General features: G+C 38.1%; 1 protein-coding gene across 1 annotated transcript; it reads right to left on the minus strand.

Annotated features, from left to right (window-relative positions):
- Window positions 1–28,904: 28,904 nt before the first annotated feature.
- WNT9B (Wnt family member 9B) lies at window positions 28,905–107,436 on the minus strand. The gene is made up of 4 exons (XM_044055229.1): window positions 107,252–107,436; window positions 78,834–79,090; window positions 61,834–62,099; window positions 28,905–33,028 (listed from the first exon to the last, which is right to left on the minus strand). Exons 1-4 carry the CDS (start codon window positions 107,344–107,346, stop codon window positions 32,555–32,557), a joined length of 1,092 nt encoding a protein of 363 aa, XP_043911164.1. The 5' UTR covers window positions 107,347–107,436; the 3' UTR covers window positions 28,905–32,554.
- Window positions 107,437–144,179: the final 36,743 nt, after the last annotated feature.

Raw genomic sequence — 144,179 nt, forward strand, 5'->3', positions numbered from 1 at the left:
GTCAGGGGAGATTATTGTGCCATCATTTGATTTTATGGTAAAGGTGAAAGCGGTAGACCTACATGTTTTTGAAAATAACAGCATTTTAGTTTTTTGGGGGATTTAGGATCAGATGATGTTCAGAAAGCCAGTTTTCTATTGTATTAAAGGTGGTCTGGGTAGCTGACCATAACTCTACTGGAGATGTGGCTGAGCAAATCAGAGTAGAGTCATCAGCATATTGGATACAGCTGACTTTTGGGATGACAGTATAAAGGTCGTTAATGAAGATGGAGAACAGCAAGGGCCCTAGTATAGAGCCTTGTGGTACTCCAAGGGTGTTAGGTAGAAGGTTAGAGAGTTTGTTCTGCCAGAGGACAGCCTGCTGTCGACCATTCAGGTAGGATTGAAACCATTGGAGGGCTCCAGTATCTAGACAGATTGTTTGCAGGGTGTGGCTTAAAAGTTGGTTATCAACCGTATTGAATGCCTTGGAAAGATCCAAAAAGAGGGCTGAGGATATATAATTATTGTTGCAATTATGGTTTATGGTATTAGTAAAGGCTAGGAGGGCTGAAGTAGTGCTGAGATGAGGACGGAAGCCATGCTGAGTGTCTGCCATAAGGCGATTTTGGATTAGGTGGTGCATGAGTTGTCTATGAATACATTTTTCCATAATCTTTGCAAGTGGAGAGAGTATAGCTATTGGCCTATAATTGGAGAATTCAGTAGAGCTGCCTCCTTTGTGAAGTGGGATTACATAGGATATTTTCCAGATGGTGGGAATTTTAGCTTCTACTATGGTTCGATTGATTAGTATTGAGACGGGGTAAGCTATAGCATCAACTGATTTTTGTAGGTACTCGGCAGGGAGTTGATCAGCAGAAAGTGTAGTGGGTTTTAATTTTTTGATCAAGGTATGGATAAGTGAAGTGGCGACTGGTTGGAAGCTGAAAACGAGTAGGTTTCTAGGGGTGCTACTTTCAGGACCAGGGGAGCTAGGAGGTAGTTGGCTAGCTAGGGCTTGAATTGTCTCAGTAAAGAATTGGTTAAAACTATCAGAAACATCTTCAGGGGTTTTATCAATAGTAGTAGCAGGGATTGGGGTTGAAGTTTGTCCAGGATGTAGTAGATTATTTAAACCTGCCTAAAACTTCTGCGGGTTATTTTGATTTACTGTCTGTAAATTACAGTAGTATTGTTTTTTGTCTTGTAAAATTGATTTTTTGGTTTCGTTCCTGGATTGCCTGTATTTAATGTGATCTTGAGGGTCTTTAGAAGAATGCCATAAAGCCCATGCTTTGTTTCTAAGGGTAATTTTGAGTTTAGACTCTATAGAAAGCCATGGTGCAGTTTTTGCCTTGGTTCTCTTTGAACGAACAGGTGCATGCAAATCAAGGATCTCAAGGAATTTGTTGTTAAAGTATGCTACTGCTTCCTCTAAGGGGAGGTGTTTTAGAATAGACCAATTACATGAGTTTAGTTCTTGTTAGAATTTGGCAGGGTCAAAGTTTTTATTGTTTCTAACCTTTTTGAGTAAGGGTTGTTGGGAATTAATGGTTTTGTGCTTAATTACATATGTGAGAAGGTGATCGCTTAGGCCATTAAGGAGGGTACCAGAGGTGTACATTTGGGGGTGACTGTTTATGAGTACCCAGTCAAGTATACTTTCTTTTTGGTTGGGTTTACCTATCCAGGTAAGGGTGGATATGATTTGTGTAAATGCATGCAGGTTAATATGGGTGGTTCGGGATTCTGAGGAACAGGTGCCCCAGTCTATGTTAAAGTCTCCAAGTAGTAGGGTTTCTTGAGGGTAGTGACATGATAGCCAGTGCAGGATATCTTCAAATGTAGATATATTGTTACCTGGGGGAATGTACATACAGATGATATTACTACATTTATTTTTATTAAGTTGCAATTTGGTGGCAAGAATCTCTGAGTTATTGATATGGTGTTAAACAAAGGAATGCAGAAGGTCAGATGGTAGTGGATTTTGCAAAAAGGATGGACATGGCTGTGGTGAATACGTATTTTAACAAGAGGGAGGAGCACAGAGTGACATACAAGAGTGGAGGAAGATGCACACAGGTGGATTATATGTTATAGCAAACAAAAACAGTCCTTGAACCAAATAAGGAATCAGATGCAAAAACCAGAGAATACAAGATTAAGAAAAATAACCTGGTTCCACACAGCAGTGAAAATCAATATGTCCTTTATTGTAGTAGGTAAGCGCTTTCTTGGAATAACATCCGCTTCATCAGACCAACAAAGATAGAATAGCAGTTACATTTTTAAACACTAAAACATCCAATCAAAAATCAGATAAAATGTGCATTATAGCTAAAAGCCATGTGATAAAATAAATCTGTAGAATCTATAGATCGTTAAAAAATTGAATAAAACAGACTTAATGAACAATATGTACTTAAAACTGGTAAATACAATAGTAAAAAATAATAAAAGATGGACTATTGAAATATACATGATAAAATATTAAAAGAGAGATCAATGCTTTAATGGCCGTGCTTTAAGGAAGAGTTTCAGGGAAACTCTGTTGTTTAAACCAGGAGGTTTATCAGCTTGAAAGCGCAAAATCCATTTCTGTTCACTAGATTCTGTTCTATTATTTATGTCACCTCTTCTCTTGGTGCTATGCAGAATCCCTAGTACCATAAATCTAAATTCATGTTCTTTACCCTCTTTAGCTACATGTAGTGATAGTGCGCTGGTTTCTTTAACATTCCTGATATCCCTAAGGTGTTCAAGTATTCTATCCTTAAACACCCTGTTCGTTTTCCCTATGTAAAATGAGAAGCAGGTAGTACAATAGCAAAAATAGACAACATTTTTGTTCGACAATCTGCATAAAAAGCAGCATCTATCTTAAAACCCAAAGTGGGATGTGTGAAATGATTACCAATATGTATATGTGTACAGGCCATACAATTCCTACACATATATGTACCAAGTCTATCAGATATTACAGTTGATTTAGTATTAAATGATCGATAACAGAGCTGACTCTTAAGTGATCTATTATTTCTAAAAGCAAAATCTGGCTGTGTGCCAGTGACCCCATTCAACTCATGTACAGTAGACAGAATATCCCAATTCTTTTTAATAATATCACATGCTACATGCACATTACTGGCAAAGGTCAATGGCATCCTTAGTTTATTCCTAGAGGTATCAGTGGAAGCATCACTTGAGAAAGTATTGTCAATATTATCCCTGTTGTTAATACTAGTGGGGAGGGGGGAAAAGTATGGCTGGCACTTACCTGATCTATGCAGCCATCCTTCTGCTATTTGAGAATCAATAAGTTTACTACTATAGCCTCTTTTAAAAATTCTTGTTTAAGTGTTTGTAATGCAACAATGACACTATCATCATCATTAAAAAGTCTCATAGTTCGAAATATCTGTACTTTCAACACACTGAATTTCGTATTGTGCATTGTGTTTTTGTAGACTTAGAGAAAGTATATGACAGGGTGCATAGAGAGGAGTTGTGGTATTGTATGAGGAAGTCAGGAGTGTCAGAGAAGTATGTAAGAGTGGTACAGGATATGTACGAGGATAGTATGACAGAGGTGAGGTCTGCAGTGGGAGTGACGGATGCGTTTAAGGTGGAGGTGGGATTACATCAAGGATCAGCTCTGAGCCCTTTCTTATTTGCAATGGTGATGGACAGGTTGACAGATGAGATCAGACAGGAGTACCCATGGACTATGATGTTTGCAGATGACATTGTGATCTGTAGTGAGAGTAGGGAACAAGTGGAGGAGACCCTGGAGAGATGGAGATATGCTCTAGAGAGAAGAGGAATGAAGGTCAGCAGGACTAAGACAGAATATATGTGTGTGAATGAGAGGTAGGATAGAAGAATGGTGAGGATGCAAGGAGTAGAGCTGGTGAAGGTGGATGAGTTTAAATACTTGGGGTCAATAGTTCAGAGTAATGGTGAGTGTGGAAGAGAGGTGAAGAAGAGAGTACAGGCAGGATGGAGTGGGTGGAGAAGAGTGTCAGGAGTGATTTGTGACAGACGAGTACCTGTAAGAGTGAAAGGGAAGGTCTACAAGATGGTAGTGAGACCAGCTATGTTATATGGGTTGGAGACAGTGGCACTGACAAAAAAGCAAGAGCTTGAGCTGGATGTGGCAGAGTTAAAGATGTTAAGATTTGCACTGGGTGTGACGAGCGTGGACAGGATTAGGAATAAGTATATTAGAGGGTCAGCCCAGGTTGGAAGGTTTGGAGACAAAGCCAGCGAGGCAAGATTACGTTGGTTTGGACATGTGCTGAGGAGGGATGCAGAGTATATTGGGAAAAAGATGCTAAGGATGAAGCTACCAGGTAACAGGAAAAGAGGAAGGCCTAAGATAAGGTTTATGGATGTGGTGAGAGAGGACATGTAGGTGGTTGGTGTGACAGAGCAAGATGCAGAGGACAGGAAGAAATGGAAACAGGTGATCCGCTGTGGTGACCCCTAACGGGAACAGCCGAAAGAAGATGATGATGAGTCTTCTTGGGTAGGAGTCTATCAGCATGGCACATCTTGACTTGGCAATATTTGCCCACTCTTCCTTGCAAAAGTGCTCCAAATCTGTGAGATTGGGAGGGCATTTCTTGTGCACAGCCCTCTTCAGGTCACCCCACAGATTTTCTATTGGATTTGGGTCTGGGCTTTGGCTGGGCCATTCCAAAACTTTAATTTTATTCTGGTGAAGCCATTCTTTTGTTGATTTGGATGTATGCTTGGCATTATTGTCATGTTTAAAGGTGAAATTCCTCTTCATATTCATATACGCTCTACACTATATACACTATATAAGCCTAGCCCAAGAAGATTCCCTGGCATCATGCCACCCAAAGTTAGGTCCCAGTGCCCCTGTCAAGCAAGGCCACTGAAGTGATCCCCGGGATGAACTTCTTATTGCCCATCCACTTGTCAAAATTTCTCTTAAAGAGGGCCAGTGAAGTGCTCTGATAGATGTGAATGGGAAGTTTGTTCCAGAGTATAGGAAGTCTCTGGGTAGGAAGCTGTCCCTCCAGCAACTTTTGTTTATTGTGGTAATGAGGTTTAGCTCCCTGGAGCATGTGGCATGGAGGGATTGGGATTTCTTTAGGTGTAGCATATCTATCAGCTCTGGGTCATACATGGCTTTGTAGGTCAAGCAGAGATCGCCTCTAAGTAGATGATAATCGACAGAGTATAACTGGAGTTTTTTGAGTCTGTCCATATAGGGCATGTGCCTAAGGCCTAAGATCCTCTTAGTGAGGTATTTGTATGGCCTTTCCAGTTGTTGTAGGTGCCTAATGAGGTACATACCAAATGAGGCATTGTATTCTATAATAGGTCTAATGAGGGATGAGTAGAGAGGGATTATGACCTCTTTTTTCCTGGATGAGAAACCTTTTCTAATGAGATGTGCCACATAGAAGGACTTTCTGACTTCACTGGCAATGTGGTTATCAAAGGAGAGATTGCTGTCAACCTGTGTCCCCAGGTCTCTTATCACACCTTCGGTGTTTAGTGGACTACCGCCTATGTGGTAGTTCATGGGAACCAAATTTTTCCCAAAGGGAAAGACAATGCACTTTCTGGCATTGGGCTTAAGGCCATGGGTCTGGCACCAGTCATTGGTGTCAGTAAGGCCTTTTTGTAGAATGTCTGCATCAGTTGGAGAATCAATAATGGCTCCCAGTTTGCAATCATCTGCAAATTTGGCCAGCCAGTGTCCCTTTGTGTTGGCTTGAACTTCAGAGAAGTAGATGCCAAACAGGAGAGGACCTATGACCCTATGTCCCTGTGGGACACCACTTGTAACTGGTCAGTTGTCAGATTTGGAGTCCGCTACTTTCACAGTGTGGGTTCTATCAGTGAGCCAGTTGGCAACCAATCTTATGACAAAGGGGCCTATGCCTAGTTTAATGAGCCTATCTATGATTCCTGAGTGAGGGATGGTGTCAAAGGCTTTGGCAAGATCTATTTAGGCTGTGTGAACTGCCTTGCCCTCATCCACAGCTCTGGTGACAGACTTGAAAAAGTCTATCAGGTTGAGCAGGCATGATCTACCTTTCACAAACCCAAACTGCATGGGGTCCAGACTTTGGAGATTCGCTATGTCCTTATTTATAAGGTCCATGATGAATAATAGGCACTTGGCATTCCTCAGGTATTGTTATAGGCCCTTTAGGGGGTGAAAGGGGGGTAAAGTTTGCACTGAACCTGTCGGCCAATATGTTGGCAATATCAGTTGGTTCTGTATATGTATTGCCATTGTGCTGTAACTCAGTGCAGATCTGAGTATTGCCATGTAGATTCTTGACATAACTATAGAATGCCTTGTGGTTGTCTTTAGAATCTGCAGCAATGTTGTTTTCATAGCTAGCTTTAGAGGATTTGATGATGGATCTCAGTTTTTTGCTGAGGCTGAGAAGGGAGTTTTTTTAGTCATGGGACTTCGCCCTTTTCTGCAACAGTTTTTTCCTTCTGTTGTAGAGTTTGTTTATGATGGGGGACCACCAGATTGGCTTCCTTTTTTTGGAGGAGAGGGTCTTGGTTCTGTTTGGTATGGCCCATTCCATGCACTTGTGTTTGTGCTCATTAAGTGCATCAGTGTATGATGCAGTCATGCACCTATTTTCCATTTGCATGGGTGAAGTGAAGTTGCCACCTCTGTTTTTAAAAGTCCAAAATTGGCTTTGGAGAAGTTTTTACAGTGGTTTCCTTTAGAGGGGGTGAAAGTGGGATGTGGATATCCATGGTGATTAGCTTGTGGTCAGATCTGACCAGGGAGGAGTTGATTACTGGTGTAGAGCAATGGTTGCCCATGTTAGTAATGACCAGGTCAAGGATGTTTTTACCCCTGGTGGGGGTAAGAATGAGTTGGTCCAGGGCATTAGAATTAATGATTGCCAGAAAATGTTGAGCAAGTGTGTTAGTATATGAGTAATTTTCCCAGTTAATGGAGGGGTAGTTAAAGTCTCCCAGTATAAGGGTATTGGGTTGTATCCTAATATTTTCCAGTGTTTTTAGGAATGTGGAGTGGGAAGCTTGGGACATGGTGGGGGATCTATAGCAGGCTACAACCTGGATTGTAGGTTTACCCAGTGTTAGTTGTATCTGAAGTATCTCTGATGTGTTATGTTGGGCTACTAGTCTGGAGTTGTGCATATCCTTTATAAATATGGAGACACCACCACCTTTAGTGCTTCGGTCCAGGTTTAGGGGCCGAAAGGTGTGGTATGAATTATAGCCTGATAGTGCTGGGCTGCTCTCCGGAGCCTTGAACCAGGTCTCAGTCACAGTACAGATGTCGATGTTCTCCATTTTAAGGAGTGCTTCAAGTGAGTGCAATTTGAGATTTAGACTTCTAGCGTTGAGTAACATTGCCCTCAAATTTTGTTTGCTTGTAGCTGTTATTGTGATAATTTTGTCTTCAGGACATTGCCTAGAAAAGGCACTATAGGGGTGGCAAGACCCTTGGCCAGTATCCGGAATCCCTGGAGTGACAGTTGCAAGCCATCTCTGGTGAAGTATCGAGGTCTGTCAATCATGTCATCCAAGGCAGATACTGGCTCCCCTTAGAATGACACCAGAAACTTAGCCAATTGTTGAAGTCAATCATTTTCTGCTTGTACTGTGGTATCATTCTGGGTGATGGTAGGATGCTACTCAGAGCTAGGGTCATACCTGCCTAGGCTACAAGATCCGAGAGCTCCTCTATGTCTCATTTCATGTAGTCCAGGGAGGTATGTCTAAGGTCATTCACACAAACATGTACAATGACAGAGTCATATTTGTACCTGTTGTGAAGGGGTACCTGTCAAATCTTCGAACTCTCAAAATTTCGAACGTTACATGGTCGAGAACAAATGTTCGAAATTTTGAGTACTCCAAGATATACTTTCAACAGCACTGTATGGTGCAGATAGGGATAATTTCCCTTTTCTGCACTGAAGTGCGGTCTCGGAGATGGTACATTTAAGTAGGGGGGTGTGGGGGGGTCAAGGGGGGCTTTCCCCCACCTACTCTGTTAAAGTGTTTTGTTTCTGTGTTTTCTTTTTTTTTTTTTTTTTTTTTTTATCTTCGAGCATCCAAATGTCGATTTGGTCTCGACCATGTAATGTTTGACATTTTGGATGTTCGAACATTTAACAGACCCTTGTGAAGTGACTTAAGTGCGTGCGTTATGTGGTGGATCCTGGTGCCCGACAGGCAGCTGACCATAACTTTCTCCTTATTCAACCTAGTGAGTGGGACATCAGTGTGACTTACTATTGAGTCACCTATGACTAATGTATTGGCTAAGTTGTTTTGCCTGATGGGCTTTGGTTGAGTGGCACACTGTTTATGTGAGCTATGTGTCTTCATAGTTTGTGCTGGGATGTGGTGGTTGTTTGTGTTTCTGCCTCAGAGGTCTCTGTTGTTTGGGCAGATTTTTATTGAGAGTCTCTGCAGAAGTAGGTGTGTGTTTTGTGTTACTATGTGAGGGCTGTGGTGGTGTATGTTCTGGAGGGCTATGTGTTGAATGTGGTGTGGTGCAGGTGTTAAACTTGTCCTCTTGACTGGCTAATCCACTCTTGGCTGGAGAGTACTTGGCTTCCAATTTGGCTATATATGTGCATCTCTCATGAGTCATAGTGTTGGGAGGTAAGAGGAGAGGGTTGTCTGTGTACATCAGGCAGTTGCTGCATTGCCTCAGGGTGCCCAAGTTCACCAGGTTGACAGGAAAAAGCACAGGGAACTGACCTTTAGACATGCCTGGATATGAGCTCAATATATTAAGTACTGAAGTCTTTTACAGGAAAAATGTCACTCAAAGTGTCTGAGTCTGTACAGAGCACTGCCAAACACTTCTAAAATGTAGAACCTGAAAATTTAAAGATGAAGTATTTAGGCAGATATTCTGAAGTAAGAAAGAAATCAAGCAGTACTTACTGAAAATAAAGAATTAGCTTTTCAAGAATGATAAAAAGAGGGGAGTCGCATGAATGGCTACAGCCTGGCTACTATTAATGCTGGTCTCACCACAGCTTCACTCTGTTGGGATACAATACTCCTTTGCTTCTTCTCTCACCAGAAGCAAAATGTTAGCACCAATCCCAAGAAGAGAAGCAGGCCACAGCCTGTTTTGGTGATCCATAGTCTTGTTCCAGATGATGCAAGGGTCTGCAGGCTTGTAGCCTTTTTCTGGTAGATGCCTTGAATAGCAACCAGACCAATCAAGCACGTTAAGCACAGACACTCACTTTCCAACCAGAAAGAGTCAGGAATCAATACACTCTGCTACTGCTCTCACCAGGATCAGAATATAAGCACAGATTCTAAGCTGTCACCTATAAAGCAGTTATTAAGCTTTCTGGTGATCAGCAGTCTCCAGGAAATAATGTAACTGCACTCCTCTCACCAGGAGAAAACAGCAGCACTAATCCCAGGATGACTACTGAGAGGCAGAATGTGGGCTCTCCAATAACTGGTGGTTTTGCAATAGATGCTTAAAGGTAAGATGAAAAAAAATAGTTTATCCTAAACATTGCAGTGTGCACTAGAGGAGTTAGATGTGAAAGTAGCTAACTTAAGTTTTAACTGTCTAAAAAGTTAAGTTTTAGTGGAGAGTCACTATTTCTAAAACAGCAAGATAGATTGAAAGGGGGTGGTCACTTTTTTTTCTGGTACTATGGAATACAGTAGGACGGCCAACACATTTAAATAGTTGAAGGGGAGTGGTTTCACAAAATGATAATTTTGTGCTTACTCACACCAACCAGTAAAAGCAGGGAGGAAATGAGATATATGGTCAAATTAACATAAGGGGCAGGCAACTAGAAAGACAGTGGTGTTTAAGAACAAAACAGTAACCGGGCTGCAGGGTGGGAAAAATTTCTGTCTGACTCACAAGAGACAGAGCTGTGGTGTCCTTTCAAGTTTTAATATGCAGTTAAAAGCAGAATACAAGTAAAACACAGTGTAAATAAAACAAATCACAGTATACAAAACAGAAAAAAGGCAATAAAGTAATACAGAATACAACAAATAAAAAGCAAACTAACCTTTCCCTCACAGCAAACTATAGCAGAGTCTGGATGAGCCTTTCCAGTAAAGCAAGAAACTATTAAACAAGATAGTATTAATAGAGCCTTGTATATACATATGAAGACATGTAAAGATAGCAGGTAGCTTTACTTTAGTTTACTTGATCATTTGCCTGTAGATTATAGAGGAACTGATTTTAAAAATAAGATGAAAATGAAGGAAATAGCTTTAGGCTGATAAATTTCCAGCTGTTAATGAGAATATTAACATTAAATGTTGTTTTAAAAGATAGGAAACACTATATAAATGCATGCTAATGTGAATTTGTTTTCAGTAGAAATACGTAACACTTTTTTAAAATAATACTAACATTAAATATTTTTTATATTATATGAATGCATAGTAATGTGAATTTGATCTGGTTTGAAATATTTACTGTTTCTTTAAAAGTTTGAAATTAGTTGAGTCACGTGACTTGATTTTCGTATATAATAAAGTGAACTTTTTTAATTCAAATATTCTGAAGAAGTCTGCTTGTACAGTATGTCTGTATAAATCTGATTCGGCTTCATTATTTGCCTGATTGTCAGTGTTTGGTTGTTTAATACTACTGAGAAATTGGCCACTAAGATGTTGAAAGTGTTACATTACGTTATGAGAGCCCTATTGGTAGCTATTGTTTTGGAGGACAGTTTGGTCATTAGCAGAGTGCCATTACTTTTGCATTTTTTTTTTTAGGATTTGAAGCTCGACATATAAAGAGATAAAATTATTAAAATTTCAACTTGCATATTTATTTGGCTTAAAATAATAAGGAAAAGAATATTTTAATTAAGATTACAAGACTTTCTGAAAAATAGCTGATAGTGATAGTGAAAATTCACATCTAGACCCGCGGTGGTGGTGCTGCGGTAGCGTTGACGCCTCACAGTAAGACGCTGTCCGGTTCAATTCTCAGCTAGAGCGTTTTCTGCGTGGAGACATGCATGAATTGGCGTACCTGCGTTGACGGTTGTGCGTCAGGGCTAGTAACTCAGCACGTAAAAATCAACTACCAATCATTAGCGGACCGGAGTTCTGCTGTGGCGACCCCTAACTGGGAAAAGCCGAAAGACACAACAACAACAAGTGAAAATTCACATCTGACTATAGGTAAATTATCATTTATGAGAACCTATAGTAAAGAAATAAAATTATCCTTGGCTTTGGATGCTAACTTTTATTCATGTACCAATTTGATCTTCCGTATGATAGCATTCAGATTTTTGTTTATCTATTTCGATTGAGTCTTTACTATAGGTAGATTTTGATGTATTATAGGCCTTAAAGAGCCCCTTTTTTATTATAGAGTTTATTAATGCTAGTGTTTCACTTAGGTAGTTTATTCTATATTCCCCAATATTTTTGCTTCAGATTAGGACTGCTTGGTTTATACTATTTGTTAGAAGGGAGCAAAAACCATTGGCATAAGTACCAGCTGAGGGTTCATGGGCCTGAAAATCTTGTCGTTGAATTTTTAAGATCTTATCATATTGTATTAATAAGTTTGTCTTTTTAAATTCCTTGAATTCAGAGGTGTTCATTGTGGTATGATTACATGTTGTAAAGGAGAAGGTCGATAGTCTGTGATCAGATTTGAGCAGAGATTAGAACTCTATAGGGGTAGAGCAAGCATGTGCAATGTTAGCAAGGATAATGCCAAACTTTTCACCCTTAATGGGTTAGTTAACTATTTTTATGAAGAAGTTGGCATTTACTGAGGACCAAATTCATAAAGATTACTGCAGGGAGCATGGCTGATGTATACCTAGCAGTACCCATTTCAGATTCAGAGACAGCCCTGCCACAGTACTGCAATGCAAAGACATTCAGCACCACAGTAAGCTGCCACTCTTGCTTATTCAAATGCTAATGAGGCATTCTGGAGGACAAGCCTATGCTAATTAACCACATGCTCTCCACTAGAAATGCCTGTGCTAAGGCATTTATGCAGTCAAGTGATTCAGAAATTACTCAGCTGTGTAAGTTGCATTGGCTGCCCATGTTAATCAACATGGCCACAAGCTTGTATTCATCCATTGTGTTAGAGATACGTGAGTGGGAGTTTAGTGGACTGGTAGCTTTGGGGTATGTGTGTATGTGTATGCTTGAGGCTGCATGTGTGTGTCTGCCTGGAGGTCTTAGTAGGCTGGTTAGTTAGGGGGTAGGTACCATAAGTCTGAGTGTGTGTGTGTGTGTGTGTGTGTGTGTGTGTGTGTGTGTGTGTGTGTGTGTGTGTGTGTGTGTGTGTGTGTGTGTGTGTTTTTATACATGAATATGTGGGAGTGGATGATCTATCATACCTCCACACTGTCTTAGACTAATGGTTAATTTACATTGTGCCTTAAAGGCACTTTAAAAGATTCATACTCTGTACACTCAATAGTTAGTCCTCTGCACCAACACTATACACCAAGAATAATACAAAAATATTATATAAGTCCTTGAAAAAAACAAAATTGTAACATTAAAAAGGGGCAAATTTTGGACCTTTTGATTAAAAAAGACAGTTTTAACCCACGCCTCTAACAGATCAGTAAGTGCTGGAGAATTTTTTTGTTGTTGTTTTTTTTTTCACTTAATAAGAAGTGTGGAACTCTGATATCTGGCATTATTCGATGACTGGAACAGTCCATGAGTTACAAGGGACAGGTGGTCTACAACAGGCAATAACAGGAGCTTCCTTTAAAATCTGGGACAGACAGTTGAGTCTGATGGATGTGTGTCCATGTTGGCGGAGGATTCAGGACAAAGACAAGAGGAACACTACATGATATAAGGGATTTTTTAAAAATATCTCTTGGAGTGTAAAAGTTAATGAATCTCTAATGTTTAGCATTATAAACTGACTATAAGGATCTGTGATTTACAAAGGCAGGGACAAAAAAATAAAAAAAGACATTGGGGAAATTTTGTCATCTCAGGGACATGTAAGAAGTGCATATGTGTGTGACTTTTTTTAATGTTTGCATGTGTGGGGGGATAAATGGGGGGTGCTTGTGCCAATACAATGCAGGGGTCATCAGTTTTAACTACTGCAAGAAAGTGTTGCACTACCAGTTCTTAAGGGTAGATTCAGAGACATGCAACTTAGCTATTACTGAGGCCTTTCCTTATTGTGGTTAATGTGTCTCTGAACTGCATTTTTCTGCATTGTGTAAACAGTCCCTTTTGACCACAGCTATTACTGCCAGAGGTGGTGTCCTTTCTGAATCCCTGGGTAAGTCTAGGAATCTTTGGAGGTACTAAACGTTTTTGGTGTAGGTGCTCCAGTTAATCAATGAATAGTTGAAACTGACCAGTAAGAACATATGATTATTTACAGTAGTTTAGTTACCACATTTAGAAATCTTTCTTAATCCTCTGGGACAGGGAAATAAATGTGCAACAGGCCATAAATTAATGATTGGTTTTATTTAGAATAATTTGAAGTGCAATACACTTTACCTGTGGGTCATGAGGAAACTGTCAAGAGATAATTCCATATCTGAGAAACAGAGAAATTCTCCAGCAGTTTCCAGCAGGTCTGAATGCATGATAGACATTGAAATCCACCGACAAGGAATGCTGTCATTACACTGAAACTGAATCTCAGATACAGCATAGATGTGAATGTATTCAAGTTGCAGAGAAGCTTTGATATCTGAAAATGTATTACTGACTTCTGAGATTCAGCAAAGCTTCCCTGATGGGGTCAGGATTCTAACTTACTGCAAGCCTTTTTGTTGTGTTGGTATGTACAAAAGGCAGACTTTGCCTAAAAAAAGGCACTATCATTGTACGGGTAGCGAGTGCTCTGGCCATATGTGGAATTTGTAGAATGAAAGGTCCAGAAAGTCCTTAGTGAACAACAAGTTGAACAGCTGATCATCTTGTCCCAAGCTAACATGTACAGTTTACATTGTCCATGTTTTAAAGTTTGTTAATAGTTCAGATTCTAATCATAGAAGGGAAAAAGAGTGTCCAGCAATCCAAGAGGACTTTCAGTCAAAACAAGGACAATTCAAAATAGGACAAAAGTGTACCATATGAGAAGTATTACAGTATGAAGGACAGGAATACAAACTAGGAAAATAAGAGAGGGCTCAAGCACCATTCAAGGAGTTGGATGAATTAAGCATTCACACCTATGATGATGCCCAAGGTACTATACAGATCTCAACTTATCAAAATGTCAATATTTTCAATTACAGTCATCTTAGTATAAGGAATTGTTGCCATAAACTATTTTTAAAGAGTTTTACATTTGTTCCTAGTGGAAAAACAGATTTGACCAGACCCTTTCTGACTTATAACTTTTTACTACAAACTTAAACCTAGGTATGTTATACCATGGTGACACGGAATTTAAACACACTAACAATGGATTTAAGACATTTTTTTGGTCTCCTAGTGCAGCCTTTGGTTAGCTTATTTGAGAACCTATAGGACCAAGACATTAGACAAGACCTGGGGGATGAATCCCACAAAAGATTTCAAAGAAGATTTTATAATTTATCCCGTGAAGAAAAACTTTTGTTGACTGAGTTGCTTGGTGATAAAACTGTCAAATTTATGAAACTTAACAAAGGGAAGGTCTCATTATAATGGATACAGTAGATTAAACTTGAAGAATGTAAAGCTTTTTAGGGAATATTGAGGCCTACCAGACTGTATCCAGAAATTAGATATTTGTGGCACACAGGAAGATAGATTTGTTTCTGGAAGAACTGTTCTTAGATGCCAGTATAACTTCCACCTTGTTTGAATATTTAAAGGTGGAATTTCCAATTATGCTATTGATATTTGGAATCCCCAAAATCCAATCCAATGTCATTGACCCCCCCTCCCATTATGACCTATCATCTTGGCTACAAGGTCTAAGACCAAACCCCTAGCCAGATATATAGATAACTAGGTCAAAGGTATAAATATTAGGACCTGACACATTTTGATAGTCTCTTGGAACTTTTTGGACTATTTAAGTTAAGTTGATGTGGCGTGCTCTGTCATTTTTGTAACTCACAACAAAACAATTTATATACAGTTATAACCCATAAAAAGTGGTTGGAATGGTTTGAGGAAATAACAAGAGACTATGAGGTTTTGTCCACCACTGAACATAGAATTGTCATGGACTTTATATGTATAGTTTTGTATGAAAATTATATATTTTTTGACAGGGAACATTATAAACAGCTACAGTGGTGGCCATGGATGTTACCTGTGCCCTGTTATATGCGAATTGTGTGACATGGTAGAGGTGGGAGAAGCAAAGTGTATTCAATTGTCACTTGTTCCAATTTTTCTAGAAATATTGTAAGGTTTTTGGAAGATATTTTTTATTGTTTGGTCAAGATCCCTGGAACGATTAGGTGAATTTGTGAAATATTTGGAAAATACAATTCATTTTTTGAGGTTTACTTATACTGTTCACCCTAAGTGTATATGTTAACTTGATGCATGTTTAACAAGAGACAATGGGGGTAAACTAGTTACAAGCATATTCAGGAAAGCTACACACAGTAATTCCTTTTTATGTTACCAGTTGCCACCCCCTCCATCATAAGAGAGGGATTAGAAAGAGCCAGTTTATATGTTTGTCTGGGATAATTTCAGAGAAAAGAGGAGTATGTAAAATAAGTACAGATTTTGAAAGGAATGTTTCTAGAGAGAGGATATCCCAGTGAAATAATGGAACACATTGTCCAAGAAATAAAGAAGGCAACACACTCTAAATATAAACCAGTCTTTAATTATGGCCTTAAATAACTGAAAATGAAGGTAGTATCTTTAGTGCCAAAGAATCCCATCACCCATTAGCTGTATAATATTAAACAGACTGGAAAGGAATAGGTGACTTACTTAGTGGAGAGAAACCAAACATTGCATTTAAAAGAAGACCACACTTGTAAAATACCCTAGAAAGAACATGAATTGTAACTTCTAGTTAACAATGTCCTATAAAACTTCAAAATATGAACAATGTAAAGAATGTTCTTTTATAAATGTGACTGATAAGGAGGCATTATTAATAACACCTACCAATGGAGACAACTAGGTAGATTTAAGTGTAATACACATGGTGTAGTCTGCCTAGCTCACTGTGAGTCCTGCAACACATTTTATGTAGGAAAGCAGAACTGGCTTTAAGATATACCAGCATGTTTACTTTATTCAAAAGGAAAACAACAGGAATGCCCTTGCCAGACGCAGAGAAAGTTCCAGGGTTTAAGACTTTTCTATTTTTTAATATTGGAGAAAAATGATATTCCCCTAAGGGGTGGTAATTGGAAAATGAATTTGGAAACTATTACAATTTGTATTTTATTCTGAATCCTTTCAAGTCAGTTTGTAACAAATTTTGGGAAGTGTTTACCACTGTGATTAGTGTACTGAACCAATTTAGTCAGTAGGCAGAAAAGATATATTGGGTAGCTAAGCCATGCTATGGAGGATATGTACTAGCTAAAGCAAGGAAGTGTTTTCATTAACACTGGTGCAACAAATGCTTGAAGCTGCAGTGAATAAATTACATAATACAATCTATTCTGAGAGATTTAGACTGCCGCAGTTTGGTACAGTAGATACAGTATGCAAATTCAAAGTAATCATATGAGGGCTGAAGAGGTAGTATAAATTCAATGTAAGATGTAAGAGTAGTACAGAACTGTAGTTTAGTATGGAAGTAAGGCATCAATGCACGAATTCTCTTTAGTAATAACAGAATGATGGATAAACAGGTAGCAAAACTTATACACAGTAAAGTCTAGAATAACAGGCTTAGATGCCACCAATAGTATGACTAGAGGTTTGTTCAGATGCCACAGATATCACAATTTAGGGCTCGATTGCCACAAATAGAAATAAGAGAGGTTGGCTTGGATGCCACAAAATATATGCTTCAAAGAGTCAATAGATTCAGGTTCCACAAAATGATTGCTTCTGGAATGCCAAAACAGCAATAGCAGCTTGCAACTCAATAAGCGGCACTACAAATAACTTTTAGCATCCTTATAAAGTAGGCAATGGACCAAGATGAATGTAGGGAATATCAGGTAACAGTTATAAACACTAAAATGAGCCTGTTTTCCTTGTACAGTGCAGCACTCCCCTGCTACTGTGCCTAGTACTGCAAGGTCAAATCCAGTTAGAAGTTGTCATTTAACTAGCAGTATATAATAATGGAGATTTATTTATTTATTTATTTACATTTGTTGACCGGGAGTGTCCGACTGGACATAGGTCCATTTTCAGCGGAGGCCCGGGGAGAAAAGCTCCACAGTTAAAATAAACAGACAGTAGTTACATTGGATTACATAGCGATTAATAATTTAACATAGCAATTACTTACAACATATTTACAGATGAAGAACATAGTAAATCAGTAGACAACTAGAATCTTTATCTGTGAAGTACATAACAGACATTAACAAATGTTACAATAAGAAGTTCCTGCTGTATAATAAGTACTAGGCTTATGAGCATCTGAGCTTGCTATAATCAAGGTAGTGGAGTGGAAAGAAAGGTAGTGGTTGGATGGGGTGGGTGATATTAGAGTGGGAGTTGCAAGGGCATAGCCAGCATGTTTTTAGGTGTGCTTTTAGTAAAGTTTTGAAGTGGGGGCATGATGGTATGGAGGTAATTGTGGGTGGGAGGGAGTTCCATAATTTGGCTATGGTGCAATAGAATAGTTCTTCACCAGCAGAGTTATTGGCTTTAGTGATCTGCAAGTGATTGAGATGCAGCATGGAGCAGCCTGTGGCAAGCAGAATGCTCAAAATGCCAGCAATGTGTCCACTGTCAGAAGAGAAATGGCCAAAGGAATTCAGAAATGAACACAGCTCTAGCACAATAAACTATATTACCATATTATCAGAAAATGCTCTTTAAGAGCACAGAAATGGGATTGCATTAAATTAAAAAAAAATGTCCACGATGTCCTTGAATCTTGTAGCAAGATCAAATATGGTTAGAACTGACTGCAGAATTAATTTCCCTATGTTATAGTTTACTAAATATGATATGCAGGTAGCCTGAGAGGGTGAAGAAAGGCATAACTTTTTTATTGAGAATCTGATGAATTTGGTGATAGGTTATGTAGTGACTAATTAGCTATGCACAAGATTTGGACAAACAAAATCAGTAACTTTTAAATAACACATTGCAGTGTATTTAGGTAGATTAGTTAAAGATATTGAAGAAAACAGGCTGTCATTTAGATTATATAGCTGATAGATTAGTTTTATAAATAAAATGAACCTTGACAAATTAATCCATTACAGCCTACTGACACCTCTAGATATTTCTTTAGTTACATCCTCATGATGCTTTTAGGTATCTAATATTTCCTGGTCATATTTACATTAATAATTCCAAAATCATGTTTGGATTGGGAGGGTGGCCTAATGGTTAAGGTGTTTGTCTTGCAAACAGAAGGTGCAGGGTTTGAGTCTCACAAGGGATAATTGCCTAGGCTTCCAATGACTCACAAAAGCAGTTAGCCTAGTATGACCCTATATCTATACCAACTATTGAAAGATTGAATCTTAAGGTTTACATGATGGCATGCAACTGCACTGTTACTTGGTCTCTTTCTAGTGTAGATTGCTGTTTATGTACTATTTATTTATAGTGTTATCACTTTCATATTTCTCTAAATGTCTGAAAAACTAAGTGGCACAGACAGGACTGCTTAGCCTCATGTGAAAGCTTGCAGTTGGACGAGCAAAATGCTGATCAAAGTATGTGTATGTGTAGCTCGATTGGTTGATAAGATATTGAAAGCTATTTACAAAATATTACAACATTAATATTTGTTGTGTTTATGATGACTTATAAAATAATCTAATGAATACTACAACTCTCAATATTGTTTTTGCTGAATAATGTACTTCTGTAGTAACCCTTATGGTGCCAGAGATATCATCATTTGTTTGAAATGTGAGAACATAACAGAAAATTTGAGGAGTAGCACAGATTTCCCTATATAATGTACCTATATTACAGTCAGAAACTGCACATATTACACAGACACATTAAGATTTTTGTTTGAAACTTTGTATCAGAAACAGATTAAAGATACTGGCATTGTCTGGGTAGAAATGGCCCCAGAAACAAATCAAATAAATATGTGATGCAGTTGTTAACTGAAGAATTGGAAGTTAAAACATCTGTAAAGTTTGATGAATATCAGATCTACACTGGTCAATGGTCAAGTAAAGTCTTCAGAAGTGACAACCAAAAAAGAGATGTGTGGACCAGGGTGCAACTTGATTTAGTTTTTGTCATAGAATATTATAGGACTAGAGAGGAAGCTTAATGAGTCACATTTTTACAATATATACAGTAGTCTGAAATATTTAATTTTGAAGAATCCCAGCTCACAAATGAAGATATAATAGCAAAGCAGGACTAAAGAAAGTTATGATTGGTAGCAAAAAGAATAAAGGAATTAAGTTCAGCCGATAGATAATTAATAACTTAGTTTAGAATGAATAAAAGTTTTCACTCTAAACCTATTAAGAAAAATAATTTATATATCTTAATTTAAATTATGATGACTGAAAAAGCTTAGTGTCTCTATACCACCAATGAAAAACTGGGATGAATAGACAAAAATTGGGACACCATGGATATGGTAGCAAGAGAAGGAATGTGACACCTGTAGGAAACAAAGATCTTCTAATACTAGACAATGTTAATGCTAAGGCAAAGAAATATTAAAAGTATGCTAATTAAATTAAAATGCAGGAAAGTAGAAAAGAAGAAAATTAGCAGGTTAAAAGTAAATGTATCTGGACAAAAAACTACTAAAATACCTGAAAAATATTATTTAGGTATCTATAATGGAGTGAATGAAGAAAGTAGATCAATGTTTACATTCTGTTTAAATAAATGCAGATCTATATTTGAAGTAGGTGGTCAGGTTAGAATAGAATAGCTGACAAAAAAGAAGGGTAATTGAAAATAAAAGAATGTGGAAAACAAAAAGTAGCAATCTAATACAATTAAAGGAATAATTTTCACGATGTTAGGTGAGCAAGTGAAATCATAAAATAAATCATGAGAGACTTCAATGCACAAATTTACAGACAAATGAAGAAAATTTAAGCTCAAAAAATTATGAAGAAATTAAAAAAAGTCTGACATACATATCTGAAATGAATAGGGAGAGACAGAAGAATATGAAAATCATCTGGTTTGATAAGGAATGTCAAAACATAAAAAGAAGATGAAGACAAAACTGGGAGAATAAATACAAACTAAAACATGATTATGAGATAGTTAAGGAAGAAATAATTAATTAGAAAGGAAAATACAGTTTCCAGAACACAGATAGAAGGATATGTTTAGAGCAATTCAAACAATTGATGAAGTGTTTGGAAGTTAATAGCAGGGGAAACTAAGGAGTGAAATACATGGGTTAAGTATATAAGCCACAACATCTGAATTAGTTTCTTTAAAAATAAGTTTGTCAAAAATAAAAGTGAACAGTTAAATAATATAGAATGTGATGGTGTGGAAGAAAACCTGAGTAAGAAATTTACATATTAAATAATAATCAAAATTCAGGTTAATATCCAGCGGTCGGTCACAGTAGTACTGCGGTTGGAGTTGTCGCCTCACAGCAAGAGGTTCTCTGGTTAGATTTTCAGCTGGAGCTCCTTCTGTGCAGAATCTGCATGCCCTCCCTGTGGTCAAGTGATTTTTAAAGACATGGACATAGGCGTGTATGTGTGTGACTTCTGTAATGATTGGGTGCCAGGCTGACAACTCAGCACCATAAAAACACCACTGCCAATCAATCTGTGGATTCACTGTGGCAACCCCTAACCAGGAAAAGCTGAAAGACATTACTTTATGCAAGTTAACATCCAGCATGGGTTATAATGAAGGTTTAAAAGGATAATCATTATGCTTTTATAATTACGTTCAATTTGGCACCATGAAACATTGCTGAAATCCAGCTGCAATAACACTTATGCTTAATAATGAACCTATGGGACCCTGAAACCCCTAAAAGCCACATTGCTAACATGTTGCCATATAACTGACGTATGCTCAATTCCTGCATCTATTTTTGCTCTCACGGATGTGATTGCATACTTGCTAGTGACCAGACTGCAATGTCTTTTTGTTATACTTATCCCAGTCTATGCTCATCCAACACACTCTTATGTTAATGAAAGACTGGAGTCTATCTTCTACTGTTACCCCTCACAATACAGAATAGTACATTCTGTTATCAGGCCTAATGTTACTGATGTAACTTCCATTCCGTTGCTTAGGTTAGCCATTCACTTTTGACATCTTTAATTTGCTTTTGAAGTGAAATCCATCTAAGACTATTGATCTTTGATGATGCATATGATGACTTCTCATCAGTATGTACATATGGAGCAAATCTTCTCTTTAGCCCTTTTATCATATATAATTTCCTTTACAGACAGGTAGTGCTTGAGGTATGATGTTTTATCTTTGTTTCATGTTTTAACTCAGTTAAAAAACAGATGATGTATAAGATAATCCATTTGCTTACCTGTACCAACCTCGGAAGTTCCACGAGAGAGCATGAAGTGCTTGTCTATTTCAAAGACATTCTTACTGATACCTTAACACTGTTGGTTCTCCAGTGAGTGCCTCATCACTGGACAATCATAACAGTTATGTTTTAAGAAGCCAATCTGCCCAAATGCTGTTTTCACTGGCTGAACCTGCATTTCTTGAAGTTCAGTGATATGTGACATGGAGATAACAAAAGGAGTTTTAGGAATAGTTGTCTCGTTCCTTATTGCTATACAGTGTACCCTGATGAGGCATGGTATCAGAGTTAATATCTGAAGTTATGGATGTTGTGGGGGTCCAACCACTAATATCCAGGATCAGAGGTGCTGACCCAGTTCATATACTTTGTTTCTGTATTTCTTGTATGTAAGTATGTACTATAGCATGTTGGCATGTTTTTTCAGCTTGTGTGTTTTTGTGATTTTTTGCATGTGTGCAAGTGTTTTCATTCAGCAAAATGCATTGTGATGCTGCTTTCAGTGTGTTATCTTTGAAGATGTGCCACAGGATTCAGCGACGTCAGTCTTCAAGCTCACTTTGAACACTGCTTCCACAGCCTTCCCATTCTGATTCAGTTACACTGACTGACAAACTGAGTCTTTGCCATGGGAGGGCATTATGTACTACAGTAAGTACAATGATTTTGTGAAATGATTTAACCAAGGCAACCCCCAAATGTACCAGTCAGAAATTACAGATATTAAGACTACATAATAGTGGGGGGTGGTATGCAAAGCACTTTGGTCATATACTGATGCCACTGGTACAGTGGCAGACATAATCTGAGATCGTAATCTAAACCAAGAACTATACTCATCAGCATTCCTTAGTAATGAGCAGAACGCTTGGAAATGTCATGTTCTGGGGCACACAAAACTGTTCTGCTGCATTTTTTGTGTATCGGTCATAATTTATGCATTCTAGCAGTACTCAGGGATATTCTATAATCTACACCAAAAGAAGTATATTCTGTAATCTAGCATCACACTGTAAGAAGATCAATATGCACATTTTCAACATGGTCAGAATGCAAGAGCAAAACAAACACTATTGCAACCACAGACTACCCCCAAAATGTCACTTTTATTGACATGATAATGGTAGGCAACACAAGATGAGAAAATGAGAGACATTAGTGCAAGGCAGCTTACAAATCTGAAAATAGTGGCTTTAAAGTTGGACATAAAAATATAAATAATAGAAATAATATAGTTTGTAGAATATTATATACAACCTATTGATATACAACATAAGAATGTTACAGTCAGTTCTCTTTGGTTAAACATAGGCTATAAATAGCATAAATACATTGTTCTATAAGCTGTACATTTGAGGTAGAAAAATACTCTATATTTCCCTTAAAACTAACAAGATACAAAAAGTTTATATTTTTTACCCAATAACCATATTAATATTGAGGTATTTACAATAGTACAACAACATTTTAAATATAAAAAGAATAAAAAGGTTAAATAAAAATGCTGCTCCTTAATGGAACATTCTTCTTCTTTTATTACCACTCTACCATTAATTAAACGGCTATTGTAAGGCACTCCTTTATTGCTTAGGGTTGGCTGCAGGCTGTAGCCTTTGTTATGGAATGTAAACAACATATCTTTCTGGGACTCCTCTTGGAATCTAGTTATTGGCACAAGGATCCTGCAAGATCTCCAAGTCTGTGAGTATTTCCTAAATGATGAAGGGAAATCTATGATGTCACTAGCTGTTATCATTTAGGAGCAGTATTACAGTGGGAGATTGTGCAGGGAACTTACTTAGCAGCTCACTATACATTCATTCTAGAGAGAGACATAAGCTAATAAAAGATGCAGTGTGGAAAATATAGTATTTTGCTATGCTAAAGATGGAAGAAAATATGGAATGTCATATCTGTATGACTGAATTATTACATACTACCACTCCTGCACTCATGCTGATGACCCAGTTGACTATGAGGACTTTGGTCACCTTTTCATGGAAGAGATACCCAGATCTACTTCTCTGATTGTTAAGATTAATTATATGAACAATGTGTACCTGATTATGGCATTCCTGGATAGACTGCATATCTACGTAACCTGCTACCATGTCAGTTTACTTCCCAAGCTCTGGAGAGGAATTTGATATCAAGATCTTAGAGTTTCTGTTCAAGTACTACATCCACAGGACAAAGGACCCCACAACCTCGAAAGAAGTGATGAAGTATAATAAAAATGTATCGTATTTTATTAAACTGGTTACGTATGACAGATTGCTACATTAAACAGCAGAATTATTTGATATAAACCTATTTTCATTTGTTACAGAGTCATGTTTATTTCTAATTTAATTTATAATGTTTTTCAGATGTTGCTGATTTGCTTCATGACTAGTTTAGTACTTATGTGAGTCATTAAAGATGAATGCTATCCATATCTCTGGTATTCCTGGTTTCCAGTACATGCAGCTTTCATCATATGATCCATATTTTAGGAATTCTTTATGAATATGTGGCATGGGAAATAGCACTGCAATTTGTCAAAATACTTAATTTCTTTAACAGTGACATGTTATAGACATGGTATTTGTGTGGGAGCTTTTCAGAAATTTATCATACAATTAAGTAATAAAGAAAAATGGAAAAACATCTACATCTGGTATTTCTAAATTTATGCTACTGAAAAGTGATCAACAGCATCTATATTACTACTTTAAACTTTCACACAGCTCACATTTTATTTCTTTAATATTCTTAAGTTACTTAATAAGAATTACAAAAAATTCAGAGTTCATGATGAAGAGGAAGGAAACAGAAAGCCACAATTTTAATAATTGGTACATTTCTAACTGCAACCTATTTAAAAATGTATTATATTTTCAAACCTTGAAATTTATTCCTAAATAAATAAGCATTTATACGATTATTTATTTTTATGGTTCCTTTAAAGTCCAGTTGTGTTTGTAGCTTAATTATGTCATAACCCTCTTCTCTGATGTCACATTTCATTGCCAGGGAAACAGCATTAGACCGACACTAAATATTTCATGGAACAAAATTAGTAACTCTGAAATCCTACTAATCAGTTTACTCTGAACAACAGCAGTTTAAGGATCTGTTATAAAACTTAAGGGGGCATGGGATAAATACCTACATAAGGGAATTTAGGTGCTATATCAATGGAGTAAAAACTCCTTTGTGTATCCTCAAATAAACAAGATGAGTTCAGATATTTGAAAACAAGAGTGTGCTATCAGCGGTGACTGGGACCTTTGGTAGGGAGAAAGCAATAGGATATGCAAACAATTCTGAACCAATATTCCTTTTAAAAAATATTCACTGAATGATAATGGACAAGTAAGCAAGAAAAAAGACAGACTGAGTCCAAAAATAAAACACATTTAAATTGCCTCTTTAAAACTTTGCATTAATCTTTGACTTGTCAGACGTTTCATTGTAAGATTACGCCAGATATGGTCACCTGAATGGAATATATGTATGTATAAAAACACACACACATAAATATTTGTGACAGTCTCAATACTCCCTCCATGTGGTGGCTGCATGTCCCACACCATATGCAAATTTTATATACCTATCTCTCTCTCTCTCTATATATATATATATATATATATATATATATATATATATATATATATATATATATATATATATATATATATATATATATATTTATAGAGAGAGAGAGAGAGAGAGAGAGATACCAGCTCTAAGATTGCACTAGAGTGTGGAAATTGCAAATTTCCCTAACCGTGATGTCCTGCAATCTCACTCAAAAAAGCCACAGCAGATGATTTTTGATTAGCAGTACTGGCCTTTCACTACTTAATATAAACAAACATAGTTAATCCATCTATATATGTGTGCGTGTATGTATGCATGTATGTGTGTGTATATATATATATATATATATATATATATATATATATATATATATATATATATACATGTGTGTGTGTGTGTGTGTGTATAGATAGATAGATATAAATAGATATATAGATATATGATTCTGTTGGTCTACTGAAAATATTCAAAAGACCCAAGTGTTGACATTCATAATGTCAACCACAAAACATTGACAAATCAAATATAAACATGTTACTATACTGCTGAGCAATAGCCTCAGTGCATGCAAAATTGAAATAAAAAATAGACAAAAACATCATTTTTTGCAAGGGGGGAAGCCACCCTTGCACTCCCAATGTGGGGGGGGGGGGTTGCACACCATACACTACCTACTAACTTCCCCTACCCTGAGAATTGGGTGATCTTGTGTACCTGACAACCATTTGCTTAGCTGAACGAGAAATGACATTCACGTATATATATAAATATACATACACTAATGCCACAAGCACAAAATGCTATTTGGAAGGATCATAGACTCTAGGCTATTCTTGGTGTTTTGGTCAGTCTTTTATTCATTTAAATCACATTTTGAGAGCTTTTGATCATTGTAAAGTTTTCAGTCGAACTTCATCAGAAAATAACTTAAAATGAACATAGGCTTATTATTTAACTGGTGTGGTGAGCAGAGGACATCACCCCAAGGTTTCCCCTTTCCATCTCTCTAGAAACCATCAGCATCAAAGATATCCTCATTAAAAACTAGGCCTCATTGCAGAGCACCCAGAGCTAGCCCTAATCCTTGGAAACCAGACAAAACTTGTGTACAAAAGGAGCATGTCCCTCAAAGCCACTTTTGAATCAGAAAACAGGCTGCAGGCACACACCCTTGATGCACCCCAGGCATGCACCAATGCAGGAAATGTCACTGGTGTGATTTTATCATTCAAAACCCCATGGTACGTCTCACCACCTCACAGGTAGTTATTCACATAAAAGACCATTTAAACTGTGAGACCTCCAATGTGGTTTACATTGCAGTATGCTCTCAGTGTGAAGCATATTACATTGGAAAAACCACAAGACTACTTAGGATCCGGATAAAAGAACATCTGGGAGCCATCAGGAAGTGAGACCCTTACAATGCACTAGCCAGGCATAGTAGGACCTGTTTCCAGTTCTCCAGATTCCAATTTGCAGCAAACTGAAAAAGTCACAGATCCCCTAGGGATTACCGACCTCCTTTGGAACACAGACAACTTACTGTTAGTTAAAGAGATAAAATGGCAGATACAATTGCAAGCATACACACCCCCTGGTATAAATGAAAACCTGAGCATTTCCAGAGTCCTTAAATGAATTAGGTAACTCCCTAACCCATCCTTGCTCGCCACACCAGTTAAACAATAAGCCTAGGTTCATGGATTAGGGAACTCCTTAATCCATCCCCTGCTCACCACACCAGTTAAACAATAAGCCTAGGTTCATGGATTAGGTAACTCCTTAACCCATCCCCTACTCGTCACACCAGTTAAATAATAAGACTAGGTTCATGGATTAGGGAACTCCTTAACCCATCCCCCGCTCGCCACACCAGTTAAACAATAAGCCTAGGTTCATGGATTAGGTAACTCCTTAACCCATCCCCTACTCGTCACACCAGTTAAATAATAAGACTAGGTTCATGGATTAGGGAACTCCTTAACCCATCCCCCGCTCGTCACACCAGTTAAATAATAAGCCTAGGTTCATTTTCAGTTACTTTCTGATGAAGTTCAATTGAAAACTTTACAATAAACGAAAGCACTCAAAATGTGATTTAAATGAATAAAAGACTGACCAAAACACCGAGAACAGCCTAGTGTCTATGTTCTTTCCAAAACAGCAAAAGTTTCTTAAGTTTTTAATATATATATATATATATATATATATATATATATATATATATATATATGTATGTATATATATACACACACACACACACACACACACACACACACACACACACACACACACACACACGGTATAAACTGAAATTGCAGATTGCAGATGGTCAGCTGGTATACTGTCAGTCCATGTTGGTTGAGAGCTGTATGAGATTGACAGTCCCCAGGGTAATGGGATATACCCTTTCTTCAGAGATCATGCAATCTTGGAGGTAGTATATATAATTATCTGGTCTTGTGTAGAACTTAGGTTCATAGGTTAATAGGTGTTTACTACGTTAACGACCCCGAGGGCATTTTTAAGCCTAGCCATGCATCCCAAATCTCTGACAAGTTCTGGTACCCTTCATAAGTGTAAGCAGTGGCTTGGGAAATTAATCATTTACAAGATAGGGCCTGGAAGATTAACCATTTACAGGTTACCTGTGTCCATTAGAGACGTAGGTGCCAAACCAAGAATGAATTTCCTGTTCCCCATCCAAACGTCCAGGTTGCACTTGAATTGGGTTAGGAAGGAACTCTCTGCTTCACATGGATGGGGAGCCTGTTCCAGAGATGTGGTAGTCTCTGGGATACATACCTGTCTTTCCAGCAGGTCCTATTTATATCACAAGCAGGGTTTAAGTCTTTAGAGTGGGCAATTCTGCTGCTATTTGTTTTGCAGAAATGCAGGATATGCATCAAAGTGGGGTCTAACAATGCCCTGTATGTCAGGCATACATCTCCCCTCAAAAGCCTGTAGGAGACAGAATACAGTGATAAAGCCTTGAGGCAGTCTGTATAGGACATTTTACTTAAGCCCTGTGTTCTTTTACTGAGGAACCTCTGTGGGTGCTCCATTTGATATGCCTAGTTAGGTATATACCAAAGGGGGCATTGTACTCAATGATAGCTCTGATGAATGCCGAATACAGTGAGCAATAACTTCCTTGGACTTAGATGCCATACCTTTGTTTATAAGTTGCACAACATAGAATGATTTCCTCACTACTGTAGACACATAATGGTCAATGGCTAGATTACTATCTATGTGTGTGTCTAAGTCCCTGACTACTGGGTCAACTCTAAGGGGTGTGTTGTCAATATGATAGTTACCCAACAACAAACACTCTACTTTCCTTTGCATGTTCTGAGGATTAGCCTTGGAGTGTACACTGTAGCATGTCAACATGTTCTGTCAGCTTAAGTGTGTCAATGTAAAGCACATTGACATTTCTATGGCTTGACTATTATTAGTAGATCTATTTTTATATTCAGTAAACTACTTTGAAAACCATTTGTTATTTAAGACTCTAATGAAAGACAACTCTGTTCCAATGTTTATGTCTGCATGCTAACACTAAATGATTCCTTTTAGAGATCCATACAAATTTGACATTCCTCTCATAACTTTGTCAAATATATCCCAATAATGACATCCAGTGCGCGCGTGCACACACACACACACACACACACACACACACACACACACACACACACACACACACACACACACACACACACACAAACATTGGATCTGTAGCTATTAACTGACCAAAATGATGCCAATGCACGTCTACACATATGACGATATTGAGTCACTGGGTTTGTGCACTGCTAGCTCATGTATTTACCCTTCATACAATCTACTGACATGCCATGAATGGGCATGCCACTTTGGATCAATCAGATCCTTCTAAATTCTGTATATCATAAATATAATGCTGTCGAAACCTGATACATATCCAGGTCATATACAGCACTATGCACCTTTTTATTAATTTGCACTTCTGGTTTAATGTAACATGACAAGAACCTATGTATAGCTATGTGAGTAGAAATGAAAAGTGCTCTGAGATATCCAAAGGTACTGTTTAGCCATAACATCAACTAATTAGATTGTTATTCCTATTCCACAATGTTTACTATATACTCCACCAGACGAAAACATAACAGTGCAAAACTATAATGTCTTCTGTACAAGAAGAATTTGATAGACACGCAGAAGTATAGTTTTGTCTCACAACTATAGGAAGATGAATAATATGGCTTAAAAACAGGTCCCATTGTGAGTGTATCTGTTTTCTACCTGTGATGTACACCTTGTTCCTTTCACGTGGATTAAATTCATTCCTGAACACTAAAATGTTGGAAATGTTTTGCCATTCAGTAAATAGATGAGACCTATCAGAACTGTACTGACACAACCTATAATCCCAAATGATATCTATCCAAAAATGAAATGGTGAAAAACTGTGTTTTTAAGCAGTCTTTCATAGCAACTACAGTTATTGTTCCTACTCTGAGCTCATAGCAGTAGGGGGCTATTCTAACATTTTATTTGAACAGTTTGGTCTGTTTCCATTTTGCTTTTCTTGGGTCAGGGAAGTGTTGTTTGGACTATGTATTCATAATTTTATCAGACTATCTATAAACTCTTGATTGAGAACAGAAAATATAATATCTTAATGTCATAGAAAGCCAACATTTTGAGACCCATTATTAAAAGCTGTACAACTTGTGTACGAATCTTGGCAGTAAACTACTATAAGCTATACAGATATATTGTGATATGATATTAGAAACACCATTAACCTAATTATCTTAAATAAACTGTGTACTTTATAAGGCATGAGAATCTTACTTGCCAAAGTGAGAATATGACGTACTGAAAGACATTTTGCCAAACAGATATTTAGTGATTTACAGTTATAAAAAGATCATTGTGTAAAATCCTGTAGTTCCTCAAGAGAGTTCATTGTAATCGTATTATTTTTGTATTTAGTTTTGGTCACCTTAGCCATATCTGTTTGGTTTTCTTAACTGCACACCAGATGGTCAGATTACAACTGCCCAAACATATCTCTTTGAGATCAAAGACCAAATATACATCCTGTTTGGAATTGCTGTTTGTGGAAGACTGCTGTATATTCTATGGGAGAGTTACTACTTTCCCATTGTTATGCAATCATGGAGTACGTATACATTACTGTGAGAAGGTATGGAGTGCAGGATTTTTTTTTTACTAGCAAAATGCTTATTTAGGTGTCTGCAGGTGGGTTTTAGGAGGACTGTGTTCTCAATCTGGTTTGATTGAGCAGTATTTTTTGGCTCTGCATCAGTCTTTCATAGTACTGGCCTATCGACCTGTAATAATCCATTATACCTACCACTGGCTCTTACTGTTCTTGGTATAACCCACCCCCTTTGGCAAATAGGCCTCCTTCTCTCCAAGGCTGATTGACTAATAGGTTAACATGTTGGGGTGCAAGTGCGTAAGAGTTTCAGGTGAGTGGCTAGTGGTCTGCTCTAATTGTGAGTGCTGGGATTTTGGGCATTTATGAATAGTATGTGTATAGTGTCAAAATGCTGTTAATCTGTAGTGAAAAGTGGAAGTAATGTGCATGCTTCTGCTCAATTTCTTACCTGGCAGTTTAGTTCAAGGTTGTGGTTATAAACTGCTAATAAATTTAATCCAGTCATCCTGGGATTGGGAAGCTCAGCCTCCACTTAATATCAGACATTAGGCCTGGGTCAACCCTAAAAAGAGGCAGTTTTGCCAAGAAAGTATTTCTAGGTCATATCTGAAAAGAAGCATTCGTACCTAAACAGCACACCTAGCTCACTCCGAGAAAGAGGGACTTGTGAATAGTAGGTTTACTCAGTTAACAAATAAATGAAAGAAAAATAAATCTCACTATGTAAGTGTGCATCAGTCTCATTAAGTAAAAAAGGGATTCTTGGTACCACCACAAGCTTTAATTGGAGATCATTACAAAAACACCTCAAGCTCATGCCCTTCCTCTTAGAGAAGAAAGTAGATCTCTAGCTATTTAATCTTGCTTCTCTGCCTAACAAACCTCCAGCACCTGAGCAGTTAGCTAATCCCAGGCAGTGTAAAGTGTAGGCTGACTCCTGGGCTCTGTACTAGAGTGACAGCTCCCGGGAGTTAATTAAGTTAAAGACTGGGGGGAGAAAATCCCTCAGTTATTATGTAAATGCAGACTTCTGTTAGTATTTTCTTATTTCAAAGTAATTGTTGCCTGAGGGATTCTCTTCCTCTGGTTCACTATAAATTTCTTGTTGAATATGTGCACACCAGGACAAAACCATAGGATAGGGGAGGGGGTACCTGTGATAGAACTGATTCACCAAATGTTAGATTACATTTGAAATTCTGTAATCTCTTTAAAGTAAGTGCTTTAAAATGGAGTGCTGAAGTAAAGTGGCATCAATGTTTTTAAATAAAGACAAAAACAGTCTTTACAAAACTGGAGTGGTAGCCAATAGCAGGTGTGCAGCAAAAGGCCTGAAATCCAGTTTTTCCCCTGCATCCAGAAAATTGTGTTGTGAAAATGCTATATTCAATCCTGTATCTGAATTATGGCTGCTAGAATTGTCTCTGCAATTCAGTCCTCACAGTACAATCAGCTCCATGTGGTCTGATCTAAATAAGCAAAGTTACTCTAATATTTGAATTTGTCACCTGTGTCTCTCCTATACATAAAACATGAACAGTCTTTTATTATCTTCGAAGCAAGTTGAATTAATGGGCGTATTTCCCTCCAGTTATAAGGATTTGTCTGCTGTTGAAGTATTTTGTGCAACTGTTTCGACAAATTGTATCAACTTTCTCTTATTTACATTCCAGTTTCCTTTCAGCAGATGTTTTGAAGAATCCAGCACTGCTCTCATTTGAGATTTCACTACCCTCTTTATGTACTGTGCCTTTTTTTCTTTGATATATATATCTCTGTACTGATGTTCTTTGCCATATAAGACCATCTTTGCTGGTCCAAGACTTATTTATAAACACATATGCAATCAAATTATAACATATGTTCCAGTGTTTTAAAATGATGGCTATAATCCATTTTTTCCTCCTAACCGTTCAATGACTTTTTCTCCCTTTGCTTTTCTTTTTCTCGCTATATGCCACATTTCAGTTCCATCAGAAGTCAGGATCAACCTCTTCTTTCTTGGCCTCCCTTCTCTAGCCTCTCATTTTCACTCACTTTCTTTCTTTGTCATTTTCAGTGATTTTCCCTCTCTGTTGCCCCCTGCAGTTTCAGTTTGGTACTACTGCATTTGTTTCACGTACATACTCTCGATCCTGCACTCTCACTCGCTCTCTGTCTCTTTTTTTGGTCTGGCATCGCTCATACCTGTTACCTTATTTTTTACATGTATAAATTTCTTCCTCTTGTACACACTGCTGACACTTTACATAACAACACCAATGAACTTGACAGTGGCAAGAAAATCTGACCATTCTTGTCTGGGTATTGTACCCTCTTCCGCAGCATATGCTGTCACAGTTCGTTTCCTTAGAGCAGGTTCTCCCAGCAGTTCCTGCTGAGTATTTACTGGGTCGGCAGAAGTTTGGGGAGGCTTCCATGTAAACCAGGTCTGTGCTACGGGGAATGTGGTTCTTGAAAGAGTAGTTGACTTTTCTTGGGCTTGCCAGCTCTGGCTCGCCTGTGGCATCATTGGTGATACTATACACCTCTACAGCAGTCTCATATTTATGTTTAAGAAGCTTCCCTGTCTCATGAAAGGGAGATAGCTGCTTCCAGCAAGTCCTAACTGCACAGGAACCAGACACACCATGACACTTGCAAGTTGTCTTCAAACCACTCTTCACAGCCTAAAGGAGGGAAGATTTAAAAAACAAATTTAGTAAATGATGTCATAAACTCTGCGTATCCTACAACAAAACAAAAAAATAAAAGTTAACAAAAATATGCTCTGATTATTAGACTTTCCTGAGCCATTTGGACAGCTAATGAACTCTTAAATTAGTAAAGCTTTCTTTCATATTCATAATGAAAAAGGATATATTGCATGCGGTCTGAGGAAGCAGTATTACAGATCTTTAAATCTGTTTATCAATAAATAATCATATGGTAACTATGAAGCAAAACACATAAAAGGAAGATTCCACTGTTCAACGGAGCAGTCTGTAGAAGAATTAGATATCCTAGAGGCCACAGTCTTTCTCCAGGATGAGCAGCCAGAAGGCTACAGTGTCACAGCCAACACTAAGTAAGAGCATGTGGTTCTGAGCTACAGAATTATGGTGAAGGGTTTAAATAAAACAACCACTAGATGCACAGCAAGTGATGCAGAACAAGTCATATCACATTTCTTTATTACAGTTACTAACTGTATTTTTCAGCTGAGGTAGAGCAGTGATGCAGGTGGACCATTTTTAGAGTCAGTACAGGAGAGTACCTGCTTAACTGACTTGCTCAGAGTCACACAATAGGCAAATGGAAGTCAAGAGAATCAAACCCTGGACTGGAGAAAGCAGATTGTTAGCAGCTCAGTCTTAATCCACTGTGCTGTGTTCTACACCTAACCACTACACCTAATCACTAGCATCACCTTTATTTCATCTTCTTAGTCAAAAAACTGTATTATGCAAAACTGCAGCACCCATGTGACTACATACAGTATTATAGCTTTGGCCTAGAGACAGGTCAAATAGCACATTGTCAGTGAAAACACTCATGTTGCTCATGCTCGGAAGGATGAAGCCCATATCGAGAAGTCAAATAGGTGCTGCAAAAATTCCTCTGGACTTTAGCCCTAGCAATTACTGAAGTGCACATCTGTGAGAAGGAGAAACTGGGGCAGGAACTCACTACAGGTTGATATTATGAAACTGGGCACAAAGTGGTTTGCAGTCATTAATTTTCTACTTTTACTGATATGTTACTGCGTTCATCCATCCATACATACATACATCTACCCATTTTCTGTAAATGCTTTATCCAATTCAGGTTCATGCTTCTGGGGAGGGAGTGGGATACAGCCCATGCCAGCAAGCCCAGTGTGCATAGACAAATCCATCCCTTCATGGATGCCATTCCTTCCTAGAATGCACATACTCACACACCCATACAGGCCAATCTTAGCATTACCATTCTAGACATTAGCAAATGTTTGAAATTTGGGAGGAAAGGGGGTGAAGTGTGGGAAGAGTATGCAAATTCCAAACACAGAGTACAACAGCTGAGAATCAAACCAGAGAACTAAGAGCTATAAGGCAGCATTGCCCACCACTGCACCATCAGACATTCTACATCATCACAGGATAGTACAGACACTCTTGTTCTGCTCTATCCCAAATAGGACAGGAAAGGAGAAGAGTTAACTTGGAATGAGCCAAGACGTCAATTTCACAGGGAGGAAATGCATTATTAAAATATTATTTAAAATATATAACTATGAATGAAAGGGAGACAGCCTTATGTAGCTCTGTGCTTTGCGCTTCTGATGTCAAATCAAGCATATTTCTTGAAGATATCTTTATATGGTAATATAAAATTCACTCTCACTTTATGTGGGTCAGCTGCAAGTGCTTCTATGCAATTTACTCACAACACATTTGCTCAGTGCCACTTGCTTGGAAAGGCAAGTGCTCTGAGTTCTACTAACTGGATCTCCTAGAACTACTTTTGTATCCTACAAAACTGTACAACCCTACCAGAACGCTAACTCTAACACAAAAACACCTTTTTTGCTTCCTAAACCTAAAACGTCCTTCCCGCCCCAAAAATCTAATACTTCCCTGCTCCCTAATCCTAGAATGTTCTTCCTGCCCCCTAAATGTAAACCCCTTCCTGACTGTTCCCTAATCTACACTCTCACTGCTCCCACTCCCTCGACACAGCTGCCACACTTACCTCACTCAAACTCAAATAACGTGTTTGGGTAGGGAGCAGCAGCTGCTTTTCTAAACTTGGACTTTGAGGTAAGCGACAGCCTACCTGAGCTACAAGATACTCAAGTACCAGGTTTCAGGATAGTAGTCTTCAAGCACTTGGGACGCAAGTGCTTTTAGAACACCCGCTCCATGCTGTAGTGCTAACCACACTAGGTTGATTTTCTTCTGCCAGATCATCCAAATTTTCTTACAGTCCAGTTGTCACTGTAAATTAGCAACAGGTAATTTGTAGCTGTAACCTGCATTCTGCTAAGCAATCGTGTAAAATCTAAAATATGCTAACCATTTCTCCCTTTAGCAAATGGAGAGCTGCCGGTTTTGCTGTCAAAATCCATCATTTCTGACTTGGACTATCCAAAATAGAAGTGGCAATTAAACATATTCTCTTTTTTTAACTGTCCCTCAGGGTCCTCTATTCTCGCTAATAGATTTTGTAAGTGTGGATAAATAGTTTTGTAAGTTAAAGGATTAAAAACAGAAGATAATATTAGATGTACCCTGAGGTTTCTGTGAAATGCTATAATTTATGTCGAAATGTTAGCGTGCTGCATCTTGCTCGAAAACAGATGTACATTTAGTAAGAGACATTCTTGCTCTACTGTTGCTAAGCTGCAAGAAGGTGATAGGCAGGTGAAATATTAATTTAATTAAAGAGTGAATATGTTTAAACACAATTTCAGGTGAACAGATAATTGTATCCTGATTAGGCATTCACTCAACCTGTCAAACATCTTTTCTGAAGAAAAAAAATGGCTTGGGAATGCTTCTTCAACATATATCAGCTGAGATAAAAATGAAGTAGATGACCATGAAGGGATGAAGGGCAGGGGATAAACTTAAATCCAGCTGCTTGTGGCATTGTGTACCTTTTCAAAGCCTACATAGTGGTTATCTCAAAGTGCTTAGGTAAAAATACTAAGATATCATGTTCACTAGGACAGTGCAATCAGATCCTGAATTCATTATCGGATCTGTTGCCCCTTACACCCATTCTAATTCTCCCTTATTATTACATCATTCTCTTGTCAGCCAGAGGTGATCATTCTTATGTTGGTAAGCAAGTAAATAAAACTGACCAGTCTGATGTATATGAGAGGCACACTGGTGCAACATTTAGTGTTGCTTCCTCTCAGCATTTGTTGGTTTAGATTTTGGCAGGGATGTATTCTGTGTAGAGTCTGCATGTCCTCCTATTGTGTATGTGAGCTTTTGCGAGAATCTTTGGTTTCCCCTTCCATCTCAAAGACTTGTTAATAGGTGAATCGGTATGCCATGATCTACTAAATTGTCCATATGTACATGTGTGTGTGTGTGTGTGTGTGTGTGTGTGTGTGTGTGTGTGTGTGTGTGTGTGTGTGTGTGTGTGTGTGTGTGCGTGTGTGTGTATGTGTGTGTGGGTTTTGTGTGTCATGGATCATTTGTGATGAAGCCCATCCAGTAATACTCTGCTGCCATATGCTTTCAATACCAAAAGATTGCCAAATTCTGATAATCACAGCCACACAGGTAGAAACTGCACTCTCCAAAGCTAAGAATACAGCATCCATGGGACCAGATGACATCCCAGGCTGTGTACTACATGAACTACAAAATGAACTGGCACCCCACCTAAGTGTCATGTTTAATCATAGCCTCACCTCAGGCTTCGTGCCCACTGAGTGGCGCACAGCTACAGTTATCCCGCTCCACAAGGGAGGATCCACCTTGGATCCCGGGAACTACCATCCCATCAGTCTGACAAGCCTGATCTGCAAGGGCATGGAACGCATTATCATGGAACTTATAAACAAAGACATTGGCAACCTCCAGACACTGGACCCCACCCAGTTTGGGTTTGTGAAGGGCTGATCTTGTCTCCTGAATCTTATTGACTTCTTCGAGTCGGTCTCCAGAGCTGTGGATGAGGTTAAGGAGGTCCACACAGCCTATCTGGACCTTGCCAAGGCCTTCAACACCATCCCTCACTCTGGAATCATAGATAAACTTACTAAGCTGGGCATAAATCCCTATGTCACTCGATGGGTTGCCAACTGGCTTACTGACAGAACCCAGAATGTAAAAGTAGCTGACTCCAAATCCAGTTCCAGACAAGTGACAAGTGGAGTACCTCAGGGTTCAGTCCTGGGACCACTCTTGTTTGGCATCTACTTCTCTGAAGTACAGGACAACACTAAGGGACTCTGGCTAACAAAGTTTGCAGATGACTGCAAACTGGGAGCCATTATTGAATCCCCAAATTATGTGGATATTCTACAAAAGGGCCTTACAGAAACAGATGCCTGGTGCCAGAGCCATGGGCTCAAGCTTAATGCCAAGAAATGTATATTCATCCCCTTTGGAAAAAAACATGTACACATGAACTACCACATAGGTGGCAGGACACTAAACATCGAAAGTGTGATGAGAGACTTAGGGACACAAGTGAACAGTGGTCTCACTTTCGATAACCACATCACCACAACAGTCAGGAAATCCTTCTATGTGGCACACCTCATCACTAAGGGCTTTTCATCCAGAAAAAAGGAGGTCATTGTCCCACTGTACTCATCCCTCATTAGACCCATTATAGAGTATAATGCCCCATTTGGTATGTACCTCACAAGACATCTGTAACAACTGGAAAGGCCACAGAAATACCTCACTAAAAGAATCACAGGCCTGAAGCAGATGCCATATGCTGACCGTCTAAAAAAACTCCAGCTATACTCTGTGGCATATTGTCTACTCAGAGGCAATCTCTGCTTAACATATAAGGCCATGTCAAACCCAGAGCTGTTGGACATGCTACACTCAAAGAAATCCCAATCCCTCAGAGCCACACACTCCAGGGATCTAAACCTTATCATCACAATGAACAAAACATGCTGGAGGGATAGGTTCCTGACCCAGAGATTCCCCAGATTCTGGAATAGACTGCCCATACATGTCAAGCAAACCACCTCTCTGGGCCTTTTCAAAAGGAACCTTGATGACTAGATGGGAGATAGGAAATTCACCCTGGGTATCATGTCAGTTGCCCTGCTAGACAGAGGTCCAGGGAAGTAAATAGTGTGGGAAGAAATAGCCAAGGAATTGTTATGGCTAGGCTTGTATAGGCCCTAGGGCCAATAGCCTAGTACCAACCTATGAACCTATGTTAGAGTGAACATGGCATTATGCTCTTATAATAAAGAATCCTCACATAGACTCGACTCTGTCACGGTATTAACTGCGGTAGGTACTACTGATCACCAACACAGCAAAGACAAGCTGAAAGGTGTGGATCCCCCGGGTTCAAGCTAAGGCAGGGTGCCATTAGCACTGTAAAAGTACAAAAGTACAGGCAATCATTTAAGGAACAGCTACTTAAATGCATTTTGCACAACAACTTTATCAAAATTGTCTGACACAATTTAGCAAAAATATATAAAATAAATATGTACAAGAAAAGATATAGGTATTTGAATTTATATGCACTCAAGTTATAGTTACATAAGGGGAAAATCATAACTGCATGTAAATTATTTCATGACAGCTGTTTACAGACATCAGTAGACATAGATATAGCAAAGCATTCAAGTATATCTGAACTCAGTAGTTGTGACTTGCTATTTAATATTTACAGATTTAAATCTAACTTGAGATATACCTTTGCACTGCCAATATAGTAAGATGCCAGTCTACACTATAAAATCACAAAATCAAAGTTCAAGAAAAATCTGGAAGCTTGGGTTGTGGGTTTAGTATATGATACAGAAATTTGTGAACTGATGCTCCTAGATGGCCTTAGGACCCGAACATTGTCAACTCACCTACGAGCATATTCATAACAGCGTTGTGCTTTACCTGAAGAGCTGTTTTTGACTGTCGGCAAACTGCAGTAAAAAGATACAATTGTTCTTTGTACGTTTTAGAAAAGGTGTTGATACAGCAAAGAGTAGATAGTAGCTCTTTACTTAGCCTGAAGACCCTTTTTTCAGTCCTCAGCTCTAACAGGACTTTTTTCACCCTCAACTTCAAACTGGGAGTGGCTGCCAAAGGGTATTTACCAACTTAGTCCATAAGTAATGAAAAGAAAAAAAGTAAAAAACAGTTTACAGTCATAATAAACTAATTATCCCAACTAGTGTACCAAAATTAAGGCAGGAGAAGACACAAATACTCTCATATGCACAAATGTTAGTTATGATACAAAGAGACATAAAATGCAGGATGGCATACCATTCATCAGTAGGCATTTAAAGGGAAAGGCATTGATATAAAATCACTAATTCTGTACAATTAGTCTAAGCCTACAAAGAAATGTTTGGTCATAAACAGTTCAATAAATATATATATATATATATATATATATATATATATATATATTATATCCCTTTTCTTTTACTCTAGAATACAAGCACGTGAGGGCCATCCATAAAGGTACCACGATGTATACACCTTCATGTACGTTTCTCTGTAACCTTTTGATACTTAGCAATGGCCCTAACATGGTGCTGCATGATGCTGTGGCATGAAGACATGCAGCACTATGTAGGGTTCGCTCCATGTCCGTACTGAACGCTAATAAGCCATGTGCTGTCCCCCCCAGAAATTCCTTCAGGAAGGCATGTATATTCCTAGCAATTCAAGAAATTACTCAGCCATGTAGATCTGCATGGCTGGCCCTACCACACAACAGAAGTAAACATGGCAAGAACGCCATGTTCAAACTTCAGAACCTAACCATAGTATGGGGATCACAGGATGGGAGAGACACTAGCCACCATGGAGTGCTCTACATTTAAGTGCCATAATGCCACCAGTTTCAGTATGAGGACTGGCATTTGGGAAGAAGCACTGGACACTGGGGATTACATTCAAGTTCTGTAATGACACCAGTTTCAGTATGCGGATTGAGGTTTGGGGGGAGACACTAGACACTGGGGAGTACTTTACATTTAAGCGCCATAATTACACCAACTCTAGTATGAGGATCAAGGCTCGGGCGGAAACACTAGACACTTGGGAATACTCTGCATTTAAGTGCCATAATGACACCATCTTCAATACAGGGATCAAAAGGTGGGGGGACACTAACCACTAGGTAGTACTCTAAACCCATGTGCCTTAGCAGCACTTCATCTAGTATGTGGATCAGGGGTGGAGAAAACATTAGACGGGGGAGGGCAGACAAGTCAGGGAGAGGTGTGGGGGGGGCAGATGGCAATGCCTACACAAGTAGCATCAAATTAGCTGATAATGAGGTCTTTCTTCATCGTGGCTCACATGTCTCTGAATTGCAAAATACCATATTGTGGGAGCAGGACCTTTATAGCACGAGTTCTATAGTGCAGTCTAGGACTGGACCTTTAATGAATTTCTAGGATGATCTTCTAGATTGTTAAAGCTCAAGCACACTAGGTGACATCTGTATGATTCAAGGTATTATACTGGATCATGCCACAATCTAGTAAATGTAATCGTATAGTTAATTTGTATGTGATATTAAAGCCGGTTTTCACCCTGGAATAATCTTTACAAAAAAACTGCAGCTGAAGTTGCATTGTTTTTGATTAGTTAATTTGTTGTGTTGTTAGAAAAAGTAAGTTAACACTGGCTCAGGTTTATGTAGTGGTGTTGGATTTGTCTATGTGTAACTTCCTTTTTCCAACAACTTATCCAAGAGTACATAATTTAATAAAGATCTTTTCAGCTGCATTGTTCCACAACAACCTTAATAGTTAAGAAGATAAGTTTGTTAAGTACTAACTTAAATTGGTGGGGCCTCAGTCTGATTACAAAACTGACACCAGTACTTCTCTACATTTAAGGAGCTTAACTCATCGTTTCTGCTTGTGTGATGATGGGGGTGAGTGCAGAACACCTAGCCCTTGTTATTGCATTTCCCTTCCCCTCTTATAGGTTCATAAGTTCATAGGTTGGTACTAGGCTAGCGGCCCTAGGGTCTATACAAGCCTAGCCGTAGCAATTCCCTGGCTTCTTATTCTAATGCTCTTTATTACCCGGCTAATTTCCTTATTCCTTATTCCTGTCACATTCTTATCAGTAATTCATTACTAAGAAAATCGCTGCCTTCACATTCTGCTTAACTAAATTCATTTCATTTACCAAGCAGTATGTTACATATAATTAAGGGTTCAGAGGGTTAGATTAATATGCTCTTTATCTCCAACCAGTGCTTCAGTGATGAATAAGTTTTAATAAAGGAACATCAAAAGACTGTCACAGTCAGGGATAGTGGGGAATGGCTTCCATACACCCTCCAAAAGGACTATATACTAAAGCAATAAAAGTGAGGGAAAAGCATCTTTAGGTGAATGGATCTTTCATTGTCCACACACAATGGACAGTAAAATGTTTTAAGAAAAGATAAGCTTCTGTTTCTTTCTCACTACTGTTTACACTCATATAAGCTTTGTCTTAAATTGTATCTTAAGATGCCATACTCATAGTTGTGTTGTCTCCCATGCATTATCACAGACCTCGCTTCTGATACGACACAAACCTATGAAAAATAAGTTCTTTGGCGCAGTGGGATAAAGCCCCAAATGTGTTCTACATGAACCGACATCTGTTAAAGGCTCTGGAATCTGGAAGAGACAGACAGGGGTGGGTGAGAGTGGACTGATTAAAGGGCATTAGTGGCACCTTCCCCTTGGTGACCTGACACTCCAGGGAAGTGTTGTAGGCTACTCACCTAAGAAAAGGACTCAGGAGGGACATTGTTTGGTCCACTCAAGCTATATGGTAGTCATACCTCTCAACCTCTTAGAGAAAGACATCTGGACAAAGCTATAAATAAAAGTGGTACAAAAGCCCAAAAATAGGGACATTTTTTAAATATTGCTGTTACAAACGTAGAAAGTTGATAGAATAACAGGTTTTGTATTTGCTTGAATTTTCTGAAGGGTGTTAAGTCTGAAACTCAAATGTCTGTAATTATTTTCTAACTTCAACCTTTAATGATTTGCCACTTATTTGCTAGAAAAACACAATTTTATGAGAAACGGATCAGAAATAGGAGGCAAAAATATGGATATTCTGTGAAAATCTGTACAGTTGAGAGGGATGATGGTAGTCCTTGTTGAGGTGTGTCACAGAGTAAATATTTCTCTCTATCATGGCTATAAGTAGTCCCTCTGTGGTGATGTGGAGCTCACATCACCACCAAGGGATTAGTTAGGCAGTATATTACAAACTATCTAAATGACTGCCAGGATAACAGCTGCTTGATTGGCTTTTACCTCACAGGGAACTAATGGGCTGGGATCAGCTGTCACTCCATGAGAAAGAAATGGGATGATTGATTGTGGGGTGGTGATGGTGAGCAGGCAGCATGGCACTAAAAAAATAAATAAATAACTTACTACAATTGTTTTAGTAATCATGATTCAGGCCCTTCACAATACAGAATAGAACTAGACGGTGTGCTGTTAGGTTTGTGATGACAAATAGGTCCAGAGTAGATAAATGGATTACCTCCTTAAAGTTAGACATGACTTCTCTGTATCACTTATCTCTCATAAGTGTAGGTTATTGTCCATATTAAAGTGTGGCAATTTGATATATACCATTGTGTTATACCATTTTCCTTTGGATAAAGCCAACTTTGTTGATATCAAAAAATAAAACAAAGGTTTAGCCCATATGTAGATACAAGTCTGGAAAACAGTACAAAAACATGTCATTAGTCAAAATATCATTGTAGAATCTGGGCAGTATTTAAACCCCCTTGAAATAGAATTTTTGTTGGTTATTTTATAACATGGATGCGAAAATACAGTGTTTATAGTAAGGGTGGGGGTTATTTTTACCTCCAAGCTGAGCTGAGCAAGAGTCAATAATAATTTGGGGAATGTAGAATAAAGTCAAATTTGTGGAAGGTGTAGAATAGTTGTCAAACAAGTCATTTACAATACCAGTTATTGCTTTGGTCTCAGAATTCCTGATTGAGAGATCCAAGACTCTGAAATGGGTCTTATTTCTTTCACTTGTAACTTTGCTTTTATTTGAGTTACCATCTTGCAAGTGCACTTACAAAAATGCCAGATATATCCTTAGTGCCTGCCTCTGTATTGGCTTCATATAAGAGACATCTATTTTACTTCAAGAGGATCTTGAAAAGCCAAGTCGACTTCCAAGTGGAAATTGATTATTACCTACATTTCTAAAATTTTAAGATAGCACTATCATATTCCTACTTACTCCAGTTCAAGCTACTGTGTTTCATGCTGCCTAAAAATGTCTTATTACACCTGTGCCAGAAAGTCATGTACTAAGTGGCGGAAACTGCTACAAACCCTTCTCTGCTGATAAATGTAAAATATTTCACAGACTATTACATGAGCAGTAAATGAATACCTAAATCCAGTCATACATCCTAACAGCAACAACATAGATTTCGGAAGGCATACAGTGTCACCATTACCACCTTAACTGTTACAGTCACTACGGTGTACAGTGCCACCATTGCCACCTTAACTGTGACAGTCACTACGGTGTACAGTGCCACCATTACTACCTTAACTGTTACAGTCACTATGGCGTACAGTGCCAACATTACCACCTTAACTGTTACAGTCACTACGGTGTACAGTGCCACCATTACATCCTTAACTGTTACAGTCACTATAGTATGCAGTGCTACCATTACTACCTTAACTGTGACAGTCACTACAGCATACAGTGCCACCATTACCACCTTAACTGTTACAGTCACTACGGTGTACAGTGCCACCATTACCACCTTAACTGTTACAGTCACTACGGTGTACAGTGCCACCATTACATCCTTAACTGTTACAGTCACTATGGTATGCAGTGCTACCATTACTACCTTAACTGTGACAGTCACTACAGCATACCGTGCCACCATCACCACCTTAACTGTTACAGTCACTACGGTGTACAGTGCCATCATTACCACCTTAACTGTTACAGTCAGTACCTACCCATGTGTCAAAAGTGGAAAATGTTCAGCAGCAACCCTGTTTATTAACTTTCAAGTGACTACTGCCAACTGATCTTTATATGTATACACATGATTTGATGCCTTTGAGGTGCCTTTCTAATTGCCCAGTAATCAATAAACTGCTTGGTCAAGACTTACATCAGCTACACCATTGTTTCTAGACAAAACAGTTGTCCTACACGGACAGACTCAAAAAACTCTAGCTATTCTCTGTCTCATATTGTCTACTAAGAGGTGATCTCTGCTTGACTTACAAAGCCATGTCTGACCCAGCCCTGTTAGAAATGCTACATCTAAAGAAATTCCAATCCCTGTGCACCACATGCTCCAGAAACCTCAACCTCATTACCACAATCAACAGAACATGCTGGAGGGACAGGTTCATAACCCAGAGACTACCCATGCTCTGGAATAGACTTCCCATACATGTCAAGCAAAGCACCTCACTAGCCCTCTTCAAGTGAAATCTTGATGAGTGGATGGGTAATAGAAAGTTCACCCCAGGGATCACTACAGTGGCTCTACTTGATAGAGGCACTGGGAACTAACGATGGGCGGCACAATGCCAGGGCACTTCTATGGGCTAGGCTTGTAAAGGCCCCAGCCCATTAGCATAGTACACACCTATGAACCTATTTGTTAACTTTTTGGAGAAAAAAAAACTTTTATACTGTCCATAAAGGACTAGTACACCAGTGAAAACTATGCTTTCCTTCAACTACCTTGGTGTTTACTATAACCAAATCTTTTTCTTTAATGACTATGAAAATTTTCTGTAAACCAAAGTAAACAAGTGTGTGCCTGCAAAATCATAACAATGTTATCCTCTCCATAAACAAGGACCTTTATTGTATTTATTTATTTACACTTTGTTGACCAAGTTAGTCCAACTAAGCTAATGGCATCTTTTCAGAAGAGACCAAAGGTGAAAGTCATACTATCTTTGGAAAATTTGACCAGGGCACTGGGAGAGCTTCCTTACTGTTTTTTTTTTTTTTTTTCTCGATACATGCCACAAGATCTTTTACATCCAGTTAAGACATCACTAACTTAGACTGATGGGCCAAAAGGTCTCATGTGAAGAACAGTCAGGAGTGCAGCACCCCTCTTATGCTGCATTGCAATGTTAGTATTGGAAAATTAATCCATATACATCCTACAGCCTTCTGCACCAAAGGTGGGTGTGCTATCTTTTGAGCTATTGAAGCCGCAGTAAATAATATCTCTGCCCAAAACTTGAATGTGGTCTTTACCTCACTGCAGCTTCCTCTGCAACTAATACTAATACTAATAGTAAAACTAATACTAATACTAAAAGTAATGCTAATACTGAAAACTAATACTCATACTAAAAGTAATGCTAATACTGAAAATTAATACTAATACTAAAAGTAATGTTAATACTAATACTAGAACTAATACTAATACTAATACTAATACTAAAAGTAATGATAATACTAATACTAAAACTAATACTAATACTAATACTAATAAGCTGCAGAGATTACAAAATAAAATGTTTACACCTGTTCCACTCGCACCTAAATCAGAACATCATTTTCTACTGTCAAAGAGCAAAATGGCTAACCACCTATCTTAGAACTAAATTTCTCACTAGTAAACAACTCATCCTCTGACTCTTACTGCACTTTGACACAATGGTTTAGGCATTCATCTCACAGATACCAGGTATAGGGTTTAAGTCTGACCTCTGGTTATTTGTTAGGTTTGTAATAATCTGCAGACTGATACTAATATTTACCAATGAAAGGGGTCTCAGAATGTAATTAAGCTATGAATGAGTAGTGATTTCTCTTTTCTTTAGGACCTTGGCAGTGATCAACAATATTACAGTTTTGTTATCTCCCTCTAAACCACATTAAGTAATTTGCTTGCCATGTTAGAATGCAGGCATGGCCTTTACAGTACAGAGTTCCTTGTATTCTTCTACCTGAGCCTACCTGTGCTCAGAAATCATCTTTCCTCCAAAAGGTTGCACACCACCAATGTGCTAAATTACCTAGTGGGGCTTCACAGCCACTGTTGTAACCATTGCATCCTGCATATCCTGCATCCATTTTTTTTATTTATTTTTTTGTCTAGCTGCCAGCAATCTTGAGGACGCACTTTATACCTGTCATAAATTAAGTAAACTGTCAAAATCAGGTTCAACATCCTAAAACCACACTTAGCACACCGCTAGAAGCAAAGTACAACAACAGAAAAGTCGCTGTGCCTAAACCTTCCGTTAACGAGTTGTCTATTAAATTTAAAAAGTGATGACATTCAATGTGTTAGGACAACATAAAGTCATCTTGGTGGCTGTGGTTGTTCTTGTGGTCAGTCTTACAGACAAATAGTTAAAGGAATATCTCACTGTAACACACCAAATGTCTTACTGCAGTTTTGAAAACTTAATACCTTTCAGGATGTAACAACATGCACGAGCATGTAGCAATTTAACAGAATTGCATTACATGTTCAGGTATCACACCTTTCAAAATATAGCTCCCAGCATCACAACAATATCACCCAAAATTATTTTTGTAATTAATCATAAGACAAATACATTCTTTTCTATTCTCATGTAACAATCACTAACCAGTTAAGGCATGCTCACTTGAAGTGCATTTCCCAGTATGAGCCTGGAGGTACACAGCTAAAGAGGTAATGGTGAACCCAGGTGTACACAACAGGGTAATATAGTTGAAGTTATTAAAAAACTAAGGCATCAGAAGACGTAGTCATAGCAAACAAAGGTTATTAACCATTACAAAATAACTGGCTAAATGAACATACAATCTTGAGAGAACCTTTCAGTTTACTATTTCTGAAAAGGTTGCATTTCATACTGTTATTTCTCAGAATGCTGCTCTTCTACCATTACTAATTTGTACTTTTAAAGTTTCTCATTATAATCCTAAAGCTTTTAATGAATTTAATACAGTGGCTGGAATCATACTTGTCTCAGTGTTACTGTTAAATCCTGAACTAAAAGTAGCTTTTTTTTTTTAGAAACCCTTTCCTGCACACAGTTTGCACTTGTTTGTTGTTATTTCCCTTACGCACCACATATTCTCATTTGTGCAATGTTGTTCCCCTTACCTTACATGTAATAGCTTTACTTGTTTGTTGTTGTTTCCCTTACGCACCACATATTCTCATTTGTGCAATGTCGGTCCCCTTACCTTACATGTAATAGCTTTACTTGTTTGTTGTTGTTTCCCTTACGCACCACATATTCTCATTTGTGCAATGTTGTTCCCCTTACCTTACATGTAATAGCTTTACTTGTTTGTTGTTGTTTCCCTTACGCACCACATATTCTCATTTGTGCAATGTTGTTCCCCTTACCTTACATGTAATAGCTTTACTTGTTTGTTGTTGTTTCCCTTACGCACCACATATTCTCATTTGTGCAATGTCATTCCCCTTACCTTACATGTAATAGCTTTACTTGTTTGTTGTTGTTGTTTCAGTTACTCACCACATATTCTCATTTGTGCAATGTCATTCCCCTTACCTTACATGTAATAGCTTTACTTGTTTGTTGTTGTTTCCCTTACGCACCACATATTCTCATTTGTGCAATGTCGGTCCCCTTACCTTACATGTAATAGCTTTACTTGTTTGTTGTTGTTTCCCTTACGCACCACATATTCTCATTTGTGCAATGTTGTTCCCCTTACCTTACATGTAATAGCTTTACTTGTTTGTTGTTGTTTCCCTTACGCACCACATATTCTCATTTGTGCAATGTCGGTCCCCTTACCTTACATGTAATAGCTTTACTTGTTTGTTGTTGTTTCCCTTACGCACCACATATTCTCATTTGTGCAATGTTGTTCCCCTTACCTTACATGTAATAGCTTTACTTGTTTGTTGTTGTTTCCCTTACGCACCACATATTCTCATTTGTGCAATGTCGGTCCCCTTACCTTACATGTAATAGCTTTACTTGTTTGTTGTTGTTTCCCTTACGCACCACATATTCTCATTTGTGCAATGTTGTTCCCCTTACCTTACATGTAATAGCTTTACTTGTATGCTGTTGTTTTGCTTACCCATCTCCAGCAAGGATTATCTGCATTACTGTATTCCTAAACCTAGTTTACTTCCAACTTGTATACCTCTAATCACGCATACATATTAAACAGTCCACTGTGTATTTAAAAGTCAAGGTTGTTTGGGGCTGCTGTTTTTATTAGAATAAACTCTTCATGTGACCCTTAGCCATTTTAACTCAGATGAAATCACCAAGAGTTTGAAAATCATATATTTTACTACTCTGGAGTAGGTGGAACTTGTTATCTTTCTCCTGGCTGGTTATTAATTTTTTCTGTGAAGTTCTGAGTATTAAATCTTGCCTGCTGATTCTGTTATCACCATGCTTACTTATTTCTTTATTGAAGCTTCTTCAGTTATTAGTTAATGTTGTGTACAGCAATGTTATACTTGTAGCAAGCCCCTCAGCTTAACATTACTTTTAGCAGCTATTGGATGAGTTTAGCCCTTAAAACAGTTGATCTGGATTACCTATAGCTAACTTAGTTATTAATTTTACTGCATCTCTTACCTTCCTTGCTTACCTGCTTCAGCTCAGTCTGCATGTTACTGTTAGGGTCCACAGAGTTGGGGAAAGAATCTCACAACATCACCAATCTCCCTTTCATCTGCTATCAAGCAGTTCATATTATAGGACAGTCTATCCAGCTACTGGCCTCAGTCACTCTTTCAACCAGGCTATAAATATTTCTCTCAATATCTAATTGGATTTAGTTTAACGCTACAAATCTTATTTGTCTTTGACTCCTATGTTTTCAATACCTTTAGTAACCACAGTCCAGCACCCCCAGTCCAATACTCTTGATTATCAGAATATTTACTGCTTTACCTTTGAAAACTTCCAGTTGTGATTTATAAATTAATTTGTAATAACCAACCCCTTTTTTATTTATCTTCCACCTCTATCAATTACTGCATTTATGTTAGACACTTAAAAAGAAATCCTAGGAAACAGTTGTCCAACTGGAATCTTATCAAACTAAAACTTCTAATCATAATTAGTAAATTAATTTGCAATAACCAACCCCTTTTGTTTATCTTCTACTTCTGTTAATTACAGTATTTATACTAGGTGTTTGAAATAGAAACAAATCCTAGGAGGAAACAGCTGTCCTACTGGAATCTTAAACTGAAACTTCTTATGATTAAAGATAGTGAAAGCAACTCTGGCCTAGAGAGTTATCTTTACGCCTCATTTTCAGTACTACAGTCATTTACTAAACATTAGAAGATCTGCCTGAGAAATGTCCATGTAAGCCTGGCCAGTACTTCTCCAAAGCAGATGAGTTTGAAGCATTGGTTCTTTACCATAAGCTTGAAGTAATCTGTCTCTCACAATAATGTCTCTGAGATGAATCACTACTCACACCCCTGCTACTTCCAACAGTTTTAGCATATGGCATCAAAGAGTAGAGTGATATCAATCCCCACCCCACCAAAAGGGCAAATATCTATCCCAGCAGAGTGCTGCCCCCCTGACATCTCAGATGCTCAGGTAAGAGCCGCCCTCTGCAAAGCAAAAAACACAGCATCAATGGGACCAGACGGTGTCCCGGGCTGCGTCCTACATGAACTCCAAGAAGAGCTAAACCCAAACATAAAACTACTGTTCAATCTCAGCCTTACTACAGGATATGTACCCAAAGAGTGGTGTACAGCAACAGTGGTCCCTCTCCACAAAGGTGGTGCCTCAACGGATCCTGGAAACTATCGCCCCATAAGCCTGACTAGCTTGGTCTGCAAAGATATGGAAAGGATCATCATGGACCTCATAAATAAAGATATTGGGGACCTACAGACACTGGATCCTACCCAGTTTGGCTTTGTTAAGGGCAGATCCTGTCTCTTAAACCTGGTCGATTTCTTTGAAACAGTCAGCAAGGCCATTGACGAGGGGGAGGTGGTCCACACAGCCTAACTGGACCTCGCAAAAGCCTTCGATACAATACCCCACTCGGGCATTATAGATAAGCTCACCAGCTTAAATATAAACCCCTATGTCACTAGATGGGTTGCAAACTGGCTCAAGGACAGAACGCACATGGTTAGAATTGCTGGAGCCATGTCAGACTCCAAGCCAGTTACAAGTGGCGTCCCACAAGGCTCAGTCCTGGGACCTCTCTTGTTCGGTATATATTTCTCGGAGGTACAGGCCAACACGGAAGGACTGTGGCTGACCAAGTTCGCAGATGACTGCAAACTAGGCACCATAATCGACTCTCCAGCTGACACAAGCATCCTCCAAAAGGACCTCATAGAAACAGACAGCTGGTGCCAGAGCCATGGCCTCAAGCTAAATGCCAAAAAGTGTATAGTCATCCCCTTTGGCAAAAACAAAGTGCCAACAAATTACCACATAAGTGGTAATCCATTAAGTACAGAAGAAGTAATTAGGGACCTGGGGACCCAAGTTGATAGCAATCTCTCATTTGACAACCACGTGGCCAAAGTGGTTAGAAAAACATTTTATATAGCCCACCTAATCATGAAGGGATTCACATCTAGATCAGGGGAGGTCATCATGCCTCTTTACTCATAGGGCCCTCATCAGGCCCATAACTGAGTACAATGCCCCTTTTGGGATGTACCTCACCAGACACCTGCAGCAACTGGAAAGACCCCAAAAGTACCTCACCAAGAGGATCAAAGGGCTCAAACAGATGCCATATGCTGCACGGTTAAAGAAACTCCAGCTCTACTCAGTGGCATACCGCCTGCTCAGAGGCGATCTGTGCCTGACGTATAAAGCCATGTCCAACCCAGAATTAATGGACATGCTGCACCTCAGAAAATCCAAATCCCATCAAGCTACGTGCTCGAGAGACTTGAACCTCAGCACTGAAATAAATAGGACATGCTGGAGGGACAGATTCATAACCCAGAGGCTCCCTTCACTCTGGAATAAAATCCCAGTCCAGGTTAGGCAGAGTTCCTCATTAACTCTCTTCAAGAGGAATCTTGATGAGTGGATGGGAGATCGTAGGTTTACCCCGGGTATCACTTCTGTGTCACTGTTAGACAGAGGCACAGTATACTAACCTCGAAAAAGGGCATAGCAAAATTAATTTAAAATGGGTGGCGAAAGCCAAACACACTCTGGCTAGGCTTATAAATGCCCTAGGACAGATAGCCTAGTATGAACCTATGAACCTATGAAAAGCATGCAAGCCTCCCAAGTAAAGGTAAACATGACTTGGGTTCTAGGACAAGTAGGCTCCTGCTAGCTTAGACTAGGTGGACCTACTAAAGTGCATCTTGATTCGCTCGACATTCACCACCTTAATACCTCCCAACCTGAAGTACTCTCTGATGCCAATACTTGTCTACTGAAAGTAACATTACGTTACTCACACTTACTAATTTAGATTGGTTTCATGTAGACATCCCAGCTTAAAAGCATCACTGATTAGCAGGATCTACATCAACTCATATCTGACTAAATGACACTAATTTTAAATACTGTAATGATACTCATCTTGGCTGGGTTATGCATAATAGGTCTGATTGTTGCCTTATAGTAGATGCCTTTCCCTTACTGATAAATGACTGCTGTCCTATATTCTCTGTCTCTGAACTTTCAAAGCTATGAAGTCTTCCTCTCATCACATTCAATGGCAGACCATTTCCTCCTGTCAAGAATGCGGCTTTCTAAAGAACTAGTTATGTACTGACTATCATTATCAGTTGTGTTGGCATCAAGGAATAAAGCCTTGACTATGTTCCATTTTGATTATGGCCCACACACCGGATGAGATGTCAAACTGGAGAAACATGAATGATGAGATACATGGGGGAGGGGAGCGTGAACATTCCCAGGGTAGCCCTCTCATACCAGAATTCCCAGTCAGTACTGGAGAAAACACAAGCGTGCTTGGTCTAAAGAGGCAAGGCCTTCTGAGGGGTACTCATAGAAGCAGAAGGCATGCTAAATGTATCAGGTCTAACTGCATCCTTTAACGTAATGTTGGCAAATTAACTAGGCCACTAACTTCTGTACTTAGCTTTCCAGTTCCACAAACTCACACCCTAACCCTGCTAAAGTCAAGGATCTCATGCTACCCCACTGCGGAATGATTGTAACTGGCCTCTCTGAAGTTCCACTTCAAAGCATTAACTGCAGCACTGTAAATAAGTTGTCATAACATACTCAGCATAAGAACCTTTCTTCAAATTAATTAGTAGGGCATATAATATAATGGTTCCCCTTGACTTGATCGACACGCCAAAACACCAACGCTCAGAAGATCGACTCCAGAAGACCGATGAGACAGATGATCGACAAGGTGAAATCCCGACAACCGAAACACTGACATGGGCAACGTGTGAGCATGACTCGGTAAGTGTGCGATAGTGAGGGATTTAGCATTAGGGAGCGGACAGGTAAGTGTGAGATAGTGAGGGATTTAGGGTTAGGGTGCAGGAAAGGTGAGTGTGCGGTAGTGTCGGACTTAGGGTGCGGGTAAGGTAAGTGTGCGATAGTGACGGAGTTTAGGTTTAAGGGCGGGTTAAGTGAGTTAGGGTTAGGGTGCAGGTAGGGTAAGTGTGCGATAGTGACGGACTTTAGGTTTAGTGGTGGGTTAAGTGAGTTAGGGTTAGGGTGCAGGTAGGGTAAGTGTGTGATAGTGACGGACTGTAGGTTTAGTGGCAGGTTAAGTGAGTTAGGGTTAGGGTGCAGGTAGGGTAAGTGTGCGGTAGTGTCGGACCTTAGGGTTAAGGTTTGGGTTACGGTTAGTGCATGTATAGTTGTGTGTAATGTGTAGTTTACGTTTTCTGTGTCAGTGTTTTGGGTGTCGGTGTTATGGTGTTCGGTTTTGTGAGTTGTCGGTTTTGTGCATTTTCGGTCTTTTGGTGTCGGTGTTTTGGGTGTTGGCTTTGTGGCGTGTCGGTGTTGTGATAGGGATCCAATATAATATATTGTGTGATAACTACAGAAGTTAATTAGAGGAGATTAGAAGGGATTGGGAAGATAGACTGGAGAAGCAGTTCACAAAGAAACAATGGGAGGATATACGTATGGCTCCCAAACATGCAACAAAGTCTAGAAGATTTAGGATCTTTGATTGGAAGTATTTTCATAGGTATTTTTATACATCAGCAGACTCCAAAGAGTTTTTCCTCAGGCAGATTGCAAATGCTGGAGGTGTGATGGGGAAGGAAGAGGTAATTGGGAACATATTTTTGGGAGTGTAATGAGTTGGCAGACTTAAAAAAAATACCTGCAGACTACTCTGTTAGAAATACTGAGTGAGCAAATTGATGTAACAAAGGAAATTATTTTTTTCAGCTATGATACAGAATTGGAATTGCTTAGACATAGTAAGGCCTTGCTGAGTTTAATTCTGGTGGCTGCCAAAAAAAAAAAACAGCTACTAGAAAATGTAAATCAAAGTAATAACCACCCATAGCAGAAATAGTGAATATAGTAACAGAGATAAAAGAACTGGAAGTCAGATCTTTAGAAAAGGGTAGGAGCAAGTTACATAGGAAAAAATGGGAATTGTGGGAACAATCAATACATGCAGAATAATGTTTTAGAAGAGGAATGAGGTTTAATGGAAGGCAGGTATTGAATGAGCTGTCAAATTTTGACTGATAATGACCAAATAGAAGATCATGTATGATGTATAATGTTTGCAATTGAAAGTATGCCAATATGTTTTTTTTTCATTTATATAAATGTATGATTGCCTATATCATAAATGATAATTCAATAAAGATGTTTCTTGTTTAAAAAAGAGGTAAGAGTAAATTACTTAGAAAAATGGAAATCACGGGAACAATACATCTAGGAAAAAGTTTTGGAAGAAGAATGAGTTTAAGAGAAGGCAGGAACTGAATAATTAAGTAATGTTGCTTAGATTATACGTCACATATATTGTTATATATCCTATGATGTTTGCAAATGTAAATTGTTAATATGGTTTGATTACATTTATATAAATGTAGGTTTGCCTGTGTCATGATTAATAAGTCAATAAAGGCTTTTAAAAAAGAACCCTTGTTCAAATAATGAAATTTACTTTGGGTTGCTACTCTTGGGCATGAATTTTACTGCAAGTCCTTTAACAACTATTTTTAGACTTTTTCATACAAAAAGGAAATGTGCCTAATTTCTGGAAATGAGTCATAGGTCCTTCCTATAACAAAGTAGGTGAAATAAAGAAATCCTAAGAATTAACATCCCATATCCACCTTATACATATTTTCAAAGATACTATAAAATTGTTTATACCAAAGTTTTTTGATTATATCTGGAAGCATCATTTGTTTTACCAAGGAAGCAACAGAGCTTCTACTGCCATGACTTCTGTCTTTAAAGTACTGGTTTATCTCCTCATTAATACTGATAATGGCCATCTTAAAGCCAGATTGTGTTTTGGTATATTCATGGTATTTAACAGTATAGGTCATACAAGTCATGTCTCTACGCTAGGTTATCTGAGATTCGGTCGTGTCTACTTCCATGCTTTCCTTCTTATCTAGGTCATACAAGTCATGTCTCTATGCTAGGTTATCTGAGATTCGGTCGTGTCTACTTCCATGCTTTCCTTCTTATCTAGGTCATACAAGTCATGTCTCTACGCTAGGTTATCTGAGATTTGTCTACTTCCATGCTTTCCTTCTTATCTAGGGCATACAAGTCATGTCTCTTTGGTAGGTTATCTGAGATTCGGTCGTGTCTACTTCCATGCTTTCCTTCTTATCTAGGTCATACAAGTCATGTCTCTACGCTAGGTTATCTGAGATTCGGTCATGTCTACTTCCATGCTTTCCTTCTTATCTAGGTCATACAAGTCATGTCTCTATGCTAGGTTATCTGAGATTCGGTCATGTCTACTTCCATGCTTTCCTTCTTATCTCCAGAACATTCCCAGCCATCATTAGAGCTGGCTGGGAATGTTCTTCCATTTACCGTATTCATTCTACAGTCCCCCAAGTTCTCCCTGTTTAGGCAAAGAGTGCTCTTATTACAGGTCTACCCTCATGCAGAGCTGCACTTTCTACTCAAGTCTTACTTTCTGTTCTTGGTAGGTCTTCAGACTCTGTTAGCCAAGTTTCTTAACAAACTAATCTGATTAATATTTTTGCAGTGATCCATACATAAATGCTTGTTATTTACACCAATAAAAGGAACGTAATGCTCTTTAGTTCTGCCCATTATTTAGTATGTTTTATATCATTTGGACATGCCCTACATAAAAGCCTGCCACAGGGCTTGGCATATTCGGATAGCCCTACTCTTTCTTTAAACTACTGTGCAAACTGGATAATATGTGTTCTTGCTCATACTCTCACTCACTCTTACTATTCATATCCGAATCCTAAAGAGACCCACCCCACAGAGGCAAAGTGTGAAATGGAAGTAGGTTAACAGGTCATCTTTCCACATCACACATGCATGCACCCCCACCTAGGGGCGGTTTAAAGTCCTCAGTCTACCTACTGCATGCCTTTAGAATGTGGAAGGAAATGGAGCACATGGAGGAAACCCCCCTGAACCCAGCGAGGACATGCAGACTTCACAGAGTTCACCCAGGCAGATAACCGAACTGGAGAACCTGGCAGATAACCGAACTGGAGAACCTGTTGTTGTAAGACTAGCTCAACTTAAACTTTTCTACATCTTTCCTACAACACAGCCTACTTATTCACTTCTGAGGCATAGGCCACCACTGTTAACACTAGTCTAATCTCAGAGTTGGAGAACGTCTCCCTATATTTAGAATTGGACTGTTAAGGCTAGTCTAATCTCAGAGCTGGAGAACGTCTCCCTATATTTAGAATTGGACTGTTAACACTAGTCTAATGTCAGAGCTGTTGAACATCTCCCTATATTTAGGATTGGACTGTTAACACTATTCTAATTTCAGAGCTGGAGAACGTCTCCCTATATTTAGAATTGGACTGTTAAGACTATTCTAATCTCAGAGCTGGAGAATATTCTCCTTATATTTAGGATTGGACTGTTAAAACTATTCTAATCTCAGAGCTGGAGAACATCTCCCTATATTTAGGATTGGACTGTTAACACTATTCTAATCTCAGAGCTGGAGAATGTCTCCCTACATTTAGGATTGGACTGTTAACACTATTCTAATCTCAGAGCTGGAGAACATATCCCTATATTTAGGATTGGACTGCTAACACTATTCTAATCTCAGAGCTGAAGAACATCTCCCTATATTTAGGATTGGACTGTTAACACTATTCTAATCTCAGAGCTGGAGAACATCTCCCTATATTTAGGATTGGTTTCACATCTATTACCTAGTGAATGCAGACTACCCTGAATAAGATGTATAGCTTTAGTTCACTTGCTCATATCAGACAGCAACATTGTCTTTTACTCAGTAACGTAAACTGCCTCCCTACAACTTTGCTACCAGTTCAGGTGCCTTATATACAGACTCCTTTATGAAAGTCACTCACCAGCCATTAGCAACAAACCTCAAAAGATAAACATCCCGATGTTCACTGAGACCTATCACTGTAGATCCTATGGTTTTGTAAAGACTCCTAGCTTACCTCTGGAATGGCAACTGAGCTTTATCTGAACATATTCCTGCCTCTTCAAAGTGCCAGACCATGTATATTATATTCAGAATTATAATAAATTTAAAGTGTGCCTTGAGTTACACTTCAAAATTTGTCAGCCTATAGTTATTAGCCAGGATGAATTTGTACTTCAATCCAACATTTTGTTTTAAAGTTATATCCCATGTACCTTTGTGTTTCTTTTCTGCTACTCATTTGTCAGCCACTGTGTACCTGATACTCTTAGTGTTTATAAAAGCCTGTTGCCGTGCAGTTTTTTCTGAAGAATGCTTCTGGGCATCCCTTTCCCTGTCATCTGTCGACCATCCATTACCTATCTGGTTTGCACTTCACACACTTTACCTTGCACTGTTGATTTTTGAATATGTATTCATGTCTGGACTTAAAAAGTTTCAGCATTGGATTATGCTTTTATTTTTCCCTGCCTGCTATTCTAATAATTTCCATTAACTATCTCTCTCTCTCTCTCTCTCTCTCTCTCTCTCTATATATATATATATATATATATATATATATATATATATATATATATACACACACACACACACACACACACACACACACACATATATATATATATATATATATATATATATATATATATATATATATATATACATATATATACACACACACACACACACACACACACACACACACACACACACACACACACATATATATATATATATATATATAGTTATATAGTTATATAGTTATTTGTCTGACAATACTGAATGTTCCCTATGTGTTGTTATGGCTCTTTTTCTTTGTCTGCAGTACCACACATATATATATATTTGTTTTTTTGCCTCTGAAACATATTACTGTTGCAATCTTTTAGATATTTCTGCATTATTGCCTTATTATTTTTACCTTTGTTCAGGCAAGTTGGTTTAACTGTGTTATGCTTGTCTCTGAAATTATGCAGTTGCTGATAGGTCTAGTTTCACTGCATTGTGCTACTGATGGACATATTCTGTATTTTACTTGTTCTAAAGAAATAATATCAGAACTGTGTGATGAATTCATTTCTACTATGCTATTACAGCACATCAGTGCTATGTAACGGTAGCACTATGCAGCTGTATAAATAGGTAACGGTGTGGAATGTAAGACTGATACATTGCAAAGCAGAGAAAACTGAAGAATTCTGCTGGCATGTAGCTAACACACGAAAAATGCAAGCATACATTGATATGGTTATAACCACAAATTATAACCAAATTCCTCTGTGGTAAAAATTGCTCTGTAGTAATGCTATATTACTATTTACCCCAAGACCACCCTTAACAGTTGTTAGCGTGGTGTTACTTAGGTCCTTATGTGATCAGCAGCGGACTGCTTTGATTTGCAGTTTTTTATGACAAATACACGCATCAATTCATTAAGCATACTCCTCCAACATAGAATTATCATGAAAGTGAATCCAGCTGGTAAGTTCTAAAATAACTAACAAATTTTACTTAACTGCTAAATGTAATTTAAATTTTATTCATTGTTATATCTCTAAGGGAAATTATTCTGACCTTTCAAACAATGTGATTATTTTATTATAGTTATAAAAATAAACGATATAATTAAAAACACTACAAAAGCAAAGGTATTCAGTGAACAGGCAAGATGATAGCAAAGTGCTCGAATTTCAGTGCGTATTTAGGCGATAATGAGCAGAAGCGATCAAAACAAGGGATGCATCTGAGCCGTTTCTAAATGTTCATAGTTTTAATAACTGGTTTGTCTGTTCTTGATAAGCTTTCTCAGACAACAACATCTTTCCTCAAAAAGTCAGGACAAAGCCAAAAATAATTAGGGAGACAGTGGCCTGAAATTAGCGTCAGTTTTTAAACAATACTCTAATTCATTTAAAATGTTAACGGAGCAGCAGGTTTTGCATCAGCATGTGTTTTCTGATTTATAAGAAATATGAAACTCTAATGCCTGGCATTACTGACTGACTAATTGCCAGACATTTAAAAAAAGACTTTTATGAGGGACAGAGCAAAAATATGACACAAAATCAATGTCATTCTACAAAATCAGGAGCAGCTGAGAGGTATGGAGACTACAGCTAACAACATGGAAATACAGTGGCAAAACAAGGGAGAACAATGCAGGTACATGAGTGAGAGGCAAGCATTGGGTACAATAGAGGAAAAGGATGTATAACACATACAAATGTGGATTATGCAAAACTATGTGATGGACCTTAGTATGTGGGTCATACTCCCTGCCTTTATAATATACACAAACGTGGATCATGCAAAACTCTCTGATGAATCGTGGAATGTGGGGCATATTCTCTAGCTTTAATGCTTACAAGGAGCTAGCCTGGGAAATGGGAGAGGCACATGAATAATCTAACATTGCAGCCTTGAATACTTTTTGCTAACACCATTAAATAAGTAGGAATGCATACTGCCTTTTAAAATAAGAATTTCCATAATGTTTTAAAAATCTTTACTTGTCCAAAATTTCAACTTATTTAGAGTTTGCAGTGTAGTACTGCCTGCAAAAGATAGAATATCATATTTTGGATAGCCTAATCAAATTCCTCTAACTTCAATATTAACCTTAAAATGTAATGAAGTACCCCAGACTATTCCAATGATCGCAATATTTGTTATTTACATGTTTTTATTACTGCACAGTGGTGCAGTGGGTAACATTGTCACCTCACACCAAGATATTCTCTGGTTCTATTCTTGGCCGGTGTGCCTTATGTGTGGAGTCTGCATGCCCTCCCTTTATTTGCATGGCTTTTCCCCAGATGCTGTAGTTTCCTCTCACATTCAAAATACATGGAGTAGGTGGATTGGCCACACTAAACTTGCCATAGGTGTGAGTGTCCATGCATTTGTGTGGTACAGAAGAACATCAACAGGTAAAGCTAGCTGTCTGTCAACATTAGCTCTAGAACATTGTCATTGTGGATGTGACTCCCCTCCTCCATGTGCAAAAATGGGAAAAAGAGGTTGTGGGTGAAGGACTTTTTACTGAAAACCAAGCCATCCTTTCTGATCTCATCACTGTTGCTTCCTTTCCTAGTACTGCTATAGTGTCATTTTGATTGCCTGGCTAGCCTCTACCAAGGATGCTATGTTCATTTATTTATTTATTTATTTATTTATTTATTTTTAAGTGTTCACATTCTTAACTTCACTAGGTTTCTACACAATATACTGCGGTGGTGGTGCTGTGGTAGCGTTGTCGCCTCACAGTAAGAAGTCCCGTTCAATTCTCAGCTAGAGCGTCTTCTGTGTGGAGACATGCGTGAATGGGCGTACCTTTGTTGAAGGTTGTGTGTCAGAGCTGGCAACTCGGCACGTAAAAATCTACTGCCAATCATTAGCGGGCCGGAGTTCCGCTGTGGCGACCCCTAACCGGGAAAAGCCGAAAGACACAACAACTAGGTTTCTACACAATCTGTGTCTTCAGCTTCCTTCTATGTTTAAGGTTTGCCTCCTGTTTCATTAGAATGCAGTACCAATTTGCTCCAGGACTTCTTTATTTGTATAATAATTTGCATATTTCACAATGATTACCCATTAGCAATGGTGTATATCTTTACTATATCCTCCTTTATTCTACTTTTCACAGACCCAAAGTTTGACATCACTCCGGACAACTGAAAGCCTTAATTTTAAAGATACATTTGGTTACCATAAATTGAAGCTTTTTCAATTTTTAATGAAATTGTTATACTTTATTTATGATATCTAAGAGTGCCAGTAAATAATGAAATCTAATGCATTATGCCAAAACTTAAAAGAACAATAAATTGATAAACTTGACCACTTTAGTATCAAAAATGTAATTACTAGGCAGTGACCCTAAAGATTTTATTTTATTTTATTTGCAGTTTGTTTACTAGCGTAGATCATTGATCCCTGTGGACCAATTACAGGATATGCCTGGGGAAGAACAAACAAGGTAGAGAGATGAAAATACCTTAGTAAGAATACAAACTACAAGACAGAGAATAAATGCATATCAGTAAATATAGAATGTATATAGTTAACAATGGGGAACACATGGAGCCTAAACAAGGAATAACAATAATTAATGCTCATTGCAAATGAATCAAACTTAGTAATGTCAATCAGTCGCACTTGTGATGAGAAGCATTACATCATCCCGTTTATCAAACAATGAGTTACACGTGCACTGATATATCCTCTAGAAGAAACACATCATGAAACCAAAGCCCTGGTCTGACTCACAAAATGTACCACTAAACCAAGGGTGAAAGTGCTGAAACTCTGCCTGTAAAGAAGCCGTTGCAAGTATCTTTGTGTAGCTGGAGGTTGCAGTTTCATACTCTTTCCATATTAGTGATGGAGCTATACAGTAAACTCTCTGTAATATCAGGCATTAGCTATATCATAATGAAAAATGTACACATCTATGACATAAGCAGGAAACCATGTGAAACTAACCTACTGTTGTAATCAGATTGCATGTATCCCAACTCAGTTTACATAACTGCAGTTCATAACAGTGTACAGTTTAAAAAAAGGATGACACAAGTTTAATATTACACATGAAAACTATAATATAACTTATGGCAAGCCCTTTACATCCCTGTTACTTACATATTGCCACTATGACATTATGCAACTACTGCTGAAAGCTAATTCTTCTGTTTCATCCCCAAGAAGACCAAGCTTTCCCCTTTTCCTGTGTTTTGTGTAAATTTTGAGTAACAATACAAAAGTAGGGGGGTACTGATTCCCTAATTTAGTTATTTACTTCAATTTGTTGATTGGATTAGTGACAGTAAGCTTGGCTAGGAGGGACCCAACATCATATTTATACTGACTAGGGGTAAATCGGTCAGGATGACAGAAAAGTTCCTGATCTCTTTTCAGTGGATGCTGTAGGATCTTTTATATCCATCTGAGCTATTTAACACACACTTAATGAATAATGTACTGTCAGTATATATATATATATATATATATATATATATATATATATATATATATATATATATATATATTTAGATATAGATAGATATATTGAAAGCACCTCCACACTAGCTCTCTGAAGAAGCATGTGCCCTGAAGTTGCTTTGCCCCATGTGCACGCTCAGTTTATGATCTGTGGCAATTTAAACTGTTGTCTACATCTGACTGTCCCTCACCTTGATGCCGACATTAGTATTATGCATGTCCACTCGTGCCCGCAGATCCTTGCTCACTTTTTTCTGACCTAAGAAATTCTTCAGGAACTTGACACTGTACTTGAGGTTATCACCACAAACACCCCACTGCCAGGCCTCTTTGTTCTTCAGGTCAGGCGAATCATCACAAGTGCAACGCTCCATGCGTCCAGAGCTACAGGCCTTTGCCAAGGAGTGCATAAGTGCTGCAGAGGAGATGGCATAGAGAAAAGCTGTTTCTTTAAATCCTATATAAGGAAAAAACAGAGGATTAAAGAGTAATATTCTAGGAGGGTAAGATTTGAAAACATAAATAATAGATAGTTTAGTGAAAAATAACAGCACAAAAAAAATCTAACAGAACACATTTTTGCTGTATAATATTTTGTTATAAATTCACTATATATTGAGTTTTATAGATATTTTCACATTTGTCATATAAATAGCAACATAAGTTAAGACCAATAAAACATGAGTTAAGACCAGTAAAACTTCCAGTGCCACAGATTATTACAAACTGCCCTTCAATTATGTTCATAATTTATAGTATCACCGACTGTGGCTGAAACTAAACTACACATGCAGGCACAGGTACGATGTTATTCTTCAGGTTCCTTATTCTGGCAGTGTAAATTCCCCCTAGTATTATGGTAATGTTATGTTAATGTTAGACTGGAAAATTCTGATGGTGGATTTTTTTTAAATATTATAAGTCATACTTACAGTTTATCTAAAAATGTTTTTTTTTTCTGCATTACATCTGTCAGTACTCATAGATCAAGCATTCCAGTGTCTTGAAGTATGTTTGCAGTGAGGAAACAGAAAACAATAATGGGAATTTCTGGCAGTATGCTTAATATAGCAAAGCAGTCTACCTCAATGTCTTAGCTTATTAAGGCATTGTGATCTTCACTCCACTGGTGGCCATGGTGGTGCAGTGGTTAGCATTGTCACCTCACAGCAAAAGGTTCTCCGGTTCGATCCTCAGCTGGGGTGCCTTCTGTGCGGATTCTGCATGTCCTCCCTGTGGTTGCGTGGGTTTCCTCTGGGTGCTCCGATTTCCTCCCACATCCCAAAGACATGCTGTAGGTGGATTGGACACTCCAAATTGGCCCTAGGTGTGAGTGTGTGCATGTGTGTGCCTTCAGTGGGCGCTGGGCTGGCAACTTGACACCGTAAAACTCCACGGACAATCATGAGCGAACAGGTGATCCGCTGTGGCGACCCCTAACTGGGAAAAGCCGAAAGAAGAAGAAGAAGATCTGCACTCCACTGGTAGAGATAGCTTGCATTCCAATTCCAAATGATTTACAGAATTCATAAACAATGTCTGCAATTTCTTGGTGCTGGTGCACAGTGAAACCCACATACTAAAGCCCTACTCTATCCAATAAAGTGGGCAAATGCCCTAGAATAGTAACATACACTAGTGCATATCTGGAGGAGTCCAGGTACATGGTAGGTATGCAAATAATAATACTTGGAATCATAGAGCAAAGTGCTTAGGTTATTCAGAAATGTACAGGGTTATAACTGCAGACCTACTGTGACCAGTTCAGCAGCAAAGCATATTAGATTGTTTCCTGTATCGGTGATACACTGTTCAGCATGGCATAGCTGAGCAATAGTAGCATCAGAACTACTGAGAGAAAACTCAAGGCAGTATTTAAAAGAAAAAGATGTGTAGCTAGATCCCAAATCCATGTACTGTGCACAAAAGCATGATGGTGCAACCAAACACTGTCCCAGCTGCTGCAAAAGGACAACACCAATATCACACTAATGGTAGTCCTACTTTCACCAGATCCCATATTTTGCATAATATTCTAAAGATTACTGCTCCTCAGGCATAGCCAGTGGGGCTAAAATGTTTTCAAACTGACTCTGGACATAATTAGAGGAATCTCAGTAGTCAGAACAGGGTGGTGCACCACCATCTCTGTTGTCACTGGTGCAGCAAATGCTTTGGCAGCTGCATAGCTGATCACACAACTGCTGAAGCTACCATCAGCAAAGAATCTGAAATACATTACGTGCTTCCTCACTGGCAATAGCTGGTATGTGCTGTTAAGTTTCTATGGCCAGACAATATGGCTTTCCTAGGCTTGTAACCAATCCATGAATGTGAAGATGTACTGCTTGCTGCCGCTCATATAAATGGATTGAGAAGACTGGGAATTAGCCTGATTACATGATATAAAATGTAATAATGGCTCGTGAGGTAGCCATTTAAAATGTTGGGACCCACTACAATGAGTCCCAGAATGGCCCAAAGAATGGACTTATAATCTAGTAAAGTTCCGGGGGGTGCAGGGAATGCAGAAGAAGAACTAGTTTTGAGATTCACTCTTCTCCTGTGTTTTCAGTACCTTTTTTTTTTTGGCATGTCAGAACTCGGCATTTTGAGTCCTTGTCACATATTACATAACAAAGAGTGCTCAGATTAGTAAAAAAAGTAACTGATGCTGCACATAACTTTATCACTTGAAACAGCAAATGTGTAAAAGGCATTGATCCCCACCAGAACATCACTATGGTACGATTGTGGATGTTACTATGTGCTATCTGTATAGAGATTCAAATGTATTGCTATATAATTACAACTGTATGGAGTGACATCAAGTTTAAAATGGTGTGTATATTTATATGCAAACAGTAGAAAAAAGTGAAGTCGTCAGGATTAGTTAATGGGGGGCGCTACTTCTGTGCGCGATCCTCCTGTATTGCAGTTGCATTGTATGAATCATAATACTGTTCTGTTAGGCAGCACTTATTTTCTATTATTTATTCATGTACTGTGTAAAAAAATCAAGAAAACTAAAACGTGTTTCTTTCCTAATAGAAATGAAAACTTATTGCAGGAAAACACGAACAAACTGCAGATCCTTAAAAAATGTCATTCATTTATAACCTTTGGAAATACAACTCAGTGCATCTTAGTTATAAAGTAAAACATCATATCATAATGTCTTGTCACAGTACAAGAAATGTTGCAATATATAACAAAACTGTATTCCTGTAAGAAATCAGAGTTGTACTTAAAGAAAACATTGAAAACTGAAATGTCCATCCTGCCAAAATATTCTATTTTCTCATGTTATTGAACCCCTAGGGAGGATTCTGACACTTTCATCCTGCTAGCAGTCTCTAACAGGTGCTTTTTACTAAAAAAAAAAAAACACCAGTTTAACAAAAAAACATTAATTTATAACATTCCACTAGTGACTTCACTGCTACATAATGTACAAAGTCCCTTTAGGGGACTGCACAAAATGTACGTGAATAAGGTGATCTGTCATCTGTCTATAAACTGTGATTATTTCCAGCCTTGTACCATCCACCCAAGTCCTATTTACAAGGCTGCACTGTGTGCATATGAATACAGAGGCCTATCTGTAAGACCCGGATAGGTACCACACCATGCAAAAAAATGTCAAGCACTATTGACAACATGTATCCTACACATAATGCACCACATGACCATTACTGAGAACCATGAGTAATAAGCCAACATCGTGTTACTTGTGCATCTGCAAGACAGCATAAAACAATAAGCTACAAGCACAAACAAATAACCAAATAACTTTATTAGAGGCATGCAAACCACAAAGCCTTTCTCCTGCAATGTATTGTCAGATGATTTTTTTTCGTATCAGCCATCAGAAAAAAACAGTACAGCAACGTTGTGGTTTGCATCCATATTATAAAAGGTGCCAAAACTGGAGAGCATGCTGTGGCTCTTAGAACAAAACGATTGCAAAACAAGCACCTTTTTTCACTTTCTGTTTTAATAAGTGACTAATCTAAATTTATAAACATTTGTCGGTAATTTGGAACAGCAAAGGTAGGCTTTAAGACCTTAACTTGTGATTGATAAATGCAGATTTGAAAATAATTTCTCAGAAAACAACAATTTTTAAACTGCCATTCTTTTACTTTTTAAATAGGTACCCTGTAAAACTAACAAGTTTATGTATAGAATTTTCAAAGTGCCCTTCTTTTAATTATTTAACTTGGTACCTATAGAACGTCCATGTTTACCTAAGAATAAGGCCAGTCCTTATAACTAGCTTTACTGAAAGCAGTGACTGAAATGTGAAAAAAATAATGGAGGAGAATGTTTTAGTAGTGTTGCCTTCATATTTCGTTTATTGGGGGGACAGTAGGAGCATAACGGTTAGCTGCTGGGACGCATCAAGTATCCACGGGTCACTGTTCGCTAATGATGTTGCTGAACTGGGGACTGCAAAGGGGAAGCCATGTCTGGTCTATGGATCTCTTCATGGCTTATTTTTGAAAGAAATGGAAAGTGTATAGTGTTGATCTGGAGGAAGACCTGAGTATCCCATGATGTCCATGGGCAGGTTGCTGTTTAGATTTTGTGGGACCAGATCCAGATGAACTTATGACCCCACAAAAAATTCTGGGGAATGATTTCTGAGGCACAATACCATCACAATGTCTTCAGAGGAGTGTTTTATTCACTGCTGCAGCAGCTGACCTGTGCTATCCTCCAGAGTACCAACCAGAGAACAATATTTTCAGCCAGGGTACTACCCCTACACTGGGGTTGGTGGGAGAGGTAAACTGCTTTCACTTGATGATATCTGACAACAAAACTTAATAAGCAACATTTTGAAACTAGTCTTTTTAGAAATCAGTTCTTGTAAAATGGAGCAAAAGAAATCTACTAGTAGAAAGTAAGACAGGAGAAAAAAGATTTTGTAAACAACAATGTGCATGAAAAAACAGGTCCGCTGCTCACATGACTGGTTCTTGAAGTATGGTCAGTCCAATAAGAATTGCAGTCATGATTGGTATAGGTAAACAAAAGCAGAAGCAAAAGAAATGAGTTTTAAAGCTGTTATGGAAGTTAGATTATCTGCAAGCAGTAGTTCAGAAGTGAGGGATTACTCTGGCAATTAGCACATAGGATTAAGGCTATGTGCTGTTAGCAGTCTTATTCTGCAGTCCAGGGTTTGATTCCAGTCAGTTAACCAGACAGTGCTCCTCAGCTCTGTGCAATGAGGATGCATTTGCAATGGACTGGTAGTACACATAGGGTCTACTACAAGCTCTCTTATGCTATATGCTCTCAGTAACTTGTTCATTGTCACTGGCTTGAATAAGCAAGTGTTCAAACTCCCAAAAACACGATCTTCCATAAATACTAGCTTCCATACCCCTACCAGAACCCTAACTCTTAACTGTAAAACTCTATTGCACCTCCCTAACCCTAAAACTCCCTTCCCACTCCATAAACATAAAACCCCTTCCCAGCCCCTAACCCTAAGACCCCCTTCTCATTCTCTAACCCTAAAACTCCCTTCCTACTATCCAAACCTTAAACTCCCTTCCTACTTCCTGAACCTAGAACCCTATCCTGGTCCTTAAACTAGAACCCCATCCTGCTCCTTAACCCTAAGACCTTCTTCACACTCCCTACCTCTAAGACCCTCTACATGCTCCCCAAACCTAAAATACCCTTCCTGCTCCCTAAATCTAAAACTTATTTCCCAATGGTGCCCTGATTCATGCTTCCACTGCCTGTCCCTCCCTCATCGTGGCTGCTGCACTTACCTCGCTCAGACTTGATTCGCATATGGAGTAATTGGCTAGGCATAAAATAGCCTACAAGGGCAGTTAGCCTAGTACTAATCTATGAAACTATGAACCCATGTGTAGCAGCTGCTTGCCTGAACTTGTATTTGAGTTCAAATGCTAGCAGTAGCCTACCCAAGCTTCAAGACTCTTGACTCCCTGGCATTGAGACAGTTGGTTTTGAATGCTTGAGACTCGAGCATTTGTCAAACACCCAGTGGGTGTACCCAATGAAGAAGTCATTTTTAAAAGAATAACAAGACAGGAAGCTGTGAGCAGTGTTAATGCCACTGTTGTCATAGATGGTACCTTGGTAGAGGGGTACAGATCACTCCTAGTGCAAAAAGTAGCAGAAAGAGAAGCAGGAATAAGACAGTAATGACTGATGCCCAGGTGGCAAGTGATGTTGTTACCAACATAGTATTTAGGGTAATTTACGAATTTGTACATGAGCTGACATAGATGAGAAACTAACAGTGAACACACGCAGAGGAGAAAAGAGATTTATAAGAAGTTCAGTTACCAAAAGTAAGAACAGAGGAAATAGACCTACAGTCCCAGTTCTGGAAATTCAGGTGAAGAAAACAAACAACTGAAAAATGGGGAGGTGAAAGCTATACATTTCACTTTTCTTTCATGCCTAAATGGAAAAAAGGATGTCTCTTGGGACATGTATCAGTTTCTTTGCTATCATTCCCTAGCAACAGAGGGGCTGCACCTAAATTCAGAATGACAGTTCCTGTCAAAAGCATATCTGGTAACTTGTATTTAAGCTAAGACATGGTTAGACAATCACTATCTTTGGAACTTTTATTATATACAATTTAACTGAGTAAGAATAACACCACAAGGGTGAAGTCTGAGAATTCTAAAGAAAGCCCAAGTGGGTAAATACTACATAACTTACATCTCCTACAATCGAGTTTTGTTAGGATCTGCTTTAGTTAGTCAAATACCACTGAAACGAATCCCTGAAACTATATGCCAAGTCCTCAAACCTGCCCCTTGTGATCAGCTGCAGCGTAACAAAAAGTGTTTTGCAGGGGGCAAGCCTCCTCAACACTGGGAATCTATCCCCACACCTGCTGGCCTCACTGATGAAAAATGTTCTTGGCATTCTCTACAGAATTTTGTGAAATTAAACAGCAGTTCAGAAAACTTTCAATTTAAGTGAATACACATGGCAATCTGATGCAAAAGGAATGGAAAAGATGGCATGTTGTAGGGACACACAGTGCACTGTGCAGGAGACAACATATGACAATCTGATGTAAAAGGAATGGAAAAGATGGCATGTTGTAGGGACACACAGTGCACTGTGCAGGAGACACAACATATGGCAACCTGATACAAAAGGAATGGAAAAGATGGCATGTTGTAGGGACACACAGTGCACTGTGCAGGAGACACAACATATGGCAACCTGATACAAAAGGAATGGAAAAGATGGCATGTTGTAGGGACACACAGTGCACTGTGCTGGAGACACAACATATGGCAACCTGATACAAAAGGAATGGAAAAGATGGCATGTTGTAGGGACACACAGTGCACTGTGCTGGAGACACAACATATGGCAACCTGATACAAAAGGAATGGAAAAAGATGGCATGTTGTAGGAGGCAACACAACATTCAGCTGAAAAACAAAATTACATCAATATGGCAAAATCCAACCAGCCATTCTGGGGTAAAACAAACATAATATTAACCATCTACAATTATACAGGCATATTAATACTGCAGAGCATGTTACAATATTGTGAAAGGAATATGTTTTTCTAAGTTTCTGTCTACAGTAGCAGTTTAAATCAGGTTGCCAATACTGTAATATTTGCTTTTCTCAGTGGTGTTGCTGTCAGCAACACTCATGTTTTATTTCCTGCATGTGATCATATTACACTGGTATGTAAACATCAATGGCCAGATACTTCAATCTTTTTCTACATCTACACTTTTTAACTTCATATTTCAGTGTAGGAAGTGCAAGTGTATAACTTTTCCAATTTCCTTGTACATTTATTTGCATTTTTGATTTGCAAACTATAGATATTTACAAAAGAATGAGTTATGCAGCTGTTTTACTCCTTTTTCTGTTCGGATTCTTTAGTGTAATCAAGAAAATATTATTTGTAAGTTGCCCACATGCTTAATTCACATGATTCTATGTCCTTGATAAATATGCTATGTCCTTGATAAATAGCATGGGAAAACTGCATAAATTGTGCTTCAGTTAAGATATCATCATTAAGGTTTTGAACTTAATGTTTTAAAAAAAAGTACCTGCATCTTTTGAGGTATGGTTCTCTCTAACTGCAGGGCAGGGTCAAAGCTGCACAATATGGATCAGGTATAGCATGCATATATGTCCGCAGAATTTCAGGCCCTTTTTTAAGTGACTGCCTGATATAATTACAAATAAAAATCAGGTTATTCAATTATATGTAACAAAAGTTCAAAAGACATAATTTTTAAAACTCAGTTATCATTATTGTACAAAATGTTTTGCAATGAATGCATTAACGTCTTTGTGAGTAGCACTATCAGCCTTGGGAATTAATTTGATAGAAAACCAGGAGATCTATATTCATGTTCTTAAGTCATAAGTAGTCTTATTTGTCTTATATTTCTTTCTTTTTTTTTTTTTTGAAGAGGAAGTGAACAGTATCAGAGAGAAACAAAAGCTGGAGTAAAGTCAAGTTCCCCGCATATTCAGGAATACATTTGATTTTTGCTTCATTTGAGAAGTGTTTACTACTGGTGAGGTCCTTCATATGCCTGATTGTATAAGCAAATTACAGAGGAACAGTTTTCTTTTAATCTAATTCATTTTTATTTTGACTAACCAAACTTTTGTTTCCAGATGGCAGGTCAAGATTCGGACGCCCTTTTCCTTTGGGAACCAAATATCTTCCCAAGACTAAAAACACAGTAAAAAGACATTGCAAGAAATATTGTACCAGGTCTATGTGTCTGCTAAATGTATCTAATATAAAAAATATGCTTTGGGATGTTGCAGAGAAAACATGGCAGAAAATGAAGAAATTAATTGTCATGCATATCCAGATGAAGTTTTTTAATTTATCTCAAAAAGCTAGATACAGGTGAATCAGAGGGTAAGCAAACATATTAAACATATTACTTATTTCTTGACAGATATGCCAATGTATAAACACACACGCACACACACACACACACACACACAGCGAAATAGAGGCATGTTTACCAAGGTGACAATTTTAGGAGAAAATAAGTAGCCCAAATAGAAACACATTTCAGAAAGTGTATTAAAAGAACAAACAGTGACATTGCATGTTGTTGTTGTTGTTGTATCTTTCGGCTTTTCCCGGTTAGGGATCACCACAGCGGAACTCCGGTCCGCTAATGATTGGCAGTAGATTTTTACGTACAGCCCTGACACACAACCTTCAACGAAGGTATGCCCATTCATGCATGTCTCCACACAGAAGATGCTTTCGCTGAGGATTGAACAGGACAATGTATTACTGTGAGACGACAACGCTACCGCAGCACCACCACCGCATATAAACAGTGACATTAAAGTTTATTAAAAATAGCCCATGATAGCTCATATAAAAGTATTGAATGTCAGGATTGTCACAACAATGTTATGAAATAAATTAAAACTTCAAATAAATGCACTATGTTGTTCTGGTGTATTTATATAAGAATGTTACTTGAGTTGCACTGCAGTTTTGATTTTTTTGGCACTTCCAACCCCATGTCCTTACTTAGCACTTAGCACACCTCTAGAAGTAAAATTTGGCATTTTGGTGTGGCACTATTCTCCATGTCTATAAAAATGCATACTAACACATAACATTTGAAGCCAAGAATTTGACAGCTTAGAAAAAAAAATTCAAGTATTCAGTAAGACTGAATTTAGACGGCCAGGCTACATTGCCATTAACAATGAAGATGAGTATCATTCAGTATAAAATAAGTAATAAACACTGTTGAAAAAATATTTTGTAAAAAATGAACAATATATGAAGGGTGAATCCAATGGATTATCAGGGTCAAATTCTTAAATGGGCCTTCTCTCAAATGTGTTTTCATTGAAAAAGTAATTTTTCTCTTACTGCTTATAACAATATGATTGATTTCCAGGATCAAAGCTTTCACAAAAGCAATAACAGTTTGAACAACTTTTTCACAATAACTTTGCTGAAAGTGATAGACTCTGAGCACAGGACTGACTCTATCTCAGAATATAATTTTCTCTGAGGTGCAGTGATGTATCTAGCAGCTGGGATGTGCAGGTACATGTAGTCTTCACACCCTTTCCCCATGGTGGGAAGGGTGTGACAGGTTTAGTTGTCTGATAAAAACAAGCTAGAGGGAATGTGTTTCAAAGCAGTGTTTTTGGAAAAATATTGCTCTTGTGGTGCAGCTGCTAAGGAGGCCTCTGTCAGAGGTGACTGTTTTAGCAAAATATTCCTAAAATTAAATTATCATCAACTAAATTCTGCTTAGTTCTAGGCTGGTACCTTTCAGTGCTATGGCTTCTAGAATCTTTTGCTGCTGAGTTCAGAGGCAAGTTACAATGAGTCCAGGAGTTGACAGAACATACCACATTAGCAGACGCAGTTCTGAAGCAGCAAGCTTTAACCTTTTAATTACTGGATTTATGTCAGTATGTCAAGGGTACAAACATGACTCTAACAGTGAAAGAAATCATTCATGTTACAGTAATATCTGTTTAAAAAGTGAAAGACCAGGCATTTTTGCAAACATCTGCATGTCCAAATATACAAACTTCAAGACTGTTCATCTTCAGAAATGACATAATATTCCTTTTTCCCCTAAAGTTTAGGAAGAGCAAACATAGTATAATGGCATGTTTTGATGTTAACTGCACATCGGTGTTTTTGTCATAGTGTTAATGCACATACTAAAGGTACCTTTGAAGGAAGTAAACATTTCCATGAAAACTGTGTTTAGTCCCTGAACAATGATAAATGTGAACAAGTAACTTCCTAAGAAGGTTAAAAAAATCACCTGTTACTACAAACGGATACTGAATCTGTCTACCACAGGGATTTCTAGGATGGGATTTGAAGCTGCACTCAGTCCACATTTATAAGAAAACTGGTCTTAACTGAAATATGCTACCTTAAAAAAAGTTAGCTAAAATGCATTCGTACATAATCTGCTCACGAGGAGCAGTTAGTGCTAAAATATGCTTTCTTTACAAACACCTGCACATCTATTACAGCTATGCAAAAGATTCTGTTACTTTCTATAACTGAAAATTAATTTTTTTTTCTTTGCATGAACTATTTGAAAAGATGAGGATACATCTCCCATCTATAAAGCTCCATCTCCAGAGTGTAGGTCTTTACAAGCAGGCTAAGTTTGAGTGTCCATGTGATCTCCACTAGGGTGCATACATTGAACTTATCCATTGGGTCTCCCCGGAAAAGAGGCCATTGGTCAACCAAGGGAAACTAAATATAGCATGAGGCACAGCTATTGAATACTGTATATGCAATTATTTTTACCTGAATATTTTAAAAGATTGCTTATATAAATCCAAAGGAACAAAACAAAAATAAAATCACAGTTTTCTTTCATTGTTCATCAGTGTTTCCGAGTACGTTTTGTGTGTGTGTGGTGTGTGTGTGTGTGTGTGTGTGTGTGTGTGTGTGTGTGTGTGTGTGTGTGTGTGTGTGATACACTCCCTTTATCAAGAAAGTAGGGCTCGTTAAACACACATGCTTCGGTGACAAGCTGTGTTATCAGCATATGCACTCCTGTCCAACAGTGGTACCCAGTGACTGTGTGAAATACATTCTCTCACAATACACTACAACTCAGAAAGTGAGTGTGCCCCAGTGAGAATGAGCTACATCTCACCAGTGTGCACATCAGTTTGATTTCCATACTTCGCTCATGTTGGCATCTGCCACAGACAGTAGATGCAAGGGCTAAGGTGAAATAAAAACATTCAGGGTTCAGTGATGCGCATAGTTCCAGTACAGACTATTGAAATCTTGTCCAGCAAAACACAATTCACATGACAGCATGTATATAAACTAATGGTACTAAAGCTGTAATATTCATGTCAAAGCAGGAATATCAAACAGTACTTTGAATTTATAAAATGCTATATTCATTTCAATGAACTTACATGGAATATATTATTGTACCAGTCATTGTAGCAGTGCAACATACTTCATCTGTCGGCAGGGTAATAACGTTTAGCCTGGTGAACAATTACCTGTCTTACACAACTTTACTGTTGTACAATATGTAACATACCGCTATATTTACACTGTTTGAACTAGTGTGATTGTGCTGTTAGTATATAAAGGAAAGCATGTGACATGGGCGTATATCAGGTGACCATGATCAAGGTAGTCTGGAACAAATGGCTGCAGTACAAACACATTATGTACTACTATAGCTGTGTGCACTATAGCAGTACAAACACGCTGAAGTTACCCAAAAACTAGTAAGTGATTGGGATGCATAGCAACTATCATTGAAAAAGAACTGTGTGTCCCACAAACTATACTGTGTTAACTGTACTGTGTACAAGCAATGTATCTTATTACTACAGCTGAAGTGTATGAGTATCTGGTGTTGAGGAAGTACAAGGCACAGGACTAACTCATAATATCAGGTGCCTTATCTCATTGCAGGTCATATGCAGGTGGGAGTCATGTGGTGTAATTATGGACACTGACCCTCATGCACTCCAACTCAGATGTGTGTACACTTTCAGAATCAGTGCTGGGTGTCATACAATGCTCTCCTGCACCCTCAGTCCTGGTTTCACTGGGGGGACTTCAATCTTTCCATTGTCATTGTATAGACCCCTGACAAGTGCTTTTGCCAGCCAATTCTCTTTGAGGCTTTTGACACCATCATGGACTGCCAATAAGGCATATGACCAGCATCACTCGACTGGATACCTTTTTGCTTCTTGGGATTCATTCAGAAATCAGCAGTCCAAGTATAACTAAGGGAGTATAGAGGATGGGATGGAGCTACTATGCAGTGGAGGTGGGGGTGCAGCCCCTACAGAAATGGTGACAACATTACAGTAAATCCCACCATCTTTGGTTAAATTATTCTTTTTTACCATGGAAGAGGTAGAGCTCATGAATTTCCTTGAAGCAGTGAAACAGAATGTGAAAATTCAAACTGTATTTCATAATGATGTCCATGCATGCTGTTGGGAATGTTGATATGGATTACCGCAGATTGTTTTGAGCTTTCTTGGGTGTGTGTTGATGATGATTGTCTGTATCACATCTGTAACCTTTCAGTTGTTTGAGTTTATACAGAAACATCCACTGAGACAGATGCCAGTCTAAGGACATGAATCCATTCACACCATCCACTTTGTCAGATCTGTGACAGAAACGTTCTCACCTTCTACATTTGTTACATTTCCTTGGGGGGAGGTGATAGAATGATTCACTAAAACATGTTTGGCAAACTGAGTTTTGTTGAAGTACATTCCCAACATTCATGATACCCCTGCTATGATGCAAGACAATAGGAGTCTTTGCCCTGCAGCAGTATGACCTGTTTTATTCTGCCTACAGGTCACCACAGGGTCACAGAAAGTGCAGAATGCTTTATGTCATGATGCCTGTGCTTTCTGTCCCAAAACAACCTCAGTACAATAAGTGTGACAGGGATCCACTTAAACAGGGTTTCAGTGGGATAGCTGGGTTTGTCACCAGTTATCATGACAAAACATATCAGTATACATCTCCTTGTAGTCTGAATCAACTACAATCCAGCTAGCAGTGGACACTTATCCAATTATATTTGGTCCTAAGCTACTGTTTGGGGTAAACTTTCACATCTTTTAAGGCACATTTCTGAAAGGAATGCATTGAAATTGCACATTCACAAATGATTATCTTATGCATTAAAATGACTGCAGTGGTGCAACGTGACAGCAGGAATATAGGCAGCATTTTAAACATATTGCAATCAGATTATAGTAGAATGTAAATCTGTTTTATATTAGTAAAGCCATAATGTATTCACTTGTTATCCAGCAACACAAAAGTGCACTTATAGTACAGTCACTACAATTATTATAATAATATATTCACTGCTATTATGATGAAACTATTTTGTACATTGTAGTTGATAACTGGACTGTGTCATATGTGTTGTTTGACCATGGACTTTGCTTATTTTTCATTATCTGTTGTTCATTAGTCAATGCTCAGAATTGTTTGTACAAGTGAGTTTTTAATCTGTCTTCCTGTATTGTACTACTGAGTCTGTTTATTTATATATTCTTGGGTTACTTTGCACATAATTGTAGCTACTTTTTAATTTCATTGTACTAATATTGTTAAGGAACTGGTACTAATTTGCTTTAACTTACAGTATACCTTACACATTTATGAATACTTAAATGTTCTGTAGCTCTTTTTCACAGCACTCCATTAAGAAAAAAATCCTCCCAGCTTGAAATTGCAAGTCAACAAAAGCAATAAGCAAATACATAACCAAACAGGTAAATATCAACAGCTCAAATCTTTGCACCCTCCACAGTTACATATAAAATAAAGCATAAGAGGTCACGTGTGAATCTGAGTGTACTGCAAAAGTTGTGACAGACTGACAGGGCGATCTAATCAAGAGCATTTTCTGAACCCATAGAATATGACTTCCTTTTTATGTGTTCCTAGAAAGACATTAAGTGAAACAGTGAAAGAACAGCGAGATTTGGAGAGTGGGAACAAAAACTCCCCAGACAAGGGAGATGCAGTGACAGGAAGCATTTAGCAGTTAGATGAAACACCTCTCGGCTTTTGAGATTTTTACAGAATGTACAAGTTTTTGCTCATATTTTTGGTCTTTTCCTAATAAAATGTGTGGCTTTATGGCAAATTATTGAGAATACAAATCACTAAACAATGTCAGACATTTGTGTTTTAAACTTTATATCCTTCAGAAAATATATGTTAGCACAACACCTTTTATCCTAACAACATTCTAAGTTTGTAAGAGCAAAATTTAAAATCTGTCCATATATTTCTGCTTTCCCCCTTTTGGCTTTGTCCAAATTTCTTGAGCAGTGACCTGAACTGCACATTAAGTGGCAACAGTTATAACACAGAGGCTCTCGCTGGAAAATCAAGGTATATAAATGCCATTGTGCTTCAATACATCTTTAATATTTGTATTTTATGGGTTAAAAGTACCGCCCGGTAAAAAATCTTGACTATAAACACATACACAAGCATATATATCTATAGCTATAACTAGATCTATATCTGTATATCTATGTATTTATATATATATATATATATATATATATGAATTTACTCATAAATAACAAAACACCCAAAAGTCTATGTAAAATTATTGAGATCCTAACATCCACAGAAATCTGCACATGCTCCATGGAATAATATCAGAGCATGCAGCTTTTAAATTGTAGCTTTTTCATGAAAATAATATATTGTTAGTAGCATCTTAGGCCTATGCCACCAGATTGTAATATCCTAAAGGCATTTGTGATTTAATGTAGGAATGTAGTGGTTCAGTTATATGAAATGAACAGCAATGCCATTGGAAAATGTGGTCTTGCAATTACTGAAAATATATTAGTAGGAAGAGTAGTTTAGAAATATACATGGCTATGCGTGTAATTGTACCGATGGATTTTGCTTTTAAATGTTTCTCACAAGATGTCTGTAGGTTTTTTCTTTGTGTCAGGTACAGGTGTCATTCCAGAAAGCAGGTATCTGGGTTCTAGCATCACATTAACTCATTCATTCTATGAAGATGGCAACTCAGTCTTTTGTGAGGGGTAGTAAGGTCACATTACCTTATAGACTCTGAGGATAACAGCATACGAAATAGAAAAAATGGTGGTGAGGAAGGTAGCACAAACCAGCATGCAAACTACAGCAGCTGTGCCCCAGCAATTCATCTCAATCTTGAGCCCCTCCAGTATCAAACATTTAGTGCAGATGTGTGAAGCCTGCACTCCCAAATGTAATCAAATCAGGCCTGCATTCTCTGTCGAATAAAATCATTTTACAAAACTATTCATCATCACTTGATTGCTTTTCTTAGTACCTCAAGCCCGCATCTTAAAAAATAAATAAATAAAAGAGCCAAATTCCATGCTGCCTTGCTTAATGTCACAGCTATGGTGAAACTATGACAGATTAGTTGTGTAGCACTTAAGTATGAAGCCCATCAAAAATTCCATTTTCTGTTCAACTCTGTCATCTCCTGCTGTTTTACGCAGGTCATACCAGATGCAGGCACCTTCAACAGAGAAACGGGGCTGTGAAATAAAGAAACTTGAGCTTCATCACTTATAGTCCAAAACTCTTAGTTTAACATGTCTTAAATAATTTATTTTCATTTTTTGTTAACTATCTTACATTTTTATCAATACTCATACCATAAACCTAAGTTTGTCGTGGCGACCACAGTGGATAAAACTAATTAGCATTTATAGAACCTTCCATATTATTGTTATATACTTTTGTACTACGAATCTTGTCAGATTTTTTGTTTTCTAGGGATTTAAGTCTAGCATATACGTGAAAGTAGAGGACTACTGTAATTCCTTTCTTAGTTCCAATCACAATAACTAGTACTCCATACCTAGACATTTATAATGAGAACTCAAGTTAAATCCATTGACACCAGAATATTAATTAATTGATTGATTGGTTGATTGATTGGTTGATTGATTGATTGATTGATTGATTGATTGATTGATTGATTGATTGATTGATTTACTTACTTACATGTTATTGAGCTGGTTAGTTCCACTAGGCCAGCAGGGGAGATCTGAGGTGGATGGCAGGATTCATACTGAGTAGGGTAAATTTGACCAAGGCATCGGGTCAATTCCCCAAGTCTTTTCAATATGTACTGTGGGATCTTTTACCTCTTCCTCATTAGACAAGTAACAAAAGAGGTTTCATTTATTCAGGAAAATATAATCTATCATCCACTGTAATGAGACAGCACAGAGGAATAATGTTCACTACTGTAGTCTTTCATCTCTAAGGTCTACAGTTCAAACCTGGCCTTCAGGTGGAATGTGCAGGTTTTATCTAGCAACTCAATTTTTATCCCAGTTCTGCAAAACTAGGCAGAGTGGCTAACTGAATAAATTGTTCCTAGGTTTATACCACAAAACTTTCCTTCTCAGGTCTGTGCTGTAAATGAAGTATTTAGATCAGTTAACAAAATTAAATAAAGTAATAATAAATCATTAAAGGAAGAGTTTTTAAGTTCAATTTGTTAATTTTCCTCTATGCCTAACCGCATAACTTCTGTGAAATTTCATGCCCACTTTCTTTGACCAGTGGAAAGACATATGTTCCTTTGGAAAAGAAATGTCCTTACCTCGTTTTAGGAGATTGGTTCGGCCCTCCAAACTGCAGTTCCAACGTTCGTTTCTGAACTGGTACTGACACTGCACAAGGCCAAGGTGAACAGAGTCCTTTAGAACATCCGCCAAGCCTGGCTCCCGACGACACAGCCTCTTCTGCTTGCGAGAGAGTTTCAGAATTTCACACTGTTTCAGGTGGGCCTTTTCTGCAACAGGACCCATTGACAGGCCAGCTGATGGAAGCAGCGTAAGGGGTTCCTTACCTGTTAAACTGAAGAATATAAGAAACTCTGGTTAGAAAAGTAAGTATTAAAATTCTGCATAATAATGGTTTGAGTACCAGATTTTTTTTTGTCTGAAGGCAGTAAATTATTCATTGTTTTAAATCCTCTTAATTGTTTCTCATTCCATTACAGCCATGGCAGCTTCATTATTTATTTCTTGGTAAGAAATTGTTTGCTCTCCATACTAAGAATAGAACAACCAACCACAAAAGAAACCCGAACAAATGGACTCCAGGAAGCAACCACTTGAAAAATGAACCAACCACCACGAGTTGACCTAGGTTTCGTCTTTAATTCGACTTCATCAGAACACAACTGATACAAACCAAGCAGCAACTTTATATACACACCTACAAATGACATCATCAATTGTCAATTAATCAATTATACAATGAAATAGTGATTTATTCATAAATAGGCCAGCATACAGAGTTAAAAACCAGACTTCACTAAAAACATACTGGTGAAACCTGAATCAAACATCAACCTAACAAAACTTAACAACCACAATACTTAGTAACCATAAATGTAAACCAAGCACTACTGTTGTTAAAATAATATACATAATATTGTTAATACACTCAAAACGATACCTATTATCAAACCCTGACTTGATGTACATGCTTCACCTCAAAAATCTGAACCTATTAAATAATAAGAATAATAATAAAAATAATAATAAGTGTAAAAGTAAAAAAGTGTGAAAGTAAAAAAACAGAATAAAAATGTTCAACCCAAGATGTTTTTCAATTTTAAAATAGGCATAAGACTAATACAGTCATTAATGCCTGGCTGTTCCAAAGCGTTGAGCTTCAACTGCCATTTCATTTCAGCTATATCTAAGTGCACATCTAATGTCTTTCCATACCTATCTACCATCACCTGCTGAATGACACTGAACTTGAAACAATGCCCACTATTGGTATCAATATGTTCATTTTTTTCTTCAGTCTGATGTCTGACTGGTGCTCAATAATCCGCTCCCTTAATGCCCTACAGGTCTTCCCAATATAAAAGGCCGGACATTGCTTACATAATGCTACATATACAACACTCTCACTATAACAATCAAAATGAGCCCCTGGTCTAACCGTAACACCAGCAACCTTGAATTCCGCACCAGTCACATTAATCAAATGACAAATACTACACTTGCCACACCTGAAGTTACCCTTACTCCTATGCATACCAACATCTGAAATGTCATTCCTTTCCAATAGTTGCTTGAAGGATCGGCCTCAGTGGGAAGTTGGGGAGACCCCCTAAATGTGTTTTTAGGAAAGGCCGATCCTTCAAGCAGTGCGAGTGTTGAAGATTGTTGTAGATGTGCACTTAGATATAGCTGAAATGAAATGGCAGTTGAAGCTCAACGCTTTGGAACAGCCAGGCATTAATGACTGTATTAGTCTTATGCCTATTTTAAAATTGAAAAACATCTTGGGTTGAACATTTTTATTCTGTTTTTTTACTTTCACACTTTTTTACTTTTACACTTATTATTATTTTTATTATTATTCTTATTTTTTAATAGGTATCGTTTTGAGTGTATTAACAATATTATGTATATTATTTTAACAACAGTAGTGCTTGGTTTACATTTATGGTTACTAAGTATTGTGGTTGTTAAGTTTTGTTAGGTTGATGTTTGATTCAGGTTTCACCAGTATGTTTTTAGTGAAGTCTGGTTTTTAACTCTGTATGCTGGCCTATTTATGAATAAATCACTATTTCATTGTATAATTGATTAATTGACAATTGATGATGTCATTTGTAGGTGTGTATATAAAGTTGCTGCTTGGTTTGTATCAGTTGTGTTCTGATGAAGTCGAATTAAAGACAAAACCTAGGTCAACTCGTGGTGGCTGGTTCATTTTTCAAGTGGTTGCTTCCTGGAGTCCATTTGTTCGGGTTTCTTTTGTGGTAAGAAATTGTTTGCTTCCAATGCAAAACTACCATCTAGCTCAGATTTCTAGCTTTCATAGTCACCTTATTTACCTTCAGACCTGACCCCTTTTAAATATTCTTATCTTTGTTCCGCAATAAGATTTTTTTGCACTCTTGAGCATGTTGGAAAATAAATCTGTGATCTAATCTACATTTCTCTAACCAATTTAATGCCTTATTCTCTGAACCCTTTCAATGCTATATTGTCTCACACAGTTGATCTTTGTATCCCACACTAACACAATCAATGACCTTCTTTCACTTTCCTTTGCTTAATCATCTCCTGATATTTTCCCATGGTTGCTTCAATATTTTCAGAAAATTATTTAAACAGCACATTTCTAGAAGAATAAATGCAACAACCAGACATGATTTTCCCAGTGCTCATTCTGTTTTTTTCTTTCTTACCCCACTCTCTCATTCTCCCCAATCTCCGGGTCTGTAATTTTCACAATAGCTGCCTACTGGTTCACAAGCTTAGGGCCTTTCAAACATCAAGGACCTTGATTAATAATGTACATTATATGAAATGTTTAAGTAATGTGGACTGTTAATAGTCAAATTTTAAATCTGAGTTGTTTTAAATGATACTGAAATGTTACTGGAGGTTGCATTGTCAGGTATGTGTAATTCACATTTTCTGGAATTTATTTCTGATGATGTCTTTATTTGGATGAAAGCATTCATTAAAACTTGTGCATGCTAAAGTTGTTTGCGAGTGTAGGTAGTCCTTATTTTACCATTTGCCTCTGGTGGTATTTTTTATTTTTTATTAGTGTGGCGTTTGTTTTCCACCTTGGGATTTATTCAATTTTTTTTTTTTTTGGTTAACAAGGACCTTGATGCCTGAATCCCTTGTTGAAACTTACAAATACCCATATAGTCATCCAGTTCCTTCTTGAAAGTGTGGGTTAATGGGTTGAGTTTAACTGAGAAGGGAACTTTATTCCATAGACATAGATTCTTTGAGATATGATGTTGTCATAGTTTATGGTAAGGTTGATATTAAAGTGTCCTCTTGTTTTTAGGTGATTAGAAGCACAGATATTCTAAACAAAATGTTTCAAAAAGTAAAAGGTCCTTTATTCTCCACGTCAGGTACAGATCTCCTCTAAGAAAGCAGTTAGATAATCACAAAAAATATAGACATAGAGAGAGACAGAGAGACAGAGAGACGGAGAGACTTTCTGTATTGTCGTTGGCTATAACACAAGTTTTGAACACCTTTATTGTGTTTATTTTTTTTCATCTTCTCCATTTTCATCAGATAGCAGATGAGTGAATTACAGCACAAGGTACAGGAATGCATAACTCGTGTTAACAGAGATTTATACAGGGGGCAAATTACCTCCCTGGCAAAGCTTTCACTCCCCCCAGAAGGATCAAGTGGTCAACTCCATATGTTTTGCAGACAACAGTGGCTTTAAAGGTTTCAAATTAAAATTATTTAACTATTTTTTCAACATTAACTTTCCTCTATGAACAATGTATACAGGTGATGTTTTTTTTTTTTTAATTTTTTTATGCTGCGGCCAAAGTAATTTACTGTTTATGGGTACAGTGTTACGTGCTACCTGAATATATATGCATGTTTCATGAGGCAGACTATGCAGTCAGTTTTGGTATCCAAGAAGATAATTCCTAAGAAGGAGTGGCACCAGGACAGACCCTTAAGGGGCTTCAGTAGTAACAGCAGGTGGTGAGGACAGGAGTACTCCTAGTTTTACCTGTTAAGATGACCATGTATCCAGCTGTGGACCCAAGTTATTACAGTGACATTTACCTTTAGATCCCTGAGTTAGTTGCAATTCTATATTGCAGCACAGTGTTGAATGCTTTAGGTGAGTTGAGGTAAACTGCATGATTAGGTAAACCTTCGGCCAAGGTGTCAGTCACATTCTTAAGGTTAAGCATACACAGTCTATGTTGATAAAACTGTACTGGGTTAGCAGATGGTAAATGAGCTATCCTAGGTCTGCATGAATATGTTTCATTATTAATCTCAGCATCATTCTCACCATCATTTTTCTCAATATGTTTGCGAGGCTAACCTATCTGTAATTACCAAGGTTTCTGGAAGGGCCTCCATTGTGGATTTATTGGGATCTATGGAAGGACTTCCATTGTGGATTAAAGTCTCTAAATGGGATAACATAACTGAACTAGAGACCTCTTGATCTGCAGTCAAATGTTTAGTTACTGAGTTATCCCCCAAATCATAATTCCAAAATGTATAGTGTTGTCACAATGTATATAATAGAGTCCCAGTCAGGACTGAAATCTATATTTTGCTCTTGTAGTTTTTTTTTGAATTGTGTATTTAGTTAGAGCCTAGCCTTTGACCCTTACTTCCTTCTTTTATTTTCTCTAACTGTACATGGCAGATGATTGTAAACTAGGAGCAGTCATAGAATCAACCAAGACACTACAAGAAGGACTGACACAGACAAATGACTACTGCCAAAGCCACAGCTAAAAACGCAGTGCCAAGAAATGCATAATAGGACTCTTGGGGAAGTCAGCTATCCTAGAAAATAATCTCGTCAATAACACACCCCTAAAAGTAAAACCAGTAGTCAGGAATTTCGGTATGTATGTATGTGATAGTAACCTGGCTTTCAATCAACGTGTGTCTAAGGTAGTAAGGAAATCATTCTATGCTGCTGAACATATAAGCAAGAGAAATGTAAAAACAGTAATGACTCCATTAAGCAATACATAAATAGAAATTCAAAAAACACCCTATCTAATCACAAAACAGTTTGAATCTTCACATTCTTTTTCACGACTTGAAGGAAACTCTACCTCTTCACACTAGTTCATACAGAATGATGGACGTGCATGCTGTCGGGAATATAAAATAGCAATAATGCACTTTATAAACACAGTTTAATATGTAACAACTACAAGAAATGATTGTTTTTTGTCTTGGAACATGTTCTAGATGATAAAAGAGGTGGACATTATAAAAACAAGGTTGAGAAGAGGGAGACCATTCGGTAAATAGCACTGAATGCCATTGAACATCCTGGTCTTAATGAGATTGTTAATATAAAATGCTTCCTGAAAGATAGAAGGTTAAAAGTGAACAGTTTACATTCATTTAATTTATTGAGTTAATGATGTACAGTATATATTTACACATTAGTTAGCAGCTAGTTTATAATTACATGTTTTAGATGACTTTATTCAAGTTTCTAACATTGTACCTCACTTTAAGTATTTTTATTAATGTTAATTGATTAAGTATTTTGATTGGATATGGTCTTTTTTGAATTTCTATTTATATATTGTTAATGGAAGCATTACTGTTTTTACGTTTTTCTGATGAAGTCCTTTGGATGAAAAGGAAATGCATTAAATTTTGATATGCTTAAAAGTATTTGCAGATGTTTCTCCCTTATGTGTCATTGCTTTTTTACTGTTTTAATGTTATAGTTTTTGGTTACCACTCATCGGTTATTCATCTTTTTTTTTGTTGTTGATATAAACAAGAGCATGGCATTTAGGTCCAAGGACGTCATTCTTTAACTGTATTCAGCCCTCATCAGGGCCATCATTGAGTACAATACCCCCTTCTGTATATACCTGACAAGGCACATATACAGAATATAAGGAATAAACAGCAAGTCCTATGCAGATCACCTCCAAGCCCTATCTCTACACTCTCTTTTTCCTACAGACTGTTGAGGGGCAATCTATGCCTGGCATAAAAATATGTGAAGCAAATGCTCTTCCCTAACCCTGTTCAAGAGAAAACCTGGCCCAGTGGGTACAAAATCAGAAATACACCCTGGATCTAGCACAGAGGTAGCCTATGAATCTTGCCCTAGCTTACATATACTTCTTAAAAAAACCTTACCGCACATACAATTGTGGATACATTAGGGATGCTTCACTATGCTTATAAACACACAAGTGGCTGTTATCTTAGTATATACCTTTAAACCCATGAACTGTGATGTGCAACCTTTCCAAATGACTTGTATCTGTTCAGGTGTAGTAAGAAAAAATGATACATGAGCAAATAAACAAACACGTGGCTTAATCAAGCAGAGCACTAAGAGACCTTTTTTTATTATTATTATTGTACCATAACACTTCAGTGCTAGAAAAGGTCTTGCAGATATTACTATCAAACAATGCTGTTTGAACAATTCTTGTTGGGCTAGTTATATGCCAATGAATCAAAGATCAAAAGTGATTAGCTTTTGACAGCAACAAAAGGAGCTCCAGATTCTCAACTGTAAGTATTATAGCAGGGAGAAAGCCCCTTGGCTCTTTAATTTAGAGAGTACACCACCACAGATTTATATGACATAATTACCCTAAATTTAAGGCTGTGCAAAGCTAAAACAAAGGAAATATATGGTATCTCTGGAAAGCCATGCAATTGATTTTGCTAAAAATGGCACATGCAGGGTCAGTGAAATCAGATTTTGACTACCTGCTTTTCCCTACCAGGTGGATACTGTGTGCTAAAGCAAGGCAGGATATAGGTCATGCTAAGTAGCATGCAGTGTTTAACTAGAGTGCAGCATGTACGCTGATGCAGAGACTCGGCATGGGCTGATACAGCAAGCTCTACTCTGATAGCATGCAGGTCAAGTTGTCAAGGGAAGGAGAGTGAGAAGACAAGTGAAACCCTTCTGATCTCTACAGGATGCTGACAGTGACGGCAGCTCTTGTGACCTACTCCTATTATTCATGGATGTCGGAAAATATAAGGGAAAATGGATGAAGAAAGGTGATTTTTACATAAATGGCCTCCAAAAGTAATCATGACATTTAAGTACAACACAGCTCAAACAACACACATATTTACAGAAAGATGAACAAATGCTATTTCTGAGTATTAGGTTAATGTCTGAGTCTAAGATAATAATTTTACAGCAAAATAATTTAACAAAAAAGTGAATTGATATAATAAAAATTGTGTGATAGTGGTAGGAGGATAACTACAAGGTGGAGCACACAAATTATATCATATATTTTCAATTTATGGTCATGTTGATAGCCACAGTGTACTTACCACCCTGTTCATGGTTTCTGAACTCACACATTCCAGAGCAATAAGGCAGCCCTGCTGAGGTCTGTGGGTTCAGACCACCTGCTATGAATATCAGGCAGGGATGGCTTCATGAAGAAAAGTGATGACATAAAAGACAGAATCACACACAGACACACAAACGCATGCAAACACAGACACACACACACACACACACACACAAAATCTATGCACTATTACATGCTTTTTTCCTGCTGCAGATATGCCTGTACTGCCTAGATTACATTATCATGTCAATCTAATACCAGCTATAGCATTTTATTACACAAAATAATGCATATTTTTATGCCTGTGTTTCGTGTTTTGTTTTCTCTCTCATGAGAGTCAGCCCTTTGTGTGCCTGCTTTCCATCAGTTTTCCTTCAAGAACATTTATGCCATACTTTAAAAATACAGAAGTAGGGGAAAGACACACTACCACAGTATTCTTTCAGTGATGACTGAAATTTTCTGATACTGAATTAAAATCCTGTACTTGAAAAAGGAGACCTCAGTTTTTAACCACAGCAAGCTTTCCCCCATTTACGCAGAAGTTAGCCTGACCAAAAAAATGTATTTTTTCACTCTATAAACATCATTTCAGAATCTTAGATGTTTCTTTTAACCATCAGACCACACAGTATAGAAGCTAGCCATGGCTTCCTATCCAAAATCTTTTTCTAAATGAATCCCACAAAACAAACTGAAAGGAGGAAAACATCTGTCAAGCAGCAAAGATTTTATATCTAATGTTTCTTATTTTTTACTTGCATTTCCAGTTTCTTTTCAGAGAGGTTACCCTTTTCTTCTCACCTCTCATCGCTCTTCCACAACCTGCAGCTGAGTGGGAGGCCAGTTCTCTGCTAAAATTATGAGGAGGGCCTGGGTATCAATAAGTCAAGCAAATACAGCAGAAACAATGTTTCAGCACAATATTAGAAGCAGCTACAGCAGAAACAATGTTTCAGCACTCTATTAGAAGCAGCTACAGCAGAAACAATGTTTCAGCACTCTATTAGAAGCAGCTACAGCAGAAACAATGTTTCAGCACTCTATTAGAAGCAGCCACAGCAGAAACAATGTTTCAGCACAATATTAGAAGCAGCCACAGCAGAAACAATGTTTCAGCACTCTATTAGAAGCAGCTACAGCAGAAACAATGTTTCAGCACTCTGTTAGAAGCAGCTACAGCAGAAACAATGTTTCAGCTCTTCTTATTGACCTGTTACATCTTATAACCTATTTCCCAGTATCACTGCCTAAGTTCTCCTTTGTCTTTTGCATCATCAGCTAGAACTCAGTTCCTTACTCAAATAATCAGTGTTTTATTGCAATTGTGTCTGTATTCCAAATACAGTAACTCTTTTTCAAGTGCAGTTTTGTTCTTTTCTGTAACTTTTGCTTGCTATAACTTGAAATAGATGAACACAATGTTCTTTGATATTTTAAGCATTTACTATTTAATTTATGCGGTAGTTTTGCAGATAAACCTTGATATTTCTCTCAGTTGTAAGTTAGTAACTAAATAAAAATTAGGAAATAAAAATCCATACATTCAAGACTACATGCTGCTCACTTCCGTCCTTTGGGTGCGACATTAAACCAATATTCCATCTGCTTAAGTTAATGATAGCTCAGATGGGTGTAAAAGAAGATTCCACAGCACCTACTGAAAAGAGCAGGGGAAGTTCGCTGATATTCTAGTCAAATTTCCCCTAGTCTCCCCTGAAAAGGGGTCACTAGCCTTGTGGGACTAATCCAATCAACAAAGGATAAATAAAAACAAATAAAGATAAGCACCTCAGCAATAAATGCATGCATTAAGAAGAGTGCCCCCTACTAATTTCTTTCAAGCTGTTTCAGTGCCCCATCCATTGCTGGGTCTACTTGCTCCTCCTTCTATCCCTGGACTACTCTTCAGTTGGCTTGGAGACAGCTGAAATCTTAAAGACATCCTGGGTGGTGGTGCCGGTGTCAGCAACTGGCTTCTGTGGGAGTTATTTTATGGCTTAACCTTATCCCATGCCCCCCACCCCTTCATTCACTGACAACATCTGAGGGCCACTCCACTATGTGGACTATGTGAATGCCCACCCATGCTTGTCAGTGCCTCAGACACCCAACCTGATAATTGAATTTATGCCACCTGGGCCATAATTAGGGCTTTATCCTTCTATTCCATGGGGATGACTGCATTAAGAACAGTATTGATTCAAGCATACTGATTAGGCGTTGACATAATGTACTAGTTTTCCATGATATGTTTAATTTACCTAATATAGCCAAACCATTGTTAAAAAATGCAGAGCCCACACTAGATACATTAGAATGTAACACAGCTCAAGGAAACTGTCTTATGGGACTTAGTATTTATTGGTCCCCCAATTATTATTTTATTTATTTTTTTATTTATTTAACATTTGTTGACCGGGAAAGTCCGACTAGGTTCCACAGATCCTGTTTTCAGAGGAGGCCCGGGGAGAAATGCTCCAGATGCATGTCTTTAGAATGTGGGAGGAAACCGGAGTACCCGGAGGAATCCCACGCGAACGCAGGGAGAACATGCAAACTCCGCACAGAAGGCACCCCGGCCGAGAATCGAACCAGAGAACCTCTTGCTGTGAGGTGACAGCATTAACCGCTGCACCACTGCGCCGCCCAATATTATTATTATTATTATTATTATTATTATTATTATTATTATTATTATTATTATTATTATCATCATCATCATTACTCACATTACTGAGGACACCCATAAGTGTAAAGACATGATTTTTCTCTGGACCATACCAGTGTCTAGTACATGGCATCATACCTCTCAACCTCTTAGAACAAGAAATCTGGGCAAAGACATGAATAATGGGGGGACAAAGACCCCAAAATAGGAGCATTTTTTTAAATATTGCTCTTGCAAACTTAGAATACTCACAGACAAAAAGATTTTATATTAGAATGAATTTTTCTGAAGGATATGAAGTCTGAAACTCAAGTATATGTCATCATTTTCTGACTTCAGTATTTAATGATTTGTCATAAAAAACACAATTTTATAAAAACAAACCACAATATTAGTAAAAAATCTGGACATTCTGTGAAAATCTGTACAGTATCGAGGTATGCATGGTACTGACCATATTTCAGGAGGACTGTGTAGTTTACAAAATACAAAAAGCTATATACACATATATAGAGAAAGATGGAGAGGTTGCATAGATAGAGAGAGAGAAGGTGTGAGAGAGAACGAGTGACAGTATATCTTATTTTGGCATCAGTGTGTTAACAACAAAAACTAGTCAGGATTATGTAAATTACTTGGCTGCTACCCAAGGAAGTACAAATGGCCTAGTTAGATCACAAGAGGGTTGATAGTTGGCAAGCAATGGGGAGAAAAATAATTAGAAAAAAAGAACTGAATACCATATCAATACATCAGACGAGCAGATAAAAGCAGATGACAAAGTGAAGACACCAACAGGATGCCATGTCAGAATCTCTTAGCCTTATTAGTGTGAGGGGGATATGCAGACATGTCTCAATAATAAACATCCTTTAAGGAATTACTAGTGTTTAGCAAAGTGATAATTTTCAGATCTTCCAAAAATGCTTCTTTGCCAAGAGTCTCAGGGATAGGTTAAAGAACTAGACTGTCCTAGGAGGTTAAGCATCCTCAGATATTTATGTGTGAAAGAACAACTAGGAAGGGCTTGAACCCATGTCAGGCTGGATCTATTCCATGTCCATGTCTTACAGGGGCTCCTATAGCATAGGAATGCAAAGACAAGGAAGAAAACCTTACCAGAGTGTGTGGTACAAAAAATATAAATTCTTAGAGAATAATCCTAAAATGCTGCTAAAGGAAAAGGCCAAACAACAGGGTCTTGAAGTCATCTATACAACATCTGTCTCAGAAACAGAGGGCTAGGCAATTAATTCTGCATTACTGATGGACACATGAAAGTACAAACATGACACACTTCTAAAACATCTGGCAAGCACAGTTCAAATGCACAATTTAAACTCATATCTCTTCCAGAAATGCATTCCCCACAGACACAGCAGCACATGATTAGAGCATGGCCATAGTTTTCACTTTCCTCGCATGCCATTTCTTTACTGAATTCAGTGAAAGACAGCAATGTGAGTTATATATTGTTTGCATTATAGTTATGAAACAGAGAGTCAGTAATCTACAGTACCAACTGTTGCAAGGAATGAACAACAGAGCTAAGGTACAGCGGTAAAGTACTGACAAACAAAGGTCAAGTCATGAGGCATTGCATGAAAAGACGCAGCAGCTTCACCATCCATAACTAACAGCAGTTTATTCCTTTCAAAAAATATTCTGCTCTAGCTGGTCCTGTAACCATCAGCATGAAGCAACAATGAAAATGATTTTTAATATAAACAATCTGGTATCCTAAGTCAAATTTATGTCCTCATTGTGACTTTTTTCCAGCTCATCACTCACCTACTGCACAGAGATGATAAGACTGTAAACACTAGATCAGACCCACTATGACACTATACTCCATGTCTACCCATTTCTTTCATGGATGTTTACTCTGCAAACACTAGATCAGACCCACTATGACACTATACTCCATGTCTACCTATTTCTTTCATGAATGTTTACTCTGTAAACACTAGATCAGACCCACTATGACACTATACTCCATGTCTACCCATTTCTTTCATGAATGTTTACTCTGTAAACACTAGATCAGACCCACTATGACACTATACTCCATGTCTACCCATTTCTTTCATGGATGTTTACTCTGTAAACACTAGATCAGACCCACTATGACACTATACTCCATGTCTACCCATTTCTTTCATGGATGTTTACTCTGTAAACACTAGATCAGACCCACTATGACACTATACTCCATGTCTACCCATTTCTTTCATGAATGTTTACTCTGTAAACACTAGATCAGACCCACTATGACACTATACTCCATGTCTACCCACTTCTTTCATGAATGTTTACTCTGTAAACACTAGATCAGACCCACTATGACACTATACTCCATGTCTACCCACTTCTTTCATGAATGTTTACTCTGTAAACACTAGATCAGACCTACTATGACACTATACTCCATGTCTACCCATTTCTTTCATGGATGTTTACTCTGCTGGTCCCCACATATACTAGATGGCACATGCTGCAGTTGAACTTTTGATCATCCCACTCCTAAAAACAGAATGCTTGTACTATGACCCATCTGTTCTAGCCTTATTCTAATAACCCACTGCAGAATCTTTATCAGTTCTGAAGTATGGATGTTTAGTTCTTGGTGGGGGAGAGAGGTAAAAATGCTTACCTAGTCCTTCCCTGCCGCATTAGGATTATTCATGCAAAAGCTAAGGGTATAAGCATTCAGCTACATTAGTGATATGTCCTTCCATCTTGTTATCAACAAAAGACAACCTTCCAATTGGCCACAATCATAAAAAAAAAAGAAAAATCTCATACTTTTGATGATACAGGTGACTTGAAGACAGATGCAAGCAAAGGCTGCAGTGGTCTGACAAGACAAAAATGTTTGAGCATTGAAGTCGATTGTGTGTTAACAGATGCAGAACCACATTTCATGCTAGTGCAGCGCCATCTAGAGGACTACATATAGAAATGAAGTGGGGACAGAAAACCAAGGAAAAAGAAGATACCTAACTCTCAGGGGACCATGGGATTCTGGGTAAGCACCTTGAAGCCCACAAGCAACACTGTACCAAGAAGAGGAAAGAAACAGCATCTTCTTCTCCTTAACCGTGAACAAGATTAAGTCAGGTGGTCCTGTCCTTGTGCTCCTAGACTCACCTTAGCACCACCATGGGGAGTAAGAATGAATAGCACATGCTGCTGGCCAAAGTACATTAGTGCTATTTGTGTTAGTGAATTTGCTTCAGGAAGATATATGGAGTCCCAAATAATTAGCCTGAGCAAAACAAAAGTGAAGAGGAAGACGTGCAGTAAAAGCTGTCACACAATTGCCACAATCTCCACACCTTCAGTTCAGTTCTGATAGTTAAATGATCATGTGAGACCAGATGAATGAGTGGCAGTAACAATCATTTTGGATTACATATGGAAGCACACATTAATGCATACCAGTGTCACAACAAGTCTGGACAGTAAAGAATGACCTAGCAAATGCCCCTTGGCTGCACTGCAGAAAGTGCACTGCTTTATAGACTCCTTGCAGCCTACACAATGCCACAGCAACTTGTTAGATATTAAGCATCAAATTCAATCCTCCTGTTTTGTTTACAGGAACACCATTGTATTGACACTCAAAGATCTCTGATTCAGTCATGGAGATGGCAGACAAAGTACGATTAGGCAAAATTAGATAATTAACAAATGAATCTGCCACCAAATAAACAGTAACAATGAAATATAATTTAAATAAAATCATATAAAATATAAATCAAATAATGCACACTAAAAAAAAAATCATTTTTTATATACTATCATATAATTAATTAAACAATTAACTTAGTCTCAATAAATATTTTAAACTATAAATATACCTTAAAACATGATATAGAAACAAATATATTATATAAATTTGTCCAAGAGACAAGACATCAGAGTTAGATGAGCAAGCATACATAATTAAAACATAATATATTAGTACTTAAACCTAATGGAATATTTCATTCCAGTCCTGAGAATTATGAGCCTGTAATTTAATGATCCAGTCCTGTAATTTAAATAAAGATTATTTGAATGAAACAACTTGGTTGTAAGTGGTAAAAAACAAAACTAAAACTTGTAGGATAACAAAAGCACCAGTGAGGCAAATAAAAATGATTAATAATTAAAAAGAATTAGAAAGAATAAAATAATATTATAATTCATTAATAAAATGACATTCTATCCGCCATTTTTGTGTCTGTCTTTTTAAAGATATACTATCAAGCATGACTTTTTTTAACTGACAGAAAAAGTATAACTGAAAACAAAATAGGTAAAGCATTTGCAGTAAAACTACATACTCCAAGTTAAATAAAAGGGGTAAAAACTGCTGGATGCAGTAGGCATGGCTTGGAAAAGCAAAGAATTCTTCTTTTCCTTATGTTATGTTTATGGAGTCCCCATGGAACACAGCTTTTTAAAGAGATTACGTTAATAGTAACATGAGCAGTTAGCACAAGGCAAATTATTTTAAGGGTGGTGACCATAGTAAGGAAAACAATCCTATCCCAAAAATAGTCTGGAAAGAATGAGCCCACATCGAGGGCCCTTCATAAAGAGACTGCAAGGGTCTTGGACAGTTCTTCCTATAGCTTTTTACCAGACATACACACAGTGAGTAGTACTGATTAAGAAAACTGAACCTAAGCATGGAGGTCTGAAATTCAGGAATGCCAGATAATTGTAGTGACAGAAGTTTATTATTGGGTTAGGCTGCCAAATATAAATACAAAGAATCGTGGTCAGTACAACTTAGGGACACTTTGGCAAACAGTCTGGAAGCAATATGCCATTTATTTGAAAATATACAGACAATACTACATTAGCAAGACAGCCTAAAAATGTTTAGTGCTTTTCTAGTGTTTCATACACCTGGGGCAATGTTTTAGTGCAATTCATTCCATGTGCATTACTGAGTAGCCCTCAGGTAACAATTACTGTGGGTACAGGCTAGATGGTTTAAGTAATCCTTATCTACCAATAATTAGTTTTCTGTACTTTTAACATTCTGTAGATATCAACCAGTGTCACACGTGTTGCAAATATTAATGGGTGTGCCAGGTTACAGTGTTAAAATCAGAAGCCTTAATTCATCAATGTGTCATATTAAGTACAAATGACCACAGTGCTTTCTTCTAAGTGTCCACATTCTGTCCTACTGGCATGTCAGACATGATGAAAAGACTATTGTTTAGGTATGAAGTTAAGTTAAACTCTGTTTCAGTTTGGGCATTGTACCTTCATTGACAACTACTATCAAAGGAATAACTAATGTCAGTTATGCTACATTCTTTCCAGCTGAAACAGAACTGAGTTCTCCACAAAATGAATAGCCAGCCCTCAGTTGAAAATGAATTTGGGCACCCCTTTTTAAGAGCTTCATTTGAAATGATAATGTAAAAGCCAACCTTTCAACAATCTGGCTTACTGCAGTGTGTTATGGTACCTGAAATCTATAACAATATACAAAGAGAAGCAAATGTGCATATTGTGTGGGCTCAGGATTCAAACCCCACCACAGCCACTTATATAAGACAGGACTTAGAGCAACTGTTATAATCTCTGTGTGTTTTCTTTCAAGGTGCAAAGTAATGCAGAGCTAAGCATTCATTAAAAGCAGTATGCTGCGCCCAGGTTTGGCAACTATTGCTTTCTGATAATGTTTCTTACGTGTATATTATTACTGATTTTATTTTATTAACCACTGACCAAAAGCTTCTCTACAGTAGACGCATGCTCTAAAATACAACCTGGGACATTTTTAGAGTAGTAGATTTTTCTAAGCAGCTTGTCTTAAGTTTGTGAGAAGAAACTGAAGTGCATAGAGAAAAACAATATGGACATTGGCAGAACATACAGGTTTTATCTACTCAGTACACAGATGGTGGAACTCAATCCCAGACCCCCAAATCAAAATGCCAGCAGCACTAACGTGTACATCACAGTAGAACAGTACCAATATTATTATGTAGGTTAAGGTAAATGCATTCCCCAACGTGTACATCACAGTAGAACAGTACCAATATTATTATGTAGGTTAAAGTAAATGCATTCCCCAACGTGTACATCACAGTAGAACAGTACCAATATTATTATGTAGGTTAAGGTAAATGCATTCCCCAACGTGTACATCACAGTAGAACAGTACCAATATTATTATGTAGGTTAAGGTAAATGCATTCCCCAACGTGTACATCACAGTAGAACAGTACCAATATTATTATGTAGGTTAAGGTAAATGCATTCCCCAACGTGTACATCACAGTAGAACAGTACCAATATTATTATGTAGATTAAGGTAAATGCATTCCCCAACGTGTACATCACAGTAGAACAGTACCAATATTATTATGTAGGTTAAGGTAAATGCATTCCCCAACGTGTACATCACAGTAGAACAGTACCAATATTATTATGTAGGTTAAGGTAAATGCATTCCCCAACGTGTACATCACAGTAGAACAGTACCAATATTATTATGTAGGTTAAGGTAAATGCATTCCCCAACGTGTACATCACAGTAGAACAGTACCAATATTATTATGTAGGTTAAGGTAAATGCATTCCCCAACGTGTACATCACAGTAGAACAGTACCAATATTATTATGTAGGTTAAGGTAAATGCATTCCCAACGTGTACATCACAGTAGAACAGTACCAATATTATTATGTAGGTTAAGGTAAATGCATTCCCCAACGTGTACATCACAGTAGAACAGTACCAATATTATTATGTAGGTTAAGGTAAATGCATTCCCCAACGTGTACATCACAGTAGAACAGTACCAATATTATTATGTAGGTTAAGGTAAATGCATTCCCCAGAAGATGTCCATAGTGTTCTACCATAACTCACTAGCAGACTTTGTGAGTATGAAGCTTCAGTAGAACTTTAAAAGAAACCTTTAACACGTGCTCTGATAAGTGAGGTGGGCTATGGTCTTTTGTTTTACCCTACATATAGTGCGGACGTGGGTGAGGAATCTGCACACAGGATAGACATATAAGCAATGCAGGGCACCCATGGAAACTAATTCTGTGGGAGATTAAAAGAGATTTTATTAGTGAAGTTGGTACTCGGAGTAATGAGGTGACTGGGGACATGTGTCAGGCAGCCCTGGCTAATATTATCCCCAAAGCAGAAGTGAATCATTTAATGGTAATCTAGTTAGTGATGCATATAGCAAACCACAGAGTACACTAAGGAGCAAAAATTACAGCCTACCCCCAAAAAACAGAGCTGTCAAATCAGAGTGGTCCAAATGCCAAAGCAGACAGAAAATCAAAATGTACCCTGATCAGTAAGGAAAGAAATGAATTTTTGCAAAGTGGTGTACATTCCAGCACACACTGGAATGTTCAAGCTTTTACAACATAGGAGTGACAGACCTAACATCCTCTCCGGGATTAAGCATTATTCCATCTGTACAACATCTACATAGGAGTGACAGACCTAACGTCCTCTCTGGGATTAAGCATTATTCAATCTGTATGACATCTACATAGGAGTGACAGACCTAACATCCTCTCTGGGATTAAGCATTATTCCATCTGTATGACATCTACATAGGAGTGACAGACCTAACGTCCTCTCTGGGATTAAGCATTATTCCATTTGTATGACATCAACATAGGAGTGACAGACCTAACGTCCTCTCCGGGATTAAGCATTATTCCATCTGTATGACATCAACATAGGAGTGACAGACCTAACATCCTCTCTGGGATTAAGCATTACTCCATCTGTATGACATCAACATAGGAGTGACAGACCTAACATCCTCTCCAGGATTAAGCATTATTCCATCTGTATGACATCAGCATAAGAGTGACAGACCTAACGTCCTCTCCGGGATTAAGGCTTATTCCATCTGTATGATATCAACATAGGAGTGACAGACCTAACATCCTCTCCAGGAGTAAGCATTATTCCATCTGTATGACATCTACATAGGAGTGACAGACCTAACGTCCTCTCTGGGATTAAGCATTATTCCATTTGTATGACATCTACATAGGAGTGACAGGCCTAACGTCCTCTCCGGGATTAAGCATTATTCCATCTGTACAACATCTACATAGGAGTGACAGACATAACATCCTCTCTGGGATTAAGCATTATTCCATCTGTATGACATCTACATAGGAGTGACAGACCTAACGTCCTCTCCAGGATTAAGCATTATTCCATCTGTATGACATCTACATAGGAGTGACAGACCTAACATCCTCTCCGGGTTTAAGCATTATTCCATCTGTATGACATCTAAATAGGAGTGACAGACCACACATCCTCTCTGGGATTAAGCATTATTCCATCTGTATGACATCTACATAGGAGTGACAGACCTAACGTCCTCTCCGGGATTAAGCATTATTCCATCTGTACGACATCTACATAGGAGTGACAGACCTAATGTCCTCTCCGGGATTAAGCATTATTCCATCTGTACGACATCTACATAGGAGTGACAGACCTAATGTCCTCTCTGGGATTAAGCATTATTCCATCTGTATGACATCTACATAGGAGTGACAGACCTAACGTCCTCTCCGGGATTAAGCATTATTCCATCTGTATGACATCTATATAGGAGTGACAGACCTAACATCCTCTCTGGGATTAAGTATTATTCCATCTGTATGACATCTACATAGGAGTGACAGACCTACCATCTTCTCCAGGATTAAGCATTATTCCATCTGTATGACATCTACATAGGAGTGACAGACCTAACGTCCTCTCAAGATTAAGCATTATTCCATCTGTATGACATCTACATAGGACTGACAGACCTAACGTCCTCTCCGGGATTAAGCATTATTCCATCTGTATAACATCTGAATGTGGAAACATTTACAGGATGAGAAGTGATACGGATCATAAGATATGCCTGGAATTTTCTCAAGATCAGTGTCAAGTACTAATTTGGGTATAACTTTATAATGCCTAAACCTAATATAACGGCAGGACAGGCACACAGTTTGTCTGACTTTCAGAATGAATGCTTCAGGATGGTAATAGTCTATCACCTCCAAACTCTAGCACCCATGAATACCAGCTGTAAAGAGAAGGCGGATTTTAGCTGACATTCCTAGTTAACTCCAACCTAACTATTCCTAGAGGGGAGTTAAGATGGCACAAGCCTGTCTTACAAATTGAAGAAACAGCAAAATACAGATTTTAGATATGGTTGTAATGTTGTATAACATAATCTTTTTAAGTTGCACTATTCTTTTCAGGGACTAGATACAGTAAATTAATACCCTAATTCAATGTATCAATATTATAATATACCTAAATAGTCAACTGCATAATTACTGCACAACCTATTATATTATTTGACTTATCATTGTGATTGTTTTTGCTCCGGTCACATCTGAAGGGCATACTGCCAATAATAGCTCAAATGTAGAGAACAGTACAAACCAAAAAAAAAAACAAGAAAATAAAACAAGGTAATTTAAAGGCCATTCCCCTCTTCCATCAAATGAGCACAACAAAATAAATAAAAAAAACAAGGTGACTTAAAGGGCTTTTTCCCCTTCCACAAAAGGTGAAACAACCTTAATGCTGTTTATACTAAGTTAGGGATGAAGGGGGTGAAACATCTAACAAGGGTTTATTTTGGATCAATCCATCTAGCCTCTGATCAAACATAAATAAAACTGTCATCATTCTGTATACATAATGATTACATTTACCAGAGTTTTAAAACTATTTAATCAGATAATGAGTTGCAGATAATCATGGTTCCTTGTAAAATGATGTTATTCAAAATACAAATGGATAACACTTTATTTATACCTATTTGTTTACTTGGTTCATAGGAGGTTACTAGGCTAACAGCCTCAGGGCCCTTACAAGCCTAGCCAAGTTCAACCTGTTTTCCCAAGGGTGTCTGGTTCAAGCAGACACTAAAATCAGTAACTATTGCCCATGTCCAAGAGGGACACAGGTGGAACCCTCGTTAGATTATTATAACCCGGTAGGCACAGCTGCCTCTTTTCAGGTATGAGACAGAGGTGTTGTCTGTTTAAGTGACAGGGATAGTTACACAATTTACAAATAAAGACTGAGATATTAAAACTCACAACTAAAGGATAAAACGAATTTGCAACTCATAACCTTAACTTTCTATGTTAACTCTACCAACTGAAAATAAGACTCGGAATCTTATACCTAACACTTTACTTTTTACTTTGTAACCCTACGGAATCTTATACCTAACACTTTACTTTTTACTTTGTAACCCTATGGAATCTTATACCTAACACTTTACTTTTTACTTTGTAACCCTACGGAATCTTATACCTAACACTTTACTTTTTACTTTGTAACCCTACGGAATCTTATACCTAACACTTTACTTTTGACTTTGTAACCCTACGGAATCTTATACCTAACACTTTACTTTTTTACTTTGTAACCCTATGGAATCTTATACCTAACACTTTACTTTTTACTTTGTAACCCTACGGAATCTTATACCTAACACTTTACTTTTTACTGTGTAACCCTACGGAATCTTATACCTAACACTTTACTTTTTACTTTGTAACCCTATGGAATCTTATACCTAACACTTTACTTTTTACTTTGTAACCCTACGGAATCTTATACCTAACACTTTACTTTTTACTTTGTAACCCTAAGCAAGTAATTAAACCTTACAGTGACTGAGACATTTAATATATGTCATTAACCTACCTGTCTCCTGAATGAAATATGCCGCATACTTGAAACTGCAGACATTGCAGATAGATTTGTTTGCATTATTACCTGTGGCAGTGTTTTAGGACCATGCTTCTTTTGATAGCATGCCATTCGCCTTTTCTGGGTCACTGCTATGTCCATCACATACCCCATCTTTAGAATTTTTGTCACATTTCCATCTTCCCTCTTAGTTTATTTGTTGTGAAGTATTTTGAGATAGACTATATACCAATATACATCACTCTAAATATGTCTATTGTCTATTGTTGCATGTGTACCCCCCTTCATTACTGTATCAAAAGATGAATATATTTATTTATTTATTTATTTATACACACACACACACACACACACACACACACACACACACACACACACACACCACCAGTAGCTCATTATTTTTTTATGCAATAGACACAGGCTTTGCACACCAGACCCTATTTTACATTTAACATCTTCCACCATTCCTGTGGTTTAATTCTCCTTGTTATACTGTATACCTGGAACACTTTTGTTACTGTTAAAATAACAAAAGGTTGACATTCACATTCAGTTCTGCTGAATTTATTTAGGGAAGCATGTAAATGAGTAAACATTCAACACTTTGTTATCATTTTTTTTTATTTTTATCACCATATTTTTCTTAGCATGTCATAATATTTATAGTTATAGAAAGCGAAGGACAAATTTTTCCCAGTAACATGTGCACCAGTATCTGTAACTGTGTCAGTGTGTGTTAAAATATTTGTAAGCATATGAAATCTTGTGAGCATAGGTAATATATAGGCATGTAAAGGCATTTGCTCACATGTGCATGGATATGAGTAGGTTACTGTGATTTTTCTCTCACCAGCAAAGCACAGGCTGCCATTACTAAATAAATAAATAAAATAAATGTAAAAAAAAAAAACTATCACTATGACATTATTCTGTGAATAAGTCAAGAAAACTAGTACCAAATTACAAAAAATAATGTTTGAGAGACTCTGAGTCAAGAATGAGTGAGTCCAGATTTCCTGGTTCCGTTCCCAAGTCCCAAAGCACTGCAGTCTAATGCTTAACTCAGTAAGGCTTGGACTGGGTACGTCCCTATTCCAAGCCCAACTTCTAGGCAATGTGGCTTGTGGTTCGACCACAGAAATGTGAATCAGGAGGTTCTGGTTCAAATTCTTACTACCATGCAGTGCGGTCTTGTGAGAGAACAGCATAATCTGATTTTCATATTATATCTATCCTACATAAATTAAACTGTCATGAAGTAAATATGGGAAACGTTCAAGGAAATAAAAAGAAATGCAAAAAGAGTAAACAGTAACATAATACATGATACATGAGCTAGTGTGCACTTTGTCTTTCCATATGCTATCTAAAATAGTAACTCGGTAGAGCTGTATATGCTTGTGTGCTGTTTCGATATTAAATGTGGCTTATAATACAAAAAAATAATTTTTCCTAGCATGTATCCATATATATTTCATTAAGCTTTTACATTTTTCTCATACATATTTTTATTCTTAAGTTTTAATACAAAATTACCTTTGCACAGCTGTTGAGAGTGCACAAAAGAGGTGAGGTTAAAAAATGATGTGAGTAATCAATAGAAGAATCAAAGTTAGAGGCATTTAGACTGTGTGTATCTGTGGATATTTGTATGTGCATGCATTTTTGTGTATCTGTGTGAAGGTGTTTGTCTGACTGACCCTCTAATGGGGGAATTTATACAGCTCATGTCATTCAATATGTTTAAGTCATCCATTGAGAAATGTACTTCATTCCAGAGAGCTTATGTATAAGGCACTATTTTCAAGGCAAGAACTATATCCACACAGGAAATAAAGATATTGACTGCAACCAGCAATACCTTGATGTACTTCAAAATATGAACAAGTTAGAAATTAGTCATTACTGTAGGTTTCAAGCAAAATTAGTGCAGAAGATACATGAGAACTGTCAGTGGATGCCTTTAAGTGTGGTAAAATACTGGAAAAGTTTGGTCCATGGATATCCAAAATGATTATGTACATGACAATTGGAGTCATAAAGGTAAAAAATTAATATTAGCTCTCATTTGAGACATGAGTCCAAGACCTCCAGGATAACATACAGGTATTACTGCTGCTAGACCAACAAAATCTTCTTGACAGATAGGTATTGAGTTTTCGCTAAAGAGCTTCATTCTTTCAGCTAGGACCCCCCCCCCCCCGAATGGTGATTAAGGTCAAATTGCAAACAAACATACACAAATAAAAACAGAAAAAGCCCTTTGCTTAGGCACCATTATAAAACTGAAGTGAATGGATAATCTTATCTCTCGTTTTAGACTTGAAACCAAAACCTCCAGTATACTATACTTGCATCCATGCCACTGACCCAGTGGACCATTCGGTGCTGTGTTTTCTATGAAGTGCTTTATCCTTTTCACTAGAGAGCTCCCAGCTTGGTGAATAAGGTCAAACTATGAACACACACACACGCGCGCACACATTCAGAGAAAACCCTCTGCTTAGGCGCCATTAGACCTCCAGTATGCTGTGTTGTATCATTGTCACTGGACTGACAACAGTCTCATGATACTCAGTAATAAATACATTTCCAGCAACGGCATTTTATTGCCAGTATCCAATCATTATATTCATGGACCATGATACCATGATACACATGCCATTATTGCATGTGTTTTTATTTACACATTTAGTTCTAAACTTGGGGGCACTTAAATGTTACACTAACCTTACTGCACATAAGGCCTTCCCTTGAAATAACAGTCACACGTGTTCAAGACAGTGATAGACATGGGATGCGAAAGTGAAGTGAGGTACATCTAGCATTGCTCTATGACCTTACAAGCCAAGCAGTAGTCGAAACATCTTAAAATCCAGACAGGAAGGAAGAAAAAATTGAATAAGGCATACATTTAAACATTCCCCATATTTCAGGCAAGTAATATCAACTTTATAATAGTAATAATATGTAGAAACATTTCAAAATATATTATGTGCAGCACAAGTAGTTAGTTCAGCTATCCACTTCCTGAGTTTGCTTTCATGTTGAGCTGTAATATTAAAACCCTGTCACCACATGCCATTAATCTAGTACCTCCTCAGGTATGGAGAAGTGCAGGGACATAAGGTAGCCAAGTGCAATGCCACAAAAGTAAGAGTGTGCATCAGGTTATGACAGTTTATTCCTTCTGCGGGTACTGGGAATCTAGTTAATTGCAATGACAAAGGAGCACATTTAAAAACAAAATTGTACATTATTAGTATTTTTCCTCATTTCAAGGAAACAACCCACTTTAAAAAAAAATAAGAGAATGTAGTTTATGGATAAGAATTAAGTTAGTTTTATCTTTCTAATGGCAAAATGTACCATATTTGCAGAGCATATTAACAGAGATCTTTCTGAAATACAGTATATCTACTATCTTTCCTATGTGCCTGATAAAATGTGATAGTTTCTGCTGACCACTTATTGAATTTAATTTATGCAGCTATATAGTTCTGTCTTGTTAAATGAATAAATGTGCAGTTATACTCAGTGTGTGGGGGAGCATGGAAACTGTTTACTTTGCTTAGACAATAAAATAGTATGGCACACAATGGCTCCCCACTCTGGATGTCAATACTGAAGTATTTTCAGACAAACTGCAAGTAACATGCCTATTAATTCAATTACCATGCATCAGGAATTATGTGTTTTTTTAAACACCTACAGCCCTAGCATGAGCACTTTTCAAGTACAGTTACATGGTATCTCCAAGAAGATCTTTCAAATGCACCTCACAACTCTCCTGTGCAAACTGCTGAGGAGTTCCCCAGTGGATCAATATGCTTCAATTATTAATCAGGGTTGCAGGCATTATCACTTCAGTGACCATCAGCAATGATACCTGTTTGTCTCTTTGCACTTTTCAGCCCATCGCTTTCAACAGCCCTAGTGTCTAGAGTGTTTAATGAATTTGCATTAGCATATGCATAACCCAGTTTTACATTTATAACTCATGTGTCTGATATGATACAAGGTATTCCTTCAGTGTCTCATGTAATCATTCAGATATTTATTATTTATTATCATAAAGAAATAAATATTCCTTCAGTGTTTCATGTAATCACCCAGATATCTAGTTACTTTTCAGTTTACCTCAGAGGCAACATTGTCTCAGATTGGGGGATATCTCATGTAATGCTGTCCACTGATTTTAATTTCATAAGCATTTTTAAGAAAATGATGTGACGTTTAGTTTAATGTTACCTCTTTTAAGTCATCTCATCATCAAATAACTGGATTCTGATTGATACACACAGTGCAGTGCAGAAATACAGATCTGTGCAGTGCAGGCCAGAGTGTTCTTGACCATTACTAATTTACCTGTATTGACACAAAGTAACTCCTTAGGTCTACCACAGGTTTTTATGTACAGCAAGACCGGTGCCAGACCAATAGGAAACCAATGAAAACTGTGTGATTGGTTCAATGGGGCTCTTTTATGTAATGACAAACTGGTTGTACGAAATAAAATATTCACTTCTCTCAGGGTGTGTTACAATGTTGCATGTGTGAATGATTACACTTTTACCTGCATCGCCTTCCCTTTTCTACAGTGTAATAGGTGTGTGTGTGTGTGTGTGTGTGTGTGTGTGTGTGTGTGTGTGTGTGTGTGTGTGCGCAAATCCTGATGCAAAGCCTGCCAGATCTTACATATTATCATCTGTCTCAAACAGTAAAACTGCACTCCTGAATGCCACATCCTAAGTTGCTCTGTGCAGCAGTTAATAGCTCAATGTTGTGCAACAGTACAAAATTCTGAAACTTTTTTTTTATCCTGAATAACTGAACCAGTTTAAATTTTATAATAGTTTATACAGATGTTTACTGTCAACAAAAGCAATATCATCTTAAATACTCCAAAGCACCTGTTGCTTTCGACTTTTGATTTTTGGATCGTGGGGTCTTCAGTGCTGATAACGTTTAGGTTTGTGAAAGGATGCAAACAATGGTCATGTGCATGGCTGGCAGAAACCCAAGTGAGGAGGGAAGTTATGGAATGATAAGGGTTACTGACGGAGTTTTTTTGTCAAACTCATTTCAGCCCTGTTTCTGACTAATAACTCAGCTGCAGCTTTAAAGATATGATAACCTACCACAAACAAAACACACAACTGGATTTTAAGGACAGAGTGTCCCTGCCGTTTTCTGAAAAGAAAAATATGACATCAGCATAAACGTCCTTGACAAACTCAGTTTAAGGAGTACTGTAATCTAATGAATGGAGTTGTGCACAATGAATGTACATCATACAGGGTTACTAACTTATTTTGCAGATTTATTTTTGGCGGTTGTCTCTAGGGAAAAGAAACAAAATTCTGCAAATGTCCAAATATTTTAGAGGAAAGAAATAATTTTCTAACTTTCCTCTAAGTATTGCAGAATTTTAACATATTGTATCTGAAATGTCTTAATGTAATGTGAAACTAACAACAGCAACTTAACAGTCAGGCATCAGTAATAGTTACTGTTACTTTTGGCAATAAAATGAAAGCGGGTCAGGTCCTATGACACTAATGAGGAAAGGCATTGTTCAGCAAAAACTCGGGCTGCATTATGAAATGTTCCGCTTTGGCCATGACAGGTGGTGGTGGTAAGGAACCTAACTTCATAGTGATAAGTGAAAAGCACCATAATAGTAGGATAATGCAAGACCGCATAAATATGGACATATGCAAGACAAGCACACCGACAAGCGCGCATACACGCGCACACACACGCACACACGTTGCCTTTAAAGTGCAATCACGACTCTATGCACTTATAATATGCAATTTCAAGCAATCAATATTAACAACAATTCCTTTCTGTAGAACTGCTTTCACTTGCTGTTCCTATGTTTAACTGAATAGTGAGTGTGATGTAATAGTGATTCCCTTACAATTTACTGCTTCTAATGTAGCTGTCGTAGGTGTCTTGTTACTCTCTTAAGGATATCAGAAAAGGCAAAGCATGACAAAATGTTTTTTTTTTTTTGTTTGTTCCAGATGACTGACACACACACACACACACATATATGTGTGTATGTATATATATATATATATATATAAACAGGCTATATAGTATGTGTTCTTTTTGTCCACAGGAAATGATAAAACATACAACCGTTAATACTCAAGAAAGACTTTTTATGCCGAGCTAATACTAAATTCACACAACACAGACTGACAGAAATGAGAGAACAAATAAACATAACAAAATGTGTAAGCAAACACACTTGTGTTAAGCGATCGGACAGTTAAAAGCAAGTGAAACCTCATCAAAAAGTCATATGTGAAGTAACTATGGCCACGTCCACTACATGCTGCCTGCTGCAAAGCTCCTGGCAGCTATGGGTTTGTGACGCATTAGCTCATGTAGTCACATTTTCCTTTGCACATCCTTTTAGTTCACCACAGTTATAAAACCTTATAATAGTCTGCACTCTGTGTCTTGATAAAAAGCTGACCCTCAGCCAAACAGAAATAGCAGTGACAAATAAAAAGCAATTACAACACCTGCTTACACAAAGTCAGGGTTTGGGAGCAATTGCTGCATGTCTTATCCTCCGCACCTAGACAAGGCATCGTTGTCCTGTTGTTAATATCGTCATAAGCCAGTGTATGAATGAATCCCAGTATCATGCAAACTCAGTCCTACATCCCATTAAGTCTAGCAACTAATCCAGTCCCTTCCCGACATATATGTGTGTTTTTGAGAAGTTTGACCAGTTTTGTTCAATATGGAATAACACCGTAGGGCTTGGCCATATCTGTCAACCTAAGTGCAAGAAACTCGGACAAAACCAAAGGTAATAGGGGGACAAAGGCCCAAAATCAGGGACAGGTTTTAAATATTGCTCTTGTAAAATTAGACAGCTGTTAGAATAACAGGATTTGTGTTAGTATGCATTTTTCTGAAAGATATGAAGTTTGAAACTCAAATGTTATTCGTTAACTGACTTCATTCCGCATTGTTTTGCCACACACTGTAGATTTTATGAGTAGCAGATCCAAAATAAGAGGCAAAGATCCGGACATTTGAGAGTATAGCTCTCAACTAAATAGGAACAAATATCAACAGAAGCAGTACAAATCCAGAAATAATCAGGAACACTTTTTAAAATATTAGTGTGGTTAACTTTAGATGTTAACATAATACGATAATGTGAATTAATACACATTTTCTGAAGTAAAAGAAATATATAACTCCAATTCTTAGCATTATTTATTATGTGTAAGTCGCCTCCATGCTTGCAAAAGTCACCAGTTTTAAGACTGATTATGAGGGAGAGAACTAAAATTTGTGTCAAAATCAAAGACTGCCCTGAAAATCTGAAACATTTGGGAGGTGTGAGCTTAGCAATGCTTTCCTCTGGGTCACAGAACAAGGGACCCGCGAGATTTAAACCCTAAATATCCTAACCCCCAACCTGAAGAGGACGTCAATCAAACTGTTCCGACGCAGATATCGGTTCCCAATAACTGTCTCACTGTCACCCTTACTGTATTTTAGAACGAGGTCAAATTGGTGCAGGATATGTGTGTGGCAATTTTTAAGTCATATCACTTCACCTTTAAATGTTATGGATACTCCTTACGGCCAAAAAGATAAGTCCAGTTCCAGTCAATCAGTTTACAATAATAACCTGCTAAAATAAATGACAATCATTGTCTATATTATACCAAATGAGTACTCATCCTGACCCAAAGTAGGCTGAAGTTTGCTGCATGGACAGGAACCAGTAGAGAACAACACAGGGTAGAAGCGGCAGACGGCCAGAGACGGGGCCAGCGTGCATGTTGATGGCTCAACGCTGCTCCTCATTTCGGGGTCCCACTGAAGGACAAATCCCGCAGGTCGAGCGCTGCGCACATCTTAAAGGGACAGAGGCGGCGGTAAAACGTTTAAATGACGGGTACCGCTTACTCCCGCCCCCACACCCAGAGTCAGCCCATTCAGAGCTGGTACGGAGGGAGTGGGCGGGGCAGACGCGGCACGCCCTCGCGATAAGCGGTAAGGGCTTTGTCCCTTACCCGGGGGCATAACAACTGTGATACTCTAATTGTGTGACCTGGCTGTCATACATACAGGTAAATCTCGTTGGCTATGCATGCACAAGCACGATAGTTTTCGGGTTGAATAATTCCAAGCGGTACTAGCAATGAGTGTCCTGTATTCTGCCACATAGTCTGACCAGGGATTTACACACCTGCAAAGTGGATACTGCTTTAATTTTTATGCTCGAAATGTACACAGTTTCAGGCTAATATCGTTAGCCAGGCTGTAAAATCTCTGACGATGTTATACATAAAAAATAAGTTCTGATTAATGCAGTTTATATTTTGCCGTATGCAGTGGGTTCCATAATTATTTGGATGGTGGATTGCCATCTTTGCCTCCAGCCATGAAATTGGCACTTAAGATGAGTATTTTTTTTTTGGGGGGGGGGGCTGCAAAGCTGCTGGAATCAATGCTGCTGTTGGAATAACTCAATAACAAAAATATTTGCATACCGAAATCGTAATCTGTAAATTTAAAAGAGCTGAAACTGCAGAAAGAAGTTGGAGGGACTGGAAACTAATAGGGAGATAAGTTGCTTACGGGTCATTGAAAACAATGGTATGTTAAATTGAAGCCCAAGTTACAGTTTTTCTAACTCCTTTGTTAATACATTAAGTAGCTATAGCTCATAAGGTTAACAGTTTACTTCCACCTTATTTACAGATTATTTCCTACTTTCAACTTCTAAAATGTCCGCGTCAACAACTGAACTGCGCTCCGGTCATTTTCATACCTCTCAAGTGTCCCTAATTTTCAAGGACGCCACTGAATTTGCTTCAAACCTTTACACTAGCTTTTCTGAAATTTCTGATTCTGTGAAAAACAATGATGACTACAACATAAACAATATTGCCAGATGTTACAATTATTACAGACATCCTATTCTTCACAAACTGCACATTTGTGTATTTTATTCATTTTCAAAGTGTGTAGTTAAAGTATTTTAAAAGTGTCCTTGATTCGTGGCCTTTTGTCCATTATTACTTTTGACTTTGTCAGTTATTCTAGGGATATCAGGTTAAGAGCTTCCCTCTCCGTAATAGCTGTTGTTTAAACGAGGATTACTTTTTATGAGTTAGTCAAATTATTCTATAAACATGATGGGAGTGGTCTTCAGATGAGATCAGAGACAATTAAAAGTGAATGCTTGTTGTCCACTAATAAGTCCAGGACACAACGCCCTGAGGTAATGTTAGTAATATTACAGGGGTATTACGGTCTGGGAACCCCTAGTCTGACCATTATATTAGAAGTCTCCACCAAGAGGAGAATGTAGTAAACTAAAATAAATTGGATAGTACCTACTTAGTAAAGCTGGTTTATCAATAAATATCCGCCCACGTCTAGAAATGATTTCGAATCGTTAACTTTCATTCACATAAGTCAATGGAAGCCTAGTATCATGGTGCCAGAAGCTGTGTACAACAAACATACCTCTCAATTTCTTAGCACAAGCCATCTGGACTAAACCTAAAATAATATGTGAGGGACAAAGACCCAAAAATAGGGACACTTTTTTTTAAATATTGCTCTTACAAACCTAGACAGTTGCTAGGATAACTGATTAGCATGCATTTTTCTGAAGGATACGAAGACTGATTAATGTATGTAATTATTTAGCAACTTCAGTCCTCAGTGGTTTGTCAGAAAAAAACAGAATATGAAGAAGGGACCAAAATTATGAGGTAAAAATCTGGACATTCTGCGGAAATTTAGACTGCTGAAGACAAAGTTGACGTTGTGAGTTTATATCGAAACTAGAAATAGCTCAGTTTACTCTTCATTCCCATACCCAACTCCATAAAAAGATGAAAAGTTATCATGTTCCTGTCCATCCCAGATATCTAGTAAGAAGTTAAATTTCTAACACCACACTAAGGAAGCTCTTGTGGATTTTTTTAATAGTTGTGAAAAGCATATGTGAAGATACACTTGTTCCACTTTTTGCATCAGTATCCACATTACGTGTAAGATACAGATATAGTCATGAAGGTAAAGTACACCGGGGCAGAGACAGAGCTAAGTGTGTGTGTGTGTGTGTGTGTGTGTGTGTGTGTGTGTGTGTGTGAGAGAGAGAGAGAGAGAGAGATCTGGTATTTTACTGCACAGCCGTACACACAGGTACCTTAACGTTATGGCACTGGATGGCCTCCAGTTGCCTCTTATATCTTATAAATTCAAAAACGACAGATTAAATGAGGTCACAGACAAGCGCATATGCAGTCAGTAATCTATCTCTATCTCTTTATATTTTTTTTTTATAAAGTATTAATGGCATATCTTGGGGAGGGGTCTTGGCTTCTGTCAGAACAAATTTCAAATGGATAAGAAATTCGCACACGGGTGTATTGTATTTCGAAAAGGCTGTTTTCATCTTTTTTATTTTTATTTTTTTATTATTATTATTATTTTTTGTAAATGAATTGAAGAAAGGACGCAATTGCATATATTTCATATATTTAAATGTGTGTGTTTGTCAGGTTCAAGATATTGATAAATAAAATGCTTTGGATTTTGTAATGTTGCACGTGTGTAGATATCTATTAAGCAGTCGTTAAGGCCACAGTATTCCTTGTGATTTGTCAGTCCTTCAGTTTGTTTAGTAAATGAAAAAAAGTTGTCTCTTCCTTTTTGGTCGTATACATTAAAAGTGACTCATATTTTGCAGGCATTTTTTCATGATAACCAATTAACAGATTCATACTATCTCCCGTCATCTTTATAGTCTAGTTTTAGGGTTTAGCAGGTTTACAAAAATAAATAACAGAACAAATAAAATGCAGTATTTGGGGGGCTTCTTAAAAACCGATGAAGCCTATTCAGTTATCACCGTCTATCAGTAAAACAATTGCAGGTTTATTTATTGCTTTATTTTTGGTTGCTTTTCGGTATTTGCATGTGAATAATATTGTATAAGGTGCGTCTTTGGGTTTACCTGTATTATTTTTCACGAGGCCCACACACACACTTAAGTTTATGACCACAATCTTCCAGTTCTGTTTACTTTTAACCATCGCAAATTATTAACCAATTTCTGTCTTGTTAGCACATTCCTTCTTGTCACTGTTCAGTGTTCATTTTATTTATGTCCAGTGAAGGTAACCCCTAAACACACACACACACACACACACACACACACACACACACACACACACACACACACAAATACAAGTACTTACGCTGTTGTTTAACATTTAAATAAACAGGTAGTAGAAATGATCATAGGCAATCCGTGATGATATTTCTATCACAGCATACCTGCCTCAACCTCGTAGCGCAAGAAATCTGGGCAATGTCTACAGTAATGGGGGACAACGGCCCCAAAACAGGGACAGATTTTAAATAGTGCTATTATATAAACTATTAACGTTGCTAAGATAGCAGGATTTATGTTCACATGCATTTTCTGAAGGATACGGGGTCAGAAACTCGGATATATGTCACTATTTAGTGGCTTCAGTCATCCGTGATTTGCCAGAAAAACACTCGTTTTATGAGGAACAAAAATATGTGACAGAAATCTGGAAATTTTACGAACATCTGGACTGTTTAGAGGTATGTCATATCACTCACATGGTCACAACAGCGATATTGCCTCAGTAACAAATGCTTATTGCAGTGCCTGAACTTTATAGCTAGCTTCACACCTTTCTGTCTGGTTGATTCTCTCTAGCTATCTATCCATTATGTCGTGACACCTTGAAATTTTATTTTCAGCTGCTATAAATTTGTCTAAACTGTGTGACGTCCCAAGTGCACTTTTCGCTATAACTCAAATGTCTCTCTTTGCACAGCTTTGCCAGTCAAAAAAAAAAAATCTTTGCAAAGTAATAAATGGCAACATTTTACTAAACACACACTGTGACATACAAAATTTACAAATATTTTTAATCGTAAAAAAAAAAACGACAATTTAGCGTTTCATAATTTGCAAATTATTTTTTTTTATTTGCATTTTAACAAATGCCAATAACTTTAAGACATTTTCCTCGGTCTACCAGGCAAACTATCACACTTTACAAGTACACGATGAATTCTCTTAACCATGCCAAACCTCGGACAAGTCAAACGGCTAACTATAGGAGACATTTCTGTTCCAAGTTTCTGAAAATGCATCTTGCATTTCTATTCTTTTATTTGTAAATAAGCAATTTCTGACCCACTGATGATATCTTATTACACGTATAAGCAAGCAGTTTGAAGACAGAAACTTTGAATTGTAGTGAACTAGAATGAAGTAAATGCTATACTGATGCTGAAACACATCTGTCTCAGTCTTGCCTCATGGTCTGTCTTTCAAACTCATCAATTTGATCACTTGAGCAGACATTAAATCACAATCTACATCTGTGTCAAGATTAGACAACACACTATGCTTATTACAAATTTACATGCTTTTGTGCCCATATTTTTGACTGATCTTCTTGTTTAAATAGTAGGTGTCACATTTTCTGGCCTCTGTTTATATTATCTTACTCGTTCTACAAAATTCAGCTTATCTCATATATGTTAGATTACCCAAGGCTATGAAAACTCAGAAAACTTATACAAGAAAAAGTGGAGTAGGATGGTTACCCCCAACCCATGGCAGAATAGGAGCTCAATTCCATGTCACCAGAGATTCTACTTAAGATTCCATTCAAGAGAATGGATGTCAGAACTGGGGTTCACTGAAATTGTCAGCAATGACATAAGCAAACTTCCATTGTTGAACTCTTTGCATTCTCTCCACATGTATTGCACCCACAGATAAATATTTTCACTAATTTCTTCCACCACATGTATTCCTATCAGTTGCAGATTAAGTTCTTCCATTCTACTAATTTTAGAAAAATGATCTCTTTTGCCATATTTTCTACACTACTGATTATGTGCAGGGCTTTGCAATGTTTTAGCATGCTTCTAACCATGCTTCATGCACAAATTATCAACATTTTTTTATTTTCATTTTTCTTTTTCAAGCATTTCATGACTCTCATAATTAATTTTTGCTCTGGCTTCTCATATTGCTGTTGTTTCCATTCTCACTCTACAGATATTACTCATTTCATTTAACTTTCAGTCTGTTTCATGTATGACTGATCATTTGATTCATAATTTTGCGTCTTACTAATGAGTGGTCTAATACAAAACAAAACAGCCCACAGAGATGAAAATAGCTAGTAACCAGCACAAATGCATCCCCAAAACCAGGTTTTGATGACGTTCATTGTTTATAAGAGGACAAAAGTGCATAACCTGTCAGTAAATTTAATACCTTGTTTTTTTCCCCTGGTCAGCATCTTTTTACCTTGCTGGGATCAAATTTGTGTTGGATACTGATGAGTGATTTTACTCACCAAAATCAGTCTTTGGCTTAATTCTTTAATTCTGCAGTGTAAACATCAATACTTCCCATGGGAGCCTTTACCCTCATGAACAATAAATGGAAGATATATGGCAAAATTGATTTATCTGTTCACAATAACTGTGAAATGTCAGTCTCTTCACCACAAAGCTTTATCTTTCTATCCCTCTCAAAACTCAAGTATTATGAACTGTCAGGGTATCTTCCCATGTGAAGTTCAGAAACATAGCAGAATGTAACTTCTGAGGGTTATTTTTCATATTCTGCTTACAAGACAGGAATAAACCGAATTTCTGGATGCACATTTTCCATTTTTCCAACAAAACTGCCTCACAGATAGGAAGATTTCCTGGAGGCTGTAGTTACACCATTTCTCAAGTGAAATATGGAATAACTTAACTTGCTTCACTTTTGAGACTGTGTAATATCTGAAAATCAAACAAATGGAAGAACAACTCAGACATGAACATATGTGCTGCCAACTCAATCAGCTTTACTATCAGACTATGTAGTACTATACAGGAAACCATGCCAGACAATTCACATATTGGTAGTCTGAACAGTGTTAAGGGTGCTAAATATTTAAAGACACATGTCCAAAAGCAGATGAATATTCTACTGCCTGAGTCTCATCACTTAGATTGCAGTCAGGGCTTTATCTCTCTGCTTTGGAACCTTCTTTTTTATTATTTGACTGAAAGTAACCCCTGTGTTTAAATTCTCATTAAAAAAACAAGATCAAGGTGTGTTGGTTCTTTACATCATGCACTGTTCCCTAGAGAGATGAATATGAAATATGAATATGTAATTTAAGTCCATATATATATATATATATATGTCAGTCTATCAAAGAACACTTACTTCAAATAGATCCTTATGAAACAATGTTTTTTTAAATTGTTTTTGCAGGGGCTTGCTCCCCTGTACCCCTCATGTAGGGGGCTCCCCTGCTAAGTTAAATATGCCAACTCTGAATATATACAATTCTGAAGAAAAGGAAAAAATTCCCACATCACCAGTATTTAGTAGCCTTGCATAAATACCCACTTTCCAAAGAAAATAGATCAACAAGAATGCATTTCAACTAACTTAGGGTGAGCCACTCTCTTTCTCTCTCTCTCTCTCTCTCTCTCTCTCTGACACACACACACACACACACACACACACACACACACACACACACACACACACACATATATACACCTAAGTGTAATAACAAATACACAAAAAAAGTGATCAGAAAGATTGTGAAAACAACGAACAGCCAACAAAATGTGCTTATATATATATATATATATATATATATATATACACACACAGGGTGTGTAGGGAAACCTGAAGTTCAACGAGCACTAAGGAAAGGGGCGGGCTCAGATATGATCAAGATGTCAAGATGTTGTTTGGGTTAGAGGACAAGTGGTTACTGGGTGTATGCATCATTGTATGTAGAGGTCGAGACCTATCCTTGAAAACTAAGAATAATCATTCTAGTGCCAGTGTACAAAAACATAGTGGGTATTCACAAATGCAGGCAGTACAGATGTACAGCGTTCCTTCCCCAGTGCATTTAAGTGGTGGAGAGGGTGCTTGACAAACAAATACAAAGAATAATAGAATATAATACGGGGGGGATAAGCAGTTCAAATTCAACTCAGATTAGTTAATCCAATGGTAATCCAATGTTTGCAGTGAGATAGTGGAGAAGAAGCTGGAGAGGAGGAAAAAATTCAACTGGGCATTCCTAGACATGGAGAAAGCATATGACAAGGTTCCAGTTCCAAGAAAGCTGATTTGGACAGTCCTGTTATGGTATGAAGGCTTGAAAGCATTAGTAGAATTAGTGCAGGTTATGTACAAGGACCCAATGACACAAGTTTAAACAGTGTTTGTGCTCCCAGTGGGTTCCCTTTGGGAGATGACATGCATTGAGGTTCAGATCTGAGTCTAATCATGCTCATGAACTACACCAGCAAACAGCTAAGAGGGACAGATTAACTAAGGTGCTATCTGGAGACAAAGTGTCACTGCAAGCAGACTGAAGACACGTGAATGATACTGAGTCTGGGCAAGACAGTGGTCATGTCAGCAAATGGGGAAATCAGAAGAAACTGAAATTGTGACAGAAGAGAAAATAGTGGAACAATTTAACGGCTTCAAGTATCTGGAAGAGGTGGAAAAAGGAGAAGGAGATTGTAAAGGAGGAAGTCAAAGCTAAAATGAGAAATGCTGCAGCCAGTGGCAGGAGTGGTGTGTGACTGAAGAATGCCAAAGAAGCTGAAAAGTAAGGTGTGCAAAATAGTGGTGAGACCAGTACTTTTGTATAGCACAAAACTTTGAGAGGTAAAGGCAGAGCAACTGAGAAAGCTCAAAGTGATGAGATTAAGTGCCTGAGATGGGTACCAGGATGCACAATGTGGGACAGATGAAGAAATGAAGACATCTGATATATTAAATGTAGATGTCAGTTGATACTTAGGATTTTTGCTCGCGCGTGCGTGTATATGTGTGTGTGTGTGTGTGTGTGTGTGTGTGTGTGTGTGTGTGTGTGTGTGTGTGTGTGTGTGTGTGTGTCTGTGTGGTGTGTGCATAACTATATATATATATATATATATATATATATATATATATATATATATATATATATATAAATATATATAGATATAAATAAATGCGTACAGATACATATGTATATGCAGATATTGAATATATTGATTAATAACACAGCATGAAATATACTGCAAGAAAGAACATGTGAGACTAGTGTAGCTATGCTGTGCAACAAGTGTTTCAACTATCGAGTGCAGTTGTCCCTGCTCTTTCCTTCCTCTTACTGCAGAGAGCCTTAACTTTTTAAAATGTCTTATCTGGTTTCAACTGATTTACTCTTTGTTATCCATGTTGGTAATACATGATATCTGTCTTATGTTGTCACCATGAGACACACTTCATGTTGTATGGTAGTCATGATTTGTCCAGTCAGCCTTCCTAGGGATTCATTAAAGTGCCTAGTATGAACTGAAAGGCCCTGCTCTCGTATGCATTATTTTTTCAATTCAGAGGCATAATAATCCCAACAAAGTAAGACCTCATTACTATCTAATTTGCATGTCTCTGAGTTGAAGTTACTACCACAATGTGCAGATCATTGCTGATCTGCATGTCATGGTAGAACACTTCAGCTCCGGTAAGCAGTAGTTCTCCCTAAGCCACTCTCCCGCAAACAAAAATACACAAAACACAAACTCACACACACACACACACACACACACACACACACACACATTCACACACCACTGTTCTTGCACCTCTGGATCTCCCATGGCTCCCCTCAGCCTCTTATCCCCATTCTGAAGTCGGTGCTTTACTAATGAGCTATTCCTGGCTATTAGTGTTCCCCAGAGCCCCTGACACCTGTACTGCTGCTGCTGTCATAACTTTAACTTAGATAAACTTGTAAACAAATTAGCTATTACACTCATACATGCTCACTCTCTAGCTGCACTATTTTATGCGCATGTTGTCCTTGAAATGCTTCTTACAGGTACAACACACACACATTATTCTACATCCTCCCTCTTTGAGAAAAGGGTTATACAATATTGACAACATTAATTGACATGCAATTTATGCAAATAATTCTTTGACATGCAGTTATACAGAACTAAATACATATAGACAATTATGTCCAGGTTGCTGTGTATTTCACTCTAGGTCTGGAAATACGACCAAATCATGTGACATAAAAATTAGAATTAGGTCTAGGAATTGGGACTGTCTCTGCTGAATGTTTGACTTTGTGAACATCAGGAACATCATCAGGAATAGAAGTAGAAGTTAAGACACGTTCTGCAACAGAAACATTGTCTGAATTGCTCTGAGATCTAGAGTCTGTATCACAGGAACAATGCTGCAATATTGATTCTGATACAGGAAGAATATGTCTGCAATTTCTCTTGTACTCCACACCTTCAGATTCTACGAAGTAGGATCTCGGCTTGGCACATTTAGTTGTTACTTGACCAATCCGATCGAAACCTTTCGCCATTTGTATCTTCACTGTCTCTCCTTCTTTCAATGGATGAGGAAATCTGTTCGATTTATCATAGCTGGACTTGTGGAAAGAACACTTTCTGTATAGTTGGGCTCTGATTATTCTGTTGTTCTTTGCTTTAAGCCTCAACAAAGTGGAACTGATAGGCAATGTTGTTCTGGTTTGCCTAGATAGAAGTCCATGAGCAGGAGAGCCAAGTGTATCATCACGGGGTATGTTTCTCAGATTGAGTAAATTCAAAAAGCATCAGTATTCTCACACTTTGACTTCTCTAGTAATTGCTTTGCACTCTACACTGCACATTCAGCTAGTCCCTTTGACTGTGGCTATTCTCGACTACTAGTAACATGTACAAAGTCCCATTCTTTTGCAAATTTCTGAAACAAATGACTGGTAAATTGGGTACCATTGTCAGAAATAACTTTGTGTGGACTACCATGGAATGAGAAATGTTATTTCAGCTTAGTGATAACAGCAGTGGACATTAAGTTAGGCAGTAAATCAATCTCAAACCAGTTCAAATAAGAGTCTACCAACACTAAGTAATGCTGTCTGTTCTACTCAAATATATCAGTGGCACTGGTTACTGTTGACCAAGGTAGTTCAGGAACTTGATTTAGCTGAAGTGGTTCTTCTTGCAAATGCAGTTTATTACTATTGCATACTGAACAAAAAGAAAGTACTTTATCAATATCTTTTGCTAGAGAAGGCCAAAATACTAGTCCTCTCACCCTTCTTTTGGTAGAATCAAAACATGTGACCACAATGCAAAATCTGGATATATTCACATTGTAAGGAAACATGAACAACAATTTTAGGACCTTTGAAAATAATGCCATCTTCCATCAGCATCTCATCTCTGTAAGGAAAATAAGTTTGCACTTCAGGTGGCACACTAGATTGTTTTAACGGCCATCCAACATTAATGTAGTGGTTGAGCTTTTGCAAAATTGGATCAGTCTTTATATATCATATAATAATTCTTGTATCCTCTTTTTTTCTTCATTTTCTCTAAATTTCAACTGTAACAGTTATTGTAAACCAAAAAATTTCCAAGATTACTCTCTTTATTCAACATTGTTTGTTTTAATTAAATTTTGTTAGATTGTGTGAATGTTACATGTCTGGAGCTTTTCTCCCTTAGCCCCCACTGAAAAAGATCTTTGGTTCAGTCGGACACTCCCAGTCAACAAATGTAAAATAAATAAATAAAAATAAATAAATGATCTCTTAGCTCCTCAAGTCTTGTGGTAGAAAAATTACACATTTCCATGAAATCAAAATCAAAATTCTCTGTGTTAAGCTGTGCTGTTGTATTTCTGGGTGATCTGGATAAGGCATCAGCCAGATAAAGAAGTTTGCCTTTTGTATAGACCATTTTGAAGTTGTACGTTTGCAGTTTGAGCGTCATTCTTTGTAATCTCGCTGGAGCTAAATCCATAGACTCCTATAAAATAGTGACTAGAGGTTGGTAATCAGTTTCAATCTGAATAGCTCAACCATAAATATAATCATGAAACTTTGAACATGCAAACACTATTGCCAAAAGTTCTTTCTCAATTTGAGCATATTGCATTTCAGTTTGGGTAAGAGATCTAGATGCATAGGCTACTGGTCTGCCTTCTTGAAGAATAGCTGCACCAAGACCACATTTTGAAGCATCACAGGAAAGAGTGACTGGTTTATTGACATCATAGTATCTTAATGTAGGTGTGTTGGCAATTTTTCTGCTTAAGGTCTTCAAATGCTGTCTGGTGCTGTTCCAACCAAGACCATGTAATATTTTTGCATATCAGCTCTCTCAAATGTGCTGTCAACTCACTAAAGTCTGGTATAAACTTGCCTAGATAGCTGACCATACCAAGAAAATGTTGTAGAGCTTGAACATTATCTGGTGCTGGCATCTCAAGAATGGCTGCATACTTGGACGCATCTGGTCGCAAGCCGGTGCTAGTAAATAAATGACCTACATATGTAACTTCAGGTAATCTGAATTTGCACTTCAGGGGATTGAGCTTTAAGTTCACTTCACGTGCTCTGTCTAGAACCTTCCTAAGGTTTCTGACATGCTCTGCTTCACCATTGCCTCCAACCAATAAATCATCTACTATTATGGCACAAGGATAACCTGAAAAAATTTGCTCTATTGCATGCTGAAAGACTTCACTTGCAGAATTTATTCCAAATGGCATACTGAGGAATCTCTGTCTTCCAAATGGGGTACTGAAAGTAGTTAGTAATGAAGATCTGTGATCAAGCATCACTTGCCAAAATGAACTTTTTGCATCTAAGGCAGAAAAAAACAGTAGCATTTGGTATTAGGGCTGCGACTTCCTCAACTGTACACATAGGATGCTGTGGTCTCTTTAATGCCTTGTTCAAATCTCTTGGGTCAATGCATATTCTGATTTCATCTGAGCCTTTTTTGTGAGCTGCTACCATGGATGACACCCATTAAGTTGGTTCTGTAACTGGACACATTACATCTTGCTGCACCATTTTATCCAGCTGAGCCTTAACTTTATTCTGCATAGCTATCGGAACTTTTCTTGCCAATCTGACCACTGGACTGACCTCTGGGTCTAACTTCATAGAATACACAACTGGAAGCTTGCCTAACTTGTCATCGAAATCATCAGCATACTCAGAAAACAGCTTCTATAAAATTGGAACTAGGATATGTGCTTATATGATGAACTTCTTTGGTAAATGAAAGCAGATTCTTTCTCAAATTGTCTCTGAGACCCAATAATGACTGCACAGGTCTTCAAACTACATAGAATAGTAAGCTGTGGCAGTTCCTAGCCAAATAACATGAAAGCACTACTGAGCCTTCGGTATGAATTTCTTCACCTCCATAAGCAATATGTTTCACACAACTAACCACATTAAGTTGCTCGCTAGCTCTCACCTTAGCAAAAGTGTCTGTTGGCATAACATTACACTTTGAACCATTGTCTACTTTGAGCTTGGTGGATTTACCATTGATCTGGACAGTGCAAAACACTCTGTTCTTTGCAAACAAATTTACTGCATCAACCTTTTCACCAATTACTGACATACCATCTATGTAGAAAGCAGAGTTGCAGCTCTCTATATGATCAACTTGCTTTTTTGAGTGACCTTTCTTTATAACTGTGTGAGGTTTACTTGATTTGCAAAACTTTTGAAAATGATTCCATTTTTCACACTTGTAGCATTGCTGACCCAGTGATAAGCACTTTTCTCTTTTAGTCTCATGATTGGCACCACAGATGCGACAGTTAACAATAAAGCTTGATTTGGGTTTTGCTGACTCATCCTTGTACTGCACTGAGCATGTCCTTTTCACTGAACTAGTCTTAGAACTTACTGGAAAAGTATGGGTTTTACCTGCCACACTTGCAGGGGTTACAGCCATAGCTGACATTAGGCACCCACAGGACCAGTGGCCATGGAGAGCCCCTGATCATCTCCCCATGAACGAGGGCCCCCATGCAGCAGCTGTGGGTTTCTCCTTTTCTATCATTCATTCCTCAGCACTTTGTAGACATCCACATGGCTGCGTGGTGTTATCGCACGATTACAAACCTTTTTTCCATTTTTTTTAAACTTGACTGTAAGCTGGCCTCAGTAAGGTCCACTTCAGTGAAGCAAGGGACCTGACTGGCTGCAGCAGACAAGGACGTAAGTTGTTTATATATATCTACAATAAAGCAAGTACCTGATTGGCATTGCATTAATATCACCAAAGTGATGTGGGAAGTGGAAAATGCACAATTATATTTTAGAACATTATATTAGCTTACAACCTGACTGCGGTGGTGGTGCTGTGGTAGCGTTGTCGCCTCACAGTTAGACGTTGCCCATTCGATTCTCAGTTAGAGTGTCTTCTGTGTGGCGGCATATGTGAACGGGCATTCCTTCATTGAAGGTTGTGCATTAGGCCCAGCAAGCCAGCACATAAAACTCTACTGCCAATCATTAGCGGACCGGAGTTCCGCTGTGGTGACCCCTAACCGGGAAAAGCCGAAAGACACAAACAATATTAGCTTACAACCTAGAGGGGGGGGTTGCTTGTAGTCTTTGAACACATGAAAAGACAAATGCTTCCTGTCACTTTCATGTTGGTACACAAATAAATGAGTCTTAGTGGGTTCTGTTTAAGCAACTTTATTCTATACTAACACATCACTATAGAAGCTTACTGACTATGACTTAAGTAACTTATATACAAACTAACAACTGCGATCATACATGCTCACTCTCCGGCTGCTTCTATAAAATGACACTAGGGATTGCATGTGTCTGGAATTTATACATGCACGCACTGCCTCGCATGCTTCTTAAAGATATAGCACACACACATTACACTCTGATCTACATCCACCCCCTTTGAGAAATAGATCATGCAATTTGCCATGAGATTATTTGTCATGCAGAAATCACAGGTAATCTATAGACATGCATTATACAATACTAAGTACACACACACACACACATATATATATATATATATATATATATATATATATATATATATATATATATATATATATATATATATATATATATATACACACAATGAAGTCCATGTTGCTGCGTATTTCACACTAGGCTTAGAGACTTGTTCATACTGTGTGATATAAAATTGGGAATTAGATTTAGCAACTATGACAGTCTCTGCAAAATAGTTGACCTGTGGAATGTTCGAATCACTTTCTGGAACAGAATCAGACTTTTGAACACATTCTGGTTTAGAAACAATGCCTGTCTCAGTCTCTAATTTAGAGTTTGCATCACTTATATAATGTTGTGATTGCAATGATGATGATTCTGGTACAGGAAGAAGATGTCTGCGATTCCTCCTATATTCCACATCCTCGTAGCTTACCAAATAGGATTTTGGCTTGGTACAGATGTCTGTAATTTGTCCTATTCGATCAAAACCTTTTGTTGTCTGAATTTGTACCATCTCTCTTTCTCTCAACGAATGAAGTAATCTGCTTGATCTGTCATAACTAGATTTCTGGATATTACACTTCTTAAACAATTGAGCCTTGATGGTTTTATTGTTCTTAGGTTTAGGCTGCAACAACCTTGATGAAGTAGGTAGCGTAGTTCTAGTTTGTCTGGAAAGTAGTCTTTGAGCAGGTGAGCCAAGAATATCATCATAAGATATGTTTCTGAGATTAAGCAAATTCAAGAATACATCTATATTGTTACTCTTTGACTTTTCAAGTAGTTACTTTGCACTCTGTACTGGTCGTTCAGCTAAACAATTGGATAGAGGATATTCAGGAGTACAAGTGGCATGTGCAAAGTCCCATTCATTTGCAAATTTCTGAAACAACTGGCTAGTGAACTGAGTACCATTGTCAGAAAAAAGTTTGTGTGGACTACCATGAACTGAGAAATGACATTTCAACTTAGTAATAACAGCTGCCAAGGTTAAGTCTGATAGCAGATCAATCTCAAACCAATTCAAATAAGAGTCTACCAAAACCAAATAGTGTTGACTGTTCCACTCAAAGATATCAGTTGCTACTATAGACCAAGGTAGTTCAGGAATTGGACTTAGCTGATGCATTTCTCTTTGTCAATGCGCTGTGTCACTATTACATACTGAACAAGATGAAAGAATACTATCAATGTCTTTTGTTAATGAAGGCCATGATACTAATTCTCTTGCCCTTCTGTTAGTGGATGATAAACTTGGGTGACCACGATGCAAAATCTGAATATATTCTTGCTGTAAGGAAGCAGGAACAACAATTTTAGGACCTTTGAAAATAATGTCATCTTCATCAACAATTCAGCTCTGTAAGAAAAATATGGTTGCACCTCAGGTGATACACTAGATTGCTTTGATGGCCATCCAACACTGATATAGTGATTAAGCTTTTGTGAAATTGGATCAGTCGTAGTGTGATCTCGCAACTCATCAAGTCTAGTGGTGGAAAAATTACACACTGACATTACATCAAAGTCAAAATTCTCTGCATCAAGCTGTTCTGTTGTACTTCTAGGTGATCTGAATAAGGTATCAGTCAAATAGAGCAATCTACCTTTAGTGTAGACCATTTTGAAATTGTACGCTTGTAACTTGAGCATCATTCTTTGTAATCTCGCTGGAGCAGAATGCATAGGCTTCTTTAGAATAGTAACTAGAGGCTGATGATCAGTTTCAGTCTGGATAGCTCGACAGTTTACCATGATAAGGTCGAATGCACTAACATCAAACGTGCATTCAACCAAAAAATAACATCTAAACCTAACATATCTAAAGAGAGGAATGTCAAAAATAGTTTAGACTAAAAAGTGCATTCCATAATATCAACATTCCCCTCTTTCAGATGCGACAGTTACCTCACTTCTACTATTTTGCAGGGAGGTTATGCCTCCCTGCACCCCCCACCCCTACTTAAATATACCAACTCCGAGATCGCACTACAGTGAGGAAATGGGCTACTTCCCTGTTCCTCACTGAAGTGCAACCTCCCTCCACAGTCTCAGTACGCACTTTCTCGACTAACCTCGTTCGACCACTCATCATTTGATTTCCTGCCCCATATGAACTGTGACTTTGCACATCAGCCATTCAACATCCTGCAGTTTGGGTAAGTGATATCAACCCTAGCTCAACCATAAATATAATTGTGAAACTTGGAACATGGGAATACTATCGCCAAAAGGTCTTTCTCAATTTGGGCATAATGCATCTCAGTTTGAGTTAGTGTCCTAGATGCATAGGCTACTGGTCTGCCCTCTTGAAGAATAATTGTGCCAAGACCAAATTATGAAGCATCAAAGAAAAGAACAACTGGTTTATTCACATCATAGTATTTTAACGTAGGTGGCATGGCAATTTTCTGCTTAAGGTCATCAAATGCCTTCTCATGATGATCCAACCATGACCATACAACATTTTTTGCATGTTAGCTCTCTCAAAGGTTCTATCAACTCACTGAAGTCTGGTATAAATTTGCCTAGATAGTTGACCACGCCCAGAAAATGCTGTAAACATTGCACATTGTCTGGTGCTGACATCTCTAGGATAGCTGTTTGCTTGGTTGGGTCAGGTCTCAAGCCTGTATTTGCTAACAAATGACTTATGTACATAACTTCTGGAAGTCTGAATTTGCATTTCAGAGGACTGAGATTTAAGTTTACTTCACGTGCTCTGTCTAGAACTTTCTTTAGGTTTCTGTCATGCTCTGCTTCACCATTGCCTCCAACGAATAGATCGTCTACTATTATGGCACAAGGATAACCTGAAAAATTTGTTCCATTGCACACTGAAAGATTTCACTTGCAGAATTTATTCCAAATGGCATCCTTAGGAATCTGTATCTGCCAGACAGAGTACCAAAAGTAGTTAGAAATGAGGATTTGCAGTCAGGCATCCCTTGCCCAAATGAACTCTTTGCTTCCAAAACAGAAAATACAGTGGTATTTGGTATTAGAGCTGCAACTTCTTCAACTGTGCGCATTGGATGGTATGATCTTTTTAATGCTTTGTTCAAATCTCTAGGAGCAATGTAAATTCTGATTTAATCTGAGCCTTTTTTGTGAGCGGCTACCATGGACAACACCCATTCTGTTGGTTCTGTGACTGGACAAATCACACCTTGCTGCACCATCTTATCTAGCTGAGCTTTAATCTTATTTTGCATCAGAACTCTTCTTGCTGGTCTGACTACTGGAGTGATCTCAGGGTCTAACTTCATGGAATACACAACTGAAAGTTTGCCCAATTTGTCATAGAAAACATCAGTATACTCTGAGAAAATGGTTTTGGAAAATTTGTAACATGGAACTGTACTCACATGATGAACTTCTTTAATAAAAGAAAGCAGATTCATTCTCAAACTATCTTTCAGACCCAGTAAAGACTGCACTGGTCATTGTACTATGTAGAATAACAAGTTGTAACAGTTCTTGGCCAAATAACATGAAAGTATTACTGAACCTTTGGCTTGAATTTCTTCACCTCCATAAGCAATAAGTCTCGCACTGCTGGTTACATTGAGTTGTCCATTGATTCTCACTTTTGTAAATGCATCTGCTGATATAGCATTACACTTTGACACAGTGTCTACTTTCAGCTCTGTGGATCTTCCATTAATCTGAACCATACAAAACACTTCACTCCTTGTTAATAAGTTTACTGCATCAACTCTTTCTCCAAACACTGGTACACCATCTACGTAGAAAGCTGACTGTTTTGGCTCTACTTCATCAACTTGTTTTTTTGTGTGACCTTTCTTTACAACTGTATGGAGCTTACTTGATTTGCAAAACTTTTGGAAATGGTTCCATTTTTTGCACTTGTGACATTGCTGACCACATTGTAAACACTTTTCTCTTTTAGATTCATGATTTGCACCACAATTGCGACAGTTAACAATAAGGCCAGATTTGATAGTTGCTGACTCACGTTTGTGTTGCACTGAGATGGCGGTCAAGCTTGCACTTTTTCTAAAACTTTCTGGAAAGCTTCATACCTTCTATGGAAACCCTGTGGCTGCCCCGTGCTTAGGCCTGTTCCTGTTTGCCACGTGTTGCATACTACCTACGTTCGCTCTGGAGCTCACTGAACCTATGCTTTTGTCACTTGCAAGCAAATTCATATGTCTTTCTGTCACCTCATGGAGCTGACAAATCTCTATTGCTTTGCTTAATGTCAAATCATTGTTACGAAGCAAAATCTTCCTCACTGCTGACATTCATCTGGAGGTTGCACATTTCTCTGAACTTACACTTCAAACACTTGGGGTCTTCCCTTGATTCAGCTTGTACAGCAGTATGGTGGTCTGCACCTTCATCTTCTTGCACTGTGGGTGCATATATACAAACGAACACTCTCTTTCTAGCACCTCAGATCCTGCTAGATTTAACAAAATGAATCTGCATAAGCAGCTTGTGTGAAAATATCGTACTCTTGTTCAAATATTCTCCAGTTCTCTACAATATTCTGATCAAACACAAGTGGTTGTAGTTTTCAAAATCCGTCTGCCATATTAACACATACCACTGCGGTGGTGGTGCTGCGGTAGCATTGTCGTCTCACAGTAAGACGTCCTGTTTGATTCTCAGCTAGAGCATCTTCTGTGTGGAGACATGCGTGAATGGTCGTACCTTCATTGAAGGTTGTGCATCAGGGCCGGCAACTTGGCATGTAAAAATCTACTGTCAATGATTAGCGGACCGGAGTCCCGCTGTGGCGACCCCTAACCGGGAAAAGCCGAAAGACACAAAAAAGTGAAGGGTCTTGCAAATAAGCACAAATACACACACACACACACACACACACACACACACACACGCGCGCACACACACACACACACACACACACACACACACACACACACACAATAAACACAACTTGCTCAACGCTTTTATGCTGTGAACTTATACTTTCTCTCATTGAGCTTATCAGAATTATGCGAATGAACAAACTCGTACTTTCTAATAACTGGACTTTGTGAAATAAACTTATCAGGCTTCTCAACGCTTTATTGCACTTTGCAAAATAACTTTTCAGATTTCTCAGTGCTTTACTATGTTTTATGAAATAACTTTCTCAAGCTTTCAATGTTTTAAGGAACTTTGTGAAATAGCCTTTTTGAACTTTTCAATGCTTTATGGAGCTTTGCAGAATAATTTCTCAGACTTTTCGATTTTTACAGAATCTTTGATTGGTAATGGCAGAAATGCTAAGGTAATCGCTTGAAATTTCTTATCGATAAAGGCAAGAATGCTACAGTCATGTGCCATCACTTCTTAAAGTCATCACTTTAAGAAACATTCGAGAACTTTACAATGCAACTGAGTAATTGATGAGCACTGTAATATTCTTGTAATCTTTTGTAAGAAACACTTTTTTATCAATGCAAGAAATATATCAGGCAAGTGTACAATGCGAATAAATCAAACTTGTTGCCCAAAGTTCAATAGCTTTCGCAGTATTTGCACTTTGTAAATGACTGCATACAGCACACTGAAATGTCCACAAAATGGCGGTACCTTGCTAGGCAACTCTTTACAGTACTGGAAGCACTCTGTAATGGCAACACTTTGCAAATAGACACACCCACCATAACAACTTTTCGAAATAGCTATGCTTTGATTGGATTGAACAAAATAGTTGCACTTTGTACACAATAAACTCTTTGAAATACATGCACAGTAATAAACACACACTGTAAGCACTTTTACACACTCTGAAATACTTTGAATAACTTTAGTTGTGCCTTGATACAATACAAAGTCATAGTTATGTCCAAACACAGCACTTTGCCCAAACACAAGCAGTCACCTTGCTTTATTTTTGCTTACTGTGCCCTTTTCTCATTTCTTACTATATTTCTTTTGCTCGGTTAAGCCCTTTTTATGCCCATTGTACTTTTCTTGTGCTTGTTTTACCCTAAACATCCCCAATTCTGCCTTAAACACACACATTCTGCATTAAACATGCTTGTTTTGTGCTTTACTGTTAATCATCTTGTCAAATACTTTTATCTTATACGTTTTCTTTAGTTAACAAACTTTACTTGTACTTTCCCCTTGCCTGATAATGAGGTTTGTGCCCTTGTAATGCTCCTTTTGCCTTCTCTCACATCAAGTAAACAATTTGTATTATTTCTCATTACCTTTGATTCTTTCTGGTTATGTTTGTACTCTTTTCTCTTGGTTTTACCTTCACTGTCATCTTTACATCTCATGGCTCTGAATGTTCTCTCTTCTATCCCAGTTCCGACACCATGTCACGTTTGTGTTAGTACATGAATAAATGAGTCTTCATGGGTTATATTTAAGCAGCTTTATTCTATACAAACACATCGCTATAGAGGTTTACTGGCTATGACTTAAGTAACTTATATACAAACTAACAACTGCGATCATACATGCTCACTCTTTGGCTACTTCTACAAAATGGTGCTTGGGATTGCACGTGTCTGGAATTTATACATGCACGCACAGCCTCACATGATTTTTAAAGATATAGCACACACATGTTACACTCTGATCTACATCCTCCCAAATGGAAATATAGAATAGAAATGTTAAAACACAACATGCCAGGTTAGACCAAGTCTTTTTATTCCCCTCAGCTGTAAACAAAATGTTTTTGGCAAGATAGAAATAATAAGTAATCTAAATTATAAAGATAGACAACCAGTCAAGGGGCATACTGAAAACATGTATAAATATATTCTATGACTATATTAAGGCCCAGCATAAAGGCACAGACAAATGTAAGTCTAGAAACCAAGGCCAGTGAACTTTGATAAGAGGTTTAATGTTTATCATGAATGTCCGTGGAAGCTTTAACTTGTCAAAACACCCAGAAACAGGAGGCAAGATTTTTTTTCCCTATAAACAGAGATTTGTCAGAGTACCCCAAAAAAACAAATGTAAAGACTTCATATACAAGCCATCTTGGGAGAAAAGGTTAACCTGGTATCTTGCAGGATACCCAAATCCCAAAGAAAGGCAGATTGAGAAATAAAGATGTTAAAGCTAGGAGATATTGAAGAATCTATGAGCAAATGAAATGGTAATATAGTTTTGGTTCCAAGAGGGATGGAACCATTAGGGTATACAATGATTTCTGAAACATCAGCAGCATTTCTAACTTTGACATCAGTTATATGCTTAAAATAAATGATCAAATTGAAATGCCAGGTTTCTAACCACCTCAGATGATAGTGGGTATGATCAGACTGATTAGAAGTTTAAAAAAAAAGCCTTTTGAATCTGAATGCCTATTTTCAGTATAAAACTTATCCCATTTGGCATTCATAGTGCTCCAGCCACTGTTCAAAAGTTAAAAAAAGTTAAAAAAGTACTTATGACTTTTCTCCCTGTGCCACTCCTTATTTAAATGATATAACAGCTGATTCTGAAGTGTGGTATTTAGACAGTGGTAACATTTGCTAGGTGCAAGCCCTTCTTACCTAAGTGAGTCAAAGTGCAAACCATTAAATGAGAGATTGGTATTACAGAAGTGAAATAGTTAGCATATGTGATTGGAATGGGGATACTTCTAACAACAAATTAACAGTGTTGAGGCAGTAGGGATTGACTAGTATTCCATACTAATTAGCAAGCCAGGGTCTATTCAGGCTTGGCTTGATATGTAGAAAGTTGTGCCACAACTTGCCAATGTTACATGCCCTCTCACCCACCTAAGTAGGTATAAGATACCCATAAAGAGGGGATGGATTATGGAATAAGTTCAACTGATATCTTACGCTCTGGATCTGTGATGGCATCCTCTGATAACAAGCCCATGACATGGTATATGGTCGCATCTGATGTAGGCTTGTGAACAGCATTGTCCCAAAGTATAGGTAGTAAGAAGCATCTTACCTGCTTCTTGAGCAGAATATTTTCCAGAACCAGGACAAAATATTCAGACATTGAATAAGACTACTTGGCCATTATGTGGGCTCTTGAAACTTCTGTGGTATTACCTTTGAGGTAGGGAGTTCATCTTTGTTAATAATCATAGCCAATTTCAGTGGTTCCTCTGGGGGGGGGCAATGTGAAGCTGTTGCTGAGCTTTATTGCAACCTTTCAAATTTTAGGAGATTGCGCAGAGCTGTACCTAGGTCACCTAGTGCTCTGGGCAGTCTGTAGAACCACACTCCATCAAATCAAAGTTGAAGACCAAAACAAAATCCTTATCAAATATCCTGCTATGGTTAGTATCACCACTAATCTCCATTGTAGTTAAAAACTGTAACAAAGAGTTTGCATAAGCTCTTTCTCTGGCTAGTAAAAGCATTAATTGTATCATCCTCTGCTTTTTAAATGAATGCCAGCACTCTGCTCACTCTCCACTGTCAACAGCTGATCTTATCACACCTTGGAGCAGCAGCCAACGTAGGTAGAGCAAGGTGATGTCTCTCAAGTAATGTGCTGGCCTGGTGCTAACCACACCAATGCACTAGATGGCTTATTTGGGGCATAGAGATAATCCCTAGGGATTGAAACTGATACCTAAGCTGAGGAGCTTAAATGTAACATAGCATGGTGGTAGTTGCACTCATAGCCGAAGTTAGGCACCAGCGGAACCCATGGCTGCAGGGAGTCGCCAGTCATCTCCTCGTGAATGAGGGCCCCCATGCAGCAGCCATGGATTTTTCCTTCTCCATCATTCATTCCTTGGCAGCTTGTAGATTGTCTGCATGGCTGCATGGTGTCATTGCATGATCACAAACTTTTTTCCGCTTTTTTTTTTAAACTATTCCACTTCAATGAAGCAAGGGATCTGATTGGCTGCAGCAGACAAGGAAGTAAATTGTCTTTTTTTTTATATAGGGAATACAGGTGATAAATGGTGTGAAGGCCCCGGCTACTCCAGTCTACACTAGGGACCCACGCTAATGGAGGGAGGGGTGTACATGCCCCTGTTGACCAGCGTGTACCTGCCATAAATCCAGCAGCCCTGGGTTAATAAGCTACTTGGCTTGCCAGTTCCAGTTAACTAGCCTGGGTTAAATGGGATACCTATGTTGAGCAAAAGCTGGATGTAAAACCAATCAAACTGCCAAACATGAACTAAGAATTGCTACACTCATTGTAGGTTCACTGACAGGATGGAGCTTAGAAGCAGATGACATGATGGTATGAAGGAGGCTGGATATTCTATGTATGGAAGGGCAGTGCAGCAAAGCCACTTGGCTTGGCATCCAGAGACTACTACTCAGGAGGAGGTCTGGCTAGAAATGGTATGGGAATTGTGGTGAGAGAAGGGTTTCAGAAGACAGTGAGGGATATCATCAGAATTAGTGACAGACTCATGGCAATCAGACTCCAGTTTAATAAGTGGACAGTATTCATGATCTCAGCCAATGCCCCACAGCAGGGTTGTGATAGAGAAGAGAAGAGTCCATTCTGAAAGTGGTTCAGGGCCTACTAGATAAAGCAGTCCAGCATGAATTGGTGTTGACAATGGGTGACTTGAATGCACATATGGGGAAAAACAGAACAGGATATGAGGGCTACCTGGGTCCTCATGGGAGGGGCAATAAAAATAACAAAGGCGAGGCCATTTTAGACTTCTGTCTGGAAAATGGCTTGATAGCAGCCAACACATGGTTCAGAAAGAGGGACAGTCACAAGATCATATACAAGAGTTGCCAACATGCAACTCAGGTAGACTTCCTCCTAATAAGAAAAATGAACTGGGGTAGAATCAGTGATTGCAAAGTCATCCCCAGTGAAACAGTCAACCCACAGTATAAACCACTGGTTGCCATGATCAGCTGCAAGCAGTGGTCAGAGAATGCACTAAGGTCAACAGAGACCAGGCTGAAGACCTGGAAATTGACTGGAGAGAAGTACAACATTTCAAGAAACTACTCAGGGCTTTAGCACCCTAAGAAGAAGTGTGGTAGGACACACACTGTGGGACAGATGAAATGTGGACATAAGATCAGAAGCCAAAGTAGCTCCAATTCCAGAAAATATCAAAGAAAATATATTACTGTGGTTCAGGCACATGTGCAGAAAAGCAGAAGACAGTGTGGTGAAAAAGATTTGGGACAGAGAGGAAGAAGTTAAGAGGAAATGAGGACATCCTGCAAAGAGGTGAGTGGATTCTGTGATTGAAGATCTGTGATGGTCTGGCATGAGTGTCAAAGAGAGCAGGAGTGCGACATTGAATCGAGAGAAATGGCAGCTGTTAACATGACACCCCTACCCCTTGTAGAAAATGTAAAAAAGGAGGTTGATGATGATGATGATGATGATATGAAACAGTAAATTTACTGACTCACATTGACACTTTCCTACTCATGTAGCAGGGTGCATTCCAGCAATGGCTTTAGAGCATAATGACTGATAAGCTTGGTGCCATAGCTGGAGTGGAAGAACACTTAGGGGAATCCTGGGACAAGGGTAAGGAAGAAGTAGGGATTTTAACTATGGTAAAGGGAAAATAAGGTGATCATGGCAATTAAGCAGGTATAAATACTTAAATGCCTTTAATGATCACCCCTATAGTGATCTTTAAATGGTGATGGATGAGCTTGACAAGGAAGGGGGTGTGACGGCACAACGGTCACACTTTATATTCTCATGGGTAGGTCCCCAACTTGAAACTTGCTGGGGGCCCCCAAAATGCTAGCACCAGCCCTGGTTACAGCTGCCATGTAATTAAGCCTGCTTCTGCTAGCCACGTGTTGTATGCTGTCTACATTTGCTCTGGAGCCTGCTGAAACCATGCTGTTATCACTTGCAAGCATACTTGTGTGCCTTTCTGTAACTTCATGGATTTGACAAATCTGAATAGTTTTGCTCAGCATCAAATCACTGTCAAAAAGCAAAATCTTCCTCACTGCAGCACTATTAATACCACACACAAGCCTGTCCTTTATTAACTCATCTTTTAAATCATCAAACCTACACATTTTAGCTTTGTTTCTCAGGTCAGTAATATAAGCTGCAAAAGTTTCTCCTTGCTTTTGATGTCTTGCGAAAAACAAACGTCTGTCTAATGTAATATTTGTTTGGGGGTTACACATTTCCCTGAATTTGCATTTAAAACACTCAGGGTTTTCCCTTGATTCAGCCTGTACAACAATATGATGTTTTTTCCCCTCTTCTTCATATACTGCTGGTGCATACACAAATGAATGCTCTCTTTCAATGGACTCTGACCCAGCTAGGCTTAGAAAATGAATACCCTGGTGCATGCATCTTTGTCAGAATAAGCTGCTTGTATAAAATATCATACTCTTGCTCAGATATTCTCCAATTCTCTGCAATACTGTGATCAAATACAAGTGGTGATAGTTTTCGAAATCCATCTGCCATGCCAACAAATTACAGTAAAACACAATGCAACCCAAGTCACTTGTAACTGTATGAACATGCACACTTATACATATGCCTGAAATTTATGCCAGTATTTGTAACTATGCCCAATAGCACAACAAGACTCTGAATAACTGAACTTTGTGAAATAAGTCTCCTGGGCACAAGAATACTCTTGAAATCACTGTACTGTAAGAAATCACCTCTTATCAGTGTAGGAAACATTTCAAAATAACTGCACTGTGGGAATAAACTAGGCAGAAGAAGCTCAGAGTAAAAAACATTTTAAAGTGACTGCACTTTGTGAATAAACAGTGCACAGCACACTGAAACTTTCCCCAAAATGGCTGTGCTTTGCTAGGTAACTCTTTACAGTGCAAGAAACACTCTGTCATGGTGACACTCTGTGAATAGACACACCAAGCACAAGAAACTTTTTGAAATGGCTGTATTTTGACTGCACTTCATGAAATAGTTGCACTTTGTACATAAATAAACTCTTCAGAAAAAAATGTACAGTAATAAGCACACACTGTAAGCATGTTTACACACTTTGAGATACTTTGAATAACTCTAGTTATGCTCTGAATAGCTTCAATCAATGCAAAACAGTAGTTTATGCCAAAACATGGTATCTTGCCAAAAAACATTCAGTCGCCTTGCTTTATTTATGCTTAATGTGCCATTTTTGCCCTTTATTATATTTGTTTTGGCCATTCAATCTCGTCTCATGCCCATTATACTATTTTGTGCTTGTTTTACTCTAAACATGCTCATTTTACTTTAAACATGCTCATTTTGTAATTCCGAAGTAATTTTAAACCCCTTTTGTGCTTTTCTGATAATTGTTTTGTCAAATATCTTAGTTTTAAACATTTTGCTTAATTAATAAACTTTTGTGCCTCTCACTTGTTTAATAATGTGGTTTGTGCCCTTGTAATGCTCTGTTTTATCTTTTTTAATAAATAAATCATCCGTACAAGTTTTCATTACCTTTGGTTCGTTTCTGGCCCTTTTTGTGCTAGTTTCTCTTAATTTACCTTCTCTGTTAAGTCTGCACCTCATAGCTCTGAAAAGCAGTCTCTGGAATCCCAGTTCTGGTACCATGTCACTCATCTGGTCAGGATAAAACAAATGAACATTCCCGGGTTCTGTTCAAGCAGCTTTATTATGTACAAACACATCAGGACTGAGGCTTAATAACTTTAACTTAGATAAACTTGTAAACAAACTAGCTATTACACTTATACATGCTCACTGTCTGGCTGCACTCTCAAAATGGCACTGAAGCTAGCATGTGCTAGCTATTTATATGCAAGTGTTGTCCTTGAAACGCTTCTTAAAGGTACAACACACATGTACACACACACACACACACACACACACACACACACACACACACACACACACACACACACACACACACACACACACATTGTTCTACAGTATGTAAATAATGTTTTTTATAACAAAACAAATAAAAAGGTAAGGACAGAAACTGACTTCTTTGTATTCTCAGAGAGATTAAATGAAGCTAATACCAGCAGCTGACTTTTGGATTTGCTGATTGTTTACCAGTATACTGGGATGTTTTCGGACAAAAAAGTTTATTATTAAAGAGGGCAAGGGATTTAAGAAATTAACTGAACACGGCTTAAAATTACAGGTGTTACAAGATGAAAGGCAGGTAGTATTTGCAAATCATTTACAAATGAGAGAATTTTATATGAATTCTTTACAGGATAGGGTGATTACTGAAGATAATATAATACTATGAGCAGTATTCATAGTCCCTCACTTCACACATACACAAGAATAATCAGGGAAGAGCTCTGCTGCTCCTTTATATAAATGTGCTGAGCATCAATGAATAGCACTGATTACAAAAAGTGAAGTGCTGTGCAGAAACACCTGCAACATTTTTGTCTGCTTAAACCATAAAATACATTAAAAGTAGTGTAATAATTTTATTTTTATTTATTTTATTTTACATTTGTTAACCGGGCTAGTCTGGCTGGATACATGTCCATTTTCAGCAGAGGCCCGAGGAGAAAAGCTCCACTAAAATACTATACTTTTACAGTTTAAAAAGATACAATTAGTAAAAATATTAAAAAAAATAACAATAACAATCAATCAAACAGTAACACAAGCAAAGTATTAACAAAAAGAAAAGTAGGGTCAAATAGATTGTACAGTATTGCTAGGCTTGAGTGGCTTAATAGAAGTATATATTCTACAGAGGGTTGAGGAGGAAAGCTCAATTATCATACAAGAGAGTTTACATTTTAACAGGCACACTAGAAAGGGAGAGAAACAAAGTTTGGGTAAATGCAAGATAGAATTAAGTATACAAGTTAGTTAGTAGATGTACTGTGGTAGGGCCTAAACCCATGTTGTGAGTCTACAAGTAAGTTGTTACTCAAGAGATGTTGTAAGAGTTGATGGTGTATGCAGCGTTCCATTATTTTGGATAGAGGGGATAGAAGGGCAATAGGCCGAAAGTTTGAGAGTTCGTTAGAATTACCTCCTTTGTGAAGGGGAATGATGTGGGAGATTTTCCAACAGGAGGGGAGTTTGGATTCAGTTATTGTTCTATTTATTAAGATGGAGATTGGATAGGCAAGTTCAGTTGCAGCTAGTTGAAGATATTCAGCTGGTAGTTTGTCGGCTGAAGGGGTGCAAGGTTTGAGTTTAGATAATAATTTGCGTATATAGGTAGTGGAGACAGTATGGAACTTTAGTATGGGGGTGCTGTTAGGGGTAGTGGTTTTTGGGAGGGATATGGGAGGTGTCATGGTGTTAGCCAGAGAGTGTGATGGATGCCACGTGAGTATAAAGTGATGATTTCTTTTGGCAATTTTCATTGTTTGTAAGTGTGAGCCTGCAGAAGCCCATACATACCACTAGCAATTGCTTGAGGAAAGTAAAGGAGGTTAGTTTAATAATAGAACTACAAGACTGACATGGACAGCTGCCTTTTCTTTTCAGTGGCATTGTTTAATGTTTTTGAGCCCCTACAATATAATGTCTATAGAGTTTGTTTCCTTACTTTTTGGGGGGTTGGAGCGTGGGACACCTCTATGTACATGCATGTGTACAAATACATGTGTGTGTATATGCTTTAACATTTTTTTAAATAATGCTATTTGTGTTACCATGGGGGAGGGTTGTAATGCATATTGTGTTTCGTTCTGAGTAATTGTTAAGGAAATCAGAAAATGTTTGTTAGTTCAATTATTTAGCTTAGTTCTGTTTTGTTTACCTCCCTTTCAAGTAAACAATATGCAAGTATTTTTAAACTCTTGTAAAGGTATTAATGATGTAGTGGTAGTATGACAGAATCAAGTTCAAATTGCCTCTAATATACTAAAATATGTATATATATATATATATATATATATATATATATATATATATATATATATACACATATAGATCTTTGTCAGATGATCAAGTTTTCAGAAACTCAAAATTCATACAGATGAGACCATAGGTAGTTTCTGAAATCTCAAACATGAAAAAAAACTACAAAAAATCTACTTTTTTACGTTTAAGCAGGGGGGACAAGCTCTGGCTGCACCCCCCACACCCCCTACAAATTATATATACCAAATCCGAGGTTGCACTACAGTAAAGTAAAGGGTAAATTTCCCAATCTGTGCTGTACCGCAATCTCCATTCAAGAGCTTCCAGTTTTCAAAAACTCGATCATATGGTCGCGACTATATGAATTTCAAGTTTCTGAAAACTCGATCAACTGATAGAGAACCATATATATATATATATATATATATATATATATATATATATATATATATATATATATATATATATATATATACAGAGATAGATAGAGAGACATGAATGCAGATATACATAGATAGTTGTATATCTATAGCTATATCTATCTATATTTTTATATATAGAGAGAGAAGATACAGAACAGACTGTTGTGTTTGAAGCATGCTACTACCTTATGCATGTTCCTGCATTTACGGTTGCCACCTTTTAAGCGGGCCAAAGTGGGACATGGGGGTGTGGCCAACATGACACTGGCCACACCCTCTACCATGACGTTACCACAGGAGTGGTGAAGGAGATGCTGTTATGGTTACGACGGATGGCTGGTAGAGTGGCTAGCTAGCTGGTTGCTGGAGTGGGTGGTTGGCTGGCTGCTGGTTGGTGGGAGTAGCAGCTGGAAGGATGAATGACTGGATGGATGGCTGCATGAATGGATGCCTGACTGCATGGATGGCTGGCTGCATGAATGGATGGATGGCTGAATGAATGGCTGGCTGGATGGCTGGCTGCATGAATGGATGGATGGCTGAATGAATGAGTGGCTGGCTGAATGAATGGGTGGCTGGCTGCATGAATGAATGGCTGGCTGCATGAATGGATGAATGGCTGGCTGGCTGGATGAATGAACGGATGGCTTGCTGGTTGGATGAATGGATGGCTGGCTGGCTGGCTGGCTGGCTGGATGAATGGATGGCTGGCTGGCTGGTTTGAGGAATGGATGGCTGGCTGGCTGGCTGACTGGCTGGATGAATGGATGGATGGCTGGCTGGTTGGATGAACGGATGGCTGGCTGGTTGGATGACTGGATGGATGGCTGACTGACTGGATGAATGGATGGCTGGCTGGCTGGCTAGCTGGATGGATGGATGGATGGATGGATGGCTAACTGGCTAGATGAATGGATGGATTGCTGGCTCATTAGAAAAAAAAATGTCGGTCATTGTTTTAGCGGTTGTAGAAATACTTAAAACAAAGCACTCCTACAGCCGCGATCTTTGCAGGGCTCTTCCTGCCCCAATCCCCATCCCTTTCATAAATTGCAGCCAATTGTTGCACGAATTAAAGCACCTGGACCTAACAGGCAGCAGCTTTGCCTGCAGGTCTAGGTTAGTGATGTCACTGAATTGCCGTGGAAAAGCCGGAAGTAATTGCGGCTTTTCCACGGCAATTCAGTGCGATTGAAAAGTGGGACTTTTCAAGTCCCACTACTTTGCACAGTGGGCAACGGGATGAGGCAGCTCAACCCGTGAGTGTCCCATTGACAACGGGACAGGTGGCAACCTTACCTGCATTCCGTGCCTATAAAAGCAGCTCACCTCTGAGTAGCTAAAGTAATTTCACACCTATTGGAAAAGATCCATAAAGCTCAACTCAGCTGAGTTTCATTTGCATATTTTCTAAATTAGTACCAATTTACACCAACTGACTTAAGTCAACCATTTTCAACTTTGCTAAGCCCAGGCATCACTGACAGTCTTGGTAAAGCTCAGGCAAACTAAAAGGAATTAGTACCAAAGGGAAAAAGAAGAAATTAGTAGGGCAGCACAACAATTTGCAAAATTAAGGAAGACATGCTGGTCAGAAGCATTTGCTTACTGCTAAAATGTGAAAGATAATAAAGTTTTACACACTTATGAATGACAGAAATGGAAATGCATAAGGTGCCATTTTTACTGTTATCTGAGTCCAACTATTAACAGGGAGTAGGTCCTGGAGGTGCTCGCTAAGGCCAAAAACACTGATCCAAAGTGCACAGACAATATCCCCAGCTGCCTCATAAATTGTCTAAATCATGACGTATTAGGGCCACTTTTGGGGGTCTATGTTAGAATCATGAAAGCTTACTTTCACGAATCCACATTCATCAACACATAAATGTCGAAGTGCAAAAATACCGAAGAGCGAAAAAAGCGAATCCGGAATGTTGAACATCTTTTTTTGGCCAGCAGGGTGATCGTGGGGATGAGGAAATAAATCCTTTTCACCACTGTAGTGCAGTCTCGGAGTTGGTATATTTAAGTAGGGGGGTGCAGGGGGTGCAGGGGGGCTTGACCCCTGCAAATATGTTTCAAAAAGTGTTTCGCTTAAGGTTTTTTATGTTGGGTTTTCCTTACCTGTATGGCACTGTTGCTTCCAAGAATAAGTTCGACATTGTGGTGTTTGCATTTTTCGTCTTTCACTGTATTTGGTTTTTGACATTTATGTGTCGATGAATGTGGATTCGCGAAAGTAAGCTTTCACGATTTTAATATAGACTCCACTTTTGGCACTCCAACTACATTGTCAAAACAGGTTTCATGCCAGGTGAACAAAGGGCTGCTACAGTCATCCCCCTTCATAAGGGTGGACCATAAACTGACCCCAGGAACTACAGAACCATCAGTCTGACAAGTCTAATATGAAAAGCCATGGAACAAATTATCATGAAAATGATCAACAAGGATATTGACAACCTACAGACACTGGACTCATCCCAGTTTGGCTTTTGTTAAGGGAAGGTCTTGCCTACTTAACCTGGAAGACTTCTTTGAGGTGGTCACCATGGCATGGATAAGGGGAAGATGGTGCATGCCACCTATCCTGACCTGGCCAAGGCATTCAATACAATATTCCAATCAAGTATTGTTGAAGAACTCTCAGAACTAGGCATAAATCCCTACATAACTCATTGGATTGCAAGCTGGCTCACAGATAAGAACAAAGAAGTCAGGATCGGTGAGACCATCTCCACCAAGAGACCGGTCACATGCAGAGTACCCCAGGACTCTTTATTGAGCCCACTTCTGTTTGGCATATACATCTTGGAAGTCAAGGCTAATATCAAAGCCTTCTGGCTCACCAAGTTCGCAGATGACTGTAAATTGGGAGCTATCATAGATTTCCCCAAGACACAAAATTTCTACAAGAGGGTCTAATACAAACAAATGACTGGTGCAAAAACCACAGATTAAAACTCAATGCAAACAAATGTATTACAGTAATCTTTAAGAAAGCATCCTCCCAAGCTAATTACTTCATCAATAAAACACCCCTAATAGTTAATCCAATAGTTAGTGATCTGGGAACATATGTAGACAGCAATCTGGCATTCAACCAACACATAGCCAAGATAGTAAGAAAATAATTCTATGTTGCCCAACTCTTAAGCAAGGGTATGGCCTTCAGGTCCAAGGAAGTAATAGTACCATACTTCTCAGCCCTTATTGACCCATCAATTAGTACAATGCCCCCTTTGGATGGTACCTAGCCTGGCACTTGCAAGAGTAGGAATGCCCTCAAGGATTACTCACCAGGGGAATCCAAAGTATGAATAATACCCTGTTCTACACATATCACTTTATGGTGCTATCTCTTTACTCAGTCTTCTACAGGTTACTGAGAGGCAATTTATACCTAGTATATAAGGTGCCTCAGATCCAGCTCTGATGGATCTCTTCCACATCTGCAAGACAAACAACAGCAGAAACACTCAATCCAAGGACCTGAACATTGTCTACAACATAAATAAAACCTGCTGGAGGGACTGATGCATGCACTATGGAATAAGCTCCACATCTATGTGAAGCAGAGTTCATCCCTGACCCTGTTCAAAAGAAACCTTGACCATTGGATAGGAAATTGCAAATTCACCCCCGGCCTGGCCCTCCTTGTCTCTGATGGATAACAGTAAGTAAATTAATCCTCAACTAACATACCCCTCACATGCATAACCATTAACTACCTCCTTACTAACATACCTCATCATATAGGTGTCAAAGGAACTCTGAAACAAAACTGGGTTGGTTTGCACGGCTAGGCTTGTAAAGATCCTGGTTGTCATTAGCCTAGTATGAAACTATGAACCTATGCATTCAGGTGCTGTCTATCCTTAAATTAGATTGATAATGGTTACTGAAAAGTAGAGCCGTACCATAGAATGATCATGCAGTACTTAAACACCAAGAAACAGAGCCGTACCATAGAGTGATCACACAGTATGGTACACAGTACTTAAACACCCAGAAACAGAGCCATACCATAGAATGATCATGCAGTACTTAAACACCCAGAAACAGAGCCATACCAAATAATAATCATGCAGTACTTAAACACCCAGAAACACAGCAGTACCAAAGAATGATCATGCAGTACTTAAACACCCAGAATCAGAGCAGTACCAAATAATGATCATGCAGTACTTAAACACCCAGAAACAGAGCAGTACCAAAGAATGATCATGCAGTACTTAAACATCCAGAAACAGAGCAGTACCAAAGAATGGCCATGCAGTACTTAAACACCCAGAAACAGGGCAGTGCCAAAGAATGATCATGCAGTACTTAAACACCCAGAAACAGAGCAGTACCAAAGAATGATCATGCAGTACTTAAACACCCAGAAACAGAGCAGTACCAAAGAATGATCATGCAGTACTTAAACACCCAGAAACAGAGCAGTACCAAAGAATGATCATGCAGTACTTAAACACCCAGAAACAGAACAGTACCAAAGAATGATCATGCAGTACTTAAAAACCCAGAAACATGCTATAACAAACAGCAGTTTTACACAAAACACTTCACGCTTGGATACAGGTTGGAATAATTTACAGAGGACAGATAATACCTCAGTCAATAGACTTACGTCTTTTGTATTAGTAAACTATTAGTAAAGTGCAGGTGCCTTATGTGGCAGGCTAATTTGACTGTGGAGCTAAATATGCTGCACCAGCAGGGATCAAGATACAGGAGAGACAACTTTTGTCCAGAGGAGAGAGAAATTCTCATGAATCCTTTAAGGACATATGGGAAATGTCTGTTTGGGAAAAGGTGGCAAAATTAAGAGGAGAGAGCTAAGGCATGGAATTAAATGTGTCTGGCATCAATGGTGTAGGAGCAAGGGTCTGAACATTACCACAGTGCAGACAAAATGCCCTAGAATATTGCGCAAGGACCAAAGCTAGACAGAAAACAATTGCCCACAGCAGCCATCAACACCTGATAAGGAGTATCTTCTATCCATCAGGGTTGATGACTTTGATGTAGATGAGGATACCATAGGAATCATCAGAGGTGGTGTCGACACCAGTTGTTTTAAACCATTGCTGCAGCCACAGTCATGCAGTCTGGTAGGTTTGTGCATAGCTGATGGCGATACTTTATGCTGACATATACTGCTTAGGATAATTGTGTATATATAATCAATTTTCTGTCATCAAGTACCCCATCCACAGCAGCCATTCAAGAAAGTTCCCATTGTCTACATGGTAAAAGTGACAATTATCTGTTTATAGATAAATTATTGTTATTGTCAAGGCTATCAATAATCATGTCATGGCTTATTCCTTCACAGGATCAGAAGCAGAACCAAACACTTCCAGTGCGGCAACACAGCAAACTGATGTCGACAGCAGGATAGCTGTTGATGATGATGCCATAAGTTTCATATTAATGACACAGTCTGAAGAAAGTAGCACAGACACAAAGTGTACCAGCAGGACCCGAGCACCACAGCAAGTTGGTAACTCCATAGGCAGTGCCACAGACTAACACACATAAAACAATGAGAAAATAACATTACAAATGGGGAGGGACACCACGTAACTCAAGTGTCTTGTGAATGACCCAAACATCGTGAGGAAGATGCTGCCATTTCCGAGTTAGTAATACCCACTCTTATGCATGTACAAAGGGGTGCAAGGTGAAGCCATATTTCACAGCTACCTCCTGAGACACATAAGGCCTTGGCTGCCTGACTGCACATGTGCCATGACATAGTTCAGGCAGAGGCTGCTGCCACAGACAGAATAAAATAAAAGAATGGAAAAGGTAGAGATAGCTAGTGTATTTCCAGATATGCATGAGGTATTTCATCAATACTTGGGACTGGTGGAGGCCTCATCAGCCTCCCACAACGCATGATATGATGTCTCAAGTCCTGCAGAACTGTCAGATCAGTGACTAGAGGCTCCCCTGGACCGAGTATATCATACTATCACAGCAACTCAGCATCAGGCTCACATGCTGGCACATGATCATGATCACTGGGGCCATCATAAACACTGCCCTTAGTGGACATTGTGTATGAAGCCTTAAATCTGTAATCACTTGGCCATGATCACTGGGACCATCAAGAACACTGCCCTTAGTGGACATTGTGTATGAAGCCTTAAATCTGTAATCACTTGGCCATGATCACTGGGACCATCAAGAACACTGCCCTTAGGGGACATTGTGTATGAAGCCTTAAATCTGTAATCACTTGGCCATGATCACTGGGACCATCAAGAACACTGCCCTTAGGGGACATTGTGTATGAAGCCTTAAATCTGTAATCACTTGGCCATGATCACTGGGACCATCAAGAACACTGCCCTTAGGGGACATTGTGTATGAAGCCTTAAATCTGTAATCACTTGGCCATGATCACTGGGACCATCAAGAACACTACCCTTAGTGGACATTGTGTATGAAGACTTAGATCTGTAATCACTTGGCCATGATCACTGGGACCATCAAGAACACTGCCCTTAGGGGACATTTTGTATGAAGACTTAGATCTGTAATCACTTGGCCATGATCACTGGGACCATCAAGAACACTACCCTTAGTGGACATTGTGTATGAAGACTTAGATCTGTAATCACTTGGCCATGATCACTGGGGCCATCATAAACACTGCCCTTAGGGGACATTGTGTATGAAGACTTAGATCTGTAATCACTTGGCCATGATCACTGGGACCATCAAGAACACTGCCCTTAGGGGACATTTTGTATGAAGACTTAGATCTGTAATCACTTGGCCATGATCACTGGGACCATCAACAACACTACCCTTAGTGGACATTGTGTATGAAGACTTAGATCTGTAATCACTTGGCCATGATCACTGGGACCATCAAGAACACTGCCCTTAGGGGACATTGTGTATGAAGCCTTAAATCTGTAATCACTTGGCCATGATCACTGGGACCATCAACAACACTGTCCTTAGGGGACATTGTGTATAAAGTCTTAAATCTATAATCAATGAATTAAAATCAGAGCCTTAGGCAACATTTGTGTATGAAGCCTTGGATCTATAATTAATTAATTAATTAAAGTCAGATCCTTAGGGGATATTGAGTATGAAGCCTTAGATCTATAATCAATGAATTAAAATCAGATCCTTAGGAGACATTTGTGTATGAAGCCTTAGATATATAATTAATGAATTAAAGTCAGACCCTTAGGGGGTATTGAGTATGAAGCCTTAGATCTATAATCAATGAATTAAAGTCAGATCCTTAGGGGATATTGAGTATGAAGCCTTCAATCTATACTCAATGAATTAAAATCAGAAATCACAATACCTTCCGTTTTCAGGCATGCATATCAGTACTTAACTGTTTACATGATCTGAAAAGAATTGAGGAGACTGTTCAAAAGTAAGAAAAATGTTGGGTCACATTTATATGGTTGTGCAAACTGTTACTTAAAGTAGTGTTCTGAGATTACAGTAGGGGAATGTAGGATGAGCCCAGTGTAGATGTTACTCCAGTCTTGATTAATCCTGCCAGTACAAGTAACACTGCACAG

Source organism: Protopterus annectens, chromosome 13.part0 (assembly GCF_019279795.1).
Source record: "Protopterus annectens isolate FY-2018-M chromosome 13.part0, PAN1.0, whole genome shotgun sequence".
Lineage (NCBI taxonomy): Eukaryota > Metazoa > Chordata > Ceratodontiformes > Protopteridae > Protopterus > Protopterus annectens.

Coding starts and splice junctions, on each gene's coding strand:
- WNT9B (XM_044055229.1), bottom strand. CDS start 107,346: ATGCACGCTGGCCCCGTCTCTGGCCGTCTGCCGCTTCTACCCTGTGTT. Junction 62,100..78,833: donor AACCAATCTCCTAAAACGAG/GTAAGGACATTT, acceptor TTCCTTATATAG/GATTTAAAGAAACAGCTTTT. Junction 33,029..61,833: donor ATACTAATGTCGGCATCAAG/GTGAGGGACAGT, acceptor TCCCTCCTTTAG/GCTGTGAAGAGTGGTTTGAA.